The sequence below is a fragment of the Strix uralensis genome, chromosome 5 (genome assembly GCF_047716275.1).
Source record: "Strix uralensis isolate ZFMK-TIS-50842 chromosome 5, bStrUra1, whole genome shotgun sequence".
NCBI classification, from domain to species: domain Eukaryota; kingdom Metazoa; phylum Chordata; class Aves; order Strigiformes; family Strigidae; genus Strix; species Strix uralensis.
In genome coordinates, this window is record NC_133976.1 from 28,458,028 (window position 1) to 28,602,206 (window position 144,179).

Here is a 144,179-nt window from a genome sequence, read left to right on the forward strand (position 1 = left end):
ATCAGGAGTGCTGTATCAGTAACTATTGATAATACAGAGATAAAATAGGATTAGGATTAACAAAGGGAGAGGACAGGCTGGGGATTAGGAAGGCCGGAGAATCAAAGTGTAAGAGTTCTGCACCCCATAATGAAACAACAAATGAAGAGGGCCTTTAAGATAACTGTGTGCCTTACAATAGCTCTGAGACTTCCACAACCTGAATCAGTCTTGCTCTCCATTGGTGTACATAATTTGTTCACGTTTGCTCTATACCAGGATAGGTTGGGAAGAGAAGTGAGGACCAAGAGAAAGCAACAATGGTGTTAAGAGAAAGCAGATAAAACTGAGGAAAGCAAAGGAGCGGGAGCACTGCTCTCCCCAGCCATTAACTTGTTACAGGAATAGAGCAGCCACCTGATTTTCAAAAGTTCCATGAGAAAACACAAAAAATCCTTTCCTTCACTCTCACAGAGCCTGGTTCTTGCTTATATTTTTAGTTATTCCTTTCTGAAAAAAGAAAGTGTAGTCTTCTAGCTGGATTTATTTACTTTCATTTTAAAGGAGACATTGTTTGGCAATTTTATTTTTCAACAGGAAATGGCAAATGTGCTGATTTGTTTAATGAAGTTGAGATTCACTGGAGGAGTCCAAATTCCTTTTTCTTTTCTCTGTAGAACTGAATGTATTATGAAGATAAAATCTCAACAAAATTAAACCATGCAAGCAGATGTGACTGAAGGGCTGAGAATTTCTGTGCCCGGGTAGAGAAAAATGTGTCAGAGACAGTGGTACTTCCTGCTGCTTAACAGTGGTGTGGGTCCTTAATTTTTGACCTTGTGTCACATATTAGGAGAAATAGTAGAAAGAGGACTTAGGATTTGAAGTAACGTAATTTTATTTTTTATTGTTTGGCCCCCAAATGATCCACAAAATTAGTACTTGAGTACACTTGCTTCTGACTTCAGTAGAAGTCCTGAATGCTTGTGAAAATTAGGACAGTGTCCAAATGTTGATGTGGGAACATAAATTCAGTCATCTACTTTTGAAACAGTTGCCATGTTGTGTATTGATAAAATCACATTAATCTATTAAAAGAGTTTGGCCTTTTTTTTATTCTGCACTGTTTAATGGAAGACAGACACAGATGGTGGTCAGTAGTCAACTGTAGTCAACAGTAGTCAACAAGTCAACTTGCAGTCATGTAAACCCTGTCCTGCAGAACTCACCTGTGGCCTTAGACCCCAAGATCTGCTTCCTTGAGAGATCTGTGTTTTCTTATCTCTGCACAGGGATGCAGTGAAACCACCTTAGATGTAAAAGAAACTGAGGCATTTATCTTACCATTCTCCTTTAACAAAAGTAGACCTATATATGACTGTAATAACTGCATTACTCTCAATTTTCTGGTGCTCTAGAAATGAGTAGGTCTCTGTCTGACTACAGGAGAGCAGGATTTCACTCACCTGGATTCTGAAGTTGATGATGATCATGGGCCTTTTGAGGTAAGATAAGATTATAGGGAATCAAGAGAGGAGGTTACAGACAAATGGGCAGTGTGTCTGTGGGAGGGAATGCCAAGTTTTACATGTCTATACATTGTCTCAGGATAGCATTTATCTTGTTTGACTTCAAAAAACCCCATTTTCTTATTTTGAGGCTTCAATTCTACACTTAATTTGGTTATATAATGGTACAGAGGTCTGTTGCAAAGAGAAAAATTAATATCAGAAGCATAACAAAGCGTAACACAGGAATTATCCATTATATTTCATGGTTATTTTATACTCGGCTGTGATCAGCTTCATATTGATACCCCTTTATTCAATGCTTTACAAGGCAGAATTCCCACCCCCTCCCCCAAGCATTTCCACTATTGATTATCTCTATGAGATTGGGATTTTGATTAGATTAATAATTCTGTCTATTCCTGAGAAGTTTGTAAAAAGGGAAAAAATATGGCTTTTTTGGTTGCAGTAAATTGGGATATAGGGATAGTTGGTCAAATTCTCCCTCAACTGGCATGAAAGACAACTGGCAAAAGTCTAATGCAAATCCAGAGGAATGCGTCCCACCATAATGCCTCCCCAAGAAGAGATCTTTTGGGTAAGAAGAACATCTCAGAAAAAAAGTAACACAGAAATTAAAGGTCAGATTATACTAGTTTCATTTCTCTGTGTTCAAGAAATACACAGAGGAGTAAAACATCCTTACTCTGAAAAAAAATGCTGCCATTTTCCTCTTTGTGGACCTTCAGCAAGCATTTTGTGTGAACTAATTGGGAATGGAAAGTATTAAAACCAGAACTGTATTTTGGTAGTAATTAATAACTCACTAAAGAATTTCAATATCTAGATGAACTGTTCTGAACCAAAGAAAATGCTTTTGATCCTGGAAAGGGAACAAAGATTTATTCCACATGTGCTTTAACCAGTTTTCTAATTTTTAGAGAATTGCATTTGCCATGTATCTGTGTCTGTTTTAACTCCTGATGCTGCTGTTATAATGATATCCCTGACTGATACAGATCATTAGTCTGACAGAAAGCCTCATCTGCTTTCTTTCCAGATGGTAAACTCAGGCTTTTGCAATCTGTGGAAAGTTAGTTCAAATACTGTGCTCCACTTCCTTCCTCACCAGAAGATTTTGAACTTCTGGTTTTAGTCTCTCATGTCAGATCAGAGTATACAGCAAAAAAAGGAGTCTCATCCCTGTTGTGATGAGTAGGGGGAGGTGATGAAGAGATACAAACAGAAGTGGGATATCCAGATACGTAAGGTAACACCATCAAGTGTAGTGGAGAGGGCTCTCTATTCTTACTATTCTTTTTCAAATTTTTGTGGCCCTCAAGTCAGAAGTCATTTTTAGGGAAAGAGTCGAAGGAGAGCATCAAGGAGCCTTTGTAGATACTTCAAGTGCAACACAGGAGAAAACAAACTGTTTTCTTGAAAATTTAGTGGTGGCAGGATGTGAGACTTTGATAACCTATGAAAGACCTAGAAGGAACGATAATGGGCAGGAGGTGGTGAAACACAGGCAGACCACTGTTTTCGTGTGCTGCTTGCTGACATGATGACATGAAAAGCTGTTTCTAAACCTAGTTGAGCTTATTTGCAGACCTGCTGTAACTGAATCCAGCTTCTTCATGTGATCTTTCACAGCGCTGGATGTTGTTTTCTGGCTGTTCCCTAGTGGAATGTGATGGTTGGACTTGTATGTGTTAATTTGTGTTAGTTTTTAGCTCTTCATTGCTACTTACTTATTTCTGGGTTTGGCCTTGCATTCCTTTTAGTCAGTCTTTTCTTTAAGTCACATCAAGTTGCTGGTGCCATCATTGCTCCCTGTCCTGTGTGCTGGAGCTTCTCCTGTGAGTCAGAGAAGAAAAAGAAGATCTAGGAAAGGAGTGGGAAAATGGGAGGGTGGGGAGGAGAGGGAAGCACATCTCATGTCATGTTTTTTTCTTACAGCATATTGCCCTTCATAGTTTCTGTGTGATACAGCTTGCCTCTCATCATGGGCTATATATCAGGGAAGGATTTTTCAAATGAGCTGTTAATAAACCCTCCATCTAGTCATTAAAGTCTGTTGCAGCCCTCTGAACTTGGCAAAGTTGGGATTTTGTTGTGTGTGCAGTGGAGAACCTGGTGGGGTCATCTGCTGGCCACCAGCCCTGTGAATGACGGAGGCTGGGAGGGATGGTGGCGAGGGCCCACTCCTGCTCATGGTGCAAGGTGGAGGGGACTAAAATGGGCCAGGTCTATGTGAGCCCAAAGGTTTTGGTTTATGTTTTAACATTTACTGGAGTTTCTGTTAGCCAAACAAAACAAAAGGGAAACAAAACAAATAGTGAAGTGGTTTCAGTGGGCATCAGGGGACTGGTTCACCTGATGTCAGGGGAGGAGCTGATGAAGAAGGCAGAGAGGAATAACAGTCTTGACTAAATCTGAAAATGTGTGCTTGACATCTGTGTATGCTGCACACATCTGTGTGCCCAATGTCAACTGAGACGTGCCTGATACTATTTTGTATGGATTAAAGATTAGTGATACCAGGTTATGGGTGCAAAAAACCCCAGTGAAATATGAGTCCTTGGGGTAGAAAGGAATCTGAAGCAATTGGCATAGAGATTGTAATCTTTCTTTTCCTGCTGCAGGATATACTGCCTTTGTTTCAGGCTCCCTTTTGTAGTTTAAAGCAATCTCTGTTAAGACCTGACAATGAATGTACATTAATGTAGTGTAAAGGGCCAGGTATGATGCTAGATGCAGTGGGAGGACTCTACAGGGTTTTGGGAAAAGGAAGCCACGTCAGTATTCAGTGTTCCTGAAAGGCAACATTTAATAATAGGGGACATTAAAGCAGCCAAAGAGAAGCATAAAATTGGGTGGCCACAAAATGGGAGAGCAATTCTGTGGAATCATGAGTTCTGTGAGGCCTCCTCATGTGGGTTGGATCCTGGGTCTTCTGGGGAAGAGGGTTTAGAAGCAAGCTCTACATGGTTTGTCAGTGACATCTAAGCAAAAAGTTAATGGCTTACATTTTTCTGATAAAAATGATCAGTGTCCATTAGCAAGGAGTGTATTTAGCAGATCCTAAGGAGGTACTGTCCTTTTTTGCTTTCTATTTTTGCTCACTGGTGTGTATACATATACATCTGATAAAAAGCCATGAAAGAGATCCAGAGATTCTTATCTAATGTATTTTAGTGCATATTATAAAGATACCATCTAAAGACAATAGATGTTCCAGTGTAGCTGTTTTGAAATAGAAGGTTAGAAAGCTGAGACTTACTGTCAGTGTAGAATTTTTATTTATTTCAATTAATTCACAGTTAGTAGTTAAATCCTACTAATCAAGTAGATTTATCGTTATAGTATTATTAATTATACAAATGTAAATATGTTGTAAGACTTTCTTCATCTAGAAGTCACGTATTCCCTGATGATAAGACTTGGGACCTCAGGCTTATGGAATGTGATAGTTATTTATCAGTCCTTTTCGTTAGCAGTAAGAAATAGCTGAAATGAAGAATGATGCGATTATGGCTCTTTGAACACAGGGATGCACTAGATGGCACTGTTGGTTTTAGTTTTACTGCTGTCTTCCTCTTGTAGGAACTTGTCTTAATTAGCTTCCTTTTGAAAACAAACATGCTTTTTCAACAGAGGGTCAGTGTACATTGTTCTGGGCTGCTGCTTTTATGTTTATAGTCATGTAATCAATATGTTGGAAGGGTAATTAATTTTTAACTTCAAGCCAATTGTAGATCAAATGCCAGTAGAGTTACTGGGTGGAGACAGTTTAATTTCTTTTGAAGCAATGATACTGATTAGCTGTAAAAGGTTTGCACTGAGTTACTAGAGATCCAGAAGGCTTTCTGCTTTGAAATACTGGTGTTAACTTTAAAGTAACATTATTACTGTGATGCAGATTAATGCATTGTGGCATAATTCTGATGAAGTTCCTCTCATGTACTTGCTATATTTTGTCCTGTCAGTTCCTATTTCAAAGCAGTTTTATTTGCTTTGACTATTCCATTCCTATCAAAGGAACAGTACAAAGTCAACATTAAATTGATCAAACTGACTTTCTGCTTTTTATCCCTCTTCTCTCATTATCTGTCTTCAGGGACTCTAGAGGGCCCACAGCTAAGGATGAGATGTGACCCTCTGTACAGCAGCATATAGGATACTGTAAGAAGCTGGGGGATTTTGAAATTGCTCCAACTGATGCTTGTGGGGCACACTGGTGTCCTGGCCTCCCTTGCCTTTCTCCTTCTGTCTAGGGCAGCTCTGGCTGTCTCTCAAGTTCCTTACTTGGAGGTACTTGCAAGCTTAATACTTCCAGTGCTTTCAGTCCATCCCCTTGACGCTTCCTTGTCCTCTGAGCTGACCTTTCTTGATCATATTTTCTTCCGTTCTCCCTCTTTCATCTTCTTCCTTGTCTCTGTTCTTCAACATTCAAACAAATTAGACTCTCAACACTCAGGTCTCCATCCCTGTCTTACAACTTTTAACATCTTCTTCCTGTTACTTTTTTCACAATCAATAAATGGGCCATTTTCATGGATAGGCTATTGATCACCCTCCAGGTGTCTGGATTCTTTCTGATCTAGCGTCTCTGCTTTCCATTACATTAAAATTTCACTACAGGCTCTGGTTATCCATTCTTGGGCAAGTCTCAGAGCCTTTCTGCTGTCCTCATCTTCCTTGATCTCTTGGCCGACTTTTGATACTTTGATCATTTAATTGGATTTCATGCCAAGTAAAACCCTGAGCACTGGTTTAATCTGAAATTAAACTTTTGTTTAGTCTAACATTAAAAAAATAAGGTCAATTTCAAAACAAAAATTATTTCCCTTTCTCTGAAAAAAGCCAGCATCTTGTATTTTTGGGATTAACCTATTAATTGAATTCAGTCTGGACTGAACAACAATTTCTGTCCTTTTGAGTCATACTTTTGAGTAAATCTTATCAGTTAACAGGACTGTGTTACTGAGCTGTGCTTCAAACATCTCTGATTTCTGCTGGAACCAAGAATAGCCCTCAGTATGGATGGGCGCAGCCATCAGCTATTGAGACTTGTCTGATTTTTAACCTTTTCAGGAAGACAAAACATCATAAGTAGGATAATGATCAGCAGAGGTTAGGGTCCATGCCATTACATTTTCTGTCAGAAATGAATGTTGTGACTAATAAAGGCAAGACTGCAGTTACTGCAGCAGACTGCTCTGTAGACTGTAGTCTACAGTTCTTTGTAAGATATTAGATTAAGATCATGAAATGTATTCTAGTTTTAAGACAAACTAGAGATGGATATTTGCAGCACAGAAGAAGATTGAAAACCCAGTTATCATAATCATGAGAACAGAAAGGAAAAATCTATGCTGTCTTTCTGTCTGTTGGTTCTGCAGGATGCATTTTTCCAGTGATCTTAGTCACAGAGCTTCAGAGTAGTACGTTTATCAAAACCGACTGTTTTGGGAGGTGATGGAGTGGCAATGTATACCAATGTATTTACAGTAGAGGGAGCTGATGTTCAATGAGTGCGTGTGTGAGTTTTTACTGCCGTGCCAGTCTTTGTACAGTATGAATCATTACCAGTGTTCATGTAAGCAATGCTGAAGAAATATCTTCTCTCACCAGTTTGAGGGGATACGTCCGCATCCCTCACCCGCCAGCTGCAGTCATGATAGAACTCTGGCAGGCAGGGCAAGTGACCTCAGAGAGCACTTGTTAAAAAGACACACCTCCCGGGGTCCCTGGGTATTTTTCCGTGGGTCAGGTTTGACATGAGGGAGAGACTGGCAATGTTAGTGTATGTTAATAATGTTAGTATAACACTACAGATACGGAGCCACGGCACACCTCCTCCCTTACCTACTGAAGTCTGATGTTTCCGTCTTTCCAAATATCATAACTTTCTATTACACTGCAAACAATGTCTCTTTTGTGCTCTTAGCTTTGCTCTGCTCCCTGGGTTTGGCCTGGTTTCTGCTTGACCCATCTCATGAATAAGTGCTCAAGAAATTCTTTGATTTACTGCACTCTTTTTAGAAGACAGAGATCTCTAGTTCTCTGGCACTGCCTGGTTGGATTATGCAAGTTATTAAAAGTTAATTGATCCAAGTTAGTTAAAATACAGACAAAGTAAGTGTGAAACAACAGAATACATATGCATTTAAAAATATGAAGAGTAATCATTCTTTTAAGGGAATTTCATTGGGTAATGCAGGCTAAGGGATCAAAGGATTGGGATTCCAACTAATTTGAGTTCCTGCTCCTGGCTTTGCCATAGATCTTTGGGTGAAAGCCGTCCTCCTGGTAAGGCAGCTTTCCTGACTGCCATGGTTCAGCTAAGGTAATCACAAAAGAATTAGTTAGGGAAGGGACATTGTCTTGAGACAAATGTAGAATAGATACTTAAAAAAGAGAGGACTCTGAGAATTGCAAACCCATCTAACTTGTGTAACCAGAAAGATCTTCAAGCAAGTTATTAATTTGCCTTGTTAGCACCTAGAACCATAGTTCTTAATCTGCATCTGTTTGTGGACAAAACCTCTAAGCACATAATGTGCTGTAGTACCTTGCTTTTCCAGACAATTTGGATTATATCACTGGTGGCTTTCTTTAGCCATGAGCAACAGAGCTGCTGACCTAATCACTCTATAAAGTAGTATGTTTTGAGAGTACCGAGTTCATCCTTGGCACCACACTTAAGAAATGTGGATAGACTGGGAAGAACCATCAAGAAGAAAATTAAGATGTTTAGAAAATAAAGGATATGACTAAGGGTTTAAAAAAACCCATTTTAGCTTAGAAAAGATGAGATTAAGATGGGACATCTTTGCTTAAAATTTTTCTATAAATCATGTGACAGTCATTTTTTTGGCTATGTAGCCAGTTCTGGGACAAAAAGAAGGGGTGTGGGTCTCATGCTACAGCAAGGAAGATTTATAAAAGAAATCCAGGAGAGCTTTAACACTATACAGATACAAAAAAATCCTTGTAGCTTGTACAGGTGTTGTGGGTTTTTTTTAAAAGAAAACATTAGACGGCTGTTTGCCAAGGTGACTTAGGTGTGTTCACTCTATCTTAGTGACATGGGATGGACCAAATGATCTCCTGACATTTCTTCCAGCCTTATATTTCTGTGAAAGTGCTTTAAAATTTATTGATGGAAAGCACTCTCTCCAAACTGGGTAGTACTCTCTGTTATACTTAGTGTAGTTACAAAGGAAGACTCTTCTCTCCAAAATGGTTTTTTTGGTCAGCTTTCCTCCTCAGGCCTTGCTGCTAGGCATTATCATAGCAGGCTGAAATGTCACTAGCTGTTTAAACAGGAGTGTTTGATTAGAAGCATCAAGAAAGGAAACATGGAGGCTTTTACGATGACATTTCTATTAGGGAATTTTCCCAGTGTTTCAGTATTTCCTAATTACGAGTATTTTTGGTATTAATTTCCTTAACAATTCCTCCTCAGAGTGATTGATTTTTGAGCTGTATGCTGTGGTCCCTGTTACTGGATATCCCTTCGTGTTGGACAATGTACTGATGTTATCTCAGCTGATCACAGAGGTAGGATGGATTTGGCTCTTTTTCAACAGCCTGTTATCAGTTTTCCCTTGACGTGAAGTATAAATTATTGTAGGCTGAGGAACATCTCTCATATTCTCTAAGTGTAGCTTGGCTCTGTGGGAAGATGTATTATATATGCAATCTGTATCTAAAGAAAACCCACTCCACAACATAAGATAGTTTTCATGTACATGAAAAATACAACACTGGCATTGCAAAACATAGATAAGCCTAAGTAGCAACGCTTCTCGTTCAGATCCTCTATATCTGGCTGACACAGCTTACCTCTGAGTTGTGCTTTACCACTAAATAGAAGTTGCCTTGCAACTGTACAAGTCTGTCACTTTATGCTTAGATATTTGGAACTTGCAATACATTTGGGAAGCGAAAAAACACTGGGAAGCATTTCAGATCTTGAAGGAGTTGAATGCTTCAAACAGATGGCTTCTTTCCAGAGAATGCTTTTCCAGCTTTCAGAAATGCTCCTCATAAAATTTGACCTAGCTGTTAGGGGTAGTATATAACTAAGTAAGGGGGGATGGGAAGAAGTGATATTAAACTTCTAGAAAATAATGTTGGGTACCTTGAACAGTACAATCCTTTGATCTCACTGCAGTCTCTAATTTCCTGATTGTGGCTGAATGTATGAACGATGGACAAAGTTTCTGTATTCTCTTTCAGGTGGTAAAGGAAGTTTTTGGGTTGTTTTTAGTTTTCACTGAAATGAGGCCTTGGTAGTCTGAATTCAGGTTGAAAATGCCAGACTGTTGCTCCTGTATGTTATACTTTATGAATGAGTCTGTTTTATAATATCTGCTTGGCAGACTAGTGCATAAGTACAGTATGACAAATATGATCTAAACCAAGCATTTTATTAAGGAAGGACATTTGTTATTGGCTTTCAGTACGTGCTGTTAACCTTCATGGACACCAATTTCCCTGCAATGATGTTACTGTTTTAATACTATTTAAGGTTTTATGCAGTAAAATAAAGGACTACATAAATTTTAATGCAGTCATGGTAAGTACTATATGGATTTTGGAAGGTGGTATGTGGGAAAAGTGCTGTGTTGATAGTAATTTGCTCAGTGCAGCAATAAGGATTTGTTTATGCTGGTCATCACCATCCAGACATTACCTTCCTATTCAGGATTGTATGCAGAAAATAATATTGGGTAGATATTTGCACACAGAACCTCCAGATTGTGATGCTTTTTGGTAGTGTGAAGATACTAGAGACGAGAAAAAGGACGAAGTGTTTGGTAAATCATTTCTGGTGGACGGAAGAACCCTCAAGTTCTCTAGTTTCTGCCAAATGATCCAAAATCAGTTTCCCTAGACTCCTCCCAACCAGTTCAGCTTTGAGAAGAAACAAAACCTATTTCAAGATGCCCAGAATGTCTAATAGAAGAGAATTCCCTTTATTTATCCAAATAGGCAGATATATTTTGAAGGCATTCACTCTCCTAGACATATGACATAGACTTAAATGTATTTTAAAATAATTTACTTTGTATTTTTACGATGGTCTTAAGAAAACCCTGCTGCTATAAATTAATATCAAGATACCTAGCAAATATATTTTATCATTGTTGTTGCAGATGTACAAATATTTTTCCAGGATATTTTTGAGTAAACTTAATATTCACAAAAAGAAGTAGAAATAGTCCTGACATAGATGCCCTTTATTTACCTGCATTTCATATTGCAGCCGAGATTTATGCTTGTCAACAAGGTGAGTTTGTTTTTATCACTTCAATGACATGATTTAACATTCATGGGGACTGCATGGGCCTGTCAAACTCTTATCTTCTTCCCATCTGATTCAGAGCTGCTGTTCAAAAGTTCTGCCATAGCTGTAACAATTTGGTGCTCAGAGGTGTATGGAGACACAAGCAATGCTGGAGCTTTTTTACAATTATTGAACTGTTGACCTTTGAAGGAAAAACTTTGAATGCTGTTATGGCTCTTGTGGCCAGGTGGCAGGTGTATTACATAGGCATGGCAACCAATTTAATCTACAAACAAATTTCAGTAGACACATTTCCAGTAACTGAAAACAAATGAAGAAACTATTCAGGTAATTGCATTTCTCTACAAAATGAAAAATTTACATGGTGAGAGTGTTTTTGACTTCTGCAGATGGTTGTCTTTCCTGTAGCAGTAACCTCCTCTAAGGAAGGGCTTTTCTTAAGAAAACCATTAGCATACAATTGGAATTGGATGTGACTCACTCCTTGTTATGTCCCACTTGCTGACTAGGGTGTATGTGTTGTCACATCATCGCACGTGTTTGCCATGAATTCTGCACCATGAGCTCCAACAGGTTGCAGCTCCGCTGTCTTTCTTAAATTGCCTTTATTTTTTTCTGAATTGCATAAAAGATGGAGGATATACTGCTGTTGTCTGAAGGCCTTTTTTCCTTCCTAATTAAAGCTCAAACTGTATTTTTAGCGTTTGTGTTCAGTTTTGTCGCACTTGCAAAGCATGCCAGTGGCCCCAGTGAGCTGCAACCTCATGGCAGCAGAGGTGTCCATGTTTGGTCATGCACCCTAAAGTTTTTGGTAAGAATACTTTTCACATCCTAAAGGAGGATATTCAGCTGTCATTTGTACCAGAGGGCTCAATGTGCACTTGGTAATTAGAACTCTGGCAAGTATTAATACATAGCATTTGTAGAACTGCACAGGGCCTCAGAGGCCCAAACAAGGATGACTTCCCTGTTAAATTGTTGTAACGAACGTGAGATTTTTGGCAGATACTAATGAACCTCCTAACGGCACTAGTCTGTGGCAAAGTACTGACTACTGAAAGAGATAAGTGCATGGAAACCAGATTAAATGAATCCCCCTTCTTTGGTGTTCTACCTTGGATTGTGCAAACAAAATCCTATCAAGCACAACCTACAATTTCTGGCTATATTCACTTAAATCTCTAACTACAACTGTGCTCCTTTGTTGAAGTTGAGAGCCTTGTAAGGCTGCAGACCCAGGTCAGTCTGCTGCCCTGAGGCTTTCTGTGCTAACTCCAGACTCGGGAAGGAAGGGATGAGGTGACAGCAGGGGAAAAAGAAATCTCAGTGTACCTCTCCTCCTCCCTCTAACTCCAAATCAGCTAACAACTGAAAAACTAAAAGCCCAGCATGGTCTACATTCAGACCCTCCCGTTTAAGCCTGATTTGGCTGGACTGCACCTGAATGCACTTCAACCAGGAGGGTCTCCCTGGGCTGACCCCGGCAGGGATTTACCATCGGCTGAGGGTCTCTCCCTAGGTGTGGTGTGTCCTGAGGAGCCTGCTGGCTCTGGAAAGGAAAGCACCAAAGTTAATAGTAACATCAGCTAGGGAAGCAGTGTTCCTTACAAAGCAGAAACCTTTTCTCTCTGTCCTCCAGGAGGTCATGGAGCAGCTACAAGTGCTTGACCTTAATCAGAAGAGTCTGACAGTATCCTCACTGGAAGTGATTACACCTTGAGTGTTAGCAGGTGGATGGGGATTTCAAAAGGCAAGCTCAGGTTTAATATCAGAGCACACAGTTCCAGGGTGAGAGATTGATCTCCTCTGGGCTGGTGTCAGCAAGTTGCTCTGAATTCTCCCTGCTGTGTGTGAGATCACAATTTCTTGTAAATGTTTTTACTAATCGGTCTGGCAAAATCCTCAGATTTCCTGTGTCTTTCTTCAATGCTCGGAATACTCAGTTCATGACCTATTTGTTAAAAATAATGGAAATCAGAATTTCTCAGGAATAGCTGTTTGGTTTAGTGAGTAAAAAAACCTGTTAGGATTTGTATTTTCTTTATGTGCTATGATGTTTTCCTGTGATATAGTGTTATGGTTGAATTCTAGAAATGAAATTTCTGAATGGGGAGTTTCATGCTTAGCTTTAAAATTATTTTGATGCCCTTTTGTGGTTGCTCACCTGTACTGCTTCTGCTAGTGTAACAAAAACTCCTCTTCATTTATTTGCATAAGGCTTGTAGGTCCATTATTTATGACTGAAAATTAGCAATATGCAAAGCCTTAGCAACCCAATGGTACAGTGTATCATTTTCCTGGATTTTAGAAATCTTTAATATTGTTGGATGTGTTAAAAATCTTCCTTAATATAGGTAAGTTATTTAATTATTAATAGTGCATTAAAAAAAAGTTTGTGTGAAATCAATAGGAAAACTTCAGTGGGATGAGGATATCCCTCCCTATTTTTTTAATATCTTGGCTTTTGTGTACCGTTTGTGTATCTGTTAGGCAATGTTTTGACCATGGGCCATGTCTGCTGTTAATATTCATGCAGGGGGAAGGTTGCCAGTTAAGTCAGCTGAAGATCGGCTGCAGTACCTGGTATAAAAAAGTTACTAAGATAAAACTGAGCATGGGAAGCTTGTGATTCTGTTGACCCTTTCAAAGATGCAATATATAGCATCCCTTAGAAATCATGAGAAGTAATCAGAGGAATGTGTTACAAATCTGGTATTTAAGTTCAAATCATCATTTGGCTATGTGTTATGCTGGTTTAGATTGAAGACCCTGGTATTAATAGGGGACTGTGGTAAAACCTTGGAGACTTTTTACTGACTCTTCAGGAAAATCGGAAAATGTATTGGAAAATAAGTTAGATGTAAATAATTAGAATAAAAAAAGTCAGTCCTTATAGCAGGATTGAGCTTATGACACAACAGAAGAATGTTTTCATCCTTAGCTGCTATTTTCAATGCCTTTTTTCCCCAAAATACACTTTGAGTTGAAACTGAGCATATGTTTTGTTAAGAAGTAAATGTGTCTGGAGAAAATGTGTTTTGATGTTGGCTTGCTTGATATCTTGAAATTACAAGAACATATAAATGCTGGTTTTAGTGAGCTGAGACTTTGTGCCTTAAAATGTTTCTGAGTGAAGTATAAGATGTCCCCCTGAGGTAAGCTGCTGGAGAAACAAGCTTGCAGTGTCACCTGGCTTAAGAGTGGCACAGGACAGTGGATGTTGCAGTGTTCGTGGGGTACCACAGAAGTGAACTTGTGAATTCAGTGGGAGGCATCTAATGTAACTGGGAGGAAATGTGTGGGAGAAGAGTAAGGCTGCCTCCTGTTTCCCCAGAAGAACAAAGACCCCTGGGGACTGCAATGCCTTCTTTCTTCATGTGACACAGATACAGAATCACAGAATCATCTAGGTTGGAAAAGACCTTGAAGATCATCTCTAGTCCAACCATAAAGCACCTTGCAGAGATGAGATGTGTGATGGATGACTATGAGGGACATAGGTTCAGCTGCTTGAAGTTTCTTGTGGATCACAACTGATGAGGGAGCTTGGATGCTAAACACAAGTGCTGGCATCTTTGTTGGGCCAAGCAGGTACTCTTTACAATGATGCCTCAACTCTGAGCTTCACATGTCACCCCCAGCTCTAAATGCATGAAGAGTTTTAAGGCCTTGCATGGGTGCAGCCCATGGGAAGAGACTTCCTATTCAAACAGACTATGCCGTACTTGTTCACAACAAATATTCTGCAACTTTCTCTGATCTGTTAATGGGTAGGAGGCTGATGAACTGTGTTTGATTTATTGGTGCACTCTCCATATTTTTACATCTCTGAGTTGTTTCCTCTCTCTCACAGTTCCACAGGTTGCTCTTCCCATGTTAGTCAGAAAAAGCACAGACTTTTACCAGTTTAACAGTTAAATGTTAGCAGAAATTACAGCACTTGGAGTGTAAAGTATTACAATAATTTTAATAACATGTTTATTAGGTCATAACAACAACTATAAACATAAGTACCATTCAGCTCTTTGCAGATATATGAACTTACTAACACCAAATCTTTACCAGAATCACGTATTCTTACAGGTGTCCCAGACACAACATTAACTTTATTAAGCAAAAGTTCATAAATAGTAAAAATGTCCTCTGTCTCACATTGCAGCGTTCCTCAAGCATGTATGTACAAGTTTGGAGTATCTTCTCCAAATCTATGTGTCATAAACTTCCTTAGCTGTTTTAATAACCATAGAGATGATTTTTTTTTTTGCCTGCAGCAAAGCCTTTTGTCCTTGAGCAATCTACAATTAGTATTGCTCTCAACAGACATGAAAGTTTGTTTCTGAAATGAAAGTGGTGATGAAACACAATGCAATATTATCTTCTCATGGTTTGCCTACACACTCTGCCCTCATTATAAATCTTTCAGTTATAACACTGTCTTCCAAGAACAATATATCTCCCTTATATCAGTTCTTTATCTGTACTACCTTGTTGAAGATCTTAAAATGGTTGGCTTGCAGCAACAGAGATATTATACTTAGGGTGGAGTGTGTTTACAGTCAGTTCTCTTCCTTTTTAATATTTACACAGCATTTTTTTAAGGTTGCTACAATTTATGAATCATGTACGCTGACATACATCTTCTGAAATGTTCACAGTGCAGTTATTTTGTGGCCTAACCAAACTTTGTAAATGTCATTAAAAATAAACTTTTTTTTAAATATAAAAATAGAATACTTTATGTGTTTACACCAACAAACCCAGTTCTATCCTATACTAAACAAGCTATACAGTAGTATGCACAGAATTCCACAGGAACAGAAATTACATGTGATGTTTGCCCTAAAGCTATAGTACTCTTCCCTAATGAATGAGTTTTATCTTCTATCTCTTTTCAAAATTGTTTCTCTGGTCATAATTTAGAAATAAAAGTAGGTATTATAATTCACTGGGTTGTGTGATCCAAGAAGAGGCTGGGGGGACCTAAAGCTGTGTCTTCTTTTGATCGGTCTTCTCAGCTCTTCAGGGCTGGCATGAAGAAGTTACCAACATTCCTGCTATGACAGTGCCTTTTTAGGTTGGGGCTGGCTGCAACACCTCTGCTCTTTACTCACCTTTGGCAGCAGCTCCACCCAAGGGTAGGTGGCAGAGCTTCAGCTACTTGCTGTGTGTGACTCACCAGGCAGTGGCTCCACAAGGTTGCCAGCCTGCCCGTCTCCTCTTCCTCTCTAGAATAATGCTGCCCATATTACTACATCCCAGAGATTAGCCTGGCATTGAATATGAATGCCTTCAACTTTTTATTCTCAGAGAGTGGTTAATTCTTTATTGAAAGAATGGAGGCTTTGCACTTTTCAGCGAGAGATCTGCCGATATAGTCTGTTTGACTCAAAGAAGTGGTTGAATGTTGGAGTAAAGTTGACACTAGGAATGCTTTAAACTAAATGATTTTCCCTTCGTTTTATGTACCGTCTGACTACACCAGAGGACTGGCAAGGCTGACATACTTATTTTACTGCACACCGTTTTTTGATGTTGATTTCTGTTAAGACATTTACCATGAGGCTGGCTCTCTTGGCTGCCTATGTTCTAAGAAAGCTTGTTGATGTAGTGCAAAAATCCAAAGTTTGGACTGTGTGGGAGGAAAATACATTTTAAACTCTTGTAACTCTCATTGTCTTAGCCTTTTGTGTGAAAACCATTTCTGTACTGATCATTATCCTAAGGTACATGCAACAGTAATAGTCCTTACAGCCATGCTGATTGGTATTCTACTTTCTTCTTCATGGCATTAATGATGAATCTTTGTTCTTGGGTCTGAGCACACATTAATGAGACCTAGTGGGAACTAGCTCTGGATGGTAGCACACAACTTTTCCATTTGGTAAATTGATGCAGTTGTCCAAATACTTGAAAATTACTGTGATGGTTTATAGAATCCCATAGCCTTAAACAGTATGATATCATGTCCTTGTACTAGTGCAACTTGGGCAACAACATAAACATGTGCAACAGTGTTCTCACAAAGACCGGGCAGTAAAAACTAGTGGACAAAATGTTTTGTTTTTTGTTCGTACAACTAAGAATGGATTTTCCTCTATCTCAGACATACCCGTCATGTGTCAACATCCATGTCTGTGTTGTCTTGTGATGATAGAAGAGAAGGATAGGGAGCAATGCACTTCACGTTGACATAAGTAGCATTGACATGAACATAGTGTTCCCCAATAAAAGTGGAGAAGATTGTTGATATTTTTGAAACAAGTTCAGAAAATGCTGGACGCATCTCAGGTTTTGGATGCCAGCACTTCAGCATGACTTCATACCTGTCATTCAAGTAAAAGAAGTGTTCAATTATGAAATCATGTAAAAAGGAAAAAAAACCCTCTTTCCTCCCACAGTCACACTTACTATAATATCAGAATCAGCAGCATTTGCAAAAGGCTTTGCAAACTATTTACTTACAGTGGGTCAGGGCAGTATTCAGGTTGTAGCAGCCTTCTTCCTTGTAACAAGTAAACAGTTATATCAAAAGAATTTACGTCAGGATAAGGTGGTGCCCCTCTTGTCATAAGTTCCCATAACAACACACCAAAGGACCACTAAGAAAACAAAGAAATAAATAATAAGTTATAAGGTTGGAGGGCTTTACATTCCAGTTTTAGAAGATGGTTTGACAGATTTAATCATTCAAATGCATGGATTTTCCCTTTGAAAAGTTATTTTACTGCATTCATCTTTCTTTTAAGTGGGCTAATAAATGCTGTAGGGACTTGAGGAGCCACTTAAATTGGAGCCAGCGAAACTCAGCTAAGTAAATGAAAGAAAATAAAAGCCTATAGGCCTGCTACTTAGCTCGTATAAATTGGCAGACCTATTTTGAGGTTAATGGAGCTCTGCCAATTTACATGAGCTGATGATCTGACTAACCCTGTGTAAATACATACTGAAGAGAATATACGTGGTGAAAATTCTATGCATCACAGGCTAATTTGAATCTGGATTGAAAGGAGAGCTAAAATACAAACTGATCCAGCCAACTAATGACTTCATCTTATAATTTTTTCTTCATAAACGGCCAGGTAATACTTGAGATTGCTGTAGGCAGTCAGTAAGTATTTATAAAGCAAATGAAGTCTTTTTGAGAACCATTACATTTTACAAGTCTCAAAGTTAACCTGTTTTGTCAAGCTTTCCAGAGCCCCTTCTATAGCAGGGTTCAGCTCCAACCTGGCTTCTTGGAATGTCCTTAAATTCCCCTGGAGTGGGATTAAACTCCTAATTCTTTCCTGATCAGTAACAGATAACTAGGTCAACAAATTGTTGCTTTGTGATTGGGACAAATACCCTTTCTGGATGTAGAAACAGTCTCTTATTCTTACGTGAACTAAAGTTAGATTCAAATGTAAGTTTTGGTTTGGAGTTAGTGCATTCATTAAATACTAGAGAGATGTCTCAGGTAATATAAGAGAAATTAATAGGTGCTACAAATATGTTTGTACATTACCACATCTGACTTTGTTGTGAACTTCTGGGTTTGTAAACTTTCTAAAGCCATCCATTTCACTGGGAGTTTAGCTCCTGTTTTATTGTGCACACTGTAGTATTCTTTATCATAGACATCTCTAGCAAGACCAAAATCAGCAACCTTGACAGTGAATTTTTCATCCAACCTAGAGAAATGACAAAAAGTATTATCTGCAACTGAGCACACAAGATTTACAGTGATGGTGCATTATAATGAGTGACTTGCATTTTTGAGACCGTGACTTTGGAAGGCAGTACTTTATCTTGGATCTGTTAACTAATGTAACAGTGAAACAAAAAGTGCAGCAAAGTATATTTGACACCCATTTAACACAGTGAATGAACTCAGGAAATTCTGATATTGGTTTGATAATATAATTTGAATTACAGTTCTTTTAAAACAATTGTATAAAAAGATTTTTGCTAATAGCCTATACATTCTGATTGAGTGCTGCATCACTCCTTCCACAGCTATTTCTTCTTCTGTATTCTTAGAAACCTCTCATTTTTATTTCCAAGTCAAGGCATCACCTTTCCTACTCACTCTCAATTTTGATAAGGAAGGACCCATCATTATCTCAGTGACTGCCTGTATATAATAATGTAGTCCTGTAACTAAGGATATGTTTGGTGTCTGTACTGGGAAAGAATGGTGGCATAAGGAAAGTTCTGCTGGGGTTACAGCTCAGACATACCAGATCTTCCTAGCTTTACTCCTCCTAAGCTTGGTGTTTGTCCTGATAGGTGGTATCAGTGTCAGAAAACAGATAGAGCATAGGTGTTGGCATGCTTAAGCCTGTGCAGACCTAGCCACAGCAAACACCAGGTTTTGGGCTTCCTTACAGAATGACACAATCAGAATTGGTGAGGTTGGCAGGGACCTCTGATGATCATCTAGTTCACCACCACCTCCCCAGCTCAAAGCACGGTCAGCTACTGCAAGTTGCCCAGGACTGTGACCAGTTGGGTTTTGAATATCTGCAAGGATGGAGACTCCACAACCTCTCTGGTCAACCTGTGCCATTGTTCAGTCATCCTTACAATAAAAGCATTTCTTCCTGTGTTTAAATGTAATTTTCTCTATTTCAGTTTGTGCCCGCTGCCTCTTGGCCTGTCCCTGGGCACCACTAAGAAGAATCTGGCTTCATTTTCTCTACTCCACCATATCAGGTATTTATACACATGGATGAGATTCCCCTGAGCCTTCTCCAGGCTAAACAATCCCATCTCTCTCAGCCTCTACCCATGGCATTTCCATCTTGAATTTATGAGGTTTCTGTCTGGACAACTCTCTGGTCTGTTGAAGTCCATCTGAATGGCACACAACCATCTGCTGTATTTACTAATTTAATAACTAAACCAATACCAATGAAGGAAGTAGGAGGGAACTTTTATGGGTCAGCAGGGGACAGTTTATGACATAGCACCTTCCTGCACCTCTTCCAGGATAGTGGAATAGAGTCAAGAGTCCATGGGGACCATATTTGCATCCTGGCTTCCTTTCTGATGGACACTGCCATTGTGGCAGGGGCTGTGTTTCTGAGTGCTGGATTGCATGTGGCCACTGGGGAGCGTGGGTCTTCAACCCTACATCTTCCTCTCATGCGGCAGCGGCTCTCCAGGCTCTGAAGTGCTGAGCCATATAGAAGTACAAAAGCAGCCATTCAATTGGCAAAGTGAGACATCCTGATAGTTGTTCCCTCCTCACCCAAGGAAGAGACAGTAGGCTGGAGGGAATGTCCTGTTACCACTATTTGGATTTTGATTAGATGAACCAGGACTTTTATCCAGCAACCCAATTCCTTTCTTCTTAGGAAACCTGAAAATCATGTTGCTTGTGGCTTTTTTCCTCCCTTAAAAAACAGCAGCTGTAAGAAAATGTTCTTTTTCAGAGGCTGTTCAGCTGCAAAAGTGTGCACCCTTTGAAAAAATAAGAAATCTGATGTCACAGGTGAATAACCTTTTTGCACCCAGAGTTCTAGATCATGATGTCCTAAAAATAAACTCTAACGTTTAATCCTGTACCTCATTAATTCACAACATAGGTGATGAATCAGCATAATAGAATCAGCAACTCCTGTATCAGTCTTTGTGTGAACTGAACTGTCTGGCTACCCAGACAACAGTAAGATTATTTGCATGCTCTGATTTTTTAATGCTAATTTGTGTGCACAGTTGAGCCAAAGTAAGCTCATACTCATGTAATAAAAGATTACTGTCAAGAGGTCTCACTGGTGTTTCTTTGTGTTCCTGTTTTTCTCACAAAGTTGCCCTGTGTTTCTCTCCCTCCTGCTAGGTGCGGCGGCAGAGATGTGCTGCTTCTGAAGAGGTTGGGTGGAAGCACAGCAAGTTGAGACAATAGCAGTTTAACTTCCCTTAGGAGATGCCTTTTAAGCTCTCTAACCAATGATTTTGAGAGGCTACACTTTCACCTCAGCTTTTCTTATTTCCCACACTCAAAAAAAGCTTATGTGTAAGAAGTGAGCCCTTAGCAAGCTGCGTAGCTCATCAGTATGCAAGACAAACATCAGTATAATTACAGAACAATGAAAAAAACACCCTATTCTGACTAAAAAAGCAGAATCCTGGAAACTTTATCTCATCTCACTGTTTTACACAGAAGAGTGTGATAACATGGCTGGATTAGATGTTTGTACTTACATACAGTTTCTTGCTGCCAAGTCTCTATGGACAAACTTTTTGCTTGCAAGGTATTTCATCCCTTTTGCGACCTGAAGGCCAAATCCAATTAAATCTTTTACCGTTGGGTTCTGTAAAATACAAACATTTGTGATACAGTGAATGCAGAAGCCCAAGGAGCAGACTGTTTTTTGCTGTGACTCTCAGTTTTTGATACATCTATCTTGCCACCAGAATGATCAAGACAGGTTGGTGCTTGTAAAACTGTCATAAGTTTAGGTTAAGTTCTTACCTCCAGTGAGGAAACATGCTTTAAGAAATCAGAAAAGCTGACAGGCTCCAGAAGGGTGAAATCACAGAATCACAGAATCGTCTAGGTTGGAAAAGACCTTGAAGATCATCCAGCCCAACCTAACATTGACAGTTCCCAACTACACCATATCCCTCAGCGCTATGTCAACCCAACTCTTAAACACCTCCAGGGATGGGGACTCCACCACCTCCCTGGGCAGCCCATTCCAATGCCTAACAACCCGTTCTGTAAAGAAATGCTTCCTAATATCCAGTCTAAACCTTCCCTGGTGCAATTTGAGCCCATTCCCTCTTGTCCTATCGCTTATTGGTTAAAGAGACTCATCCCCAGTTCTCTGCAACCTCCTTTCAGGTAGTTGTAGAGGGCGATGAGGTCTCCCCTCAGCCTCCTCTTCTCCAGACTAAACAACCCCAGTTCCCTCAGCCGCTCCTCGTACGACATGTGCTCCAGACCCTTCACCAGCTTTGTTGCCCTTCTCTGGACACGCTCGAGTAATTCAGTGTCCTTTTTGTAGTGAGGGGCCCAAAACTGAACACAGTAATCGAGGTGCGGCCTCACCAGTGCCGAGTACAGGGGTAAGATCACTTCCCTGTCCCTGCTATTTCTGATGCAAGCCAGGATACCATTGGCCTTCTTGGAGTTGCAGCATAAGCAGCATGACCTGGTCTGACACACAAAATTCACATTTGTGAACTCAGAGTAACAGCATGTAACTCAGTAGAAGGTACTAACTATGAACATGGAGCTCATCAGCTGGAAATGACCAAGAAAGAAGAGAGTCCTATTTGGGGCAAAATAAATGCAAGCTATCATCACTATGATGCCATGGAAAAGGCAAAAGAGACATTAGCAGTTACCAGAGGAATATTTTCCACAAAAATGGATAACTCTTTCTCCTGGTCTACAAGGTGAAACCTTACTGAAAATGTTAAATATCAAAATAAGTATAAACATACACCTGTAATTCTTTTATCCAACAGCATGACTTGTTATGTAATAGTAAGGTCCCACATTTTTGTGTTGTTGACATTGCTCCATATCATTTTCTTCTGTGGAATAATGCTGTTCAGCTGTGGTCATTATTCTATTTATTTCAGGAAGGACCATGATACTATTAACAAACAAGGGCCCTGGTGCTTGTAGAATGATAGAAACTCAAAAGGGAAGAGGTCTCTACCACAGAAAGCTTAACTCCCCCAACAATTTGTCAAGATGCATTTTTTTTTGAATTGTACTGGCTATTGTTGATTGCCATAAAGGCAGGGTCAAAATCCTATTGGCTCAGAAGTCGCTTTATATTGTCCTCACACTGTGAAATGGGTGAAATACTACAGTATTAAGTGGGCTTACACTACCCGAGGCAAGACATACTTGAGAGGAAGCAGTGAGGCACATTTGAGAAATCTACAGTCTTTCAATGGAAACAGGGAAAATCTCTGATACTAGAGTACTCATAGTTTGTATAACAATTGCTGGTTTTCTTTCTTAAGAAGAAAAAATATTGATAGTAATGGGACTGTAACACTAGCTGGACATGAAAATCCCCTACCTAGGAGTTGGAAGAGCAGATGGTGATGACTGGCACAGCTGTGCTGAAGTCAACAGAGATATGCCAGTTTAAACCAGCAGATGGTTGGGCCCCTTGACTTAGACCTCATAAACACATTTGTTTATAAAGAGGCTTATGAATGGGAAATGAGAAATACTTATTGCTGGTAATTTCTGGGAAACATTCTAGAGCGGAATTTGAGGGGGAAGGGAAGGAGTGGCAGTGCTGTGGTCAGGCTTGGTGCCAGCCTAAGCAAGTGCTAAAGGTTAAGGTGTAGTAACAGCAGCAACTTATAGATGTAATGTAATTATCAGAGCTTATAACCTGTGGTGCTGGAGCAGGGCGTGGCTAGACTTGCATTACTGTTTGGTAGACCTCACCAGGTACTTACATGAGTCTCATTTCTAATGAAGTTTCGAAGATCTCCATGTTTCATGTATGGAAGAACGACTAAGGGGGATCCTTCATTGGGCAAACAGATACCCAGGAGTGACAGAACATTGGGATGACTGAAATCCTTCATGATTATTCCTTCTTTCAGAAACTGAGCTACTTCTTCCAGGTCTGTAATCCCTGAGAAATCCAGTAATAAAGTGAGTTAATTAAAAGAAACCCTAACAAACTACAGTTAATTTCTGTACAGCATGTCATTGCACAACAAAGTGATAATAAGAAGCTACAAACATGCTCCCCACCTCCCACATTACAACTAGGTTACGTGCATTGGTTTTCTTACAATGACCAAATACATTTTGTTGGTGATTTTAATTCCATTTCTCCTTTTCTTATTATGAATTATTTAGAACTGAATAATAACATTTGAGTAAAGCCTTTAATAAATGTTGTTATAGTGTCTTCCTGTTTTTCCAGCAGCTTTGCCCGCTCTTTAGCAATTTAACTTTCAAACACAAATCTTCAGTAGTCAGTAGAAAAAAAATTACACTGCCTTTCCTTCATTTTCCTGTATCCTTTTCTTGGAAATATATGGGTATTTCATTTGGGGTACAAATATATACCAATGCCTTATGGTAATCTGAAGTCATTGGAATTGCTCCAGAGATAAATCTGATCCAGCTGCAACTAAGAATCTTTATTTGTGAAAGTACACTTCACTGTAATTAGTTCACCCTGGTTATCTTTAGAATGATGGTAATGTCTCACTATTAAACACGTAACTCACTATTCAGTGACTTCACAGCACAATGAATTTTCCTGCCATCGTTATCCAGCAATGTCCCATGGTACACACACCCAAAATGTCCTGTGTAAAAAATGAGTAAGATTAGCTTTAATATGGAAAATCAGCTTTCTGGTATTTTCCACTGGGTAGCAATTATGCTTTAAGAAAGTGATCACACTCTGTTACTGTCCAATTCCCCACATTTGTAATGTATACTTCATAACTAACACATAAAACTCCTATTACATAAAACCATCATTACATGAAATGAAAACTCTATTTACAGCATAACTGATATTTCTTGACCTAGATGGAGAGAATAAATAATGAGAAGGCTGGTGCCACAACTGCTTCATGTTCTTGTAATGACTATGCACACAAAAACCATGTCAGCCCACTCCCACCATACTCTCCTGTGAGATATACGTCAAAGGAGGGCAGTGGAAGGCAGGAGGCAGCAGTTAGGAGCTGACATGACCACTGGATTGGTGGTTCCCAGTGGTCTGCAAGCCCATGCTAAGTGGTCCACTGGATTGTACAGCCTTGATGCATCTTCAGTGGAAAGCTGCATAAGGAGGGTCACTGTGGGCTTACAGTCTCTGAGGTCTTGCTATTCCATGGAAAATGGTGAGTGTTAAAAGTCATGTGTTGGCCATGAACAGTTTGGGAGTTACTCTACTGATGATGGACCACACCAGTAGGCGGCAGTCTATGGTCTCTGCTATGGCCTAGTTCCATGGGTGAAATGTCACTAGAAGATGATGAGCAAAATTTGCCTTCTTTCTCACAGTCTAAGTAGTGAAATAAACTGTGAGGGGCACAGAAACCCTTTCTGATCCTGTGCTTTCCTGCAAAGCAAATAGGATACTCTACAGAAACCTACTGTGGTGAAACCTACTATGAGAAGTCAGGTTGACTGGTTTGGGAAACAGAACTTTGAGCTCCAGGCACAAGCATTAATTTATCCAAATCAATTTATGCACATGTAATGGTGGCCTTCCTTCACAGATGTACTATTTACTGGACACTTCTAAAATATTAATATTTGCAGTTAGGAAGCAAAGTAGTTTTTTATCAAGTGTGAGTTCTGCAGAGAACAAGACTATCTGAATAATTCTACTAGGTTCCAGTCATAAGCACTGTTCAGAGCCCAGCTGGCTTTGCTTTTGGCTCAGGGTAAAATTAATACAAAGTTTGTTTTATAAAAGCAACTAGAATCCCATCAGACCACAGATTGTTTGGAGCCTGGGCACAAATCCTAAAGCTTGGATCAGGTGTGTCTAAAATATTTTTGGGTTTGGCCCATTTCTAGTTACGGAGGAGAAAATTAAAAATGGTTAATTATATTGGTGACATTACAGTTATTTTTCAACATTTAAAAAATGGGAAATTACTTGGACTTTTCTGAAACAAGGAAGAAAAGAAAAAGGCCCACCCTTGCTTTGGGGATGATGAAGTGTAATACATGGAAGGGAAACACACTGACTGATTTGTGGCTATTTTCCTGCAGAAGAGGCATTAGGAATATAATTTATAGCCAAATTTTTATCAGTATTCTGATAGTCAACAAGAGACCTCTCATGCATGATCTGTAGAAGTACTGAAAATCCAGTTTCTACTTGGGTTACTAATAGGTAACTCAGTACTACAGAGTTTCATAAAGGCCCCTAACAGAAATGCTGGCTTGGGCTATGAAAGGAGGAAACCTGCTTACAGAGATGTAAAGGAATGAGTGATGGGAGAAATTCAGAAAAATAGGGGACTTGCTATATCAGGTTCAGAAATAAAGCGAAGGGAATCAGGAGCTACGCATTACTGCAGCTGGGATGAGAGAGGAATGAGGGGAACGGCGAGCCTTTGGCTGGAGGAAACAAAACCAGTGAATTCCTCAGAGCTGGGGGGAACTTGTGGAGGGAATAGGGGTGTGTGCATTTCACCTGGCCCATGGGGACTTTTCCTGAATGCACTAGTGACTGCAGGAGTTTTCTGCATCATGTAGCAAACCTGCCAGCTCTCACGGCTCTCATGCCAGCTCCAAGTTTAAGGTCGCTGGTGCCCCCACATCAGCATTCCCTGCCATTTAGGTGTGTGCCTTAGGCTTGTGCAATATTCTGTGGCAGCCTCACTCCTGCACTGCAGCCTCATGGATCAGAAGCCCTGGCTGAGCTTTTCTGTAGCCTGTAAAAGGGTGAGAGGGAGGCAGCTGAGGGGGAGCCAGCAAGTATCTGAGTTCAAAGGAGCCCCATTAATTGGAAGATTCTTTTCTCCCTCTGGTATCTTGTCCAACTGATCAAATGCACAACCCTTCATCTGACTTCAAAGATGAGCCCCTTGGTTCCCCCCTTTATTTGGTGCATGGGATGCAGTGCTGTAAGAGGTAAAAAGCTTAAAAAACCTCTGCGAAGACACCTTATTCAGAATGGTTTATAATGAATGGGTGTGCAAAACGAATAGCAGTTTGCAAGGTAAAAGTCGCAGTACCCACCTCTTCCTATTACTTCACTGAAGTGCACAATCAGGCTGTCAGCACCAATAACCACATGCTGCACTTCTTTGACCAGGTCAGGATTTAAGGCACTGATGTCAATGTGGACATTAGTCTGGAGAAGTGGGCTGGCTAAATCTGAGTCTCCGCTAGACAGAATTGGGGAGAGGTCAGAGTGAGGATACTGGGCAGGTCTGCACGATCCATTCTGAGACATGCTTGGAAACTGATCTGCAAGATGAACAGAAACTGTTATAATCCTTTCAGACTTCTCCTTCGAAAAATGAAGAGTTTTATTGCACTGGTAAGCAAGGTTTGAGTTTATCAGTTTGCAAGTGGCTTGACTTTGCAGAAGTTTTGGTCACAAAGGCAAAATGAAAATATGCATTGCTAATCTGCCAAAATCCAGGAAAACCGTGTCACTAGAAATTTATGCTTGTCTCATCTCTACTTTTATGAAAGTAAATGGCAAAACTTCCACTTTTCTGAGGGGATGGAATGAAGCCTTGTAACTTCTAGCCAAATATAGGTTATATTATTTCTAGTAATTGGGAGTAACAAGAGTAAAATAGAAAAATGACAGTGATATGACAGGATGAAGTAGTGAACAATTAAAAACATGAAACCTTTTATTATTGTCATGTTCTAATTTGGTAGAAAACTTTACATTTCATGAAGGTTTCCAAACTGCTGGTGACTAGCTATATTTATCCAATGGTAAATATTCAACCAGGGAAATGCCTAGAGGTGATTCATATCCTGTAACTGCTGAAGATAATACAGTTGGTGCTACTCATGAAAATAACATGAGCCAGCTGATTTAAAATAGCAGAAATTAAAATGCTTCAGTCAATCAAGGAGTATTTATTTGAGAAAATAAATGTCTCATGTCATGTCAACAGCATGTTGTTCAGGTATTTTAATTTGATTTTGTTTAAAAGATTTTTTTCTAGTGTTTTATGTAAGAGAATCAAAGAACTAAGTTTAATTTACACCAATTTCAGTCTGGAATGATTCTAGTGGAGTCAATGAGCAGAATTTAGCCCAGGGTCAAAACTTTAAAAAGGAAATAAATTTAACAACAGAAATTATCAGATATTTTATCACAAAGAGTAAAAGATGTTGTACAGACATGCTTTATATATGTATGTATAAAACTTGGGAAATTTTCATATAGTGCTGTTATCACTCTAGGTGCTGAGAAGAACTCAGTGCTGCTCTATCTAGAAGCAAAAATACAAATCCTTACATTTACAAAACCATGTTTATGTCACCAAGGGCAAATATATATTTAATAATCACAGTAAAATACTCTAGTCATGGCTGCAAAATATTTTTTACAGCTGCTACATGTAAATGTGCATGTTTTCTAATGTTCCTGTCATTTTATTCTTTGACAATAATTGACATAAACATTCCTACAGGAACATTAAGTGAACGCACCCCCTTCTTGGGTCTGCTTTGCTAGTGCACAGTGGCCTCAGGACCACTGCAGATTTACCTTCCACCATGGATTTTTGCATAGTTTTGTCTCGTGTACCACTTTCCCTTCTAACCAGTGGCACAGGCTTTCCTTTCTTTTTCCTTTGGGAATCTTTCAATCAAGAAACTTCCTGTGCGAGCTGGCGGCAGCAATTAAAGAATCATAAAGGAAGCTGGGAATGGGCCTGGCTCTCAAACAGCTCTGCGACTGGGATTACAAAGGTGGAATAAGGGTTTGAAGTGATTTCTACTGAGTTGTAAACAGCAGCACCTGAAATAGTACAAGACTATGTTTATAGCAAGACTACAAATATCTGTGATATTTTAAATATCATAATATGGTACTCCTAATAGTTAAAGACTCTTTAATGGTAATCACAGAACATGGTCTCCACATGTCTTAAAGGACATGTTCAGCCTAACTTATGACAAGCGCAGCTGAGTGCTCTTCTGGAGAATACACACTCTAAAATGGTGTTATACGGCACAAAAAAATATTCAGCATAGGGTCTTTTTTCTCTCATGCCTACAGGCCTGAAAATGAACAGCATGTTTTCTGAGACTGGCATCTCAGCACACATGGACATGCACTCAGTTTGTCACCGCTTTTATATTCTTTTAGCTTAATTTTTAAAATCAACATCTCTGTGTCATACAATGTGCCATTTTATAGGAGGGGCATGAACAGACAAAAGAATATCCATTTACAAAACTCCATGTCCCATGTTGGGCAGACTGAACTGTTTTGTAATGACAGTATGAAGTCACTGTGACACATTAAACCTATAGCCACTTGATACTATCTTTAAAATCACTTTTTTCAAAGTGGATTTGCGCATGGTGTGATGAACCTCACGATAACACAAAATCGTTATATCCACTAGCTCCTAATAAACTGTGGAGCATGCTTCCAGAGTTTTTACTAATAGTATTCTATATATTCCTCCAACCTGAGGAAAAGTAAAAATCCTTTGCACCTTAATCTTGGGAAGCACCTGAGCCCAGTTCAAATAGCAAGCCTGTGAACACATGAAAGTCCCAAACAATGCAGACACAGACAAACCAGATGAGAAATTGAAATTAAGATTTTGATCAAAATAGCTATCATCTGAAGACATGTGAAAAGATGTATAAAATATAATCTGTACAGATTCATAATAGAGGCCTACCTTCTAGAAAAGTTGATCTGTAATCTACGGATTCGCTTGAAACCATTTCTGTCGTTGGACTTACACTCCTTGCGCTTACCAGCCTGTCCAGGTGAGGAGTGTGCACTCTGCCATCATAACGCACTAGGTCAGTTCCCAGATCTGAAGTGGGAGGAGGAAGAAATATTAGAAAACCCTCATGCTCACTGTGTGCCAACATTCATTTAGGTATTTATTTAAGTTTAGATGTTCTGCTCTGCTAGGAAGAGGGTTGGGTTGTTGCTGAGGCAGACATGCACAGGAGCTGAACTTGAGCTATTTGTGCAGCACAAGATTTGCTGTAATTGTGTTAAAGCCCCACTCTTGGCCACACTGGAAGATCCAAGAGAGCTTTGAAGCCTCTGGGACCAGCTTCGTGATCTGACTGTGATACTGTGTCAGAACAAGACCTGGTTATACACTAGCTCCCCTCCTCCTGCCTTGTGTTGTGCAGCCGTTCCCACTGGAAGGAAACCCAGACATGGGGGCCAAAAGACCACTCTGACCAAGTTCCTGATTTGGGTGACCAGGAGAGCAGGACACTGCAGTGCTCTGTGTCTTGCACAACTTAGGCATAGCCTGGAGAACTACAGGGCAACTGGATGAAGCTGATGTACTTGTGATTCCATGCATGTCATTTACCCGTCCCTTCTTCCAATGCTGATTGGTGAAGAGAAATTACTAAGTTTTCTCAATAGCTCAGAGTTCCTCTGAAACCCTTCTCCTTTTGGCATAGTGTGGCCCTTCACCCAGCTCAGCAAGTGCCAGGGGCCAAAATGTAACTAAACATTGGACTTGATTGCAAAACCTCTGCTGACAGGTTACAACATGGCATTGCACAGCAGTTAAACAAAGCATAAATTGGTGTCAGTTTTTAAAATGCAAGATATAATAATGGGATTGCTTGATGGAATTGACTATGATGGACCTTTAATTTGTTTCTTCTTCCTTCTCCAGAGGAAAAACATCAAAAAGATAAAAATTAAAACTGATGTTGAAACAACTCCAGCAATTAGTCCTGTGAAATTCTGATCTTGCCGGATCAGCACTTTTCCAATAACTGTTGACAAAACTTCTTGCTTCCACTGAAAAAAACAAAGAAAAAAATAGTGTGATGATTTCAAAAGACAAGTAAGAAGTAGATTATTAGTACTAAAGTATGAACTGATATGTCCCATATGTATTAAATTTTGATTTTGTGATGCTGTACTGTGATAAAACACTGGGAGTGGAGAAATTGTTATATTGGTGTACGCCAAAAGCAGATCTACATTTTTATGATTTATTACATGCCTTCAAGAGCTCTGGTAGTGACACGATTATGTATGTGCTACACCACACACATGACATACACTCACACAGGCACTCTGGATAACAGGGTCCCACTGCTACCAGATGTTAATTCAGAATGCTAAATTCATACTTTTACTCAAATGGTGCATGGAAATGTATAAGCCTATGGATATATGGGCTGAGATGTACGTTAAAAAAAATAGCCCAAATGTCTTTAATATGTGTCTTTCTGGCATAAATATGCTGTAACATCAAACTCTCTCTCTGTTGACAATGTGCCTGCATTTTAGTTCCCAAGGTCACGTGAGTCTGTCCCTTGCCAGTTTCTAACTTGTCAACAGTTTAAAGAAACAAAACAAAACAAAAAAACCAATCCCAAAAATCAACAACCAAACAAACATGAAGCAGATAACAGGGAAAAACTGTTTTAGGTCACACAGCACTAGCTCAGTCAGTAGGAATGCATTTGGCCATCTTTTCTCTTCCTCCTGTGGAATTCATTCCTCTGGGTACTGTAATGATGGATTTGTCCGTCAAAAGAGCAAATTTTCTTCTTCGCTGGGCAGACTGCAATTTCTGAGGCTCCTTGCCAGTAAACAAGTAGAAACCTTATTTAACCCCTTTATGTTGTGTTCTTTTCTACATATGAAATACATGTTACGTATATCTGTTTCTTAGAGGTTAAGGAAATATCACATAGTAGAACTGACTGAATGTAGTGCCAATCCCAGATGCATATGTAAAAAGACGAACAGGTACAGAATGCAACATGTGCACAAGTATTATATTAAACTAGGCATTTACAGGCCCAGGAAACCAAAAGGAGAGCTGCATATAATTTTATAGTTTGCCTGATACATCCAAGACATTTAATTTGTACTTTTCAAAATAAATTAACATTGAAATAAATTAATATTTACTGTATTAATAAAGCAACTTAGTTATTACTATTTACTTAGATTGCAGTAGCACATAGGAATATCATTCATGGCCCAGGACCCTACTGAGATGAATGCCATAAAGACACAGAAAAAATAGATGGTCCCTGTTCCAAAAAGCTTACACAGACTTTGATCCTAATCACACTTACATGACTGGCAAAGTCTCCACTGTTTTCAGTGATTCAGAGTCCATGATCAACAAATTTCATAGTTTAAAGGTAATCTCATTCCGCTGTGATTTTCCTTTATTTATATTTAAAAAAACATACAAAGATACTGAAAGATTTATGTCTTACTCTATGAATCAGTAGGTCAAAACTCTCTACAATTTAAATTTGGAGTAGCAGTCTGAATGACTCTAGTGAGACCACCTTTAGAACAATAGTGGAACTCAAACATTTGTCCTAAGTGTCTGCATCTTACAAAAAGAACTCAACTGAAATTATAAAAAGCAGAGAAAAAATTATTCAGAAAGGATCTGATCCTCTTGACTGCAACAAATTTTTTGCTGAAAAAAGGGCTTGTGAGCTCCAAAGTAAACCTACTCCATTATAGCTTCCCATTCTTCCCCATATGTTTCCTCTTGTGTTTGGATTAATAATTGTAATTCTATTTCTGTGCTTAGTTTAGGTCCTACTTGGTGCCTAAGGCTCCAGAAAGTCTCTGAACAAACAGGTAATAACAACAATGATGATAACATTCCTTTTAAAATAGTCTATATTATTTGAATTTCCATCCCAAACAAACAGGGATAGAGATATCTCTGTAAACACAGGCTTAGGCTTAAATTTAAAGATTATAGGTTCAGTAGTAACATTGGAAATGATAATAAAAATCACATTAATATCTCATGAGTAGTGTAGCTGCCTCACCTCTATATTTAGCTCGCTGTTGGATTTCAGGAGATCGCTGGGAACTGTACACAGAATTGACTCTGACTGCAGGAGGAGGTTTTCACAGCTTTTATTTCCAACTTTTAGCACCTCTCCTTTAACAGCTTCTGAATCAATATAATTTCCCTTGGAAAAAAGAAATCAATTTCATATTACATAACCATCTCATAAAAGTTCAGGAGAAGTCCTTTTATTACCTTGGAAAATGTTTTTAATGGGAAAACAATTGTGAAAGAAAAGACTAATGCAAATTTACATTGCCCTGTCAATATGCATGTATCAGGTTTTTTCATATAAATGGGAGTTTGACAGACAGGCCAGAGGGGGATGATAAAGGTTGTGAATAAAATCTGCTGTCACTAACACTCATACAGCCCATACAGACTTCTAAAACTGTAAACGTCCGAGTGATAAATCCTGTTGTTCCTGTTTAGATTTTTGCATAATTTGCACCAGAAAGGATGCATTATGTGACCCTCTTGTTTACACAAAACTGGTAGTATATTATCCACAAACTAAAGGCATCTCAAACATTTTGTTTTGCAAGTGGTTATGGTAGCAGGAGTGAAGCTTTCAAAAAGAACTAATTAATTATAATCATAAAATGCACAAATCTGTTAAAATCACATTCCACAGACCAAAAAGGAACAAACCATGGTAAAGATGACAGCATGAAAAATGCACTCTCTACTCAGAAAACCTGCTTTCACATCCCAGACTTAGATGAAATATTATTCCTTCTGGTATTGTGATAGTAGTGTCCAAAGGCCAAGTTAGGATCTTTTGTGCTCAAGAGTGCATCAGTATTTAAGAAGCTACCCTACTCCATGTACAGCCTAGCTTAAGACGAAAGAACAGGCATACTAAGCAGGAGTAAAAGGGGAAAGGGGAGGATGGGGAATAACACTAATACAGGCAATTTATGTGGGCTGGATCTGGGAGTTTTTCACAAGAAGGGAGGAAGGTGGCATGGCTGACACTGCTATGAGGTCTCGTATACTGGAAAGAAAACAAGAATCCTGTTCTGATGGGAAAAAAAAAATCTTACTTCGGTATAAGCTTTGGGTCTGCTGCAGAATCAGACTGAGACCTGGGAAAACGTTAATAAAAATACAGGAGACCCAGTTTAATGTCCTATTTTGACTGGCAAAGACACACCCCAGGTGAGTACTTTTTAATTGCTGGCCAAAATAGCCCATTTTGCACTCTATCTTCCATCTACTTGGATCCATTCTGTTTGGTATTAATTAAGTAAATATTCAATGGGTCAGGGAGCATGTGATTGACTGCTTATTGCTTATTAGTATGAAGACTCGCTACAGATTGTGAGCCATTCATGTTCAAATTTTTCGTTTGAATGATGTACCTCAAAAGACTTTAATTTGAGTCTTCCATCTTCAGAATAAATATTATGCTGGAGAGGGTGGGTGAGAGGCCTCTTTTTCTTCTACACCAAGTCTTAGACTTTTTCTCCACTGAAACTGATGCTTACCCCCAAAAAAAAATAATCATACTGACATTTCCTAAGGTGGTCCTTAGCTAGTTATAATGAAGATAGTATTTTTTACTTACTATCATTAACATTGCATTGCCATTAATATATTATAATTTCAAATATATTCAATATAATCTCAATATGTGAAGAGTTTCAGAACTCTTTCAGCAAAAGTTTTGGTCTTCTAAAGTCCACAAAATTTGCCTATGATTTTAAAAAGAGGAGGAAACTTATTCCTCTGAGAACTGGGAAACAATATTTCCTATTTAAAATGCGTATTACTCCCTTCTTGCTGAGTAATGCCCTTGCATGCAAGCTGTAGAAGCTCATTGCTGGACTAAGTAGCTGTCACAAACCAACTACCAAGACCAACTACCTCAGAACTTTAGGGACAGGAATAATTCAGGTTAAAGTCTAGAAGCAGTAGAAGGACCAAGGCATGAAAATTTTGAGATTGGTGTCAGAAGAATATTTGAGGTTCCTAAGTAGAGTGGGTTGACTTGGGAACAATGAGGAGTTACTGCAGCTGCAGAGCTTCTACTTCAGCTTGCTCAGAAATACCAGGGTTTCCATACTGCGGTCTCTTGGACCAGCTATTGAGAGAAACATAATTTTCTACGCAATGTGGAAGAAGATTGGAAATAGAGTGACCTATAAATAGAGAAGAGGAGTTCCTTAAGATTGTCTCATAAAGAATGTGTTGTACTGGCTTGGGAATAGAGTAGGCAATTTAGTAAGTCTTGTCCTACTCTGAGTTTTAGTACAGATGTGCCAAAAACCAGGCAAGATCTCAGATGTGATGTGTAACATGAAATGACAATTGTGTTATTTATTTCTCTAGTGGAAGACTTATTTTTATAAATACACTTTAATCACCTGGCGGCCCATTCCTAGGCCTCCTCTGGAAGCACACACAAGAGTCCCTGCACCAGCTTGGTGCACGAGCACAACCCCAGACTAGGCCAGGCCTCTGGGCAGACTAAGGTAAGAAGATGTTTCTTTCCTTATTTATTTGGATTTTTTTTCACAGCTAGGACACACTGGGCTGTCAGCAGGCCAGCTTGCAGGTCTGGGTCAGTGGCTCCTGTGGGAGGTAGCAAGTAGACTGTCCTCTTCAGCAGACTTGGGTCTTCAGTTGTCCCCAACAGTGAAACACCAGAATTTCTCCTGCCCTGAGAGCTTCCTGTGTTGGCAGGAGACAAGGAGCACTTCTGAAGTGGTATCTTCATGGTGTTGAAGCAGTGAAGTGCTTCAAGCCACTCTGTCATGACTGCTCTAACTGGGGCATGGTGGGCACTGAGAGACTTCAGAGAGACACATACCTGGCAGAGGAAGACATGATGTGGGACCTTGAGAGGCTCAGTAGTGTGGAAGACAAAAGGGCTGGCACTGAGGACAAGAAGGGCTGGCATTCATGGCACACAGTGACTTGACTGTGTTTTAGATAGAAGACTTAATGTTTTCTTGTGTGTAACATTTTCTTACAAGAACATCTTATGGTCATCAGGGGAAACCAAACAGAACCTTTCAACTGGTACCCACTGTCGTTTGATGAAAGCCAAATATGTCACACTAGATTAGTTTGATTGAAAAATTTGTGTTAAAAGCTCCCTCCACCCCTCTGAAACTAATTAAGAAAAAGATAAAAGAACTTTGGTTTGGTAGAACAGACTGTTCACTGAAGCAAGCTGCCATTTAATTTCATGCTGAGCTTGCTTAATTACTGCACAAAATATGACCATGAGGCATGTAAACTTGTGTGTATGTATTTTTGAATGTGGGTACGGGGCGAGGGCAAAGTGTTGCCAATATGGCTTGTAATGATCTTTTGGCTCCCGACTATAATTTCTGAAAGTCGCCTCACTGTTCTGATAGAAGCATTCCACTATAACTAATTCTATTTAGAGGAAGATGTTAAATTGGTGTTTGTTCATGCTTTGTTCTAGGAGACCAGCATTCACTAATGTTATTCTCCAGTTGGTTGCCAGGAAATAACCAGGCTTAGATAGACATCTGCCTTGGGTGCCATGACTACAGGTGACATCAATACTACAAAATTGTGACTGTGGTCAGTTGTCAGTGGGACAGTCCTCAGTCAGCCTTTCTCATCTGAATGGCTTCTTCCCAGCAATAAACAGCACCAGAGACTTCTCCTTCAGGGAGAATAAAAGGTTCAAGAGCAAAAGAAAGAGGAGAGTTAAAAACCAACTAATTTTAAACCCTCAGTCTCTGGGAAGATTATGGAGCAAGTCCTCATGGAAGCATTTCCAGGCAGAGGAAAGACAAGAACACGATTGGCAACAGCAAACACAATCTTTCCCAAAGGTGGATTTTGCTTGAGTAGCCTGATTACCTTCTATGTGGAGATGACTGTCTCTATTGATGGAGGGAGAGCACTGGACAATGTTTACCTTGATTTTAGCAAGGTTTGCCACACAATCTCTCCTAGCAATGAAAACAAACCGGGATGATATGGACTAGATGGATGGACTATAAGATGTGTGAAAAACTGACTGGCCATCAGCTCAAATCTTAGAAGTCTAACAAGTGGTATTTGTCAATGGCTGACACTGGGACCAATACTGCTTAAATATTTATTGACAACCTGGACAAAGGGACAGGATGCACTGTCCTTGTGCTTTCAGATGACATCAGATTTAGGAAAATCACTGATCACAAGGTGAAATGAGGCAGCATTGTAGTGATGAAGGCTGAGCATATACTTCAGTAGCAGCAAAACCAGTAGATTGAAGATGATTGCTCTCCTCTGCTCAGCACTTGTAAGGCCGCACCTGGACAACTGTGTCAAGTTTTGAACCCCACAGAGAGATACTGACAAACTAGATGGAAGGGAGCTGAAGCACAGGATGCGCAATGCAAAGCTAGTGGAGCCGGGTTTTTAAAGCTGTAAAATCTCCGTTCTTGGAGATATTCAAAACTCATCTAGACAAGGCTATAGGCAACCTGACCTATTTTTAACTTAGCCCTGTTTTGAGCAAGGGGATTAGACTATGAAGACCTCCAGAGGTTCCTTCCAATCTAAGTTATTCTGTGATTCTTCTCAAATCAGTCTTCTTTCCAATTGGTTGATATGAATGACCTGGAAAATACTGAAAAAAACTGCTGTCACTGCACAGAGGCACTGAGCCATGCAGCAGCTATATATTCCCAGCTCTCCATTGACACGCACACCAGAACTCTTTCTAGCATTTCTCCATAACTGAACGAGAGAATTGCTTTGCACTAAGGAGTGATTATATGGCCAAGAGTTCCAAGTAGAAAAACAAAGCAAAAAAAAAAAAAAAAAAAAATTCAGACCAATTATTCTTCGGAATTTGCCCAAAACACTTTGTGGAGACTGATCAATATTCAGAGAGTTTGACTGGAACTGAGCATGGCTGACAGAAGCTCTGAAGTAACTCCCTCTGATTTTCTGCAGCTCAGAAGCTGACCCACTGGACTGTCTTGGAGTCAAAGACCTCAGGGCTTCAAAATTTCATGACTGTCGTAGACGAAAAGAGTTTTGGTTTACAGAGCTACACAAAGAGATGATCCCAGCATTAAGACTGATTCTCTTCTGTAAAGCGTTTTTTACAGATTGTATTCTGTATAAATTACACGTACATAATAAATTTTCATAAACATTCATTGTAAATTAGAAATACCTGTATTTATATTGTTTCTATTTGATTAACTCAGAAAAGCACTAGATTTCAAGAAATCAGACTCTCTCAAAATGGGTTTAACTTTCTCTCCAGTACTAGTAGAGAGCAGACTGTGCCTGTGAGGGCCGTGAATTCCTAAGAGATGTTTCTCAGTGCCGTGTAGGCTATTCTCAATGCTCTTTTAAGAGGCACTCAGCATCAACTTTGCATTTTTCATGGATCAGTAAATACTTAAGCTACAGTGGTGACTGATCCTCATGAGCGACTTTGTGCACAGGCCAGTTTCCCTCAGCTCTAGAGAGCCAAAGCCGCTAGACCACTTCTAAAGGCAACTTCACATCTTTCATGAGGAAGAACACAAAACTATGTGACAGTCAGAGTTGGGACTTGCGTACAGGCCACACACTTCAGGTTCTGGGCTGCTGGCCATGTTTAATCCTGAATTGGTGATGCAGCTCAGTGTAATCAGAAGCTGATGCAGTGTGGTCCTCCCATGAAGATGAGGAAAGCCCCTCTTTCACCCCACCTGATGCCAACAACCACCCTGGTATATATATTTGTTTTCAGCTCTGCATCTTTTAGGTTGTGACAGCTGGGGGCTCAGGTGAATGCAGTACCAAACTCACTGCTCTCTCTGCCCTTGTTTCCTTTGGGCTTCCTTTATCTCATCAAAATATCTGTTTCACACTATGCTGCTGATGTGTGTTTGTGAATAATTGAAAAACTTATCTAACATTTCTTACCTTAATTTCCAGAATGTTTTGGTTGCCTCTTGAGATGAACACTGGCTTTTCAAAATGCTTAAATACAGGATTATTTACATAATCAAAATCAAAGTACAAAGAGCTGACACCATCAAAAATAAAGAACACTTTGGTTACAAAGGGTGGTTGGAGATTGAAGGCTTTCAGTGAAGGAGTTGTACAGCAAATTATCTCTGAGCTAGAGCGGTGGCTACACGCCTATAAGAAAGAAAGAAAGAGGTAATTACAGTAAGTACGTGCATAGGAAGTTACCGATTAACGTAACTGTTCTTTAACAATACACATATATTGAAAAAATAAACACCAGGGGTCTTGTTCTTCTTTAACCAAAGCAAAATTCTGATCAGTGCTACACAGCGTTTATTTAGAGCTGGGAGAAAAGTATAAAAACTTCATGTCAATGGTGTTTGCACTCTTGTTGAGGAAATGTTCAAGTAAACAAGCTTCCTGGCCTGATTGTTCACAGCACTTTTAAAGTAAATATTTTGCAGATAATTAATGGAAAATGATTTCCAAAGCCAAGGACCATCAGGAGGCTAGCCTGATGTACTGAGAAGCCATAATTCAGCTTACCCAGCCTATGTCAGAGTGACTGCCACATGGATTTTTCTTCCTTTTTCACTACCAAAGTAATAGCAAGGGACCAGAGGAGAGGTAAAAACAGGGCCAATGAATCTGACTGAAATAGAGGAAAACAGAAGTAAAGCACCATTTACCCACAGCGTAGCTAAGTTACCATGTTTCCAGAAGGTCACTATGGACTCTGAGAAAGTGCTTTAAGGCCAAAGCCACCATGGGATTCTGGGCCATGAAAGCTCAGCAAAGTGTATCTTCTTTCTAAAAATGTATGTGTAAGGTCCCAGACATGTGGCATTCGCTGCTTAGGTACATAGGTGTCATGCAAGTCCCTCCTGGGAGCACTGACTGAGGGGCGTGCTTCACACTGTATCTTGGAGCAGCAGGGATGAGATGTTTGCCCCCCACTGCAGTGCAGGAGCTTCCTGACAACAGGCATGAAGTCATGCTTGCGCCTCACTCTGCTGTTATTCCTCGTGAGGACCTGCTCTGGAGGTGCTTCCTGGGGGAAAGCTGCTGGTGCACCCCACACTCCAGAAGACCTGACAGAGCATGCTTTGTGCCATGGGGGTGTGATCCAGGGTGAAATGTCTGGCCGGGGTGCTTCCCTCTATCTCATACCGCCTTGATGCAGGGCTCGTGAGACAGACAAGACGGACCCAGGTCCTTCCTAAAAGGATTGCTGTGTTGCAAGCAAGGACAGGGGGTTTGCAGGCAGCCTGATCTGAAGCTGAGTTTAGGCAGTTTGCAGGGATAATATGAATCCTTGCAGATGGGATTCATCCAGCCTGCATCCAGACACGTGCGTTGCAGTTAGTTGTCTAAACTGCCTTTATAGTCAACAGAGGGGAACAGGCTTACCTAAAGTGGGATTCATCTGATCCATTTTAGACAATAGCTTTAATTAGATTAACGGTGCTCTAGAAGGGTCAACTTCTTTCTCTTGACTGTGAAGGTTTCTACATGACTAATTTGATTATAATGTCAACAGCACATCTACAAGCATCGATGAGAGGCAATGGTGGGTGCTGGGCAGCACCATGCAAACCGCAGAGTGGCTTGTTTGTGATTGTATAGTATACTCCCTTCTCTGTGCCTCCCTTTCATGCTGCCTACCATGGATATGGTTGAAAGACTGCTGGCACAGAGTTGCTTTAGCTCCACAGAAGTATTTCTCTTCCAACTGTATAAACCTGTAAGTAGCTCCTCGTACAGTGACCTGACAGCAGAGATTACACTGCTTTTTTTTAAAATATAAATAGAGTGGCTGACATGTGCCCTGGTAATAATGGGGCTTAGCTCCTAGTCATCATAAACCTTACATTTGTTCTACAAGAAATTTCCCTGGAAAACCAACAGTGCTGTTGAATACCTTTGCGCATCTAGAGAAGGCCCAAAACATTTTTTTTTCTGTTTTGTTTTTCAAAATAAATTGGTTCTCATTATAAAATGCTGCCTGAAGGAGCTGTGAAATTAGTTTATATTTGTCTCTGATATACTAAATTAATGTAATGCAATTTTGCTGTTTCAAATCAGTGACATAACTGTTCAAGCTATATCGGTTGTATACTCACATTAGCTTGAAGAGTGGGATTAAATTAGCTATCTACAAATCAACACTTTTTCTTATCACCACAGCAATTCATGTTTCTGTGCATAATATTGCGAAATCTTGAATCTGCCAAGGGAAACATTTTCAAGGCTCTGAAACTGAGCACTAGAGTTTTAGAGCTCTACAAGGGTTACATGTCTGTGAGCTGTGAGTTCGGCACTCAGTTAAATAACTTGGTGCAGCTCTCAGTGATGCTAATGGGACTTGCACCCATGTAACTAACAGCCTATTTAGATTCCTAGCACAAATTCAGAAATATTTGTGCATCCCCAATGACAGTAATCCGTGGGACACCACACAAGGCAGAATTTCGCTCCATTTGCTTACAGTATTAGACTGTTCTTCCTCCTTTGAATACCTTGTTATACACCATTGACTATATCTCAGGCTTTGTTATATCACATGGATCTAGAAATTCACTTGAATCAGTATAGTAATATTAAGATGCATCATTAGAATAATGGATGATCAAGCCATACTTTTCCATGATATATGAATATTTGTAAAGATATCTATCATATTGTGTCAATTCTAAAAAGGGATTGCTAAAATATATATATAATTATAAAACCAAATATGTCCCAGGTAATCATTATATTTTTGATTAATGTAAATTCATGATACTTTTTATCTACTGTAGAGTAGTGATGTCCCTTAAATGAATAGCAGTGGTATTCATAACTTTGTTTGTGGCTATCTATTAGAATCAGATACTTTACTTTATCAGGCTGGTCTCTGAAGAGGAAGCTTTCAGAAAATGATAAAAATCTAATAATACTCTTTGGAGGGGATGCAATGTGACTGATTGGTAAGGTCAAGAAAAATCTTATTTGCAGTGCCCTTATTGGTACATGATTTGACATGACATTTTTACCTTGAAATTGGTTTTAGCAATTGAAGAATATGATGGTTTAGTTTTCAAGAAATATTGGATTGAAGATCTATAAGAAAAAAACCCTAATTCAATCTATTGCCTTCTCAGTTAAGATACTGCCTATCACCCAGCACCTTTAACTTTTATTTAATTAGGCTTTAAAGTACATTCACTTCAAAAGCTAAGCCTACATTCTTCTTGTGACTATAATCTACATCTGAAGACAATAAGGAAGAAAAGATGTAAAAATCATGGAGCATTTCACAAGCATAAGTAAATACTATACCCCAAAGGGAATAATAATCCATTGCACAATGCATATGACTCATCACTTAAAGGTATGTATTCTTGTTTCATTTGTAAAATATGACCCTTGAGGCAATTAATTCAAACCTGACCTACAGAATCTGAACTTCAGTGCCCAATTCAATTTTTTTTCATCTGATAGAACAACGGGAAAAGTATGAGGGAGGATCTCTGAGCGCCAGAGGTCTCCCAGAAGCTGACCCAGGTAAGACGGGCAGTTGGATATGTATTACAGGATCTGTAGCAGTCAGAAGGGAGAAAAGGGCCAATTTGTTCTTTTGTAAGTAAACTTTTGGAGTTCCAGTGAGGAATGAAAGGTGAATAAAGACAGACCAGGAGACTCTCCAGCCATCTTTATCAAAGGATGATTTCTCAATAGAAAGAGACGAGAATTCCGGTCCAACTTGAGGAAAGCCCATTCAGAAAGTTTTTCTGCGTAGGTGAGAAACTGAGCAGCGACACTCAAGCAGACTATCTTGAAGATTTTTCAGAGCACTCATTGGCTTTTTCTGCCATTTCAGGTAGTGCAGTGCCCTAATGGATCGGTAGCATTTTTATTCTGGTTGTCTTCTTGGATGAAGCCATGGGAGATGATACTTCCAGTCTATCAGATCACTGGACCAGAAGGTAGAGTAAAGCCTCTCTTGCTCCTGGGTCTAAGAGCCAGCCCTTCACACAACAAGACCAATACTGAATTCTTCTCTGGTGCTAGCACCACATTCCTGGCACCCCAGTGATTTCACAGCATGGGCTTTTCTCCAGCACCCGCTGCTGCACCCTTTCCTTGGCAGGAGATGTGCATGAAATGCAGATTCGGCACAGAAAGAAAGGCCAGTGGTTCCCCTTTATGAGGGAAACTCTATGCTGGGCTCCTGTGGCAGCTTTATGCCACAGAGTCAACACAGAGAGAAGGTCCAACCCTGAGTGTCTTTGGATAGGTAGTCAGGAACATCTTCAACGATCATATGCTCACTATCCACAGTTTCCAGGGAATTTCTTCTATCATTTAATAAATCTAAGGTAGATACTTGCAGGTGAATTATAGGCATTTTGATGAGTATTATGAGTATGGATTGTTCACAGACTCATAAACACCGAAGGAAGTTTAGGGTATTTTAAAATTCTCCTGTAATACAGCAGGAAATGGCATCTAACAGGGAGCAATTAAGAAATGCTAATGATCATTCAAGACACTACTTACTGAAGAAATAATTAAAAGTCTGTGGAAAGAGATGATCTTGCATAGCTACAGGGTCAGTTCTTGAAGGCCACGCATTAAAAGGTGATTCTTCCTAATTTTACAACCTTTCATACCTTGGGACACTCGTGGTTAGAAGAGATTAAGCAGTGGGAATATATATCCAAATTAGTTAATGGATGGAATATTAAAAATGCTACAGCAAAGGATCCCCGAATGACCCCTTGTTCACTATTGGGGAATCAATGTAAAGTACAGGCTTTCAAAGAGAAAATATTGGCCTCAAGTGCTTCAGGAGCAGAAGAATCATCTAGCACAATTTATAGCAGAGGTTAGAAGACACTTATATTGTAAACAGGCTCCTGATCAAATACCATTCCAAACTGTGCAAAGCTTTTTTACAGGCACAGCACAAAGTGAAAGGAAGGAATGAGCTGCTTCTCTCCTTGTGCACTTCACACAGGAACTGGATGTGTGAGCAGAAGTGAGAGGATTTGAGTATCCTTATCCATTATCTAGAGCTGTTGGGAATTTATGCAGCACTGCCTAAATTAATATTTTTTGTTCCTAATCAGAACAAATGGTCAAAAGAACTCCTGAAATAGAAATGAAAAAGAAACACATTGCAAGTATTGAAACATATGGTTCAATAACTCTAGAACATTTTTTTCACTTGTTGAAATACCAACTTTGAAGGCAAAATATATTATTTTGATAGTGTTAACATAGAATGTAATATAAACACAACTAGTGTGAACACAGTGTTGAATAATTTTAAGGAAATTTAAATAAATATGAAATGAAAATGATAAAGCCGAAGCAAGGCATTTTTGCTTTATAGAAGAAAAGGTTTCAGAAATACTGGACTTCAAACATGAAAGCTGAAAAGCTCAAGTTATAGAATCATAGAATGATTTGGGTTGGAAGGGACCTTAAAGGTCATCTAGTTCCAACCACCCTGACATGGGCAGGGACATCTTCCACTAGACCAGGTTGCTCAAAATTCCGTCCAACCTGGCCTTGAACACTTCCAGGGAGGGGGCATCCACAGCCTCTATGGGCAACCTGTTCCAGTGTCTCAACACCCTCACAGTAAAGAATTTCTTCCTTATGTCTAATCTAAATCTACCCTCTTTCAGTTTAAAACCATTACCCCTTGTCCTATCACTACACTGCCACTTAAAAAGTCCCTCCCCATCTTTCCTGTAGGCCCCCTTTAAGTACTGGAAGGCCACTAAGAGGTCTCCCTGGAGCCTTCTCTTCTCTAGGCTGAACAACCCCGACTCTCTCAGCCTGTCCTCATAAGGAAGGTGGTCCAGCCCCCTGATCATCTTTGTGGTCCTCTTCTGGATCCGCTCTAGCAGGTCCATGTCCTTCTTATGCTGGGGGCCCCAGAAACTTAAATGTTTCTTCTATAGGGGGCTGGCACATTGCTCCCCAAAATTTTCAGTCTCAGTGAAACTGCATTTCTTATGGGAATTTGTTCCAGAAAAACTCTTTCACCAGTTGTACCACTCATCTCTTTCACCAGGATGGAAAGAAACAGGCAGAGAAGAGCAAATGCCCCAGGGTGTGTCAGCTGGCTCTGCTCCCTGAGGTTTTGGGATGCAAAGCATCCTCAACAGCTCCTGGTGCTTACAAAAGTGAGGCTCACTTACACTGTGACTCCAGCGGGGCTCTAGGCCACAATTAAGCCTGAAGGAGTGAATTAAGGGTCTGGGGACAGATAGTTAACAGAAGAAGGTGAGACATCTTTTATATTGGGCACCACCAGTTTTAGGCAAATGGGAGAGGGTCTGGGAGGTGGCAGAAAGAATGAGCAAAGCTCTAGGAAACAATACTTATCTGGAGAATTTGGAGCAGTCTGATTTTTTTTTAACTGGAAAAGAGAAAGGCTGAATCATAATGTAATGCAAATATGTAAAATTAGCAAGAGAAACTGGTATCTGTTGTTTGCGTCCACTGAAGGTTAAACAAGAAGATAGCTAATTAGCAGCTAGAATTCAGGTTAATTATTAGAAAGAAGTCTTTCCAAACCACTAGGTAAGCAGGTAAAGCAGCTCTCTCCAAAGCTTGTTTAAGCAAGGTTGTGAAATTTCTTTCACAAGGAGCTTTAATAACAGCCTAGACAAATATCCGTCAGGCAGTGGCCTAGGTACATTTGCTCCTGCCACAGGAAAGCGGGCCAGGCTAGGTCTTTGTGGTCCTTCCCATCTGTACTTTCTTTTGATGTTTTGGGATGTGTTTCAGTGCTGCCTTTGTTTTTCCCAAGAGCCAGAGTTTCTGAATGCTGACAAAAGCAGCTTCTTGTAGGAGGCTGGTGAGAGAAAACTGAAAAGAGAAAGGGCTTAAATAATGATTTAAAAGAAAAAAGACTCATCTCTCCAAGCTAAGTAAGCAAAAAGATATCTAACCTCAGCTACAGGACTTCTTGATCATTCTGGTTTGTACTGTTTGTCTGGGTTTGGTCTATTCAGGACCACAACCTGTTTTCTCCTTTATAAATGGGATAGCTGGTCATTGAAGTGCTCTGGATCCCTCCTGGAAACAGTCCTCAGCGCTGTTTATTTTTGTAATTACTGGATGAAAGTTTGTTTTTTTGGCATATCGCTCATGCATAGGGCCCAGAATCTCCAGCACAGGATGGGGCAGGCTGCAGCCATAGGCATCGTCTGCCAGCAATTTCCTCAGTTACACAGTGCTATCTTGTTTTGCCACTTATAAATCTTCCCCTTCTCCCTGAGAACTAATATCCTTCCTTGAGAAATAAGCTCGAGGTAAAGACTAGTGGCAGAACAAATGGCAAACAGAGCTGGTCTGCCACAGAGGCAGGGAAAGTCACTGAGTGCCAGAAGCCTTTAATTTCAATAAGAGCAAAATATATTGCTTGGGCAGCATCAAAGTATAAAACACTCTGGATTATAATCTGTTTGAGGTTATATTCCACCCTTTGTGCATGGAGAATAAACTTGTGTACAGCTGCTTTTACACTTGTACAAATTCTTAGAGATCAGCTGTGGTAGGGGACAGATATCCTTATAGAAAAGGAGGGTCAGACCTGCCTGTTTTCATATGTTGGCAAATATCATGTTCGCTGCAATGTATAAAAAGAAAAAGAATAAAGGAGATAATTCTGACTGTCTATGTTCATGTCTTTTTTCAATGGCAGGTTAAAAGGCAGGATGGCAGCAAACCACTGCTCAAAGGAAAGGTTGCTCCCCAATATTCAGGGGAGAGAGTACACTCTACAGTGTTCATTGTCTGGCATTGCCAGTCACTTTTGGACAGTGGATTTGGTTCTTTAAAACTTCAGATCCTTTTAAATCTGTTCAAATTCTGAGGAAGTCCCAAATATTTGACAAGCAAGGTATACAGAATCAGGGCCTGAAGAGAAGCAATATTGCATATTCTCACAGGGGAACAGAGAAAGCAAGTGAATGATCTCTACTTCAAAAGAAAGACTGATCAAATCCACACAAAGCAAAATCTAAAGAGTTGATTTGGAGATCTTTTGTACTCATGAAATAATCATGCCCACAAATTTTGAGTTTAGTTGATTTCACGGAATCATTTTGCTTTCCAACTCATGGGTAAAGTGTCTTTTTGATAACATTGAACACCATGTTTCATTGCAGGGGCACTGATTTTCAGATTAAAATCTGAACCCATTAAATTACAAGCCATGATTACATCCAGCTGAAATTCAGGTCCCGACACTCATAATATACAAATTAGGATCATGAAGAATATTATGACCTTGAAGCTATAAAAGACTGCAAATTTGCAGACATACCATTTAAAATGCTTTGAGCAAACCTAGGTCTAATACTTAGAATTCAATACAGGAAATAGTGTATGATCATCATTAGAAATAAGCCGAGAATATGAGCAGTATCGTACCATGTCATAAAGAGTGTAGGTCAATGTAGCTTCAGTTAGACTAAACAGACCTTAAAGGATAAGAAAATGTTGGAAGTGCAAGACAAACGTGTAGGCAAAAGCTTACAGGAAACTGTTCCAGTACAACTAACCAATAAATGTCATCTTTGCCTTTTATTTGTCATATCTGAACACATTATTTAGATTTAGACACTGTGCATTATCAACTCAGGTAACAAAAGGCGGCTCAGATCCCTACTGACCCTCTGTTCATGCAGAGGTACTCAACCGCAAAAGCCCAAACCTCTCCTCAAACTTAGTTGCTAAACTTTGATACGTTAGGAAAGATTTGCCTCAATATGTAATTTGGCAATCAGAAATTCTTTACAATAATACTTACTTTTGATTTTACATATTTACTTTTCCTCTTTCTTTGACGCTTGTTCCATTTTCCTTTTATATCCACAGTCACCATTTGAATATATGTTTCCTACCTACCACAGTAGCACTTAAACTTGCTGTGTAAGCTGACATACCTGTATTGCATTGTTCTGTGTTTAGTCACTGAATTTGCATTCTTAAATTGCAATATAAAATTCTTGTTATCGTATACTGTAAAAGTATTATTTCTTTGGAGGAGGTTCCTTGGAAATTATTGTTCTACCCCCAGCTTAATTTCAAAATCGTTGAGTTTTGCCTATGCTGTGGAAAAAATTTGTGCAGAAAACACCAAAATGTTGGTGGAAGCCCCGAAGTTTCAAGGCAAATTCAAAGTATTTTGACTGAAAATTCTGTGCTATTCACCACATGAAGATGACAAGATAACAGATTGTCTTCTCAAAGACTGACTCACCACAGAGAAGTTCATTCCCAGTTTAGGTACAGTAATCACCATCTGAGGAAAGCACACCGAGTTCAAGTTGATTCCCTGAGCTGTGATTGTACTTCCACCACTAGGAAAAATTTAAAAAAAAAAAAAAAAAAAAAAAAGATGAGTAGGATAATGATACATCTGCTATGATAATCTTAATTACAAGTTATATTCTAGAGTAAATGACAACATAAAACCAGAATTAGGGATATATGGGGTGAATGCAAATACATAGGTCTAAGCACTGAGATTATTTTTCTGGGAAACAAATTTTACACTTGTTATAACAACTAATCAAATACAAGAAAAGAAAAATACTTTAAAAGAGTGGTATGCCACGATATAAAACAAATGCATACATTTTAAAGGAGGGTGTATACTTAGCATTTGCTAACTTATTGCTTTCAGTGGTGCTGAAAAAGGTGTCTTTTTTACTGCTGACATTTTTTTGGCAAATGCAGATGGCTTGGATTAGAGCTACCGAGACCATAAATATGCCACTTAAAAGCACACACATACTACCATACATATAAATTCATAATATTTATGTAGCGCTGGATTTAGGCTATTTTAAAATCCATTTGCTCTCCTGAGTACTGCTGACTTGTCACATTAAATGATTTTCCTCACTAATCAGTATAACGTCCAGATGCAGTATAGGAGACACACTTAGCTGTACAGTAGGTATCTCAGCAGGACATCACAGGTACGCGCAGCAGCAGCTAGGAGTTAAATCACATAAAGAAAAGAGGCACCCTTCCCCCTTCTCCTTCACCTCTGAAAGGAAATGATCTACCCTCTGCAACTACACCATAATAGAAGCAATTGGCATGGCGGATAGAGATAAAAATGCAATTTCTTTTGATAGATTGCTGCGCAGCATAGCCATTCTTCCTTCATTCATTACTTTTCTTTTTTCTGTAAGAAACTTTTACTCACCTAAGAAAAGATTTGGCCGGATGAATGTTTAAAACAACAGGGTCTTCTCTGTATGTGAAATGACTGCTTGCGTTTCGAACAGCTTCGTCGACTTCCACCCTCACATGATATTCCTGGGGAATTCGTTGTGCCGGAGTGTAGCACTCCACAGTGCTCATCGATACACTAGAAAGACAGAAGAAGGCTTGCTTGTCAGCATTATAAAATATGTACTCAGTTTAAAACACAGTCCTCTAGTGAGCCCCAACCGTGCTTGTGAAAAAATGTCATTGATTCCCACACTGGACGATCATATTGCAACAAACAAGCACGGCATGATGTAGAAACAGCAACACACTGCTTAGGCTCAAGATTCATCCTAATTTGGTTGAGTTGCACCGTGCCTGCTGGAAGGTGTTTCCTCAGTGATGGTGACAGTCATGGCAGCCCCTGTACCCTGCAAAGGCAACTTCCAGACTAGAAAATGACAGCACGCTCCAGCTTAAGGAGGATGACTTGTTCTGCTGTAACCAAGGGATAACATCTTTCTCTTTGCTATCCACAGGATTTACCTCGTGTTAAAAACCTCAGGAAAATGTGCTGGTGGGGGATGTACCAGCATGTCAGAGATGTCCTGGGGGCATCTGCTGGCTCCAGGTACTGCTGAGGGGCAGGCAGAGGGCAAGCAGAAGGGAGGAAGGGAGGAGAAGGTGAAAATTCAGGAAGAGCTGGCTGAATTCAGCACAGCAGCAGAGTATCTGAGATATTCACCTTTCCCTTGCTCTCTCATGCTTGGCCCTGGAAGTTCTTCTCCTCCACTGAGCTCAGTGGGTGAGCAGGCAGAGGAGGGGTGAAGGATCCTGAAGGTTGAAGCACATGAAGTGTTGCCACAGGGACCAGGGCACATCAGAGGCAAGGGTAACAACTGATTGGAGAAGCAAATGTAACTTTACCAGGTGGTTTCAGTAATTTGGGCCCAACCACATCCAGGAGCCCTTCAAGTGAGGCCATTCTCAAAGGATGTGAGAGATTGTCTCCAAAGAAGACAAAAGGGCCATTTGCTGCCACTTCTGAAGCTTTCCAGGAAGGTGGGGTTCACCATGTGCTGTAGGGGTTAGTGATTTGTTCATATGTATCTGGAAGCTTTTACCATCTTTTAAAGGAAAAAATAAACCCTTGATCTAGCTGTCCTCAGAATTGGGGAAAGCTGCCAGTTTAGGTAGAGAAATACCTGCCCTGAGAAACTGGCTAAGACCTGTGTAGAAGTGTCCAGATAACTTGGCTGGTGAGAAAGAGTGGTGCTGGGGATGCTTACTGGATAAGCCCCAACTACAGTTCAATACCTAGAGATCCACTGACCAAAGCAGATGTCTGCCTCTGAGCTGTCTGTCATCTCACCCCCACAGTAGATGTCTCAAATGAATCAGATAAATCATTCTCAAAAGGTTTATATATTTGTCCATTAGTTGACCAGCTGAGATGACATCATCAATCAATACTACCCTAAACTATTAAGTAGCCACTGAAAAAAAGTGCTGAAGATCTTGGTAGTGATTAAATATCAGACTTGAATACCTAAATTCCTTTCTTGATTTACCTTGGACTTAGCTGATTTAATCAAGAGCATAAAATAAATCATTTAGCAGCAAAGAATAAAATTTAGCTCTCCTGACTTTGAGTCTGACATTAACTAATAGGCTATTGCTTCCCTACGTTCTCTGCAAGTGTGATGCTTCACCACTACAACTTTCAATAATCATTAGGAGAGACTAAAAATTTAGAGAAATTACTGGACATCCTGTTCCTGGAACACAGTGGGCCAGATTCTGCCTTTGGCTGCAGAGGTGACAATTCTGGAGCCACCCTGCTGTACCTGAAAACAGGACGAAGCAGGATTTGCACCATAGTAGAATGGCTACTAAATTCTTAACACTTGTCTGTCCATAGCAGAGAATCTGTGCTTGGTATTTAACATTTATATTCAACTGGGATTGAAGGCACTTCCACAAAGAGCATGTCAAAAATTCTTGACTGAGCTCCTACTGGATCCATTAAAGAGCCACAAGAAATTCTGGCTCAATCCTCAAAGCAATTTTATATATACCAGGAAAAGTCCCAAACTGATGCTGCCTCTGGTTTGGAGGCTGTTCACTCATAGTAGCACAGAAATAACTGCTCCTCTGCACAGGATACACATTCCCACACTGGTCAGCCTTCCATCAAACAAACCAGTAGGAAATAGTCACCTGCACCCACTGGACACTCACTGGGAGCCGCAGCAAGAATAGCAGCTCTTGCCAATACAAGAGAGAGGGCTGAGTGTGTGGGAGTTGGGGTGACAAAAATGATGGGAAATTTTCTAGTCCATTAGAAGCTGCTTTGCTACTTCTCTATGTAACCTTTTAATGAGGTTAATGAAGGCATTACAGAGTAAACAAGTCTTCTAGGGAACCATAGTCCCTTCTAGGAACCCTTCAGACATCCTAAACTCAGGATGGAATCCAGAACTGAATGCTTATTGCAGTATCAATTCTCTAATATGTAATACGAGGAGAGGAGAGCAATGCACATTTGTGGGTTTTTTGACTTCAAGACATTTTAATCAAGCCATTTCAATATTAAATGCATCACTTTTAGTAAGCGTATTACCTTTTCAAGGTGCATGGTTTCTCACCGATAAAAATCCTTCTGGATTTTCCACTGTTTAGGTATTTTCCAGCTACAGTTAGCAATGTTCCTCCAGATTTGGGGCCATACGTGGGAGAAATACTTGTTATTACAGGATTCTGAGGAGGTGGGGGGTAAAAATAAGAACAGTGGATTGTTAAACTATTTTCAAAATGTGAAGATGAAGAATCTTAAAACATTTATTAGCATTTCCATTAAGTAATGATAAAGGAAACAGGAATACAGAATTACCATAATGGATTGAACTCATGAGGAGTCTCATTCCAGTTAATATTGAAGCTAATTTTAGCAATAAAGTTTTAATCATAGTGCTTACCACATATGAAAATGTATTGAATAGTGTTTTGCCATGTCCAACAGAAACACTACTGGATATATTAAAACTTGCATTTTTTGCAGCAGGAACTGTGCATTCAAGCCTTTGGAAAATAAGGAAAAAGACAGGATTACTTTTTTTTCTGGCTTGATTTTTTGTATTAAAACAGACCACTTCAAACTCATAATAATGGAGGATCCATACTAAACAAAACATCGATCTATGTACATCAGGGACATTTCAGAAATAACAGTTAAAAGAACTGTGGTCATCTTCTTTAATACTAAATACAAACACTGTGGTGTTTATACTTGGCCAGAGAAAATTATTTTAGTATATCAAATACATTTCAGAAAAAAAGAAGCATGCTAGAGAAAACAAATGACTCCCATTCAATGGCTCAGTTGTTTTTTGGAATTTTGCTTTAGTGCCAAATTTTGGCAGACAACAGGATTAGAAAAAAATGCATCACATACACAATTTTGTTGTATAAACTTAAATATTACCAAAAATTAAACTTGAACTTTTGTGGCAGCACGTGTCAATGGATTACATTACATTTACACAGTCTCATATATGAGTTAGACTCCTTACATCATTTTGTTTACATTAAGACTGTTCAGAATAGTAGTTAGGAGAGTGCTCAATACTTCAGGAGGGTGACCTTTTTGCTGCTGTATATGTGAATAGGGAAGCTGTGCCATGATTTGCACATTGCTTTGGTAGTAGATAGTCATATGCTTTGAACTAGGAGAGGATATTCATTGAACTTCCTATTTCTTCAAGATAACAAGCAGAATAACCTCTGTCTTAAAAACTTAAGCCATTATCCCACTGTCTCAAATACTTATTTCTGAGGAGGAGGAGGAGAGGTGCAGCTGAGGGTCATAAGCCTCTGGATGACAGAATACCTGCATCTTCTCACATTTCTCTTCAGCAGCTTCACAGCTCAGGAAGACGGAGGTGACACAACTGAGTCCAGCAGGATCCTGGCCAAAGGAACCTGCCCCCTTTTCAAACCTTTGAATACTTTCACTCTTGCCAGCTCCCACAGATGTTGAACAGTATTTTGCAGACAAACCAGAAAAAGCTGCTGCAGGAGACATAGGCATTAACCAGATTTACTTCATCTCCATTTTGAGCACTTCTTTCTTGGGGCAGCTTATCAAACCAAGGGATTGTTTCATGTTTGAAATTTCAGAATCGGAGATGACACTTATAGACTGAATGTTTATATCATAAAAAAATCCATACCACATAAAGGACATCTGTATAAAGGGAAATTCATATTTGAGGTTTCTTACTTGTTTTTGTTGCTAGATTTTGCTTCCAGAGCACAAATTTGTCCTCCGATATGGACTACTGTATATTTTAATTCAAGTCTATTATTTTTGCTGAGTCCAAAGTCCCATCCACACAGTGTCAGTTTTGTCCCTCCTTCTAAGGGAGCACTGCTCGGGAGAATCTGTTAAAAAAATATTGTGTTAGTTACATCAGGTTTTCTTGAACTTCAAATGGAGCTAAAGAATGTGCAAAGGAATAATTTTAGAAAAGCATTTCTTCTGGTAGACTATGTCCTGCCATTCATCTTAATTGTTCTTCACCTTTCATTTGTCACATTATGAGCTTTCTCTGACAGTAGCAATAAATAACAAAACCTATACTAGAAAGCTTTGAAGGATAGTGTTTAGGGGCACTGAACAAGCTGTGCATTGTAATAGCCTTTTAAATCCTGCCGTTCTTGTCTTCCACATCTTATTTCTGGTATGTTAAACATACAATGTCCTTATTTTGTTAGAAGCTGAATGCCGAACACAAAAGAGCCCCAAAATGACCATTTTTTGTCAGCTTGATGAAAGTGAGGTTCAGAATGAAGTAGCTTCAAAGACACCATAATCCGATATTGCGTTGGCTGTGATAAAGTTAACGTGACTTCTGCTATTCTGTCCTTAAATCTTTTACATTTGGTTGCCTCTAATTCCGAGTTAAAAATAAACTACCCCTCAGAAACACAGAGACAATCTACAAAGGAAATGCGCTTTTTTTTTTCTGTATATTGTAAATTGTCCTGTAAAATGTAACAATGGTGGGAAAAATGTAGGAACACTATAGAAGTCTTACAAAACTCAGTAGAAGTACTGGTCAGTACTGCCAGTTAAAAAAAAAAAAAAAGATATTGATTCAGGGTTTATGGGGACTTTTACCAATACTGCATAATTTTGCAAACATACCAGTACCACTGTACAAACAAGAGAGAATGAAAGACTGAATTTATACTTGTGGTCATAGTGCCTAAATGTCTTAGACTTAATGCTTTAGTGATAGTAATTTTTGTCCCTAAAATGCAATACAGCTGTGCCTTTCAAAGGACCCGACTTAATTTTCAAGCTGAAAGGAAAGTGTTTGAGAGATACTTGGCTATTATTTCATCTGGAAATCCAGTAAGACAGCACATTTCTTTTCAACTGTCTTGCAGCTATACTTCAAGACTCTCACAAATGAACTACTGTAGATAGAAAGGCAGCTGAAAAATACTTCAAAAGAATTATGCCATATATTCTATATGGGGAAATTTACTGCTCCCATTAAAAACCAGACAAAGAGTCTGATCTAAAATGCACTGAAGCCAGCAGGAATCTTTCCTATTTTAATGAGCTTTGAATCAGCTCTCAATGAGCAAAGAAGAGGGAACCTATGCAGGAACAGTACCTTGCACAAATCCCATAAATAAGGAGTGATGCTCACACAGCCCCAACACAACACTGCAGCTAAGAGCGTGGAGCAGTACTGTACCCTGTGGAGTCCGCGCTATTCCCATGTTTAACTTTCCCTTATTTCTTTGCGTTTTTTCTTCAAAATCTGGATTGACTTCAGATCCTAGTGTTCCACTCTACTTAGTATCTCAGCATAGTATCTATTTTTGGAGTAACAAAACTCTAGGAGAAACTGAAATTGCTCTGTGGGGGTACAGGATGTCTCGATGTTTTGTACAATAATGGACTGACGTGTGGCATTTGAAGAGTCTGAAATCCATAAGTTAGCAAAATAAGGGCATTAAAATCAGGCTTCACAGAGCCATACAGAATAAAAACCAAAGGCACTTAACTGGTTTTGATTGATCTTATCTGCCAAAAGAGACTTGTGACAGCAGCCCATGTGCCTTAATTGAGGGAGAGTAAAAGAATTTACTACATTCTGCCAGCAAATTTAGGAGGCAAGACCTCTAAACAGAGAGAAAAAATAACCCAAAACTTAAACTTTTGTATTTAAGATCTGCACAAATTCCCCCAGTGTTTTTATCGGTATCTTTATTTTTCTTCCATTTGCTCTGTATGACAAAACCTCTGAAAGTCAAATGTGGTTTCCCAGACTTGTTCATGGGAGAGTCGACAGGAATGAATAGTAAACCTCCTGGACTTTGAACTGAGATATACATAGGCATATTCTGTGTGCCTACATTGCGCAAGTAGTAACAGAAAGTAAGCAAAACCCAAATCAGTTACAAATGCTATGAAATTCAGGATTCAAAAGTTCTCTATAGCAAGGAAACTCCACTGATAACATGGAGCAAGTCCTGCTGCAAGGCCTGCCATTCTGCTTGTCCCTGATGCTCTCTGGACTTTTTTGGGTTAAGGGAGAGAAAGTTAAGTTTTTCTTTTTTGAAAAATTTAAAGTACTGTGTTTTCCTTTTGTTTATGTTGACAGCCATTATGCTAATATCCGCTCACATACTTTATAAATTGTTGGAAGAAAGTATCTATTTATTAAAGTTTCAACAGCCCATTCATTTTAATTAAGAGGCAAGAACATGTACAGGCCACAGGTGAAATTTCCAGCAAAACCTCGATTCTAAACTGGCAGCAGAAAGCCCGATGTTCTTGATACATCTGAGACAAAAGCCAGCTAAAATGACTCACTTTAAAAACAACAAGAAACCATGTCAGGTTTTTAACCACAACAAAGAATCAAAAGGTAGACCAATTTATTTCTTCTTTTACACCATTCACCTTTCAGCGCGACCTAAACGCTGCACACAGACACCTGCAATTTGTTCCAGCAGCAAGTGATCTCCGAGGAGACTCCCTTGAGTCCCCCAACTTTCCTCTAGCACCACTTGTCCTGACAAAACACTCCTCGCTGTTGGCAGAGGTGGTGGATGGGAGTGCGGTACAGTGCTGAGGTGTGGGGTGGGAGCCGGGCTGTGGTGGGAATGTGTCCCGGTGCCAGCCCCACTGCGCTGTCTGTAGCAGGGCGGATGCCCAGGCAGAGTTGGAGCTCTGCGCTCCCCACAGGGCTGGGGTGCGGGGCTGCTCCCTGCCACCCACAGCTCCAAGGAAAAGTGCTTAAAGCAGGGCAGAGAGACAAAGGGACAACTCTGGGTTTCTTCTCTGCCATCCCTCCTGAGAGGAAAATCTCGTATTATATTTTCCATTGCGCACCACTCCTCTGCGTAATAACCTGGGAAAACTTTGCTGAAGACTTAGCTAGCTAACGTCCACTGGACCAGACCCTTGGAGAAGCTCTCTGTTCCCCTCAGGTTAAAGCAATCGTATGACATGTCTCAAGCAATCTGTCCCTTGGAAAGCTGCAAAATATTAGGAGGGAGTTTGGACTGAATTTCAGATACTATACAAAGCAGGTCATCCTCTTTTTGTTAGGAACAAAAAAAGCTTGTTTCTCATATTTTATGCATATGGGTTTAAAGACAGATCAGAAGATGATGAATAATCTGTTTTGTATTTTTTTCAGTAATCATGTTAAATGTCACGGTCCAGTAGAGCACAAAATCTGTCTTAACAGCTAGCAATCCAAAGGGATTTAAGTACTCAGCTGCATTTTTTTACCTTACAATCCTTCTAGAAGCAACTTCTACCAATGTGGGCATGCTGTAATTTGAGATTCACTTTAAGATCCATCAGTGCCACAGATCCATATTCATTACAGGGCTAGACTGGGCTTGTGCTGAGCAGGCAGGGCTGAGCCACGTGGGAAAGGGGAGCGCCCAGCCAGCCCAAAGTCTGCTCCCACTGCCCCACGTCCGAGGCGTGCTCCCCTGGATGAGTCCTCCCAGCCACTTCATAGGGACTACAGAGGTGGCCTTGGGGACACACCTCTCGGTCTAAGCATCTCTGCATGGGTTCCAGGCGCTTGGTTCTTAAAACTGCTGAGTGCACACTATCATAATTGAAATTAAAGAGGGCTATATGAGCTCAGCACCTCTGAAAATCAGAAACTAAGCAGTTCAGAGCTTTAGAAATCTTTTTGAAGGCATGGCAACATACAGCCACTGCTGGAAAGTTTTGCCAAGAAAAAAAGCATTAAGGGATGCTACTTGTGCTTGAGCTCTAGGAAAGACAAAACAAGCTCTGCAGAATAGGTGAGTAGCTTGGGCCAGCAGAGGTATATAAAAATGTATCATCAGGACTAATTCTCAGTGTAACCCCCTGAACTGGTGATTCATAGTCTCATACAAACTAAGGCCAGAAAGGACTATTTGATCATCTAATACAGCCTTTTTGAAATAAATGTGTTCTTGTATAAAGGGAAAGTAAACTGTTAACATTCTGCATTAGCAATTTTTTTACACTTCTTTTGCACAAAGGTAAATGGCAATAGAAGGCATGGCAAACACCTCCCTCCGCAGCCTTTCCATCCATTTTGGGTTTGATTCTTACAATGCTTCTTTGTTTGTTCATTGAATTTTGCCTGTGTTAGTCCTAAATCTTGTATCTGAGAGGTGAACATGGAAAAGAAAAAAAACCCCTGTAAACATGTGTTTCTAGATTTGTTTCTAGATTATTAGCAGTTTTGCCTGTCTACTCTTTAAAAAGTTGTTGTACATGAAATCATCTGCCTGGTTGAAAGAAATGCATTATTTATTTAAAAACCCCTTTTGTCTCCCTTTCTCTCTGAGAGTTTAGCATGTCAAATTTTCATCTCTGTTTATAAGCTGTATGCCCGTAGGGGAAAATGTAGTTTAAATGCATTAACAAAAGTAAATGGGTATAAGTCCTACCAGAAAGTTTTATTCTTGTCCTTCCCTCAGTTTTCTAGTCTGTTAACTGCCCTATAAACCTCCACCTTCACAGTTATGTCACACTTCACACAGGATGATTTGGTTACACGTACAGCCAGCCAATATGAATCCTGTGTTAACCATAGCTAAATTAAAACAGAAACGTGCCAGTGCGTCTCTCTGATTGTCCGTGTGGTTTCGTTCTTGCACACCCTTGACAGGCTCTGGCCGGCTGGCAGCAGCCTCTGGCTGTCCCCTGTCCCAGGGAGGGGTGCAGCTAAAGGGTTGTCCCCCTCAGTAGTGAGTGGACCCATGGGAACAAGGAGCCAGGGAGGAACATTAGGAAAAATACATCTCCCCCAGGGTGGTGTTTTGGTTGACAGCTCTGTTGCAGTGCTTAGGTAGGGGAGAGAGGGAGTTTCCCCCACAGGGAAACACCAAACACTGGCCATTGCTCCAATGCTGGAGCCAGCATGGGGATGGATGAGGAGCCGTGGCTGGAGACCTCCTGTGCTGGGTCAGGCTGTGGCAGCTGTGGACTGGAAGTGTTTTTCTCCACCTCCTCCCTTTGAGAGGGGTCTGAGAGGAAGGGTGCTCCTTTTTGTGACTGGCCTTTCCTGTCAGACCCCTGCCAGGCTGGCTCAGTCCCATGCTGTTTCCCCACCACAAGTGCTTTGCAGAGCTGAGGCCCTCCCAAGTCAAGCCGGGATGATCAGACAGATCTGTCCACCATGAGCACCTAGCCCACAGCATTCAGGGAGAGCACGTGCATCCAGCCAGAGGCTTTATGGACACTGAGGCTGAGGGGAAGTCAAGGAGAGCCGATGCTTCATTTATCATAATTGCATAAAAATAAACAGAAAATGTCCGCAGGGTGCAGGGCATGTTCTTCCCTCAGAGATAAATATGAAACATCCACCGTTTTACCTCATAAACCCTAGGCAAGCAGGTCTCCTGGGTCCAGGTGCTGCCGGGGCACTCTGGAGACCTGAGGCACTGCTGGCCGCACCAGCCACACTGCATGAAGGGAGGTGCCAGCAGGCACTGGCTGCAGGACCTGAAGTGATGGCAGCCCGGCCCCTTCAGCGGGATCTTCGTTATCTGGCAAGGGAAAGACATGATGCACAGATCCTTTTAATACATACACGAAATGGCAAGGAGAGTCGCTATTTATGCAACGCGCTGTGCTGTTATTCAGATTTCAGATGTGCAAGCTGCGGTTCGACTTCTCTTTAGCGCAGTAATTATAGGATCTTATAAGTAATTTAACTGACATGATTTTAAATTCGCTTGGGAGAAACCCTAAAGGCATCTTAATGTTATATACAGTTACTACCAGCATCTGGTGTTTACAGCAAGATAGCATTTTTTGCTGATGGAAAAAGAAAACAGCAGTGTGCTCCTCCCAATTCTGCACTAGTTCTTGGAAAAAACAGTGTATCTCAGTATGTCTTAGTTCATACGTTTGTAAAAATAGGCATGATGGCTATTTCAACTTTGGCAAGGCTGTATTAATATCTGTGACACACTTACAGCGTGTGACTGCCCACGTACTTGTTTTTTAACACCTCCCATCAAAAAACCTATACTATAGCTAAAATATGAACTAAAATTTATATTATTTAAACTATCAGGATAGTTATGATAATAGACCCTCTAAATGTATAAGAACTTTTTTTAGTAAAGATATTAAAATTAGTATATAATTACATTACTATATAAGTTCATCATACTTCTTTACCCTTCAGTACTTTCCTTAAACTTATTTGGGACATTTCCTTGAAGATTATTCTTATAAATATCCCATACATTTCTAGCAAATGATTAATAACTATCTTTACCAATGGCTGATGTATTGCTGTAAATTCTCATAGAACTCAAGGGTTCAAATTATTGCTTACGATTATGGTTTAGGATTATCTGTAATATTATCTGCTGATGTCTTAAACCTATTCTACAATGCATATCTACTTAAGACAATAGCATATTTATGACAGCTCTTCATCTTTTATTAATCCTTTGTAGACTACATGCTAAAGTAAGTTTGAAACCTTACTATGAACACTGACTCCCAATTTTAAATACACCCACGTAACTCTTGTGTGCACACTTCTCCTTAAAAAGTTATAATGTTATGACACAAACCAACAAAAGCCAGGAAACTGAGCACCATTCTTTTCTTAAGCTATTGTGTGTTTTTCTGTGCAAGCACTTGAATTAAGGACAGGGTTTTAGCCTTAAAATCTGCATTTCCTGGCTTCTGTTGGTTTATATCACAGCTCTTACATTATTTAAACATTTCTCAATATTAGGCTCAGTTTGTTTAGTAGGGGGAAAAAAAATATCTTGGAGGAAACTTGCCCTTCCAATGTTCCCAAGGGAATGGCAAGGCTGTGAGGATGCAGAGCATAAAGCAGCAGTGTGAATAGTTGCTCTTACTGAAAGTTGCTGCTCTGAAGGCAGGCTTACACATTGCACAGAAGGATTAGATTATGAACCACTCACCTTTTTTCCAGTCACTACCAGGGTATAGCCATCATCTGCTAATGAATTCTCCACAACAACCTGGGGAGAGATGGGGTGGGAGTCTAGCTGAAAGCTGACATGTGGAGCTGTGGGTTCTGAGCGGGAAACCACTATCTGAGAAAGAAAGAAATTGGGAAAATCAGCAGGCAGTGTGTGACACAAATGCATGCCGCTCAGCGGTCTCACGTTCCTACCACTTCTCTGCTTGCATTAATTACTTTGCATTACATTGCATAATATTTTGCATAATGTTCCATCATGATCTGATTAAAACGCTATAAAATATACTTTATTTAACACAGCAAAATCATGGCTGTTGGAGGATCCTCAAAATACATCGTATTTATTAAAATATGAAGGAGTCATTGAATGTTTTCTAGTCCTTTAATTTCAAGTATTTATAAATCAACCATAAAAAATGAAGATGTGTCATTTAGTCAGTCCTGTACACTTAAGAAAGGAGAATTTTATCTACAAGTCCAGGACTTCAAAAGTCAAAGATATTTCCATTTATTTTCACTTTGGTCCTTCATTTTGAAAGGTAAACTTTACCCTGTGTCAACAGTATCTGGTCTTGATGCACGTGGGGCCATCAGAGTGCAAAGCAATGTCAGGCACAGGTCGTCACTGTGAGCAGTGCTACAGAACCACAAGCACACGGAACTTGATTCCCAGAGCTGGCGAGGTGGGTATTGCTGCAGACAAGCTCCTTGCAAGATGTGGCTAGGCACCTTGAGGTCTGGCTCCTGCTGATTTCTGCAGGAGCTGGGTCTCCAGGACAGAGCACTCAAAGCACTTTTTAAATGACAGGGAGACCTGGAGGCTTCTTTGGAAGATGCTCCAAAACAGGAGCCTAATTTAGTTGTCCTGAAGCCCCTTTCAGGAGCAAGAGTTCTTTCTCTCTCTCTCTTTCTCTTGACTTTAGAAGATCTTAGGTAGATTAGTCACACCAGTATGAAATTCCCCCACTAGTCATGTCTCTGCATCTTAAGTTACCTAAATACTTCTGAGAATTTGGGCCTATTCCTGCAAACACACGCTTAACTTTACTACTGTAACTTTGTTGACTTTAATGGGATGAGTCATGGCTGTTAAGCAGAGGCATAAAGCATCTGCAGATTGGGGTGGATATTCGATAGCGAGATTTTATAGGCTCGGGCCTGCAATCCAGAGGGATGTGCGCCCAAATGCGATAGCATCAGGCAACAAAGGCAGAGGATTGTTTACATGAGGGAAGATCATGTTCATGTTTCAAAAGCTGCATCACGTGTAGTTTACTTAAGGAATTTAGATAATCAACATTTGCTGAGAAGTTGAGATTCAATGGAGTTCATTATTTAAAAAGATTGAAGCCATTCTGGAAATAACTTGTATGTCAAATGTTTAATTTTTCACTATAATGAAGCTTTTCTTCTGACTTTGAAGGCAGCATCAGAACAGCTAGGACATTGACTTACACGATTTCACTGGCTTTTCGCATTGCCAAGGTCTTTCAACAAGATGGCTGACTCCAAAACTAGTCTTAGAGATGCTGTAATTACAGATGATGTTTTGTTGTAATTCAAGACTTAAATAAAATATATGAGCAGTTAATTCATGGCAATAAGTGCTTCATATCCCAGAGGTATTTACAGTTTGGGGTTACAAGAGGCTTTTTTTTCTTTAAAATGAAACTGGCTTTGTTAAAGACTTTGCTATGGGTTTGTTTCACAGTACAGAAGGTGCAGCTTTTAGAAATCAATAAGGTCTGATCATTTTTGGTGATGCAGAAGTATGGTCTCTGACTCAGTGTATTAGGGCATGAGCTCTGTTTTTATATTCAGGACAATGAAAAATAGAATGGACTGTAAAGCTGCATGAAAAAGCTTGATTAATGTTGGCATTATGGGGAGAGGTAGCACCACAGCTGCAAATACCTTTTTAGTTGATCATTAGCCATGTCTCATCTCGAATACCCACTGCTATAAAATGCTAAGAATTCTTTTCTATCATTAATCCAGGCTTCCTCTTATTGCCAAGCATTCTTTCTGATTGAGCCACAGTGTTAACCCCTTAAGCACATCTGTGTTGCAACCTCAGAGCAACACATGAAAATTTGGATCCCATCTCTACAATCTTGGAAAAATTATCCGGTACTTTAAACACTGACTGACCTTTATTTTACTGAGGCTGATAGTTAAATCACCTGCTCAAAGCCCAAGTGAATAGACTTTGACCTCATGACATACAGGGAGCTCAAATTACAGTTCCTAACTCATTTGGGACTATGGAATAAAAGTTTGGAGTTTGCTTAGAACTAACCTACCAGCCTACAGTGCTGCCGTAACAGATACTAGATGCAAAAATGCTCTTTTTGGGCTATATAACTGTGTGGTTTTTGCATGCAGCAGCCCAGTCCTTGAAATTCTATCTTACCTTTATCCAACATAATCCTGAAGGTAAAGGCAATTTGAAGACAGATTCTACAGCAGGAAGAAGAGGCTACTTAGGACTCCAGTGTCTTTCTCAGAAACCTCTGATTTTTATTGTTTGGGACTGGGCTGGTATGCATACAGCGTGGCTTTGATCTACTGTGGACACACCACCTTACAGGGGCTACTTCTACCGTGCAAATGGTTCAGTACTACAGAAGGATTTCTCTTTACGAAGACTATAAAGTTCTGGTTTGGTTTGGGGTTTTTTTGGGGGGGAGTGGTGTTGGGTTTTTTTTATATTTTAATAATTAATTTAATAATCAAGCATTTCTCCAGAGCATGAGAAATGAAAGTATATCTATGTGCCTGCACTCAAGCAGTTAGGAGAAAGGGAAGGTCCTTCACAGATAAATGATTGACTAAAAGAGAACAAACAGACATTAGCAGTAAATGCTCAGTCCTTGCAATAGTGAGAAGTCACCAGAGCTGTTCTGCAAGGTGTCTGTGCTGGGATCCATAGTGTTCAACATATCCACAAATGAGTTGGAAAAGTGGTTGAGCGGTCTGGTGACAAAGTTTTCTGATGATCTGAAGGTATTCAAGGTGATAAGGATGAGGACAGACTATGAAGGATGGCAGAAGGACTTTACAAGACAGCATGTCAAGGCAATAAAATGGCAGGTGAAATACAACAAAGAAGATTAATTTCAAGCAGTATATGATAGATAGTTCCATGAAAACATAATCTCACTGCTCAGCAACAGTCAAAAAAACCAAACAAAAACTTAGGAATTATCAGAAAAAGAGAACAAATCAGAAAACATCCTGATGTCATACAAATCATGGTTTGCCCAAACCTTGAATTTTCTGTGCAGTTCTGATTGCCTCATGACAAAAAGTATGTTAAAATGGGAAAAGGTTAAGAGAAGGGTAACAAAGATGATTGAAAGCCTGTAATGAACAATGACTGAGTAGGGTAGGTGTGGAAACGCTATGAAAAAGGTATACAGAATCATGAGTGGGTACAGACTGACCATTTACTCTCTTCTAATAAAAGCACTAAACACCATCAAAAGACAAAAGTGAGAGTCAGGCTCAAAGCAAACAAAAGAGTAAGACTTCCTAGCAATATGTGATGACCTGTGGGATTCCTTGCTGAAGGATGTGAATGCAAGAGGAATACACGTTCAAAGGGAAACTCCACACGTACATGGAAAGAGCTGAACAGACAAAACCCAATAGCTAGGAAATCCCCAGAATGGCAAATAGTTAGAGGCTTGAAGCAAAAGGTATTATGTATGTTGCCTAGGTCCCTAGGTATCCACTTGTCACCACTGTGGCAGACTGAACTAGATGGACCCTTCGTTTAGACCCATGTGGCTCTTCTGATGTTCCTACAAATAACCCTTTCAAGAATCACATTCATTATTAGTAACTATAATCCCAGAAATCCTTTTCAAAGCAAACACGGTATTTGTGTCCCTCTAAGAGAAAAACAAACAAGTATGTGGTCTTTCAGCATATCTCAAAGTACTTCCATGAAGGTAACAGCCAACAGTTAATTAATGAATGAATATACTAATTAATATATCCTTTATACTGGAAGTCAGTGATCACTTATGTCCATGAACATTAAAATAATTCATTTAAATATTCTTTCATTGCCATCAGCTAGTATTAATATTAAGTAAGAAGACTTGACTCTACGTTTGTTTATGCATAATAAGCCAAATTAAGACTGTAATAACTTGAGTGAGTTGAAAAACAGCATGCAACAGTTTCTTTTAAAAACCATTCCGATGCTCAGTTCTGCTAGTCAGCAGGATTGAATTACAAATGTTACTGTCTACATGTTGAAATATCTTCTGCAAAAATGAGAGGCCTTCTAAAAGCAATCCTAAGTATCATATTGTTATTTTTTCCCTAGATGTCTGGCAGGTGTAGGCCATTACCCAGCAGAGACAGGCTCAGGGTTAACTTTATTGTGTAACGCCTCAAATGCCCTGGGATATGCAGCATAGCCTTGCAAAGGGCACATATGTAGCTCTCTAAATGCTGTATATCATTCTAATCCATGGAGAGTATAATGGATCTCCTCTGAAGAGTGTAAGCTTTTCTACTCAAACTGAATATTAAAACACGTGTGCTCTCAAAACAGTTATTTGGCACCAGGTGTTGATTTTAATTTGACTATATGGATTTTGCATTATGCACTGTGATACTTTTTTCTTGGAGCATCAAGATACCTTCTTTACCACAGAAAGAACTACTATTATAAAACTGTTAAAAGCTGAGCTATAGATATGAAAATGTTACTTATCAAGAGCATGCCACAGTTTTCTGTTGGGTTAAAAATGATAAAGTGGGAAGGACTGCAACTATTCACATTCCTACAAATGCACATCTGCATAGTTTGCATTTAGCCTTAAATAGGTCAGACTGCCAGTACTGAAATGCCAGGTGAATTGCTGGACCAGAGGCAGGACAGAAGCGGGCACTGAGGACAACCTTTGCAATGACTCCATGGACATCCTATCACTCTTTTGTCCTGGCTCTGTAAGGTTTAAGGTTTATGCTCAAGTATTTCTTGACCTCCTCGTACTTGCTTCCAATGTGGCTTGCCACTTGCACTGATGGGTTTTGCTACAACTACCTTTGTCTAGTGGGACAGGAACTAGATCAAATGAAGTTTGATCAATTCAAAGATGGGATTGGCTTCCAGTATACTATGGTATAAACTGGATTTGAATGACCATGCTGAAAGATGCAAAGCTCTGTATTTCTTTGCATCAACTCATTTTGCTGATAGGCACCATAGTTTTGAGCCTCAATTCTTGGAGTGGCGAGGCCTTGCCACTTTGCTGTTTGCAAGAGAAGAGAAATGCTGAAGGCTTGGCTCTCTTCTTGCTGAATTCTGGGACAAATTTTTCCAAGCCTTGACTGCAGTTACAAATAAAAAGCAGATGTGATTATTTTTGTCTATACTAATTTCTGTAGCATGCATTATGTTCCCTGGCATGTAATCTATGAAAGCAGCTGTGACACATGCTAATTTCTCTCTTTCCAGGGAAATGAGATGTGTGCTAAAGTTTGGTGGTGGTGTTGGTGTTTGTTTTTAATCATGAGTATTCCTGTGAAATGAGTGTGACTATCAAGTGTTCTGTCTACTTGGATGTGAAAGCCAACAGGCTCATGCTCAGAGTGTGAAAACTTCCCAAACCATTGATCTGTGAGAGCTCCATCCCTATTCCTCATCAGACAGAATCAGGGGCACCAAATTAAATGATAAGGCAGCAGGTTAAGGAAACCCCAAAGAAAGCTCTTCATCATTCAAAGCAGAATGAAATTATGGAAGTCATTGTCTCATACCACGCAGGACAAAACAACAAATAATTTCGAAAAACAATAAGCAAAATTGATGGAAAAGAAGTCCATAAAGGACTACTAAATGCCAGATATGGCTGCAATTTCTAGCTCAGGGAATCTCTGGGCCACTGAGTGACAGAAGGAGGAGGGTACTGGGAGAGGTATCACTGTGTGTTTTTACTTGCCTCATACTTCTACTTTATCTGTCTTAGCCCCTGCCAGAGATAGGAACTCTGCTCCTTGAACCTTTATTCTAATCCCACACATCCTTTCTTAGCTGAAAATCTGGTTAAAAATACTGGGATGTAATGGGTCCCTAGAAGAAGTTTTATTACTATTCTGTATTGTTTCATGTCTAACAAGTGCAGAGAGGCCCTGAAGAGGGTGAATGGCCTGTTGTGTGACATGCTCTACTCCAATGAGGCCTATCTGTGCCATCATGCTTTGGTTCTCGTGCCCTAAGCCATTTTCAGTCCAGAATCTGTTCAGACATGACAGTGCGTGACCATGTTTTGCTAATGCTTGGCTTCTCAGCTAGAGCTGGCTCATGTCCAGCTAGATTGGACAGGACTGCAGCCAGCATGTGGCTGACTGCATCTCAGGGTGTATGTATACCCATGGGAAGACCCTTTCCTTACCTCCAGAAGCAAGAGGATGGCTGTCCTACTGCCCCATGAAGATGAGAGGGCACATGGGGGAGTTCCTCACTCCACACACAGCCCAGTGCTGCCCCACTGCGCACTGAGTTTCACTGGTATAGTCAGAAGGATGAGATGGCCCTGCTGCCAAAATTGCATCTAAAGAGAGTGGTTGCTCATAGTAGTTGTAAAACGTACAGTGAAAACTTCTCTATCCCTTTCTTCCTCAAGAAGGTCACCAACACCAGTGTATTTGCTTGGGCTTTACCTCGGTGAGGCCAGCTTCAAGTGTAGGGAGCACATGCAGTATTCTGCTTCAAAACATAGCGTTATGCCAAAAAACAGCCTCTGCATACATCAAGGGCATTGGTCTCTCGTTCATTGTTAAGGCCAGACCAAATGTAAGCTTTTCCATCTTGTAAAGCTTTCCCATATCCCACTCTTCCCAGAGTTATTGGAAAGATTTCCCCTGCTTGAAGAACTTTGCTCTTTTCTTCACCACTCAAAAGTCACTCCCTGAAATAATATTAAGGTCTGGGCAGAAAAAAAAAAAAAAAATCACTTTGGAACTGAGCAAAAGTAGAAGATATTTTATCTCAATATATCATGGTTTGGTTTTTTTTGACAAACTATAATTTCCCAAAATACTGGCTGCTAATGAAAGTGTCTTTTCCAGTTGTGAGCCATATTCTCAGCGTAGCTTCTTTGGCTTGAGCAGAGTAAGGATGCTTTACACCAGCTGAAAATCTGATTCCTCAACTATAGCAGTGTGACTGGGTGCTGTTTTCTAATCAAATAACCACTGTGAAATACCTGATTCACTTTGCACCCAACAGCTGTACTTTCAGCCTGTGTTCCCAGTCACACTCTGAAAACAAGCACAATAAGAAAGGCCGAAACAGCTGCAACTTCTCAACAGAAAAAAAAAAAAAAAAAGAAGAGGTAAAAAAAAGCTTCTTGTCAGGCTCCAGCTTAGGAAGGAAGTAAAACCATTTTTCTTTTCCGTCTCATGCATGTCAGCTGTCTTAGAAAAATTATTACTGCTCTGTTTTGTAACAGAAACTTCACAATATTTGGTAAAATACAAACCCCAATCTCTTCGTGGCCAAATACAGATTTAACATTTCTGATGCAGCCAAAACATACTTAGTATGTGAATGGGCTTCAATTACTCTCCAGGAGAGCTTTGGAATTCACCTCCTGGCCCCAATTTATCCTCCTTAAAAGAACTCATGAATCTTCTGTATTTGGACCATCCAGATCGATTTTATTTTAGTTTTAGATTTTGGCTGAAAGAAATAAACATCTAGTGAAGGAGGCTGTATTTCCTTTCAGTATTAGTGTTTTCCAGAGCTGTTTAAGTGAATAACTCTATTTAATTGAACTAAAAGCACAAGCAGAGAACAACAGGTGACTAGTCCTTGGTTGGATAAAACATACCTGCTTTTGCATTCTGAATATTATTGGCTCCTCAGATGACTTTTTTTAAAATAAGCAAAATACAAGCTATATTTTGAGTTGGGTCATTAGCACAGTTTTGATGGGTAATGCCATAAGCTTCAGTGAAATCACTTGTAAAGATAGGAACTATTCATTGCAATATGTCTCTAAATACAACAAACCCCAGAATCAGGTAGCCATCATCTACAGAAAGAAGAACTTTGCTCTCAGAAACTACATGTTAAACCTTCAGTTGACTTTTGCAGCAATGCTGTGCTATAGTTGTGTGATAAAGAGAGAAAAAGGGATGGACACGGAAATAGAGTCAGAGATGAGGGGGCAGTAGGAATGCAGAAAGTGATGAGTAGAAGAAATGCAAAAAGAGGTGGAAAGATGGCAAGAAAAGGAAAAGAAAAAAGAAAAGAAAAGAAAAGAAAAGAAAAGAAAAGAAAAGAAAAGAAAAGAAAAGAAAAGAAAAGAAAAGAAAAGAAAAGAAAAGAAAAGAAAAGAAAAGAAAAGAAAAGAAAAGAAAAGAAAAGAAAAGAAAAGAAGAAAAGAAAAGAAAAGAAAAGAAAAGAAAAGAAAAGAAAAGAAAAGAAAAGAAAAGAAAAGAAAAGAAAAGAGAAAAAAGAATCAAGTGGTTGGCTGCTGATTAAGTATAAACAAGTATAATGGAAGACTATGAGAAACATTTTCAAACAAATTTCTCTCAGGTTGAGTATCAGTCACTTGCTGCTGCAACTACTGGCTTCCACAGCACAGGCTGTAGTTTCAGTTCAATTTAGGTGACATGATCACTTTATTTTAAACACCTTTCCCCCCTCCCCCCCCCCCCCCAAATGCTTCATAACAATTACAGGAAACACTAAATTAATACAGCAAATACATGAATTAAATGTTTGTTACTTTCACCAAGCTGTTTCATATTTGGGTACTTCAGGGTGTGGTTGCCAAAGACAGAGGTACTGTACTACTACTTCTTTTAATCTCACAGATGACTGCTAGTGCTGAAATTTATGTCACAAACTAAATTGTCTAAATATGGTAAGGTTTGGTATTTCAAAGAGGATACAAGATGAACTGGATTCACTGGAAGGGCTGAGCTGATTTTCTAATTTTAGAAACGTACATATGAATATTTTTTTCTTTTGCTTTTAAATAGTTGGCATGAAAATATGTTCACAAGATATTAATACAATATAACCAGTTTTAAAACAGGTTCCCTGATAGGTAGAATTTTGCAACTGGTTTTCTCTGAAAGCATACCTATCTCTGAAGGGATACAGTCAGCTCTGAATAGCTACAAGTTACAAGGGGATTGCACAGGAAAATTCAGTATTTGCACGTACAAAGAGCTAAAAATTTGAGTGCAAATGCCGGTGCAAAAGTAAGGTGCAAAATAAGTGAAAAACTGAGGATTCTTTGCAATATGCCAGTAGACTTGTGAATGAAACAAAAGAGAACATCATTACATTTCTTTGCTAAAACATGTGGGGAAGTGTTTGGGGATATCTTTTTGATAAATTAAGTCATTGTTAGATTATCCTGATTTTTTTTTAACCTATTTTACTTCAGTAATGGTCATTTAATAGCTCAATTTTTAATGATCTCCATCTCATTGCAGTTAATAGCTATATTTCCATAGAAACACAGCAGATCTGCTTTAGTTGGGCATTTGCTAATGAACATGTTTGAAAGCACTTCCCAGATAACTATTAGTGAAAAAAAAAAGGAAAAAAAGGTTTAATGTAAGTGAACATTAAATTCTGAAAAAAAGCTGTGTCTACAGACCTAGTATTCATTCCAAGATCATTTAAAGGCAAAAGAAACACTAACCTTTTTATTTGGAGGTAGTGACATTAAAGGTGGTCAGTATGCTTATTCTCCTGCTGGTTGCACCAAACTCTCAGAGAGAGCTCCTACTTATTACAGCATGAGGCCAATGCTGACTTCCCCTTGTAGCTCAAGCCAATCTAATTCAATGATGAGAACATTTCTGCTAATGGCAATGTGCAGTTTACACAATAGCCTTTCTTTTGATCTATAACTGAACCTGAAATGGGAAATGTATCCTGGAAATATTTTAATTGTTCCTTGAGCTGGGCAAATGTCTGAATGGAGTGTGTGGTGCAGGACTTGAATGAATAATTTAAAGAATGTTACAAATAAAAATAATGCTGCCTTGCACTTTTCACCAAACCTCCCTAAAAGCTTTGTGACAGCCCAGAAGAAATGCTGCAAGACAGTAGTTGTTATTAACTGTAGTTTGTAAATAGGGAAATGGCTTCAGAAAGGTTAAATAAATTGCTCATGTTCACTGGGTGAATCAGTATCTATGTTTAAGAACAGAGTGTAGGTTGGTCCTGTGCTCAGTGTGTAGCTCTTAGCATTTGTCTTTCCTGTGCTGAAGACAGACTGCATCTTAAAGTTACCAAGGTCATCATGGGAAGTTCAGTAAAAATGGCAGGGTTGTCACTGAACATTTTGTTAAATACCTGTCTTTTCGGGGGAAAGAGAAACATGATTTTCGTCAGTTTTTCATTTGTTCTTTGTGGTAAATCATTTCGACCTCCTCCCCTGTAGGAGCACTACGGATTTTGCATTATGGGGCAGGTTCTGCGTCCAGTCTGTGCAGAAGACAGAAGTGGAAGTGTAGTATTACCTTTGTCCAGAAAGGGTGCATATACTGGGGACAATATGTAACTGTACTTACTGCATGTGGTAAGGACAGAGAACAAAGGGAAGGGAGAGAAGAAAGGGAAGGCTTGTTTCTATGAAGCTACATGTGCCCAAGTATTTTCTAATGGAAGGTTATGGGAAATGGGAAAACTTTAAGGACACAGCAAATGACAGCCTTCTCATCAGGTTTCAGTTAATGATGATTGGGGGACAACACTACTAACTTTGGTGACTCTCTGTAGCCTACAGAGCAAGAAGGGCCAAAGACTGCAAATACTTCAGGAAGCCCACCAGAAGACAAATAACACTGGCAGAGTAAAAGTACACAGGTCCTTGGATGCAAGAGGGATCTAGGCTGAGATGCACATCCAGGCTGGACTCTGTGGCAGCTGGAGAAGCCAAGCTCTCCAAGCTGGTCACTGTAAGATGACAGGGCTTGAAATAAGATGGGTGAACAGAGGGAGCCCTTGGTGCTTCAAAATATTTTGTCTTCTGATGTTTGATTTTGACTGCCAAGTTTTTAAAACACTGTTGGCTCTATGGGTTAGATTAATTTTGTTAGTCACCTACAAAGAAGTCGTGTAGTATAATCTACCTGTCTAGATTAGTTATGTACTCAGTGGAGGGAGACAGACTTCTTAGGAGGGTGATTTACCATTTATTGTGGAAAACCTGTTTAAGAACCGGAAGAATTGCTGTCCAAAAGAAGAGAGTGAGACGGGAATGAGCAAGAGCCTGAAAATCTAAAATGCACTTAGAGAAACTTGTAAGTAGGTGGAGGAGGAGCTAATCTCAATTCTACAGCTGTGAGTCATAGGCTATGGGTACATAAGCAAGTAATTTGGTGCCAGAAGAGTGGATCAGTATATAGAAACAACTAATGCTGGGGCTCCTACTTCTACATTATAAGCTGTCTTGGCATTTTACACTGAACTAGGTTTAATCTGATCCTCTAGACCAAACGACCATATGAAGTGTGTATCTGAAGCTATTTGAAGAATCAGTCACTGTTTTGGACCCTTCTGCCCCAACTGGGGTTAGAGCATATTTGATGTGTATCCAAGACAGAGCTTTCAGTTTAGTTTCCTCTGAAAGAAATGTAGTTTGTATGGACCAAAAATGCTCTATGAACTGAGCCAGCTGGACTAAGTGGAGATCATGGTAGAATTTGCTCCAAAACCATTGCTCCAAACCACAAAGCCCGTGTAAACACTTAATAGGCTGAATGCTCTATTAGGCTCTTTGTTTATATTCCAGAAGCTGTATTTTACTCAGCAATTTCAATTTTCTAATGCCCTGTTAAACTGGGCATTCAACTGCTCCTCACTTTTCACCATCCTGCTAAACTCCGGTATGTTTTTTTATTGTGAAGTTGTCATAGTAATACTTACCTGCATGAAGCGGCCCTCCGAAGTTCCCAGATTAGCAATGGTAAGGTTCTCTTTGGTGAAGACAGATATCGAAGTTAACAGGACACTGTTGAACTGGCCCATGAACAAGTCAACCCTCTGCAAAGGAGTGGTAACTTCTAAGCGATATTCATCATCTTGTGCTCTGCAGTATGAAGCATTTCTTGAAAAAGCCTGTTTGAAAATGAAGTACAGATGAGTACTGTCTTTATGAGTAGGAATAGATCTTTGTCAGAGTGAAGTCATTTAGCACAAATGCATTTGACCAAAAGTATTTTAAAATGTTTCAAACTTAATTGCTTCATCAGTTATGATGTTCCACGAGGAAGGCAACGACTCTTAATGTTATGGGAATGTTTCTTTTAACTTTATTTTATCCTGTCTGTTGGAAATAAGACATAGGGTCTTTATCTAACCACACGATATGTGTATAAGCACATATATCAACATAACCTTTCTCTTAGTGACTTCTGTATTGCTGCTTCTCCAAGGGTCTCAGAGTTCTTTGAGTGCAGAGCCTGCCTAGTGACAGACCTGCTTCTAAAACAGTGATTCCTAGAAAATGATTCTCTAAAAACACTGTGCTTCTTTTAACCCTTTTTTTTTTTTGCATTAAAATAACAATTTCCAGTATTCTTCTCCTTCTATTCTCTTTTCACCACTTTCTTCAGTGATAAGACAGAAAAGGGGAGAAAAAGATGGAGAATGAGAAAAGGGAGATAAGCCAGGATAAATATGTTTCTGATTGTAGATTTAAACGAAACTATGGGGAATTCAGCCTTTTACAATTACTTAGGCTACTGTATTGATCATCTATGGCTCATGCACTATTTTGTCCAATGTTTATATGTTATGAGCGCACTATAATAGTTGCTGCCTTTGCAGGATTTTTTCTTTCAGTTTGGGAATAGAGATTACATGTTTTTCATTTTCATTGGAAAAATTCTTGAACAATACACTTTACGTTATCTCTTGAGAAGAATATAACCTGCTGTCCTGACAATTCAATAGTAATCTATTAACTGATAATTCCATTACTATTGAAACTACATCATCTGTTTTGGTGAGATTGTACAGATAACAACTGGGAACCCCCTGAAGGATCTCTAACCATTTTAAATTTGGAAGTCATCTAGCATGTTCCCACTGTCACGTACTTTATGAATAAACATGTAGGGAGACTATAAAGGATCTTATGGTGGTTCCATAAGATCCTCTGTTGACATCAACAGAGAGCTTCATTCTTCCTAATTTTTTTATTGGTTTGCTGTTGTTACAAACATGTTTTAAAAAATTCTTTTAAAAAGCTTGAATTAAACTGTTTAAAGACAGTCTTTCCACTAAATTCAATAGATCTGGATCATACCCTTAAAGAACATGTAAGAGTAAAATTTTATTTTCTTGTTTTCTAGATTCAGATGTTTCTCTCTCAAATTACTATGAGAAAGCAAGCAATGAACCAAGAATTTCTTGCTGGCTTAACTCTGGTGAAATCTGGAAAAAAACCCAAGGCACTGAAAATGCTATTAACAAAATGTTCAACCTAATAGCTCAGTCCTTTGATGTTGAATTGTAACATTTCTGAACTGTGTACAGCAACAGCACTGTTGGGTGAAGCTTTCTCTGATCCCTAGGAGTTCCAATCAGCACTGGTGCCAGCTTTTCTCCAGGTGCCCTGTAAATTTAGTGTATCACTTAGGTAAAAACCTGTGTAAGACCAAACAAGAGCAACTGAAATCTCCTGCAGTGCCTTAACGATACAGAAAGAGGGCTTCTAGATTAGATCCGATATAGCAGTGACATAACAGTTTGGTTATCCACATGCTAAAGGGTTTGCTGTACTAGTTTTGGTATTAACTGTTAATGCATGGTGTGTTTTGCTCAGCAGGAACTGAACTAATACTTCGCACTAGGAACACTGAATACACTTTAAATATTTTTTAACCCAGTATGTGACTGGGTTAAATCATCAAGGGACAAATTTAGCTTTTCTTTGTTTTGGCCACCAAACAAGCTAAAAGCTTTATTCTTTTGCACTCATATCCTACCCAGTCTAAAAGTATTTCTGAAACATCTGTGCAAAGATTACTCATACAATGAGTATGAATAGTTCAAGTGCAGAAAGATGTACAGTTTTCATGCTTTTTGAAATAAGGCAGATTTCTGAATTTATCCTCCCCCAACTTGGGATCTCTGCTCTTTGCTGTAACTCCTTTTTTTCCATAAGCAAATGACTTTGGGGAGAAATGTTTCTGTGCTAACCTTAAAAAAGTATCTCCTCCTGTGTAGTCATCTCAACACAATTTGTACATCCCAACACGCCTCATGAAACCCTGTTCAAGCTCTTTTTAACAAGTGGCTAGATTTTCCTGCTTGCCCCAACACCTTTCCTAGCTTCCCTGAAGTCAGTTCAGCCACAAAGTCAGTTCAGCCTTCCTTAGAGATGTCGTCATTTTGGGTATCTGCCCAAGAACCTGCAGATTGTTCCACATATGGCTCTCTTACAAAACCTGGTGCTTCATAGATTAACCATAATGTAAGGTTAGCTGTTTAAGAAATAGGAAGGCTTTGATCTTTGAGTAGAAATGCAGAGATTAAAAGGCTACTTAGAAAACTAAAGGAAGATTGATAACATGGAAAACTTCAGCAAAGAAGCTGCTTTAAATTAACTCTTTGAAGCCTGAATCTCTCCCTCCCTCCCTCCCTCTCTGTCAATATACATGTAAGTATCCATTTGGCTGTCAATGTGGAAAAATAACTGATGTCAGATGATGCACTCTCGATATTATGCCAAGTTGCAGTGACAAATCACACAACTATTGAAATGGGCAATTAGAGCGGGTAACTGCTTGGGTCCCACTATATTGCTTCTCTTGTGGGAGGAGAGGTGCCAATTGCATGTGTGATTCATAGGGAGGGCTTTGTGAAGCTGGTGTAGGTGTGCCACTGGAATGCAATGAGGTGTGGGCAAGCCCTGCCTTTCAGCCATGTCCAGAAGGGTAGAAGATAACCAATGCTATCTTATTTGTTCATAGGGGAAGTTGTGGTGTTTCAGAATTTACTCTGATTCAGTTCACAGAAGACAAATGTGCGAAAAAAGTCTCTAGACATGTTGAGCTGGGCTATCAGCAGTTGTTGCTGTTTGGCAGTTAACTGATGATTTACATATCATAGTCAGTGGGCATAAAAAGAATATTTCAGACAGAGTTGCACATCAGAAGCCAAAAGTGCAAAGCAGGGAGGAAATCTTAAAGCCACTAATGAAAATCTCAAAAAAATACCCAGTTAGGTCAGCATCAGAACCAATCATAGAGTCTAGTCTTTAGTCTGAATACTAGACTTAGGGGAAAAAAAAAATGTAAATTTTAACCAAAGACTTTTTGTGAGCTTTTCTGTTATTTGTGGCGACTGCAATTTGGAGGAACACTCCTCCAGGCTCGTCCTTCTAGAGCTGGCCAAAACCTGTTCTTAGTTAAGTGCAGTGCTCAATTAGAAAGTGCTATTATGTATAATGTCTCGATGTTATGTTTAATGTCTTGAATAAACTAGAAATTAATGACTTAATCACTGTAGAACATCTCATACTGTCTTGTGAGTGATTTGGAGGACATCATTAAAATTAAATTTTAATTTGACAAATTGGAGAAATGGTCTGACAGTAACTAGGTAAAATTTCCTAGTGTCAACTGTAAAATACTACAGATATGAAGAAGAACTCAAGTGAAAATAGGAATAAGCAGGACTCTTATTTTATGCTGCTTTGTTTATATGACTTTTAACTTGTTGGTTGCCAGGAATCAAATTCCTAAGCATCAACTTTTGTTTTCTGCTATGGATCCCGGGAGTCTGCCTGAAGAGAAGTGGGCACCCATGAGTGCTGACATTTCTCCTTTGAGCATTTCCATGGCATAACATGGAGCAGGGGAAACGAGCTACTGCTAAATGAGCTGAATCCTGATATCTGCAAATGGAAAAAATCCTTTTTCAAAGAAACTGCTATAGAGTGAATGAATAGATGACTCTACGTAACAAATTGATTCCCAGGACAATTAAAAACAGAGAGGGTGTATGAGTTGCTTATCTCTTCTCTTGTGGAGGTCAGTGAATTAAGATGAATAATTAAACTACAGTTTTCAGGACTGTGTCCTGTTAGAATCAAGCATACAACAGTGAAGAATTTACACATGTACAGCAGACTGAACAGAGAGAGTAACTGTGAGGAACACAGAAGAAACTTATCAGATTTTCCTCTCTAAAGTTTCTTGTGTGTTTTTCACCAACACAGTTTTGCTGTTCTGTAATGCATTTGAATTTTCTGGGTAGTTTGCAGTACTTCAGGTGAAATATAAGAAGTGAAATTCTGGCCCCAATAACTCAGTGAAGCCAGGGTGTTGCCTTAAGAGAATGAGTGATTTGATCATCATGTTGGAGGTCTGTTAGAGGGCTGGAGTTAGAACCTGTATTGTCTGTTTCCCAGTCCCATCTAAATAAAAGTGAGGAACATTATAAATTTGGCCTATCATTGTTATCTTTGAAAGGAATTACCCCGTAAATTTCATAAACCTCATAAATCCTCCCAGCTGTCACACACCAGTCTTTTTAATTCTGGACTCAGTTAGAGATGACTACTAAGATCCTTGTATTCATAGCTCTTTGACAAAATGGGGAGAGGAGAAAAATAACCAGGACAAACTTTCTGGCTTCTGGCACATTTACAGACTCTGTTCACTTCATGCCTTCTTCTGCCAGTTCCCTTGGCAAAGGGACTACCTCCCTCCTCCTTTCCCACGTGGTTTCATGCCATAGCTGGTGAATAAAGTGTAATGGAGAAGAGGAGAACTATATAAATACCTTTCTACTATGCTATCACAAAGGAATATTTTTTCCTCTGCAATTTGCAAGACAGAAGGTTTGTGAAATGGACAAAATTTTACTACGAGCAATTCTAAAAGGTCACAGTCATATTAATTGTTCTCACTATACACAACCGTCACAGGGTGTCTGAATTCTTTACAGTTATGAGCATATTCAACAATGATACACAGAAAAAATATGGACACATTTATTTTTTGAAAGTAATTGACCAGAAAAGAATCTCTTGTGAACAGACTCCAGTACTGTACAACAAGCAGAAGAGAAGCCAGCCAGAATTGAGGAACATGAGAAACAGCTTTTGCCAACATGATCAACTGCAAGTCCACAGCGAGACTCCTCACCTGCTGGGTCAGTGTAACTGCAGTGTGAGTTCCCAAAACTTGCTGCTGCATTTTGAAGAGAAGTAACTGTAGGTAACTAAATAGTGTTGGCCATACATCAGTACTAATCATATGTACTGTTCAATAGCAGGCCAAATGAACATGAATACTGTTCCTTATTGGCATCAAGATTACATTACATTCATATTCTCCCATGTCACTTTCTTTATCAAATATTATCAATTAAGAGATTGGGTCTTTTGTATTGAACTATTGCACATATTCGTATTGATAGGGTCAGTAAGTCCTTGGAAAGAGGTATCGCAAAGGGACGAGTCAGCAGGGACTGCACGGAAGCCAGACTAGAGCAGCCTGCAGGGGATACACAGTGTGTATCCCACCTGCTGCTCTCACAGCACAGAAAGACAGCTAATTTCCATATTAATGTGGCGGTGATAGGTACTAGGTATGCTGAATTTCTCTTTCTTCTTCAAGCCCTATTTTGTCAAACAACTAACTTGATCTTCCCAAGAACTCCATGTTCTTGGGAAGTGGAACATAAATCACTCAGAAGTCGTATCACAAGAGAAAAGTATTTGAAAACACAGTATTAAAAATGCTATGTGCTTTGTAAAACAGATTTCCACACAGTAGCACCAGCCACCATTCATTACCAAGCACTTCTTGTAATCCTAAGGAAAGGAAAAATGAATAATAAATGGAACAGCTCAGTTTTGCTAGTGGACATAAATTTATGTGCTAAACAATTCCCATAGAAGCAGATCCATTGTGCTTCTGATTTCTTCTTGACCAGTGAAAGACAACTCAAGGGTGTAGGTGCTGTGAACTCAGTCTGGCATTCACAGAGAAGTGAACACATCTGGGGCAGGGGACCAGGTTCTCCTGTTTCTAAGAACTGCTGAAGCACTGAAGCTTTATTTCAAAAGGTAAAAGATTTTTCCTCTTTTTGTTTTAAACAAATAATTGTTTCCCTCTTCTTCCTTCCTCCTCTTCCCAATATTCCTCATGTATTTGAAAGAAATTCAGAATTTTTTTATAAAATACAGGAGAAATATGTTCCCTTTCTGAGAATACACTTTTCAAATCTCAATTGCGAAGTAGGAAACTTGAAGAAAAAGCAAGCAACTGGAAACACTCCTTTAAGATGGAATCAATCAAGCAATCCTAACTACACAGTGGCCACTACTATGTGTTGCTACTGCCTTGAGATTGTCTGAGTTACACAGGAAACTAACCCTTCAAAATACCACTTGTTGCAAAATAAGGAACAATTTAGAGGGCATTACTGAAGGATTAATTATCTTTAAGCTAAACTTTCAACTTCAAGGACTTGATGAGATCTCACTGAAGTCAATGGAAAGATTACACATTATTTTTATGACCCCTAAAGAAAGAGAAATTTTTTAAAGAACTCCATTGATGTAAAATTTTACATAGTATCATCCCACTATTAATACTTGTTGTTTTGATCTACTTCACTGCTAAAATGAGAGGGGGGAAGGAAGTACTGATGTTCCACTTAAGGTAATAGGTAAAAAGACATTCATGTTAAATGTAATTAGTTAATACAAATTAAGATGACTACATGTTCTATTGTCAAGATCATTCAAAGAGTTATTTGCTTTTGTCATTGAACAGTGCTGCATTAGTTCTCATAATCTGGTTAGTGCATTAGCAGTAAGTAAATCCTATTGATTCTGCAGATAAAATGGACCTAAGTAATCTTTGTATTTTGCTGATTTCCCTTAACATTTAACTCAGTATACAGATTATCAAAGGAGAGGTGTTGACTAATTACACATTTTGAAGAAATAAAATAATGCATCAGAGATGTGTGGATAAATGCAGTTCTGCTGTACATTTGTAGTGTACATCAGGTGCATTTTTCATGTAAGTTATTTACATGGAAGATGTGATGAAATAGAAAAGCTGTGAATTCCAAGTAGACCAGTTAGCCTAAAGTAATGCTGAGCGTGGGGACTCTTATTCCAAGATAACATTACACAACAACTGCACGTCTAGCCAAAACAGTGGTGCAAGAGATGTGTGGGATAGAAAGGAGTCCAGAAAGTAGAAGAAAATCATGCAATTTGCCCTAATTTCCACAGGCTGTGTATAAAAACATCTGCCTTAAGAAAATGAAGCTCTCATTATCACTTCCCCCAGATCATTCCTCCTCTAACATCTCATTGTTTTCACCCACTCCATAGACAGTGCAAGTAATATTTCTTTGTGACATACAATTGCTTTCTGAACCATTTATGCCATGGATCTTCTTTCATAACTTTTTTTTTTTTTAATTTACTGTGGGATTTGACTCTGGTTTTACCTGTATGTTTGGAAATGAGGAGTAATTCCACTATGATGTGAAAGCTGTCTGAGATCAGAAACCCACATGCCACTTAGAAAGTTCAAGTAACACAACACTCTGCTGGATAATAACTACCTACTGTTGCTTTAGTGAGCAATAATGACAGCAATATGTGGTCCTGAGTCAGAACGAGTAAGTAGAGAAACTGCTGAGGTAAGGTTGGTGCTGAGTGAGCTGAAAGGCAGATGTCTGCTTTGTCAGGATTTATGTGTCTCTCCATCATTTGGCAGCAGAACCTGAGGAAAATTCATTGCTTACTTAGATGTCTCAACTACCTACCAAAGCCAGGTGGGATGAACCCAGGACTTAGATCTGAATGCAGTGCACTGCAGAATCAGCTTCTCTTTCTCTGGAACATGGCATTGTTTATAAAGAAATCCAAGCAGATCTTTCAGGAGGGGCTGACACGGTCCCATTGCAGAATAGCCATCAGCAGACCAGACAGGACCTTAATCTGGGGCAGAGGAGCCTTAGAATTTGGTCTTGAACCCAGGAAAAGAGGCTTAGATCCAAATATTACACATCTCTAGTGAGTGTCCTTAATGTTACATACCTGCTAGTCTACATTCTGGACATCTCTCCCTATGGGACTGTAAAGATTTTCAGATTTGCAAGGTTACATAGGATAAGAAAATTATTCTTTGTCCAGTTCTAGTCTTTAGAGTTATTTAAGGGCCTTCAGAAACTCTGAGACATAAAAATCACATGACCAGATATCCATGTTAAAAAAAAAAATAAAATACTTTCTGCCTGAAATGATTTCTGTGCAATTCCGGGGAAAATGAGCAGAGTGACTCTTCTACACTAATAACCAATAGGGAACCCTGTCTTCAGTGGAAGAATTTGATTAAAAAGTCTGGAAATGGAACATTATTAGTAACTCTGGCAGTGCCCTTTGCAGAAAATGGTATTTTAACGGATACCATTTTTTCACAGAGAAATGCAGCTTTCATCGAGAAGATGATAAAACACCAAGCAGCAGCACTGGGAGGCAAACAGAGACAGGCCCCTAACAGGACATCAGAAGGAAAACTGTAGTTCTTGCAGCACTTGGGGACTAACAGGTCGGCCCTCAAACTCCATAGCTCCTGGGGTTCTGAAGAGTCTGCAAAGATATCTACCACTCAGAGTGGTGTGGTACTTTCCAAAGAAACTCCCTGACCTTTTTCCTTACCTTGCCTTTTTCTTGGGAATTCCTTGTGACGGTGTCCATGTGGCCAGTCCCAGGGACAGAACAGCCCTTACCTCTATAGCTATGTGTCTGCTGAATCTGGCTCAGCCTGAGATAGCCATACCCATACCCATACCTATGCTCATACCATACCCCCTACACACTCACACCTGTATCTCTACGTGTACCCATACCCATGCCTTCCTCATATGCAGCTTAACTGGAGTTCATACTCTTCCTGCAATCCCTTACACCACGCTACTTGTTCTAGTCAGGTCTTGCATGGCCAGGTGGGTAGATGGCCACGTACCTAATGGTGGAGGGGAGCTGGATGGTGAGCACACCCTGCCTTGCAGTCCACCATACAGGGCACAATGGTGACCCTCAAGGTACCACCTGGGTTTTCAGCAGACAGGCAGTGAGCACAGAACAGGAACGTGGATGCAGCCTGTCACCTTACTACTATGGTTTAAGCCTGTTTTAAAGGGTGTCAGTGCACACTGCCCATCAGCCAGTCCCTCTTCATTTATTCTTCTGAGACATCAGAACCCCACAGAGAAGCTTGCAAAAAATCTGTATGTACGGGAGCAGGCTTTGTGCCCAGACAGAGTGCTATATGCCATTTGATTGAGCATTTTCAGAGGAATAAATGACTGAACCAATCCAATGGATTCTGGTGCCTGACTTTTAGGGAAAATATTCAGGCACATTCTACTCACAATATAAAAAACATTTCCTCCATGCTGTGAGATTATCTAAATAAGCCACATCAACCCTTCCTAATCAAAGAGATGTGGTTTTATTTTTAAACCTGCCAAAAAATTTTAAGCCAAATGGTGTGGGATATTACAGTTACAGGGCCTCAAAAGAGTTATTTGTCTCTGTTTATTTTATTAAATATTCCTAGACATACCCTTAGGATGACAGATCAATAACTGCCTTTGCGGTTTCCTGATAGAAGACAGCAATTATTTTCTTCCATTACAATATAAGCATAACCCAATTTTACTCATCTATCATGTTTGTAATGGTAATAAAGAAGCATCACCATGTGTTTATTTTACTGTCACTTTATCTTTTGTTTTGGTGATCTTGGTTTTCATTTCACATTCTTCCAACTGTTTGTGCCTTTCATTTGACAGTTGTGACCAGTTTGTCTTGCCTTAGGACACTTGTTGGGAACACGGTGGCCTGTCTGTGGTTTCTCTTTTCCTGTAAGGTGAATGGAGTACTTGAACTTACCTATAGAAGAAACAAAGCCACAGGACCTTTACAGAGCTGAATTTGGATTTCATTTTTAGAGATGCTTTACCATGAAAGTCAATAGTGATTGAAGTTAGGTATCAAGGGACACTTGGGCTCACAATTGTTTAGCACATAAGAGATGCAGAAAGGCTAAACAAAGCTCATAAGATCATGATCTAACTAATGACAATTGAAATGTACAGTTGAAATTGCAAGGCTAAACTCAACCCATCTTCCCCACCTGAGGAATCACATTTAATCCATGATAGCGGTACACACAACCGGACTATGTTTGCAAATGAAGTAAGTAACTAGCATTTGTCTCCTCATCTGAGTACACCTCTGCTTTGAGGAGTACCACACCAGGGCTAGTAGTGACTAACTGTGACCAAATAAACTCTGCTAAAAGCCTACATCCAGTTTTCTCTTCATTGTGGGTGAGGAGATTCCTGAACAGTGATTCAAAACCCTCCACAGCAGCTACCTCTCAGATATCTTTGTCCTGACTCGGGCAATAAAACCCCTTTACTATGACTCCAAATTTTTCTTCTAATTCAAAGCCAGTTCTGTTTCCTGCTTGCTGTCATTGAAGTGACAGCCAGCTCTTCACTGAAGGAAATTATTAGGAAGTGCTAACTGGTCACAGCTCCACTGAGGTACATCTGATATTAATCAGATGCACCATCAGATTCACTTTTCCTAACCCTGACTTCAGTGAGCCCAGGATTTGGCTTAATATGTGTTTCACTTAAACACAACTGGAAATGTTTTATTTTGATTTTATAAAGTTTTCCATGAGCACTGGAATAAGTGATGCACAGTTGTGTCTGGATTTATACCTTGTGGCTTGTTGACTTTCCTGTCCAACTAAGCTCTGACGGAGACTTTTCCCATGTGTGAGCAATACCTGCTTTGGTCCCTGTGAGTCCTTCTGATGTTTATAAAGGGGCTCCTTAAACTTCATCATTTTCCGTAGCCTGAGCATATATTGGATCTGCCTCTGGATTCACACTTGGATTCACATCTTTAAGATTTCTTATTGTTGAGATTGTCAGGAAAACTAACAGAAAGACAGGCATAGAATAGCATGACCACATAAACTTCATTCCTTTAGGAAACAAGGCTAAAAACTAACAAATTTTGTCAACCACATCAAGATCAGTTGAAGTATTTTTTAAAAAAATGCTTAAAATCTGAGAAGACTAAGATGAGGAAGTGTTTTGGATACTTTATTCTGGATTATTCTGGTTTAATTTTACCTTTAGCAGTCTCAGACTAAACAGTCCTGAGGGACAGCCACTTAAAAAGATGGACTACCCAAAGTCCAACAAAATTAAGTACAATTGTCTGGTGGGACTTTTTTTGATAACATGAAATGGCCTTCATCAATCTGACTCTAACTGTAAATTATCAGATAGCACTCCCTTGCAAACATTGCTAAAGGCTCATTTTTCTTTTTACTGTTGAAGTTAGTGGTATACCATATTTACTGCTGTACTGTTTTCACTGTCCTATGACTTAATCTCAGTGGTCAGTGCCTTTCACTTGCATCAGTGGTCTGCGGTTTCATTCTCTCAACATCAAAGAGAAAGATCATCTTGGCTACATTACAAAAAGCAAGTTTTGAATTTTGCCAAAATAAACTGTGACAAAAGCTCACAGTTTATAAAAGCTTTCTTTTAAGTTGAAGGTGACTGACAAAAGGGGAAAAATGGGTTATGCCCTCATGTACGTTTTTATAATGTACAAAAAAGGGCCTAAGAAGAGTTGAGGGGTCTGGAACTCTTTTTTTAATTATTATTTTACCTTCAGCAAAATCAAGGAAGACCAGATTTCACATTCCTGACACAAGCATGAGAAACAATGTACTTTCCTCCTTCTGCCTGTTCCTTCTCCTCCTTCACCTTCCAACCTTGCAGGTCTATTTCACACACCTGAGAAAAACAGGTGTATAAAGGATGTTTGGCAAATTCTTGACAATCTTTTTGGCCAACTGAAACCTGAAAAAACTCACAGGACTCTTTTTATTGGAGCCTTAATGAGTCCTCTGGAATAAAGCAAAGGAAATGGAATGGTGAAGTTTCAGTCTTGATATTTCCATGTTAAGCAAACAATCAGGACAAAAACTTCTGGCGGCCTTCATGCCATTTAAAGAAACCACAAGAATCATAGTAACATTTTTCCCTTTATCAATTTAATGTAGCAGAAATCAGAGTTCTGATGACATTTCTTGAAAATGGGCAACTGTAATAAACCGTCTGCAGTATAAGACATTCAGTTCTGATATGCAAAGCAGCAGCAGACTCTGGAAACGCTTTTGAAGCAGGAAAGTAGTTCCCAGCATGTGAAAAGTGGCAAATTATTCTGTCAATATTTTAATGGTATACTTTGCTATGAAAAGATCACCTTATGAAAGGGGTGTATAGGCAAGTACAGAATGAGATAAGTTAAAGGCCACAAGCTTTAAAGACAGTCACTCACAAATAAAATACCCTAGGAATAAGGAAAAAAAATACTTTCAGAGAAGAACAATGTTCATTGTTAAAAATGAACTGAAAAATGAAAAAAAAAAGAATATAAGACCTGAAATGAAAAATTAGGACAGCAATAACACTGAAGAAAGATAAGAAGTTACTGTGCTGAATGTTTGCTAACTTGCTTTTAGTTCCTGAAAATTGCCTTTCCCCCCCAAAAAAAGGGAATAAAATGCTACGTCTGTTGTGGTTGCTGTATCAGCATCCGCTGGCAATGCCTATATCTGTGTTGAACACCTTGAGCCTGTGATAAGCAGTTGTCCCTGGAATGCTGAGGCTGTTGTGATGATGCTCAGACTGGGTCGGACCCCACCTCTGAGCACATTCCTGCTACTAGGGAGGAGCCACAGCAGCTCTGTGACAGATGCTCCTCCCCAGGCCACCCCACCTCACTCCTGGCAGTGACAAGCAGCCCTTCTCTTTCATGTAAGAGGCTCCCACCTCCAACTGGGGCATGTGCCAGTACCCCATCCTGATGCCCTGTGCTGGGCAGACGTGCTGAGGAGGACTGTGGTGGTATTGGGGTGACAAAGGCCTGCGGTTCCCACCTCACTCCGAGCCATCCCAACAATGGGACATGATAGATCCCATCCATCTCCAAATGCAGGTTGAGCGGTTGCTCCGTCCTGACACAGGCCTTGTCTTGGCTTGTAAGGCTAAGCAGAGCCCTGTCATAATGGCTCTGGCCCTCCCCTCTGGTAAAGGACAGCATGCCTTTTCTTGTATTTGAGAAAAGAAGGATCCCCAGAGAGGACATTTAAGGCCTTGCTACATAAGTGGGTACAATTCAAAGCTCTGCTGTTTCATTTTTCAAAATAAATGTTAAAAGTACCTGATTCCCAGATTCTTTATTTCATTTACAGGAGCTGACACCGGCACAAATACTGTACAGAAGGGAAGAAATAAATTCTGTGCTTCCTTCACTCACAGTATTTCAGATGGTTGGAGAGCAGCAACCACCTGAACACACAGTGTACAGAAAGGCAACCCTCTGACCTGAGACTACTGGTATCCTCATTCAGATACACTTTTCATAGACACTTCTTTCATTAGGAAAACTGATTTCAGTGGGACTGTTTCTGTATCAAGCATGAGTAACCATATTACAATCTGACTCTTGACAGCAGTTCCAAACTAGCTCTTTCATTTTTTCTAAGGAGGGCAGTGATTCAGCATTAACATAGTTTAAAATACGAGTGATATTTTCAGGGACTCCTCAGTGCACATGGATACGAATGTTAATGAGTACTTTTTTTAAGTATTAAAAGAAATAACTGCCTAAATGTTCCATTTATCGGCATCACAGTCTCTCAAGAAAAACAATTACTTACAAATTTAAAAAAAAAGGATATTTTTCCCCCTTGTTCCATTAATACTTTTTTAGCACCATAAGGACCTCAGTGATTTTCATACTCAGTTTCCAGGAACTAATCCTTACAGAGATGAATCATCAGCAATACTAAGTAATCTGAAATGATCAGGGAATTACATTTTGTAACTGAAACTGAGGGGATGACTACCTGTCAATGGAGTAGGCAAAGAGAGAACGAGAGTCCCAAAATGTAACAAATTAATTGTCGCTTACCCTGTTCAAGCAGTATTTGCTCTCTTTGCCGTAAAAGTGCTGGAGACATTTCATGTTCTGCTTGTCAACAATCTTGTTGAAGAACTCGTTGATGGTTCGCACGGAGACAGCGCAAACAGCAGATCTGTTGGTTGGTTCGGAAGAGTCTGGTTTGCTTTGTGCAAAAACACCATAGAGAATATCGTCGTTCAAACCAAGGCCCATTTCATGGGCTAGAGCTGCACCTGGCTTGCTTACATAGGCAGCTTGCAAAATGTTGAATACCTCCTTTCGGATGGACCTCTTTCTCCGCTTTTCGGTAAAAATACACTCAAGAGGCATTTCCATGTAAGAACGCATCTCTGAGTCTAAAGTGCAGAAGCGGATAATTCTAGTGTGAAAAGCTTGTGAGTAGAGAGATTCTCTCTGAACAGTCAGAAAAAAGACAAAGTGATCATTTTCAAAGGCATGGACATATCTAATGGGATATGAGTCGCGGAACTGAGGGAGGATATCTATATAAGACTGATCTGTGAGAAATTCAAAACCATCCTGTGTTTCTTTTAACCTTCTAACTGATATTGAATGCAGCACATGGGGAGGTTGAAATGTAGATGTCACAGTATTTCCAACAAAGAAATTGACAAACCTGTCCTTTTCGGTCACCAAAACTTTGGTTCCTAAAGTGCTTACAACACAGTCAGGACAATTATCTGCTTCTCCGTCCACCTGGGGTGAATACATGCAGTGCACCTCGCTTTCGATGTCAGCAGGGTTGTCGGGGTGAATGATGTGACGGTGGCAGATGCCTCCAGACACACTACCACAGCTGATGAGCTGATCATCATAATAAGTTTCTAAGAGCAGTGCCATGTTGACATTATCCTTCCATACACTGTTAGATAAATTGGCTTTATCTTTGCAGTCTTCGCACGGTGCACAGTCAGGGTTCTCCAAAATGGGCCCAGTCTTGTACATAGAAATGTTCTGGAGAGTTTGATTTAGTACATAAATCTTGTTGACTGCTCCAATATAAACATGATGTTTATATAAAACTACATTCTGAATTGGTGTTTCTGCAATGAAGTTAGGAAGATCATACTTTACACCCAAATTCATCTCCGATTTTTTAGCTGCTTCTTTGCATTGTCCATGGCTTCTCTGTAGCAAGGCAAACAGGAATACGATAAACCCAGAAGGATATGCAGTAAAAGGCTTCATTGTCAGAGATTTAATCTGTCAAAATATATTCAAAGGAGAGAGTGATTATATTTCATGTTCTAAAACATCAGTTTATCAGTCAACAGAAATTTGTTTCTAGGCTGCATGTATCAGCTGAACTATTTCAGTTTAAGAAGTGTCATAATCTTACTTAGTGTCATTAATAGTCTTGCGCTAGAAACTGCTATGATTACTGTTCTTTGTGGGTACCCATTTCACGGCTTTTAGAACAATTCACAGAAGGATTTTCTTATAATGAATTTTGCAAGATCCCTTGGTGCGTTGTACAGCAGTAAAAGAGAGATGACTATTTCCACATTGGCATTAAACCAGCTGACTGATACAGTTTAGAACAAGGTGGTGCACAGGTAGCTGAAAGCAAATCTGCTCAGGACACTCACGACACAACTGCACACAAAGCAGTTGTTGCACTTCAGTGTGTGGATATAAAATATTTGGCAAGTTCCTCAAGGGGCTGAGCTGGTTCTTAGTGCAGCTGCTCAAAAATGAGAAATAGAAAAGGCGTGAAATAATGTGAAGATTTGAGCTGGAAGTGGGCTTGTCTTTTCCTCTGCTGACTTTTTTATTCACCAGGGAGGAGACTTTTCCCCACCAGACCGAAGGAAGAAACCCCTCTCTCCCTCCCTCCAGCTCCCCAAATCACTGTCTTTCACAAGCGCATGGTTTGGAAAAAAGAATGGGTTTTTTTTCGGTCAGCTCTACTTCTTGGAATACTCATTTTCCCCAGCGTTGACAAGGTTTTGTAATATATTGTTAGAATATTTTATGCATCATGTGGTGCCTGGCATGTGCAAGCTTTATTTTAGGCCTTGTACCACAGCGGTAAGTCAGTCTGGTGAACCTTTACAAGATACAGGCATATCACTGTATTGTAAACAAAGGGGTATCAAGTGACCTACAGCCATTAACTGATGAAATCAAACAACCTAGCACTTTTCTTTTTGTTTTTTACTTCTCCACACAATTGTTTGATGTGGCTTGAAAAACCAAAGGCAGATGACTAGTGTGATATTTCACCCCCTCAAAAGATCAGTTAAATGAACTGTGGTTATGAGCGTTTCAGTGCAGTGTCCACACTATGCCCTGTCACACCAGACATTTTCTGTTAAATGTCATGACACAGTTAAGCCAAATTTAGCTTCTTCATGGATAAAACAATTATGCATTCTAAGAGCAACATGATCACATACTTTGGGAAAATACTTATAGCTGGCTGTAGTTAAGCAATTTTTGGTAATCAAGAAATGCTTATGACCACTGAAAGCATTTAAAATAGACAACCTTGAAAATTACAAACTAATGATAGGAATCTGTAACGACTTTTTATTTCATTAAGACTTTAAGCAAAATGAAAAGATGACTATAGATCAGAGCTGTTTCAGCCATGTATAAATTTAGAGTTTTCACTAGATTGGTTAAAACAATCCATCAATAATTCTGCATTCCTTGTGACATTTTATTTCAGCGTCCACTGAACTCTTTCTGTGGTTTACCTCATTAATTACACAAAATAACAGGTTTTGAAAATAAAGAATTGTTGTTCCTTCCTGTTATCTGATAAGAATCATGATCGAGAGCTGGGGATAAAAATCAGAAACACAGGCTATTTGCAAGTATTATCTGGTAAGAACAAGTCACACTTCTGGTATTGAGAAATGAAGGTCTTCCTTCAAATCAACAACATTTTCTGATATTAATTAATGATAACAGAATCCTGGAAACAAATCAAACATGGATTTAAGTTTAAAAGAAAAAAGAGCAGGGATATTGCTATAATTAGAAAATAGTCCCAGTACACAGAGCGCTGACTTCTATATTGTATAGGGCAGGAAACAGTTTTCTCATCCTCTGAAACTTCTTGCTATTACAAAATTTTTCGTGCTCTGTGCTGGGATGAAACCAAGAACTTTCAAAGTTTGTGTGAAACACACAGAAGTCCCACACAATGCAAGAACAACCGTGTTCATGTCCTTGTCTCGCCAGCGCTGAGCGGAGGTCCCTGCAATGAGAGGAGTGGGAGCCTGGTCTGACCATCTGCCTCCTTTCAGCCAGCACTTCCACCTGAGAAACTGCTAAAACTGATACATTCCTGCAGATCACTTCTGACGAGTCAACATGTTCTAACAAATACTAGATTAAGCAGAAAATTCCAAAAGTGCTCTATTTCTGACACAACAGGGAGGCAGGTATATTGTTTACTGCAACAAGTTTAAACCCACACAACAGAGGTGGCACTGCTGTGGAGAGAGAAAACAATAAGTAGGACAATAGTTAGGTGAGGATGAGGATGAGGCTGACTGACCACCAACTTAGGAAAAAAGATGCAAGGTTACTTGACAGGCACCTACTTTGTTGTAGTATATTCTGTGCTATGTTCTTGTTTTAACATGGTTCCCAAACAGATTTCCCACCCAGTATGCCCCCAGTCTTCAGTTAACAACCCTCCCTGTTCTTCCAGTGTCCAAAAAAGAGGACAACAGCAACTAGCTGTCCAACAGCAAATACCTGTGTACACTGCAGAGGGATTTAGACATAAATGCTGTCTGACTTACTCTTTCCCTCAAACCACGTCTTGGGATGTGAGGCCAGTATCCTCGGATAGGCTACTCTAGCTACACTTTGTGAAAGAGCGTTGGTTTGAATCTGTGCTCTGGAGACAGAAAATGCCTCCTTAGACTCCTTTAGCAAGTGAGATCAGAATCAAAAAGCTTAACAGAAAGATCAAGGGTGGGATTCAGTGTAATGTGAAGGTTGCCAGGAATAATAGGTACTGTATTTCACCACTACAGGAAGGAAAATATGAGCAATAAATGAAAACCAAATCATCTTTGTTGTCATATTTGAGCTCCATCATTGTGTCTTCCTTTGTATGCTTTTGAGGTGTTTCAAGCATCCTCTCAGACAGATATCTGCTGATTCCCACCTATGGGAAGCTCAAGCTCAGATTTATAGGCAGCTCTAGGGAAGACGGTTCCCCACAACGCATGTCTTCAGCACATCGTGAATCTTTCCTCAAGGTGCCTGAAATCAGAAGGCATGTGCTCTACTGTGAGACATTTATAGCTTAGGGAGGACATAGGAGTTATGTGAAGAGTACAATGTGCAACTCCTTTTTTTAGGTATTTGTCTTTCCACAGTCCTCACATCATATAAACTCTGCTGTTCCTCAGCGAGACTCCTGTGACATTCAGTGCTTCTTTTTATCTGCATTTGACCCAGGGTCTTTCTATATTCCAGTGCTGCAACCTGCAGTACAGAGATGGTTTTTTTGTAACCTCCAGATCAGGTCATTGCAAATACACATCACTTGAATACATCCTGAAGAAGCAGGGAAGCTTTGGAGAGTTAAAAATTCAGTCCTACCTCTCTTCAAAGGTCCAGTAGTCCCAGTTCTCCTTAGCACATACTCAAATGTAATTTCAGTTGAACTTAAGCACTTAGAGAGTTTTGCTGAATTAGAACCAAAATACTTAGGCTATAGATACACTTTTTGAGTACAGGTCAAAGAACTAGCTGCTGTCTATCACTTCCAGAAGGCAAACAAGTAATCCCTTTGTTTCTCTACTTGGTTTGAATGATGGATGCTGTTCACTCTTTTGTGACCTTTCCGTGACTTGTGTGTCAGTGTGTCTTTCATGTGTCTACAGAAGACTTGTAAGCTTTGGCCTGTTATAGCTATCAGCAAGCAATAGCTGTGGATGGATTATTCCTTTTGTAAGAGATATTTTCAAAGCCTGTGTCATGATGTGCTCATTTTTCCATCCCTCAGCAGACAGTAGTTTGTGTAACTGATGAGAAAATGGATTTTGGTCAACTGTTGCAAGTGGCTAGTAATGATGTGTCATATTAGTATGCTTGGCAACCTCAAAGGCTATGGCTGATGCTTCCCACCACACTTGGTCTTGAGTGTTTGTGTACCACTAACGGCTTCCCAATGGCAATCTTTTTCCTACAAGTTTCATTCTCCCTAATTACGGCCTGGGTGATAATTCGTAAATATTGAACATCATGTCTCTCCTTCACACTGTTTGCCACCATACTGACAAGTCAGGCCTGGCCTTATTGTGGAATAATGTTCAAGCTGTCATATGCAAAGAAGCCAGAAAACACAGTCGGGCTTGTTTCCTAGCCCTCATTTCAACAACTTGGGTCCCATTTAACTCTGATCACAAAGCACTCCATGGATCTGCACAAGCTAAGACAACACATTGTCATGAAAGCGTTTTGCGGGTTGTTTGGTGCATCTCATTTTTACTTGCTTTATTTCGGAAAAGGAAATGGCAGGGTCCTGATTATCCCACATAGAGCATGTTTGTAAAAGAACACATCTAGTCCTCAGAAAGGCTGTTCTAGGTTAGGTAACAGCAGAGCCATGTTAATTTATATTTCAAAAACACTATCGTCAGCAAATGGTAGCCTTTTCCCCTCTTTAAGGAATTATTTGATAGTATAGTTTTATATTTTTTCCAGTGGGACAGTACATCTTGTTACTTTGGGCTCTGACAGACTTGTGGTGGCAAATTTATACAGGATAACCCTAGTGATTACGGCTCCTGAGAGTTCAGTTCACCTTGCTATCCTGGGCCAAAAGCCATGCCAACTCAGGACCTGATTCCCTGTGAATCAGAGGCCCTGCCATGGAGACAGCAGCATCATTTAACAGGACAGGGCAAATGAGAGGGGGAGATGATAACAGCTCCATCCATCCAACTTTAATCTGTTGTTGCAAATCTGTCGCAGCACTGGCATCAGCTTCAACAGACTAAGCCCGCAGTGGATGTGTCTTCATCAGACTTTTCAATTAACCGATTGCATCTGTAGACAAGACTGGTAAAACACTTACTGAAGTTAATCTATTTTCTATGATATCCACAGATTAAGAATGTTCTTAAGTCAGAATTGCTAACCTGAATTAGCTACCTTGAGTTAAAATAACAGAACAAGGAAATCTGAGAGTCAGCAACAAACACACAAATGATCCCTGAGCTGAATTCAAATGGCTAATCTGAGTTAAAATCCATGTTCTCTTGTCTTCAGCACTATTTCTACTCTAGTTAGGTTACTCATCCTGACTAGGGTGGGAACATAATTTTCTTGTAGCATGGCATGTACACTAACATGATGCATTTTCCCAGTGCATAGAGTCACAGGAGTTAGTAGCGGTGATTTAGGTCATAAATTAATTCATAACAGAGCTGGGAGGTTTCTATGGTACTCCAAGAGGTGTGCGGGCATGCAGACGGCTGATGGTGAGAACTGGTGCAGAGAGCACAGCCTAGGCAACTGCTGGAAGATCCACCATTAAACTAAATCTTCCAAATATCGAGTGGAGTCATGTTGTCAGAAGGAACTGCTTTCATTAACATGTTCAACTGATCTGTATGCCTTTTCTTACAATATTCAAACACAAAACCAGAATCTAAGTTCTCCCTGTATAAAATATACTCTTTAATATACATGATCCATTACTGGGTCCAATATACCGTGGTAATTCACAGCAGCTAGCAATGGAAGCATTTTTGTTGTCTGCCAGGTTTATTTTTAACAGGCATTAAACCACAAGAACATTAATCTATCTTTTGCAGTGGAGAAAATGCTATTCTTATACTCATTTAGCATTACTTTTTTTGTAGGTGTCCTGCAGTGCAATAGAGAGTAGTGTGTTTTCTTCGAAACTTGCTTCAGATCTTAACATCCTAAAGCCAACTCATGTCTTGGGTCTGTAGCACAACTGGATTTATTTCATAATTTTTTGTTCTGATGGGTTACAGTGGCACTACAGGTTCTTTCGTAACGAACCTCAGCAAACACTGATATATTACAAATGAGTGGAGCAGATCAAGAGCTATACATTGCTCAAAAAGACTAATTTAAAAGGTGGTATACAGCGCTTGTTGGGATTCAGGGAAATTTCTTATGTGAGGAAGTGGTACTCATTCTAAGGGGTGAGGAACCAATTCCACAAAGAACAGGAACTAAAAAAGAAGTTCAAAATATACAAAGAATAATTGAAAAACAGGGAGGAAATACCCACAATAAGGTAGGTCCTTCGTTGTTTGTTCATGCTTATATTTCCAGATGGATTTGGATCTTTAAATACAGCAGGATGGCTTTCCATATCTGGATGCGTAAGGATGAGAGTTTTTTTAAAAAATTATTATATTGTTTAGCGATGGCAGGAAAACAGAAAGTAAACTTTGAACAACACAACACTATTGATCCACTCCATTCCTCTGAAATGCAAGCCAGCAATTGTGGAGCTTCAGTAAGAAAATACCTGTGATGCTATTGTGACTCTTTACCACTACACTGGTAGTAAAATAAATCCAGTTCTAGCACAGACTTAAGCTTGGTATCTGCAGCAAATAATTCAGCCTGACAACTGACACATGAACATCTTATTCAGTCCAAGTAGAAAAGGAGCTGTGGGGTAGAATGACATGTTATGCTTGTTATTGTATTGTAATGTTGGTCTTCTGTTTCAGGTGAGTCAATATGGAGATATTTGGGTTTCACTCCCAATTTTTCACGTGTTTGGACAGACTAATTAATCTCTTAATGTATTTTTACTGCATATGCAAAGCAAAGACCTTTGCTGACTCTACCCAGTTGAGATAAATGCAGATACGTGCCCTGCTTCACCGAGGAAGTCACACAAGCTCAGCTAAAGACGCATGTCCTTTTTGGTGTGATAAAAACACCTTACAGTAGGAAAAAGTGGTTTTCTTGTATTTCTGAGTCGATCCTGTTGATCAACTTTTTGCATGAGTCTGAGCAGTCTGTGGTTGTCTATACTGAATGGGGACAGTGTAATTTCCTTGGAATGTAGTTCCTCCTTTTGTAAAGAGCCAAGTTGGCAAACCTGGCTGCAAACAGTTTTAGCTCAATTCCCTTAACTACTCTCAGTACTTACTTAGATTTTCTACTTTATGCTTTATGGTTATAACATCTATCTACCTGAATTCTTGTATTGAAATGCAGAGCAGATTTTGGAAGCCTTTTCTGTCTTGTAAAGCTAACAGCCTTCCATACTGTGGTAATTAAAGGAATGGCATGGGTCATAAAATGAAAAAGATTAAAAGGCAGATAGCCATGAGTAACCAAGACAGCATACAGATTTGATCTAAATGTTCTAACAGCAATTATGAATGATCTTGATGCAGGGCACTTCCTGCAGTTTAATTGTCATTTGGTGCTAATGGTTCTTAGGAGTCCCTGAGACAGTAACTATTCATAGCCAAACATTAATCTCTTTAAAAAAAAAAAAGTTCTGTACATCAATGGATGATGATGATAAAGTATATTATGAGAACTGTACCAAAGAATCTATATGCACACCAAATTATCGTGTTTCCTTTTGATGTCATAGTAAATATAATATGTATAATAACAACACCAACTAAAACCCAACAAGTCCCCGAATTTCTCCAAGGTGTGGTACAAATACCTAGCATACCAAGCAAAAGAAATTGTGCTGGCTCTGTTCTTTTCTCTGAAAGAGCTGGCAGGACAGTGTCAGGCAGTGGCTTTTCTGCTCTGCGGGCACTCATAAAACATGCCACTGGGGTGCCATGACTTCACCCTTCTCAGTCAACGTGTCTCCAAGAGCTACAGGGCAAATTAGTGACAAAACCTAGGGTCAAGGATTTCCAATAGGTTGCTGACACCTTGCTTGATACATAGCTTGTCAAGCTGAGATGTCACAGTGAAGCTTTGTGCAGGGTCCCAGCGAAATCAGCACATCTGTAAGAGTGAGCTGGGCACCTAGATTCAAAAAGTTCGCCCAAGGGCTGGAATGAGACCGTCACCTCTGCTTTACTCAGCTGCTGGAGGTGGCTTATCCAGATAAAGGAGAAACTGGGAAAAAGCTCTGCTTGTGGACCTGTGCCAGCACTGCACAGAGGCCTTTAGGTTGCTTCCAAGCCTCCTCCTTGCATACAGGAACTTTTGTAAGGCTGCTGTACCAGTCTGGCCCAGCACAGCCCATTGGGCTGATACTGTGATTTTTTCACATGTATTATATTTAGTGCTGGAAAGAAGACTGCACTCCTTCCATGCCCAAGCTGGCTCCACAAGCAGCATAACCATGATCATGTAATGTTTTGTTTGAGGTAACTAGCCCCACCAAACACAAACTGCCACTATGCAAAATTAACTTGGTGGTCTTTGCCCCAAGTGAAAACGTGGTGCAAACCCTCAGAACAGTTACAAATAAAACTGAATTGGCCATGCTTGTAAATGGGCTAGTGAAAGTAATGAAGTCTATATTTATGCCTTAGCTTAGCAGAACACATCCTTTATCTGATACCAAAGTTAATAACCTGATGGTCTACTCGGCCTCATAGCAGCTTTTTGATAATCAAACAGGAGCAATGTCAAGGATAGCGTTCATTTCCCATCTGTGTTTGGTTAGGAGGTTATGACCTCTTCTTTTTAATGCTGACCTCACTTTTGTCACTGCAAGTTTATGTTATTGCAACGCACTTTAACTGATGCCCTACTTTCACTCAGTTTAGACACTGAGTTAATGATGGCTCATTGGCATGACTGCTGCCTTGCTGTGAACCTGTGATTCATGATCTGCTTCCAAGGACTTTACGGTATTGGTGTTCATAAATCCCGAAATGGCCTGGGACCAGCCTGTCTGACATCCTGGCTCTCACCAGAGGCAACAGTGTCACAGCTGCAATCAGTAGAGTGGCTGATCTGGAGCAGCCTCAGCTCCTGGTTTTTGGCAGATGTCCCTCAGTGAGGGTTCGTCAGCCACAGCTTTTATTCTGAAATATTGTGCTTGACCTTCAGAAGATGCTGAAAAGCTCAATAGTTTGTAGGTGTTCAGGGATGGCTAAACAATCTGAGTTTTTTATGCTAATGGGGTCTTTTTTTTTTTTTTGAACAGATTTTTCAGCTGCTTCATTTATTTTCTTTCAGCCTGTCTCCTCCCCTCATTTTGGGGAAACCTGGGGAGCTTAAACATGCAACCGCTGCTCTCAGAGGCTTTCGTTTATACAGGGCCTGGTATGAGGTTTTGGACTTCTTCAGACCTTGGAGTGTCTCCTTTGGAAATCTGTATCCAGATTCAAGGAGTTTGTGACATAAGCAAAGAGGCTGTTTCCAGACTTCAGAGAGTATTTACCCTTCTCATAGGGGTGACGTGAGGATAAAATAGCTCATTCTTACAAAACACCTCCAAAATATGAAGGGCTTAGTGCCTGTGTTTACAACAGGCACAGCATAGCAAGGCTGAGCTATAGGCTGGTGCCTGCCATAAAGGGGATGATTAAAAACCATGGTCTTCATCACTGCATAACAGGTTAGCCAAAGGTCTAAATCTGGGACTAGGGCTTGGCTCTGCCCCTCTCTGTCACCTGCCCTCCCCTGGGTGCAGGCAGGCCCTGCCTGCACTCTCCTGCTTTTCTGCCGTGAGAGATGCAGCATCCCACCCTGATAGCTGTTCCTCACTCTTCTCCTGTCCCAGTGGGGGAGATGCAGACAGAGAAAGGTGTGGATGTGATCCTCCTAGACAAAGCGGTCCTCATGCTTCAGAGCTGAGCAGGCCGGGAGGAAGAAAGGGGATTGAGTGTGGGACTGGAGGCTGCCTGTCAGCAGCAGGACCTGTCTTTGGTGCCTGGCTCCATCCTGTCTGGGGACTGCAAACACACTTAGCTGGGAGCTGTAACCCAGCCAGGATCCAGGGCCTCTTACTGTTCCATGTGATTTCTTCTCCTGTGGAGCTGAAGCTCAGGTGAGATCCAGGGAATATTCAGCACAAAGTGCAGACACTGGTTAATCTAAGCACCTAAGAGCTTTGTGGCCATAGAGTGTTAGCTTTCTGGATCCCCTTCTTGGACTTATGCCCTGAACTCACTCTAAACCCCATTTTAGATGGCAAAGTAGCCTCTCTGGATCTTACCCATCATTTTAAGCTTGGTCTGCTTATCCAAAAGGAAAATAAAATGGCAGTGGTAAAATAGGAAATGTCAGTTAATGTATGTTTTTAATTTAGGACTTTATATTACAACAATTGCTCCTGAGCATGAGGTTTTGTTAAGTAGTTGAAACCACTAAATTCAATACTTCGAGCACCGAACAAAAGTCACTGTCATTTAACAAAAACGTTTTCTTTTACATCCCTGCTCCTACTTAAAATATTTAAATTATATTGTATTACTTATTAGCACCATGTATGTCATGTTTAGATAGAAAACTAGACTACTCGTGTGATTAATAATTACTCACTTGAGCAATTTAAATTTGAAGATACAGCTGTTGGGGGTGAATGATGGGACAGATCTAAACTCTTATGCACCTGGGCCTTCACATGAGAGCCTGGTTTTGGATCTAAGATTTGTCAGGATAAGTTACATTCCTTTACTGTGAACCCACCACCTTTTCCAAGACTTGACTCCACCATCTTTACTCAAACAATATTCTCATTGATTCCTGTGGTAGCTGAGCTGACTAAGGACTAGAAAACAGGGTGCTTAAGACAGCCTGAAAGGCAGAAGATCTGTTGACATGACAGATTCTCAATATTACCTCATTTAAAATGAGCAATAGATGATACAGGGTAAATACTGAGATGCAGAAGGCATAACTTAACAGGGATGATAGGTGCAGAAGAGTAAATCTTTAAAAATCTTATATATTGTTAATGAAGATAATCATTACTCTTTAAAGAAAAACTAAATTACATTGCATTTCCAAGTAACTAGCTAATGGACACGGGCATTATCTTTTCATATGTCTTTGAAATCCCTAAAAACCATGCGTAGTCACGTATTTGACTGATGGGCTTTTACTCCCTATTAATAGCATATGATGGAGGTCTCGGTAAATAACCTACCTTCAGATTTGCCTCTTCCAGAATGGAAAGGGGTACTTTCTTATCCTCTAGCCACCTTTTATTGCTCCTTGCTGCTTCTTGAAAGGCTTTTTGTACTGTGAAAACAATTCACTGGTTGTTACCTTATTTCTGTGCCCTGCAGGGATTTTGGGTGCATAGTCTCCTCTCAGATAATCAGGAAGCCCTCCGGCTGCAGTCAGGGGAACTTTGGAAGCCAAGCGTGCTTATCTGCAGGCAGAGGTTGGCCGAGCTTGTGTTTAGTTTATGAGAGAAGTGTGGTATTATTTGCATAAAAGGAGTTCTTTCAAAGCATGTTATATGAAAACCTCTCAGTTTGAAAACAAACAAACAAAAAAAAACATGCAGCAATTTTCAGGAAGCAGCAAAGATGTCTCTGAGCTCTGCCCCAGCTCATTTTATCATGGTAGCTTACATCTGAAGAAGAATAAACACATACTTATTTTTGTAAACGTGTTTTCAGAATGAAAGAAAACTCCAGAGAACTGGCAAACAGTCCTTCTAACTGATAATGACCATGAACAGTGTTTTCTCTTTTTAGTCCTGAAGGAAAAATATGGGATTCAGTTCTGCAATTAGAAGGTCATTAATAATTTTTGTTATTTCATGTACTCTGAGCTGACTTTACCTGTCTCCTGGCTGGCTGTCATTTCTCCCAACTTCTATTAGCATGCTCTGCATTCAGAGCTCATCCCCTCATGTAGTCTGCCATAGTTATCCAGGAAAAAAAGATAAATGTTGTTGGTCAGGTGCTTCTGAACATAACCAGGAGAGGGAGGGAATCACCCCTTTCTCGCAAATGGACATGCCTAATTCATCTCTGTTGTATATGTAAGATTAGGATAATAAAGACAAAAATCTAATGGAATTTGATACAAAGAATAGTAACTGAATTCTATGGGATTTAATGGAAGATAAAATGTAATGGGGTTTTAACATCTTGAAGTTCTGACGCATGAATAGAACTAATTTAAATTTCATAGGATGGTTCAAAAACTTATAGCAAGGTTCCCATGCTGGGTGGATTCAGTAGGATTTTCCCGTTGTGTAGATCTGACTGAAGAGACAAGGTGGACACCTGGCAAGCTCTGGAGAATGTCACAGGAGAAGACATCCCCAGACAAGCAGCTATTTAATCCTCTGAAAAGACAAAAGGACGCAGTGAAATGTTGCCACCGTGCCATGTTCTCTGTAAGGCCAGTGTTTGTAATATGAGGAAAAACAGACATTTGGGAATTTCAGATTCTGACTACAATATACTTAATAAACACTAAATACTAGGAAATGAGGAAAACAAAGCAAAGCACAGAAGTAAAACCATAGCACAAGTGTGGGTCCTCTACACCTGTTCTCAGCACTTGCATAGTTTTCACTGAAGGTGATGGAATGTACTTGTACCCTTAACTAAAGGCACTGACATCCTGGCTGAGGGAACACCCCCATTTACTATTTGGAAGCACTGCAAACACAAACAAGGATAAAACTCATTATCATGCAGCACTCTGTCCTTGGACATGTACAGGAAGGCAACAGCAAAGTCGATGCCAAAGCTTTCCTTCATCAGAAGGGTTAAACAACAGTTAAGATAAAGTTTTCAATCACCTACTGAGGGCTAAATTGCATCTTCAAACACACACATTTTCCACTGATTTGAATGGATGGTAAACACATTTTTTCAGGGTGAAATTTGGATTGTATTCTCTGATGCAGAAGTGGTTAGTCACATAGGGAGCTCCAACGCTGGCTCACTGCTTCACTGGAGTCCAATACTGTTTGCATTTTACCTACTCTTTAAAGCATTATTAATATTGCGATTGTATTTTTTTTTTCCACTGTAGCTTTGGGCATTTGTAAGAATGATATCAAATACCGAGTTTTAACAAGAAACATTTTTCTCCAGGAAAAATACTGGCCTCAAATCCAAAGAGCGAAAGCAATAAACCTAAAGCATTTAAGCAAAGGTTTTGCAGGACAGTGATACATAACATTTAAAATTAGTACCTACTTTCTAGAAAATAACTGCAGTAATTTATTTAACATTTTCAATGACATTAGAAAAGAGGAATTAATCAACTTTTGACATGAATTCAACTACCGACACCTTTCATTGTCTTCTGCAAAGCTGCCTCTCTGCTTTATCCTGCTTTCTCAGACCTAACTAACAGAACCTGGTATTTTTGGATGAGAAGACACTTGTCATGAAGACACATGAAAATGGTATAATAATACCCATAACAGATATGAGGATATATAATAACAGATAAAAGCATATATAATTCCCATAACAGAAATCCTAATACAATTTTGACTGTATAACAGTCTTAAAGATAGAAATCCAAGCCTCAGTTACCTCAGCAATATATCTGAAGACAGATGAAGCTTGTGCAGTTAACTGCTTGTGCAGGTATTTCAGTTTTACAGAGCAAAACATGCTCTTTTTTAGTCATGAATTTGGGACAACCCACAGATCTGGGAATTTTCTCAAAGGCTGGGGTTACTTGGAAACCTGCTACCTTTATCCTCATAGGACCATCCATGGTGGAGGTGTGAGCAGGGGGACAAGCAAAACCCAATGTCTTAATAAATATCTCGAATGGTCCTGAAATTTTTGTAATTTAGTTTGAGCCAACCAATCCAAAAAGCAATTCTTATTCATGATAAAGCTAAAGACAAAACAATAAAATAACATGTATGTCTCTAGGCATTCACATGGCACAATACACCTCTAGCAAGCTTGAATCCATACTAGCTAGAAAGTTTCAATATGGAAAAACCAAAGTAAATGAAAGGTGAGATTCAGCATCCAGCTCAAACAAACTAAAAAGTAAACAAAGAAACAGAAAGATTACCTCCTAAAATAAGGGGAAAATAAATAAGTTTGGAATTCTAACTGTAGCTGGTAATTGTTTTCATCTGCTCATTAGACATGCTCTGAAAGGATTCTTGTTTCCACAAAATTTAGACAAAAATAAATAGTTCCTGCAGGAATTATCAATTTGCACAAATATTAATGAGAAAAATTTCACATGGAAAAAGATACTTCAATCTTCTATTAAAGGTGAAGGAGAGGAAATCCATTTTGCAAATACTGTTCAAACACACACAAAGGCAGTGCTAAACCCAGTGTCCATGAAGAGTCAGTGGTAAAACTCTCAGGGACAACCATGAGGCCACAGTCTTGCTCACGGTTTCTACCAGGCAAGTAGCACAACCACAAAAGGAGGTATAAAAGGCAAGTTGCTTAAGACCCGCATGTGTTGTCGGTCCAAGCCACTGTGGTGGGTGATAGAGGGACTGGAATTCAGCTGAGGGCAATGTTCTGCCAGATGTGGGCAGGGGCAGGAGCCGGCACAGCTGGGGCTGGGCACGGACATCCCGCACCAGGGCCATGTGGCTCTCAGCCCTAACAAACACTCGGCGTAATCAGTCCATTAGTCCAGGTTTCTCCCAGTCCCAGACAGTTGTTTAAAACGACCATCATTTGAAGCAAACCAGAAACCTTAATGCTGTATTTAATAAATAACTATAACTTTACTGCCTAAATTCAGGGTGGTCCAGCCTCGTTACTGTTAGAGGCAAAATGCCTTTTTGAGTTTCGTAACACCAACCCTCCCCTGTGAAGGGGGTTCAGCTATGGCACGTAGGGTGCAGAGGCACGCTACAAGCTCACAAACCTAGGCACCCCAGATACCAAGACGCAGGAGTATTACATATGCTTAATTTTTTGGTCACCTGCCCATGTCTACACAGCTGAAAGCCCTTCAGGTACTGCATGCAATCCTCCTGCAGTTGGGCTTTTGCCCAGAGGCCACCTGCTGGGCTACTCTTTGCTCTATAAAGAGAATCAGAAGATTGCACGGGACTCTCTTCAGTCACAACCAAAGCTATGATTCTAGCCATTTTATAGAATAAATCATACATTTGGCAAATTTCATATTTTTGTGCTGAAAGAACATCTGCCTGAAGCCAAAAACTTCCTGTGTGGGAAGTGAACAACTTATATTGTATAAAATTGTCAATAAAAGTTAATTACTGCCTAAATCTAGCTGTCTTTATAACTGTGCCACCTCAATTAACTGAGTCTGCTTGTAGAAGTGTAACTGAGAGGCCCCTATGCTTCATCATCAACTCGAGATCCATGCTATTTTGAAAATAAAAGACCTGTATCCTGTCCAAAAAATAAACTCTGGAGGTGACTTGCCATGATGCCATTTTGGATTACAAAAAAACCCCTCAGCCAACACACAGGGGAAGGCTTAATTCCAGCAAACACACACATAAACAGGAAATCTCTCTCCAGTCAGAAGGTATTTTTCCTTCGTACAATGGGGTTCAAAGATGTGTCATCATATAGTTTAAAACAATTGCTAAGGAACCTTACCACTTCCAACAGTTTAGGAATAGAGTCAGCTTCCACAGTTGAGAGCCTGTCTGAACTTGCATGGGAAGCTCATGAACACTAACAAATATATGCTGGCTTAGGCCAGCGCAGAGTTTTTAATCAATAAGCATGTCAAGCTGGGGGACAGGGAGGGGAGGGAATCAATTTTCAGAAGGCAAATGGTAACAACTGTATATTTAATCAAATTGCAGCTGCAATGCCTTACTACTCTCAATATTTTTGAAAGAAAGTAGCTCCACGGCAAAGAATGAATTTCAATAAATGTCACATATTTAGTTATATTGCTGATTTTTTAAATTTATCAAGCTAGGTCACTGATCCTTCGCAGAAATTATACCCGTACATGTCAAAAAGATTCTGATACAGTTTAGCTGGATAAACGTCAAAATGAAGGAGCTACGGTAGAGGAAAGCAACCTAAACAGAAATTGTTATTTCTCTGTGACTACAGGAAAAAAAGATATGCCAATGTGACCCTTCAAAGGGAGGTTAAAGCTGCCATGTACACAACAAAATGGATAGTTATCAAATACCATGGCGATGGCCACGGTGTGAACACTTGAGCAAAATGAAAATCTTCTGAAAGCATTCGGCAATTTTCCTTTTGCATGCATTTACAAAACCAAATTTATCATGAATTCAAATGAGATCCCTTCTGATGCCTTCCATACAAAAGGACAATTTCATGTTCTTTTTCTTGGGACAAGCAGAAGAGGCTATCATAGAGCTGTAGGATACACAAAAAAAGCACTTTGTTTAAGTATTTTGAGCTTATTAAAGTCCTAAGCATTACAGAAACTCTTCTGTTATTGACACCTGCTTGAAAAATGAAATGCTCTGAGGCATTTGCCTCCCTGGAGGCTGGCGTGCTGAGGAGAGAGGTGGAGGAGAGGGGTTTCAGGGCATCCACTACCTCCCTGTTTGCACTTCATGCACCCTGCGTCTGGGTTATGCACACAGCATCTCCTTAAAATGAGTGTTATAAACCCCTCAAATTCCTTATCTCCACTTCCATTTTTCATTCAGGTATTTGGTGTACTCAATTGCAACTAATTCAAGGAAGGTCTATCTCAGCCAGGGGGACTCAGTCACCATCCAGCCACATCAAGTGACTGAAAAAGATCACAACACAACTAAAAAGTCTCAGAACAGATAAAAAAAATGGCAATCTACTTGGGAACACTGTTTCATTCAAAGGAGTTACACCCTAGACCAATTTGGTCTGATAACTTTACCTCTCCTTTATTTTTCTAATGTTTAAAACTGGAGGAAAAAAATACTTTATCTTCTTGTACAACATCATAGTTTTCCTGAAGGCAAATAGCTTGGCAATTTGCTAGATTTGTTAATGCTAGAGGAAACAAGTTAGCACACATACCATGTGTTTGAATGCCTTTGGAAATTAGATTGAAACACTGATTTGATTTCCTAAAAGGTATCTTAAACAAGGCAAGGTTAGAGATTTGGAGAGTAATGAGAATTTGTGTGACTTCAAACAGCTCTACATAAAACAGACCTGATATTCTGGGGGGAAAAAGGTCACCTAATTATTCGTTTCCTGAAGGCCCTGTCTATAGTACATTTCCCCTGGGTAAGGAAACTGATTTAAAAATGGCTTCTGCTAACGTGCTTGCCTCAGTCACTGTGTATGAGATTCAGATTTGTTAAAACCATTGCCAAGAAAAACACAACATTTTTACAAGGAGAGAACAACAGAAACCTTCCTGGCTTGGCTGTGGCAAAGAGGTGCCATCCGCGGAGTCCTCTGCGGAGCCATGGTCCTGCCTCCTCAGTGATGGCATGCTGCTCAGGACCACGTGGCATGACCGTCGGTGGTGAGTTCCATGGGTTTAATTACCAGCTACAACCTCTGCGTGGGAGGCAAAAATCACAGGCTGTGGCCACAGCGGACAAGATGCACAGGTTGATGGCTTGGCTGAGGGTAACAGCCTAATGAAACATAAAATTGTGCCACTGGCTCAAAGGCCAGCCAGCAAGGCAGCAATAGGGAGGTGGGAAGCCTGGACACAAGGGTTTCACAGGAACCAGCCGCGAAGGCGTGGTTGCCACCCAAAATCTTAGGAAGGTTTGTTTGAACTATCACATACTGCAACACATTCCTTCTCTTTTGCACCACAGAGATGCTGTAACTCCCTTCTGGGTTTCATGTTCCTGTAGTTTCAGAGAACGCTATTCAGCTACTCTATCGCCTTCTTGTTCAAGAAATGATGTGTGTTTCAGGTGTGCTGAGAGAGCCCAAGCAGGATTTCCCTTACACTAGATATTCCACAGACACACATAGAGATGCAGAACCTCTCCTTGCTTCCTGCCTGAAGTGAATAAAGTCTAGACACATCACCACCGCAAAGCAATCGTGGTAGAAAGCAGATCATCCAGAGGTCTGGGACTCCCACTGCTGCAGCTCTGGCTCTCTGGCTACCCCAGTGCAGCGTGTTGCCGGCATCAGGTTCCCTTTGTGGCTGTGAAGGCCAGGCTGCTGCTCTTGCACTGCAGCCAGCTGTGCCAGTTACTCTCTGGAGTCCTGGAAGCCGGACTTGGAAGGCAGCAGGCTTTGAATTTCTCCTCTGAGTTGAAAAATACAGAGCAGTCACTTGCAGATCATAGAAGAATGAGAGTAGGTGGGTTGGCCCCTTCAATTGCATTGGACCAGCAGGAGGAGGTTACAGGGTCATCAGCTAAGGTACCAGAAAACTCTAAGTGCAGGAGAATCAGGATGGGAAAGGCAGTCCTGGGAGGACAACGTTTGCCACTCAGTTTTGCATTCATGAGCTGTTCAATTGAACCTCTGCTGAGTTTTGGCTTTCTGGCTGGCTTGCCCTGACTCAGTATGCTCCCGTCCATCTATAGACTGCACTGTTATCTCCCCTGAGCAAATGACACCTCCACGAACCACTCTTCAGCCACAACATGTGCAATATAGTTTACCAGTAAAGAACTGCTATGCAGTGGTTATCCTCTGAAGAATTAAAAAAAAAGGAAGAAAAAGCCCTGTAAGATAATAAAGACAATTCATTCCCTCCCCCCCAAAAAAGCAAAGCTGCTGACTCTCTTTTCTGCAAATAGAGATGAATGTTTTACAAAATATTCATTTTTCCAAATGATTCAGTTTGTGTTAGAAGACAGTCAGAAAAAGAATCGTACAGTTCTGCAGAAGGATTAGAGCACACAAAGAACAAGCGATACAGTCATTCTCTAACTTACTTTGTTTTCAACATGCAGCTCCTGCCAAAGGCTAGCTTTTGCTCTTGCAGTGTATGATCTGTAAACATTTAACCAGCTCTTAGAGAAACATGTGAGACACTTGCCTGATTATAAATCCAAACCTCTCAGATCTCAAAAAAAAAAAAAAAAAAGAGACACCATCCTCTTTTTGCTGGTGGACAATGCAAAAAGCACCTGTAGGATGAAAGCAAATGAACCACCACACATGGCATAGGTTCTTTGGGAAAAGCATGCATTGCAGCTTGAATAACCTCCTACAGGTTACAAACGCACAGTTTGTTAAACATCACTGTTACTCGATTATTAGTCCCTATTTTAAGATGTATGTGTGAAACTTCCAATTTCTAAGGAGTACACCTAGTATTTATAAAGCCAAAGACCACCTTATTTAATGCTGACATGGAAACAGTGGTAGAAGGACATTATATGGTGCGAATTATTTACCATTTGAAGCAAATCCTGCATTTTAAAAATGGAAGAACAAAAAAAAAAAAAAAAAAAGCCCAAACCGCGATATGAGGGCAAGGAACACTGTGAACGCCGCACAACCCTCAAGTACAAATTCCCAACTTGGGGAATCGCCCGGGCTCACCCCAAGACCTCAGCCTCACGGAAGGCGGCCGGGCTGGCCACCACAAACCCACACCTCGGAGCCACCGTTTCCGAGTTGGAACTTCCCCGCGGGGTTTGCGGACAGCCCCGCCGCACCCGGGCGCTGCCGCCGGCGCCGCTGCGCGCTCCTGCCGCGCCCGCGGAGCGGGGAGGGGAGGGGCGGGGGGGGGGCGGGCAGCTCGCTCGGCCCCCGCGGCCGCCGCAAGCCGCCCACCGCGGAGCGCAGCCCGGGGAGCGCTGCCCGCCCTGCCCTGCCCTGCCCGCGGCAGCGACTTCGCGGGCGTCCCCCAGCCCGGGCGCCCTGCGGAGCCCGGCCGGGCTAGGGCGAGCCGGTGCCGGCGGCCCCGCTCCGCGGCTCGGCTGTCCCCGCGGCGCCCGCCCGGCGCGGAGGCTGCCTGCCCCGGAGAGGGCAGCGGCGGCCCCGAGCGCCGCGCTCCCGCGAAGTTCCCGGGCGGGGCACGGCGCAGCGCCCGGGCCGCTCCCCGTCCTTCCCCCGCTCCCGGCTCATTCCGCTCCCCGCGTCCCCCGGCTCGCCCCGCTCTTCCCCGCGGTCCTTACCGGAGCGGAGCGGGCTGCGCGCCGGCACGGCCGCCGGAGGGGCGAGCGCTGCACCCCGGCGGGCTGGCTCCCGCGGTCCTCGCCCCGGCCCGGGCGGGGCGGGGCGGAGCGGGGCGCAGCCCAGCGCACCTCCGCGGCCCCGCGCCGCTCTGCCCGCTCCCTGTCGCCCCGCCGCCCCGCGGGAGCGCCGGCCCCGGCCCCGGCCCCGGCCCCGCGCTGTCGTCCCTACCTGGGGGCGGCGGGGGCTGCGCGCCCCGGCGGGCAGGGGCCTCCCGCCCGGCACCTGGGCTGCGGGGCGGCTCTGCGCGCCCTCCCCTCCGGCGCCTCCGCCGCGCTGGTGGCGGCTCCCAGCGGTAAATCAGCCGGTCCCCGCGGCTCCCTCCGCCCCTCCGCCGCGGTCCTGACCTGCCTGTGACTCACCACATCGCAGGAGCCCGGGTGCGCGGCGGGGGGAAGGAGGGAGGGGGCGCCTCCTTCCCTCCCTCCTTCCCTCCCTCTCCCCTCCCTCCGTCCCTCCTTCCCCCCCCATCCCTCCCGGCCAGGCTCCCCCAGCCTGGGGGCAGGAGGGATGGCTGCCGCTCCCCAGACGGGCGAAGCCTCGAGGGGACCGGCCGCGGCCGCCCTTGGTGGCCCCCATCCAGCACCCGAGCGTTTTCGGGCCGAGCGGGTACCGGCGGCGCAGGCACAGCCTCCCTCTGCGCTCTCGGCCGCTGGGCGCTGCCAGGTGTCCGCGCGTGAGTGATGCTAAAGCCTTACCCTGAGAGGGCAGGACTTGGGCACCTCCAGGCTCGTCCCCGGACCCCCTCAGGCTCTGTAGTAGCGAACAAATTCAGCCCATATTGCCCCTGTCACAGTGTCAGTGCTGGCTGTGCTCTGAACGTCTGTCCACGTGTAATTCAGAGTAAATAACCTTAATTCATACAGACCACCAAATAGCTATCTCCCCCCATATGTGCTTCCTACAGGGAACTAAACGGCACGGGTTAGGGTCTCTCCCTCACCAGGTTTGCAAAGCAGGCAGTGTCTTCCTCTTTCAGAGGTTCTGAAAAACCAAGCAATGCCATGTACACTTGTGGAGCTGCTGAGAGACTGCAAGTCTCAACGCCAGGGCCTGCACCAGAAGACCCATCTTTTTTGTGGTAATGAGTTTCAGCAGCTACTGATTTAAACCAGATTTTAAGTGAAAGGCTCCGATTTTCAATAGAAGTTATTGGAGACATCTATTTTCTCTTTGCATGCTTCCTTTTTTGGCCCCAACTCTGCTCCCCTTAATCATACCATTTAAACCGATGAATGTTTTGCATGAGTAAAGTACGAGGAACTGCAAGAAACGTTGCCCGGTTTCATGATTAACTATGGGAGAAATGTCAGATCTTACATCAAAACATTCTGAAAGGAAAATTAAATAAAGTATTGTATGTATTTGGTTTAGGCCTGGGGTGTCACCGTGATGTGTATGTAGACAAAGCTGGACATCAGAACAAAACGCTTTTAAAAAGCAGTTAGCCAGCCTTCCACTGATCTGCATCAGCAGCACTTCCACAATTTGTTTATCTGTCTCCTCTTTCCTATGGGCTTTTTGGCACTGGTGATAAAGACATCTAACCTAGCTATAAACCAATTCTCTGCAAAAACAAATGTGTGATCGAGGCAGCATGTAACCTTTTATGTATTTACCTTGTGAAATTCTTACTCTGCAGTATCTTTTACTGACAATAGATAGCCTGTTTCAACAAGAAAAGTGTAGGAAGAATACAGGTAAGGTTATACATACTGCCTCTCATTTCATGCACATTAGCAACTCACTAAAAACTACACCAAATGAAAATAAAACCAGTCCCTTCTGCTCCCTGGAAGATAAAATTGTTAAAAACTAACCAGCAATACAGATGTTCTGACTGATCCTATCTCATTTCTTTGAAGTCCCTGGAAATCTGTCCATTTACTTCAATGACCTTTAGTTCAATTAATACTCAGCAGTAGTTAGAAGAGGAAGACTGAGAAGCAGCACTCACAGTGTCAGCACCTAGAGGGAAAAGCGTGGTTACAGTTGGATCATGCTACTCACTGGGCTTCAGTTAATGATCAGTTAATCAGTGTGCATCCATACAGTTACACCAGATTTGAAAGAATCTTCCTTATTAGTTTCAAAATAAAGTGATAAAGAAAAAGATTTCAGCCCAGTGTTCATCCTCTTAAGGATATCCCCACATGTTATCTGTTCTTAGTCCGCTCCTCAGCTCCCCATGCACCTGCCCGGGCTGAACAGCCAGCGCCTGGGCTGTTATCAGTGGGACAGCCTGTGCTATTCTAAAGCTAACAAATGGATTGTCACTAACATAAAAAGGAGAAACAGATGTTTCCTTTCCATTTTGACCATGGTGATGCCATGTTATTTTAGGTTAGCTGTATGAGACAACTACACTGCAGCAGGGCTTTGATAATCCTTGGATACTCCCTTCACTGTGCTTGCAATGATGTGTATGCACCATGAACAGCTTCTCAGAGGAGGCTTGAAGCAGCTTTAAGGTGCAGGAACTGGTGAAAAAGAAACTACACCATTCTTATTTATCATCCTGTTTTTCTTATAACTTTTCTTCCCTTCTCTCTCCTGTCCAAAAGGAGCGGGTCCTCTGCACTCTGTTAAGGCGTCTGGCATAAGTATGACGATGTGGCACATTTTAGAAAGTTGACGGCACTGGAAAAAACAATTCAAAACTGTAAAGGAAAGTCTGTCAGGGTGATCTATTTGGCAAGAGAACTGGAACGCACCAGGGAGAGTATTGGCACGTGCTTCCCAGTCCTGACGTGTTTCAAGATACGGAGCTGATGAGCAAACCCTATCACTTGTCTAAGGATGCAAACATACAGTTAGAAAAATGAATTGCAATGCTATGTTTAAGTTGAACTTTCAAATGTAAAGATGAGGAATGAAAACACAGGATGATTTATATTTCTATGCATTGGCAGTAGTGCACCCACAACACACTAAGGAGCCCAGTTTGGTCTTATGGGTTTTGATTGTGACTTGTGTTCAGAACCTAAGAAATTATTGATCATAGCTACAGGTAGCAAGGTGGAGTCCAAAGACCAGATTCACCTAGGTACCCAACTGCTATTTAATTTCAATAAGGATAAGATATTTAAATATCTCTGTGAATCTGGATCTAACCACCTTTTAAACCTGCGTAATTAAAAATTGGTCTACTATGCATTTCTGTAGGACCGCACTACACTATATGGCACCACAGCTATACGGTACCTGGTACCATCAGTGGATTTGCTCTGCTGCAGTCCTTCACACCTTTGGGAGCGGATATAAGATGCAAATGTCATTGTGAGACTCCAGAGACTTCTGACTTAGCAGGGCTTACTCATGAGTAAATGATTTCACAAGGAGCGAGACATTGAAAAGGAATTAATTTAATGGTTAAGAACATGGGAGACAAAGATCTCTAAACATGAGTTTAGCAGTGGCAGGTATCAGGTACTCTCCTGTCACAGTACCCTGCAACGTGGACTTGCAGTAGCTCAGTCTGAGCCTCCCTAGAGGGTGATATACAAAAAGAAGAGCCTTAGATGACTCCACCCAACCCAACTACCTTACAGACCAGTGATCCAGAGGTAAAATATCAGTGCAACAGCCTGCTGGGGTAATGTGTAACTACTTCCTGCAGACCCTTGTTTACTGGAAGGCAGCCTGACTGCAAATGCCAGTGGCACATTGGGGAAGGGGTTGTCCCTGTGACTGTTTTGTCCCTTGAAGTCACTCCATCTTTCGCTTCTGTCTTCCTTGGGTGCAAAAAGCACACTGTGAGCAGGGACAGACGGTGTTGGTGGGGGGATTGGGCTCTGGAGAAAGCATGCTCGGGACAGTTCTGCCTCTCTGGAAACGAGGCAAATATCACAATTGCTACTTAGATCTATAGGCTCTGAAGATTTGATCATCACTGTGCTTTATGGCTATTTATTAATTATCTAGGAATTTATTAACTAAGCCTGTAGATTTTGCAAGCTAAATAAGTACTTTCTATTTGTTTGTAAGAGAGTCAACAATGGCACAAGAAGAAATTTCAGCCTGTGGCTGAAGGTTGCAAAAGTCCCTTGCAAAGCCAGAAATAGAAGTCCCCAGTTAGAAATCCTGATCTCTAAACACTGAGCTACCCTGGGCGGTTCTCCATTTGTATGGAAACAGAGATCATAACCAAAGCTGTTTGCACTCACTGCGCTGTAGATCACAGGTGATGTCTTTTCTCTATTGACTGAGGAAAGGGAAGTCCTTTGTTTAACTTGATGGGTTTTTTCTCCTTATTTGTCTTTCTGGTTGTAAGTGAACACAACTGAGTGATTCCAAAATCCAAATGGAGTAAGCATCAACTGGATTGCTTGAGAATGGAGGAAAACATGGATAGGATTAGTGCATCTGAAGTCTGGATTGCCATGGATTTGTGTCCCTGTTGTGCCAGCCCCAGCTCCTCTGTGACCATGCAGGAAGCTGGTACGTGAAGTTCAGGAATCACTCAAAAGAACAAAGATTAGTTTACAGACAGATCAGCTCTTCAAATCCATCTGCTATGCAGTAACATGAGTGCTAGTGCCTGCAAAAGAAGGAGGTCAGAGACCGAGGAGAAGGGCGGGCTCACAGCAGCCAGGATTTATGTTAGCTTAAACTGAGGAGACACCTCACCCTCCAGAAAACAGCAGGGGAACTGGGAGGAGATGGTGTGGATTGCAGCGCTGCTCCCCACCTTAGCCTTGCCTCCCTTCCTAATGGTGTTGAAATATGTTAAATCCCTGAATGAGTATCTCTGAATGTACAAAACCAAGAAATCATTTCAGGGATGAAAAGCTGAATGGTCGTTATGATTTTATGCTCACATTCCTGAAATGGATACAAGCACAGTAGCCCTTGGTGCACGCACTGAGCTCACACAACAGCAAAGGCTTTCCAGCACATGCTCTAGAGAACTTCCCTAGCCTGGCTCATTGTGAGCTGCTTCAGGCAAAGCACAGTGGCAAAATCCATACCCAATATCATATACAGGCCACTTTGGCACTGTAGATTTGTTTGTATAACTGGAAACAAACCTGATGATATTCAAAAGTCAGATACTTACAAAGTAAGGAATTTGTTGTGTGTTATATTCATATGTTCACTGGTATTGCACAGTTAGTTGTCTTTAAATGGTCTGGTAAGTGTAACTGTTTCTTGACATTCTTTTCAGTACATCTTAAATGCATTTCCCCCATTCCCCCTTATTTTGACTGCAAATATGTTGTATTTGTCTTGTAGTAAAATCACTCTCACTGTGCTATTTCCAGGATTAGTTTTGGACTAACTGCTAGATAGTTTCCAGAAGTCTCTTTTCAGTCCGATTCCTGTGACTCAGGTGCAGCCTTTTGTTTCCTTCAGTTTGCTGTTTGTGTTTACAAAGGTCATGGCAGACAGATCATTGGAAATACAAAATCTGCCTATTTAAAAGCACAGGGACAAATCCTGCCTCCAGCTATGTGTGCACCTGGTGAGCAGGGGAAGGGTGTGACTGTATTAATACACATGTGAGCACGCGTGAACAAACAGAGTCCTGCTCTTGGCCTCCTTTTGAAGGATATAAGCTTCACTAGAGATAATCAGATGCCTAAAGTTAAGCACATACCTAAGTTTGGTGGTGCCAAGTGCCACGAGCATTTGCAGCCCAGTTTCTGCAGTTGTGGTCATCATTGTAGGTCATGGCACAGCTCCGCAGTGTGCCATTTGCCCAAATATTACCGTTGGTGAGCTCCTGCAGGTTGAAAGAGAACAGTCACCTTCAGATTTCTCCTTTGACTGAAAGCATCTCAGAATGCTACTGCCTAAGGTAATGCTCCTGTAAATGCTGTCTCAGAGGAGTGAAACAGAAATTTGAGGAAAAAAGCCCCTTTATTTTCTGCTTACTTCTTGCATTTATAGCACTTTAGCTGTTATCAGATTAACTCAAAGATTCCCTCAATATTTTTTTCAATATGTGAGAGAGAGAAAAACACTTTAAAACCAGAATTATCATTGTAAAACTTCCATAAAATGCCAGGGAATACAGGAAAAAAATAGATCCTATATCGACCTATATTTCCTTGGCATAATGTTGACCAGGCGTCAAATGGAAAGAAAGGAGAAGCATTACAGAATGTATTTGGTAATGAAATTGATTGCATACACAAGTGTTTGCAGACTTGGGAGCTTGCATCTTAGCTCTCTGTAACTACCAAAGTGGAGGTCTTTGGGAAAACCTCGGACTGACGTATTTTATAGTGAGAATTTGCCTGGCATGTTTAGTTTTGAAGAGCTGTGTCTAGGTTTCATCATCTTTTCACCACCTCCAGGGGCTTATACACAGAATTGGTTGTTGATTTGGAAAACCTGGTTCTTTATGCACATATGAATATATCAGATTTGTCTTCTACATGGCCATGAAAAAGAAGAACACAGTTCTAAAAGCTTGTAATGGCTTTTTACTTAATGTCATTAAATATGAGCTATTTCCCAGATGTGGTTTAGAATGTGTTACATTTTATGTACAATACCTATTCTGATACATTTTTAAAGATCAAGAAATATATTCTGTGATTGAGTCAGTTATAAGTCAAGCCTGGATTTGGTTCATTATCATTAAAGAATCTGCATTTTTAAGTTAACTTTAGAATAATATTGTTGATTCTGTAATGATGTAAGTATATGGTATTTGCCAAAAGCTGTATTTCATAAGGCTGGTTTAGGATTCAGCCCAACTCATAAGAATCTTGATAGGAGATTATTCCTTTCAATAACTTTCATAATTTAATTAGACACATGTGCTGATTATGTTTCTAATTCTATGGAGAGTGAAGTCAACGTTAAAATCCCATTATTTTAAATTAGGCAGGAGCACACCCATAATGTGTAGCCAGGAAATATTTGTGCCCTTAACAATACATCTATACTGCTAGCAATATGTTTCTTGACAAAAAAAAAAGTAAAAATCAGAGTGTCCTTGTACTATTATTAAAATTTTACCGTTTCTATTCCTTTGGGAGCTAGTAGCACTGCTGCGTAACATGCAGAGAGAAGGCATGTTTAACATACCAGCAAGGACTCAGGTGAGTTTAAAGTTTAACTTTGAGTTTGGGAACATTTTCAAATCAAATGAAACAAGGAGTTTCTAGGTAATACTGAGCCAAACCAAAAGCGATTACTTCAGCATTGTAATTTTATGTTTCACTTTCCTCTATCTGCTGAGAATTTTTTAACAAAGGCAAAATTCAAAGTTAAAATGTGGGTTTTGTAAGAACACCTTCCTGATTTTGGTCACTTTCATAGATGTAATTTTATCTCTAAGGCGGAACAAAAGCATCCCACTAAGAACTGGGCAGCAGGAAAAGAGGGGACCAGTAGGACAAAACCCACCCAGCTCAGGAGATTTAGCCATATAATGAGCACATCAGACATGAGGAGCTGGAAGGTGATGCTTTCTTCCAAATTAAATCGTGGTACTCGCCCTGCCTACCTGCCCAGCCCGCTTGTGGAGGGCCAGGGAAGGATCAGGTGTCATGTGCTGCTCTTCACCCGGCTCAGTGGTAGCTGTGTGTCTGTGCCAGACCCTCATAGATATGGTGACTGTGTCTGCCCTCGGTTTGGCAGGGGTGTTTTTAATAGCATGCTCATTATACAGAAATATTTTCATTTGACAGACAATTTAAATGATCCTATAAAAGCTGCAATTACCATCAGGACAAATCCAGCTCTGATTGACTCCCACATTAGCTCCCAAAGTTTGACTCCCAACTAAGAGACAAGAAAGAATTTATCCTTTCTTCCTTCTTTCTTACATACACTCTTTCCCCTTATAGTTGTCTCCCATGCTAACATACTGAAGAACACCTCAAACTCCTGCTGCCTTAATCCTCTCCAAAAAACACTGCTGAGAAGTGCTATTAGTTTCATTTTACTGATGAGGGACTGAGGAATAGAGAAAACCACTGTCTTGTCCAACATAAGACAGGAAGAAAACCTCAGGAGAAGCAGAGGGAGGAAAGTAGGTCTAATATAGAATTATCTTTCTGAAGGTCCAAAAATCCTAAAGGAAACTCTTTTTTTTTGATGTCTAAATGGGTCAGGGAGGTAAGCCTCATGTGAAAATAAAATTAAAATGACAGCTTTAAAATTGGGACCTTGAGTTATGAAGCTAATTTTGAAAATATTCCTCTTGCCAGTGTTGTGTTGTTAATCTATACATTAGTAACTTATTTGCTTAGCCAGCTGCTTGAGTAACTGCTTGTATGTGAAATCCAGGGATTTTTGTCTGCAACCATTTCTTGAGAAACAGGGAAGAAATAAGAGTTATTTGGATCATCTGCCTTGAGCATCCTGGTCACCAGATGAAGGAGGTCACCTCAGTCACCTTGGTCAAGTCAGTTTGTGAGGTCAGCTGGCCACTTTGAAGCATCCAGGTCACTTCAGTCTGTCCTCTCAGACCCCTCAGAAATAAAGGATCAGTTCTATCAGTTCTGCAAAACTGATTCAGAAGTTACACCGAAGACAATGCAGGAAGATTGGCCATTCATTGGGGGGTTTCAATTTCCTCTGAAAGTGCAAGCCTAGACAGAACTTTGACATCTTAAAGTAGTTTTTAATGCTTTTTTCAGAGCTAAAATGTATTGCAAACATTTTGCTGGTATGTTAGTGCTCTTTAATGACAACAATGATGTAATAACTGTTAACATTATCTTAGAAGGTTATGATATGTCTCATTGCACACATCCTATTGGCATTAATCAGGGAAGAGGCCTAATCTCAATCCAAACATGTCAGGGGAGTGGCTGGGGTGGAGGTGTGGTTGGATATAAAAAGGAAATGCTGCTTCTTTCTAGGAAGGAAAGGAAGGTGTCCAGCCCCATCACGAGAAGCGGCCTGTGTGTTAGGGGTGGGTTTGCCTCTGCTTCCAGCCTCTTCCCTCACCTGAGCAAGACCCAGCTCACTTCATGTGCCTTCTGAATTGCCCAAGGTAGGGATCTTGTCAGTCTGGTCTCCTTTCATATTAAACAGCAGCACAGAGAAAAAAATCTGAGAATGTAATTCAGTGCATCTAAAATGTGAATCGCTTTATTTTTCTTCGTATACTACATTTAAGATGCAGGACATCTAATGCTTCCTATCTGGGTCTCAGTTATAAACAGGTAGTCAGACAAGAAGACCCCAGCTAGGGAAGCACCTAGGCAAATGCAAAAGATGGAAGTTTCAAAACCAATTGATTTAGATCAAGTCTCAGTGGAAATATTCCTGCTATGTTTTGTTATGTCCAGTGTTGTCCAAGAGATCTTGAAGCAGGTAATTTTTATTTTAAGGGAGAAAGCAGACAAAATCCACAGATAAAAACATAAAACCCTAACACTTACACAGCTCCTAAATTTCTCAGCTCAAGACTGCTGATGTTTTTTCTCAATATGAAAGGTAACATTAGACCTCACTGTAGAGTTCTTTCTCTTTTTTTTTTTTAAGATTAAAGATGCAGCAAAGTATACAGGGATAATTTCACTAGGTGTGATAATTAACAGTTTCGTTAAGGTTTCATTAAAGGTATGGCTAATGAGATACCCTTGGACTACTGATCTACTTCTGCCACAGTAGTTTTGGAGATAGTTCTTAAATGAACACCAAGAGACGGCAGAGATATTGGCTCATGGATCACCTTGTTTCTCTTCTGCTGTTCATATCCTGGCAGTTCCAATAGTCTGATCAACATTTACTTTATGTGGAGCAGGTTGCCATTTTTAAATTTGAAAGTTGCCAGTAAGGGATTTCCTAATCAAACCTTGATTTCTTTCTCACCAGCTTGAGTGTAAACCTCACATGCCCCTTTCCTGGATGGGAAGCAGCCTCTGTGCCTTTTGCAGGGATTCAGAGCTGGTTCTGCCTGTCCTGATACCCCTGCACAGTCTTAGAGCTGAGCGACACTGCTCTGAATACCTACAGATGGGTTTGAAAGGCCACAGAGATCTCGCTCAGACAGAACGTGTGATTTAGAGACAGGCCAGGTGTGCGCATCTGGAGGTAGGTCTGAGGTGGTGGTGTGCCTCAGGCTTGCAGCAGGACGCAGGTGACAAAGCTTGGAGGAAGGGTGAAGGCTGTGTCTTCACCAGGTTTGACCTAAGTTGCTGGAGATAGGAGATGTTCACAGAGAAGCTGAAAGGCTGACTTGGATAGAAGGGTGAAGTGTGTCTTGTGGATGCTGAGACTCACTTTAGATGTCTGCATGTTTCCTGAACTGGCTGATGGTATCAATTACACCTCCACACAGTGTGGCCTGAGCACCCAGCTCACCTGTGGACACCTGGAAGTAGGCACCTCCAGGTGGGTGCCTTCATCAGCAAGCTTAGTCTGGAATGGCAAAAGAACTGGAACCATGGCTGAGATGATATGTGTGGGCAAGATTACCCCAGGAGAGAGACCAGGGAAGGGGATTAATAGGCAGAGTCATCTGGAGAGCTGGAGAAGTAGAGAAGATCACACTGAGGAGTGGTCAGGAGAGAAGGAAGAGGCACAATCACAGACATAAGTTTTCAAAAAGAGGACTCTAGCTGCCATGGAGCCTAACTGATTGATTCAGAAGGAGGTGACAGATTGAGCTAGCCAGCTGTGCAGCTCTTGATCTGAGAGGTGGCTAGGAAATCCCAGTGCCAGCTCTGCTGAGAACAACTCCATTTGTGTGTTCATGGCCCCAAATCCCTGGTGTTTATTGAAGTGCCTGCTAGAATGAGGGAGGAAACCTCACATTGGATGTAGAAAAGATTGGAATCAGTATACTGTGTTTAAATAAGATTACATTAATTAATCATCCTCCTGGGAATCCAACAGATCCTAATGGATGCGATCTATCTAATCACATTAATCTTCTCAATGTGATGGCATCTCTGTGTGGGCTACCCGGCTCCATCTTGGCACAGAGCCAGCAGCGAGGGTGATGGCCACAACTCCAGCTCTTGAGACAGAGCAAAACAGCCCACGAGCAGCCTTACAGTGAGTGCGAAAACAACAGCAGTCAGGGAATTCAAATGAAACCACTTGTTAAATTCTGCATGACCTTTTCCTTCATTTGTAATAGGGATCTTGTGTTTCCTGGGGAAGACTAGAACAGGACAAGGGTTTCTCTCCCTTTAGATATTTTTATTAGTTCTGCATTTTTTGTGTTTTTTAAAATATAACGCAGATATATTTTCATGAACACAGGGACATATTTTGTATTCCACTTCATAAATAATGAGCTCTTTATTAAAGAGATCTGATATAAGCAAACATAGGCCTAACATTCAGTATTTTTGCTAAATAACAAAGACAAGGCTTTCTAAATAAAACTGAAATAGGGAGAAATTGCCATTAATTTTTATTTTACTTTTGCTACTTAAAATGAAATTAGGTTTTGAAGGCTGGCTGATTTCAGAATGTGATGTTCTGATTTCAGTGCGGGATATGATCACATCTGAATTTAAACATCGTTCACAAGCTTCTGTAGGGACCCCAGCACTGAACATCCAGAAATATGTCAGGTGCCTGATGGGAAGTCATCTTCCCATCTTTACACAAGAGTTTCTGCCTTTTCTTAAGAAAATAATTTTTCATTGTCAGGTTTTGGAAATGAAGGAGATGTCTCAAGTACTTCCCCAAATTTTTCAAAACTGAGGTGATAAATATCACAGTCACATGTAGATATTTTAAAAGAAAATTGTTTCAGGGTGTGATAGTAAGAAAACTATGACACTGCCACCTCGTGGATTCTGAGATAATATCTAGATCATATTTTACCATAATTATTTACATAGTGGCATAGATGTGTGTTGTACTTGATGGCCAAATAATAGCTCATTTCTTACCCACAGAATTTTGAAGTAACCATATTTTTGTAAATATTTAAGCTTCTAATGATATAGATGAGCATCTTACTTATGTAAACAACTCTGTAAGTTAAGTTCCTAACACTTCCTTTCTTTTTGAAAGTTAGGAGTTGTATTCTCATATAAGCAATAGTAGTCTAAACTTGCCAATTAGTTCCTCTATAGCATCCACAACAGCTAATGCTGCATCAAAATGTAGTGATTCTTGCAAATTGTGCCTGGGATTTAATTCTAAAATTGTTGAAGGCTGCTAATATGAGGAATAAAAGACTTTTTCATGTGTAGTTGTTCATTGTAATATAATCTGAATTTCATAATTCACCTCTGAGAAGGTCTGGGGTATGTCCATCTGAGGAATCCTTTCACCTGTGGTCTTCTGGTATATAAATAACGTGGACTGAGAAGTGGTCTATTCTATTGGACCCAATGAATCAGGAAAAAGTGAAAAAAGCAACAGAATCTCTTTTTTACCTGAAGGATCTGAACCATTCCTTCAGCACATCATCAGTGACTGCCTAATGAGTCAAGGCATGAGAAAAAAAAAGTACATATTATACCAAGTTCAGTGCTGTCCTTCCTTTTTGAGTTTACCAAGAACAGCACCAGGATGCCCAAATCCTGTACGTGTGGGAGCCAGTATTTGAAGCAGAGCTTCTTGTAAAACACTACTGCAGCTTGATGTGCAGCATGAATCCATTCTGAGACCAAACTATTGGCAGCTGTAATAAACTGGTGATATCAATATTTGTATCAAGACAGCTCTTCCCTTTAGGGGAATGAAAAATAGCACTTCTGCATATTTAAAATCAGCTATGAAGACATTTGTGAAAGAAGAGCTGTTGTGCTGTACAAAACCAAAAGAGAAGCTAGGGACCCCCTTAAACAAATCCCTTAAACAAACAATGTGTGAAGACTGCTTTAGTAGAAAAATGGGAAAACAGACACCATCACTGAAATAAACTCCATTATGGTTCATATTTAAGGCTAGACAGTGATTCATACTGTTTCACTAGACTCAGCATGCTGAAAAAGGCACTTGAAATAATTAACACTTAGAATTAAACTACTTAGATTTCACATCATCAAACATTTAACTTTCTGTAATTCCCTCTGCAGCTGTGATTTATTTGCATTTATTATTTTCTCTATTTACCAGTTCTCAGTTGCTTTTTAAGTTGCTCATACTTCCTTCTTCTGTAAGCCTGAACACTGGCTTATTGTTTTGGTTTTAGCTCTTGCATCTTACTCATACTCACACTTCTGCATTGCATCAAATATGGTCCTCAAATTGCTGAAAGGAGTTTTCTGTTTATTTATTTTAATCGTTGCTTTCGCCTTACTTGTTATTCATAACATGCTTACTCATTACTGCAGTTTGATTGTTAAACATTGGCAAGAATATCACTAAATATATTTTTCCTATTTCTTACAAAAAATATTCATTTTGTTTTGATAAGGTTTAAGAAAGAACACATGTGAAGAGGAAGTCTCATTATATCCAAAAGCTTGTATCAAGAAATATAGATCAGAGTCCTCAATATGACAAAGTTAGTGAATTTGTGGAGACAAAGGCCTGATAGATAACTTGAGAAGAATGGACCTGGGAAATATTAGAAAATTCACTAGCTTTGACAAAATACACTTTCAAGGTATGGTTATACTGAGAAACTTCAGAAAGTATTTGTAGTCATAGCAATGAAGGAGAGATCCAGGGAGAAACACTGACTACATAAGTATATAAAAATTGCTAGACTGGATCAGGACAAAAGTCAAAAACCCCATCCAACTTCTGACAGTCACCCACAGCATATGTTTGGGAAAGAAGCACAAGAACAAGGCAAACATACAGGGATGTTTTCTCCAGTTTTCCTGCCCAGTTTCCAACAGTCTGTGACTGGAGGACTTCCTGAGCCAGCTGCTGATTCCTTAGGCTTTTGTTTCATTGCTCGTGATGGACATTTCTTCCATCTTTTTCCTATCATGTTTTGTACTTGTATATACTTCTGGCATTCAGTGTCCTCTGCCAGTGAGTTTCACCATTTAACTAGGATCTGTGTGGAAAAAAAGCATCCTACACTTCTTCCTGTTTTAACCCCTCTGCCTTGTCACTTCGATCTCTTCTCCTGTATTTTTAGAAATACTGAATATATTTTTCTTACATTTAGAAATACTGAATATATTTTTCTTACATTTTTTTTTCTCTGTAATACTTTCATTTCTTTGCACCTCTTACATTTTCCCCTCATTGTCATTTTTCCAAGATGGAAAATCCTTATCAATTTAGCCTCTTTTTTGAACATCATCCTTGTCATTGTATTCAAAACCTTTTTTAGTTCCACTATGTTTTAATGTCAGTCCCAGAAGCCCATGAAAACAAATCTTTCCCAAACCAATAAACTTTCCTTAATGATAATATAACATTTCAGATTTTGAGAATATACAGGTTTCTTTTGGAGTATGTTTTCATTCAAGTTGGCCCAAGAGTTCATCACTCAGGTCTCAGAAGCCAAATTAATACAAGCTGTGTGTGAACTGCACACCCACATGTACACAATTGTTTCTTCATTATTTTTACAATTTATTTCATGTATCTGGCTGTGTAATTCCTAGCCCTCATGCTTTCTCAGTCAATTTGGGGAGTCTGTTTATCCCTCAAGGGAAATTATGGGAAAGTACTAGCAGACTATCAGCTTTCGACTGAGTTAGTCAGCATCCTTGCTGCAAAATACCAGGTTGAAAAAATATGGGTCTAACTGTAGTCTGCAGTGGGATAATTTGCTTGGTCTCAAGGTACTTGCAAAGGAAGGTAAGACTTTTTGTTTGTGTGTGTAGGTGGACTTTGGAGTTAAAATTTGAATAAGAGCTTTGGTTTATACTGCTGTCTCCACAGGCTGTTCCGGTGAAGATTTTTACTAACCTTATGAAAATGCTGCTATTATGACCCTTCCTGTGCTTGGTATGTGTTGAAATAGTTCTAGTGAGAAGATTGCCCAGTGCACACTTGGGTAAAACCTGGAGTAAAGGCAAAAGGTGGTGGTCAACACCTCTGAACAGAGCAGGGGGCTCGGAAGAACCCAAATGCTTGGATCTGCCTCCTGTTGATACCCACCAGAGCTGTTAAGCTGACATAGGCCTCTGGATTTTGTTGATGAGCTGCTTTTCACAGGGCTCGTCACCTCAGAATTCAAAACATAAACCTCAAGCTCCTGTAATTGCTGAAAATGAGATTTACCTCACCTAATTTTGAGAGTGCGAAAGACTGGTATGTAATGTAAACTAGCCAAATCCTATCTGTAGTCAATGAAGAGATATGGATCCATCTGGAGAGCAAGCATTCTGCCTACTTCAGACTTCACTTCTAGCATACCCTCAGCAGCCCAGACATAACTGTAGAGCTGACTTCTCAGAAAGTTTACACTGGTGCTAGATGAATCCCTTCCTGAGAGCCACCATGGACTGATATCCAAATGGAAAACACCTTTACTTGTAAAGGGAACAAACCTACTCCAGCAAATGAGAAGCCTAAGGGGAAACCTGACACATAACCTAGCTGGTTTCATTATTCTCCTCAAGGCAGCTGGAGTCAGCTCGTAACTGCACTCCTCACTCGAAGTGCAAGGTCTAGGAGTGGAAGGATGGTCATTACTCAAAGTATTAAAAAAGGTACAACCCAGAAAGATGTAAATTTAAAAGGTAAGTCAGCAATGATTCTCAGAGAGCAGATATCAAACATTGTACATAGCTCTACTGTCTTGAAACTTCAGCTTTCCCTTGGCATTTTGCAGAACTGGTACGTATTTACTTCGCGGCAGCTCTGTGGCTGGAGGTGTGGATGTGTGCTCTGGCGTAGCTGAGTTCAGAGGCAGGTTGAAGTGAGGTGCCACTAACAGCATCCTCAGAAGGCTCCAACTCTTTGTCTTTATCACCTTCCCCAGGGGCATGGCTTACCTGTCAAGGAGCAGGTTTGGTCCAGGGCACTTTGAGGCTGCACGGCTGTGCTACCAGGTGAGGCTTCACGATAAAGGAAATTGTCCATGTGGGGCTAACTTCTTCTTAGGGCAGTAGCTCTGGTCTCAAGGCTGACTCCCAGCACTGCAAATTAGAAAAGCACTGGTTAATGAAACGCTTCACATAAACTGAAGAAGCTACCATAATACTTCAGGGAGTGGAATGATACTATAAAATTCTGTTTGGAGGCGAGACGACACCATAAATTCCAGGAAGAACCTTACAGGGCAAAAATAAAGAAAGAAACTAAGAAAAGAAATAAAACACTGCAGGCAAAAGTGAAAGCCAAACCAAACTGTAATAAACCACAAGAATATTTTGAATCTTACAACTGTAATTAACTATTTGAAGGGGCACAATGTTTTTTGTAAAATCAGTGAGGCTTTATGTGATTCGACAACCATAAAACTAGTTTGTTGCAGAGTTTGGTAACAAATTTTTCCTGATAGAGAACTGGGCTTTAAACAGTATTCTGGAGAAATCTGGGAGCTGCAAATCATTTTGGAAGGGTGTTAGACTTCATCATCTTGCTTCATGGATGTCAGCTTCATGGTTTTTGCTATATGTTGCAATATTTCATTTTAGAAGGGAAAGTTTGTAAATTTGAGTTAACAAAATCTTTTTTAAAAGTGAATTTTGAAGAACGATTTAGCAATTTTTTGTGACTTACCTTTTCATATAGAAATAATTGTTTTCTGGAGGAAAATATACTGTCTCCCAAGTAAACTTCCCTGATTTCCTAAAAAGAGTATTGTTTTCTGGAAGGATGATGCAAATATTGTAATGATGGAAACCTTGAGCTTATCGCTGCTCATTTTTTAATTAGCTTCAATATTAGTTGATTTTTTAATACTTGAAATAAACACAGTTTAAGAACAGGAGTGATTACTGTCATCTCGAGTCTGATCTTGCCATTTTGATGTTCTGTTTTAGAAAGAAGTTTCAGGTAATAATTATGTATTTATAACTGACACCTTCCATGATACATTCTAACTTGTGCTCCAGAAAACACAGGAAAACACATGCAGAATAAAATTATGCAGTATGAGTTGTAACTGGTCTGTAATCTGCAATGCCAAGGGACAGAATGACCTGCAGGTCTTCTTCTTCAAGGCACCTGCATGAAGGGCCACCATTATACTCACCACTGAATCCAATCTTTTCTGTATCACAGGAAAGACATCCCAGTTTAAAAAGAACCTCTTTTTGTCTGAGTTCCTCTGAAACAGCATGAAGAGACCTGTACACAGGTAGTCCATAAATAGGTTCATAGAGGGTGTTGTAAGACACAGCTCGGGACTAGAGGGATTGTCATCAGCACGTTTACGTGCCAGGGTCTCTTTATTTGAAATTACCTTTATGCTTAGTATAAACATATAAACATGTATATATTTATACACCTCTTTTTTTCCTGATGAAGGGAATGGTATTCTGTAGATGGCTGCTTAAGTAATCTGTCTTTGTTTGAATGTAAAGACTAGAGAACCTCTTATCTTACATAGGTACATAATCTGACCCTGACATTATTATTTGTTGGATTTCTGTGTAGCTAAAGTTCTGATTATGTTTCACTTGTAAGGATGCAATTAAGTTCATGGATAAGACTTTGCTGCTAGCTATCCTGTCTTGCTTTTCACAGAAGCATTGCTCTTGTTACTTTGAGAAATATGGGAGATGAACACATATTATTTCAGGCAGTCATAGCGTAAGAAGTTTAGAGATTTGAGTTATTTATAGTCTTGAAACAGGGAGCGGTTGTTTAAAATTTTACTCCCTGAAGCAATGTCACTGCAAGTCTGAATTTTTCTTTCTTTCTGAAGAACATAATTACATTCTCCCTAACACTGTTGCACCAATGAACTGTGGTGCTCTGACAGAGGAGCTATTTCTCAGAGCAAAAAGATGGCCCCTCTGGAACTGCTCAAGGGAGATGTGAGAAGGTACAAGGTGTGACAGTGTTTCTGTGGTCTGAACATGTTCACTTGAAACTGGGCTAAGACTCTTGAAAAGGTTTCAGAGGACAGAAGTTGATGGATGTTTATACCCAGGACTGAACGTCTTCTTCACGTTTTACACAACAAAATGATCAGTGTTCTTGGCAATAAGGAACTGCCCTTCTGGTAATGAGCTTTAATATGAACTGTAAAATTGCCAGGATCCGTAAGTATTTTGACCTGTTACAGTCCATGCCTCCTTAGCTCTGTTGTTGTCAGTACTCAGTGTAACTAAGGTAAAACGAGCTTGGAAAGATCTCTCAGGACTGGAAACATAGTGAGCAATAGTGGAGATTTATCCTGTGATTACAGCATCCCTGTGACATTCAGAATTCAAATCTTCTCCTTTCTCAGGCTGTTTTTTAAGCTTGCTCATATGCATATTCAAGGATTTTTAGGAAGACAGCACAGTTTGGTTTTGTACTGTGACAGTAAAAATATAATTCCTGTGTCATATCCATCATAACATGATCCTCTGTTCTTGCTGGTATAGCTCTGCTTTGGATAATTGTCAAGAGAAAGGGTAAAACAATAATCTATTGTATCATCAGAAGGAGACAGACTGTAGATAATCCTCCAGAAACTCCTGGTGCAGGAACTGGCAGAGATCTAGCCAGCACCGTACGACCACTTTCCAGATTGTCCCATCCCTGGCTGCCAGGTTTCTTGCCTGCTCCTTTGAACTTCTGCAATACACCCAAGGCTGAGTTACAAGCCACATACATGCACTACTTCCCTACTTTCTGTGAGTAGGGAATGAAGGGTGGAGATGGTGGGGCCATTGCACCCACTCTTCAGAAGTGGCCAGCACACCTGTTTAGGGGTGTTGCACACCACTGGTGCATCTCCATGTGTAGGGGAGGCAGAAGTGAGTTGACTACCTTCTTTGAGATGGTTTGACTTCTCTGCTATAACTTCTACCTACAATGTACATGAATGGCAGTATTTTTTTTAATTTCTTTTTTTGTTAGAATATGCATTATGTCCAAGAGGTATTAGCTTGATTTCAAACAGAAATTAAAATGCAAATTGTACTGCTATAAGATCTTACTGTTTATGTGATAAAAACACCCCAAATTGCTGAAATGAAATCAAGTGGAAGAGTGCAGATGTTCAGTGGAAGATGTGCAGTATGTAGGAAAACTATAGAGTACTTGGAGTTTACTTCGGAAGCTGAGAGTTGGCTTGAAGGTGGATAAAACAATACCATGACATATTCCTGTTGATTCCAGTCAATACAATTTCTTCTACCTATCCATAGTCTATTTTTAAACGTACCTTTATTTTTACTGAACTACCAGCTTTATTCAAATATAAATCTATTGACTTTAGAAGAATTCTGATATTTATCTCATTTCCTTGGTGTATTTTCCAGTCTTGTGCATGACTTTTCTCTCCTGAAAAAAACAAGGAAGAAAAACCCACCAAGGTTTATTATATGCAAACTGAAGCTCAGCATCTGCAAATTGTTGGAGGCTGCGGGGGTATTACTGGGTGCTGACCCTCTTTCAACACCCTTCTGTAGGCCTCTGAGGTTACCTTGTGGTCAGACAGAGTACTGGGCTGGGTCGACCTATCTGTCTGACACAGTACAGCCGTTATTATATTCTTCTGATTGCCACTCTACTGTCAAATTATTTGGATCCTCTCTTAGGGATACTAATTAAGTTGCTTTTTAGAGGTTGAAAATACTAACATGAATAACAAAACCCAGCATAATTAATAATTATGGTTTTTTTCACTAGTAAAAGACCAGTGACCAAAATAGAAAAAAACCCACCAAATTCCCTTCCTGCTTACTCTGCAATGATATATGGCTAAACACAAGAAAGAGAAATGGTCAGTCTTTTTACATGTGACAAGAAAGTTCCTACTGGATTTATCACAGCAATACTCCTTTGACGAGCCAGAAATCACAGAGGCATTCTAGGGAAGAATTTTTGTTTCTAGAGAGAATGGTTAAGGTCACTGAGAAAACAAAGAAGAAAGCTTATATTCATGCTGCTGCTACTAGAGCCTCGGATTAACATTTGGGGCTTTAATTTGAGCAGTGTCAAGTACCATGTTGCTTAGAAGCAGAGGTACAAATATTTGCACTTAGAATTAAGGTTTTTATTCTTTTACAAAAGTGTATGCGCTTGTATGTTTTTTAATATAGAATCACATGTGAGATAAACCTGACACCCTAGGATGCTAAAAGATAAGAAGGTACCATGTCCAGGGTACTACCCTGTGGGCTGGAAGCCTGGAAACCTTGGCTAAGTTAGGAGTTGGGATCCCCCCATCTCGTTTCTCATAACCAATCTGGAGAACTTTCCTTCTCTTTTTGTTTGGTAGCTTGGCAGTCTGGGATCTCACCTGAGGGGAGGGGGATCAGCACTCAAATCCTTACACTGCCTGGTGGGATGGGATTCCAGATCTCCCATTTCCAAGGTGTTTTGGGCCGTTGTCTCTCTTTTGCTTTTGCTTCTGTTTGGCACTACATAAGTATTTAGTACCGTAAGAGCAGCAATTAGAGATTTCACATGGGCTGTAGGAGAGGCAGTCTCTGCCTCCTCTGAATATTTTATGCATGTGATCAGAAGCATCCTCAGATGGGAAGAACTGAGAGCACCTTTATTTAGATGACCCAGCAGTCCAGTTGATAGAGGCTGCCACTGCTGGGGAGAATACTAGATCTGGCTGCATATGGCTTTCTTACAGTTTTACTTCTGTTGACAGGAAAGTACCTCTGCCATTCCAAATAGGTGCAAATAGGTACTTAATCAGAACATCAGTTAGGATACCAGCATCTTCATCACAGTGTGGTTTCTATGGGATTAAATGTATTCCTAGGTATCAAGTCAGTTCTCAAAGGATGGGCAAAGACCACAATATTGTGGTGCTAGGTATGGAACAGTGCTACTAGGATTTAAGTGAAAGATGTGTGCTCAAACAGTTCAGTGTCGCCAAAATGTAGGTGGCTGCAGAAATGTAGAATGGCAGGAGGTTTTTTTGTGTGTATCTCTCATGTTAAATGGACGTTTGAAGGATGTTCATTTGGACCTTGCTTCATGAGTCAGGAAACAGTTCCTGCTGAGAAGATACTAATCGGAGACAAAGAGCTTTCCCACACAGCACAAATCACATTGAGCGCCCAGTTGCTTGGCCAGTGTGCATGCCTGTTTCACATAATGCAAAATCTCCTCACAGTTGTACCCATTCAGTTGTGGGCACGAAATGATAAAGAATAGATATCTGACAGCCTACTTGGCCTTTAGCTATTCTTCTAAGCCTACAAAGCATACTTGGCCAGCACAGTGGGAGAGCAGCTACACCCAAGTAAACAGTCTGATTCAGAGCTTCTTTCCTTTGCCTAAATGAAATGTGCACAGGAGGGACTCAGCAACCCCCACTTTGGAGAGCACAGGATTCACAAACAGCAGCTTACTGCAGAAATACACTGTGCTGGTGAGGAAGGCTTTTTTTTTTTTTTTTCTTTTTTCATCCAAGATATAATGATCTTTCCCAAAGCATGATGTTTGTTCACCCTTTCCGGGCTGGCAGTGCTGGCATTCCTGGTTTCCAAAGCTGTTCCAGGGAACTACTCTCTCATTGCCCCAATGGCTGTGGCCTATCCCAAACTCCACGGATTATCCAGGGTACACAGCACAACAAGGTCTCCCGGGGAACACAGCACAACATCCTGCAAACTGCCCTCATCTCCACTGGCCCGGTCTGAGGTTAGTTCTGCAGAACAATAGGCTGAGCCGTATTTCACTGTCAGCACGGTGACAAATGGTGGCCCGCTGAGACTCTGAGATGTATGTAACTTGGCTGGCAATCAATGGCAAAGGTCATGAGTTGTCGTCTTACATCTTAAAGCTCAATGAGACGGTTTTGTGCCGTATTAGTCTCTGTGTATTAGGTTTCAGCAAAGAGGGGGCAGGGGAGGAGGAAAGAGATTTTTATCTGAAGTTAGGTGATGTTAAATGTTCTGAATAATTAGATAAGATTGTGTGTGTCAAACTCTGTAAAGAACAGATCATGTTTTCCGATAAAGTGTCTCTGATTCCCTCTGCCTCCCTGCCCTCCAGTACATACATGCATGCACGCATACATACACACTTTTAAAGTGGTTTCAGGGCTCGTTAAATAAGCTGAGCTGATAGCTCTAGAAAATGAGATTCTTTCCCAAGGGGGCAATGAATCCATGCTCTGCACATTTTTGGAAGTCTCAAAAAGTAGCCAAAGTAGGTGAAAATTCACTTTCCATGGCTGATCCTTTTATTCTCAGCATGGAGCTTTTAAAGCATGACTAAGCACCCATTGCCTGGGTAGCGTCCCAGAGCTTACTCCACAAAGACTGCCACTTCAGCTCAGTTTACTTTCAAAACTCCTATTGAATTTCCAAAGAGGTGTGCGAAGCTTACCAGGAACGAGCATGTAAGGATACCCACAATGTACTCCTGGCCCCATCTGAATGGAGCCTTGACCAGATCTGAGCCATGTTGGAAAAACCTGATGCAAGGATGTGATTATGTTTGGGTGTCCCCATGGGCTACAGCTTCTTCCAAGACTGGAGAAGCCAAGAGGAGGACTGATCTTACCCCTTCTGCTTCAAGCCAAGTCCACCTTCACCCCAGGACTTAGCTCTGTCCTAAAGGACAGATGATATCTTTCTGAGCAAAGTGGCATTTTGAACATTTCTTTTATTCATATTATCCTCTCACATCCCTGGCTGCTGTCACATCAGTATTATTAAATTGGGATCTATGGTAGTTTATCAGGCAGAATGCCTGAAAGCTCTGGGAAGTAAACATATGATAGAAGTAGAAACACCAGGGAAATCACAAGAAAATCAGTAAGATAATATTTTAAAGACAGTGCCACCACTCCAGAGGTCTACCATCCTGGGATGACCACAGGTTAGATTTTTTGGTTCATTACAACCCAGTAGATCTGATGTCAGTAGAAGCTAGCAAGTGTATCTAGGGTTAAGACTTGCTGTCACTCTTTCCAGACAGATACCTTCTACAAACTACAACAAGTTTGGTTTCTGCAGCCCAGTCCCTGCAGAGGGAAACAGGGGAAACATCAGTCCCCATCTGTGGATTGAGGAGGAACTGTCATGTGGAATGGTAACCTGAGCACCTTTCTTCCATGGTATGGGCAATAGGTCCAAGCAGGGATGCTGTATACCCCTTTCCCACGGATACATTGGCTGATGCTACCTACATGTGATGGGGTTACAGAGTCTCTTGTGTGGTCTTACTGCAGTTTACTCCTCACGTATCTTCTTGGCTGTACTTTTCCTTGCTCTGGGGCCTGATTACTATGGAGGAAGGTGGGATGTGGGACTTTGGCTCGGTTGTGTGCTGTGGTGGGGCTGTGGCAGGAGCCCCAGGCGCTGGGTGAACGAGTGCTCCCCATGGTTGGTGGTCCCTTGTGACCAACCTGGGGCACCCATGGGGCAGCCAGATGGACTATGGTTGGTTGTGGTACATTACGAGAGCTGAGACCACCATACTCTACCAAAAACTGACGAAGAGGGGAAAACATGCATGAAAATGCCCTTCCACATTTGTTTTTCCAGTGCAAATACTTTATGATGACTGTTAGGCATGACATTGTTATTCATTCCTTCAAGCTCATACTTGTCTGTGAATCACCAAACTATGAGATGGAGAGCCATATTTGCTGAACAAATCCTGTGCCCAATGGATGTGAATGGGTATGCAAGGCCCCAGGTCAGGGCAGAACTCTGCAGTGTGCATGGAAAAGAGTATGAGATCTTCAGTAAGCCAAGGATCACTTACAGCTCTCCTCTGTAAGCAATTCTTGTAAGAGATGCTGAACAGGAATAATGTCAACCCCTGCTCTTACCTGACGGGAATTTTACACTTTGTATTGATGCACCCTTGAGGAATTAAATACCATTTGAAAATATCTATACATACATGCTTAGCACTGTTAGGGGAGCAGAGGGAGGACGTGGAAGCCAGTGGGCGCTCTCCCTTCCCCCAGACGCTGTGCAATGAGGTGATGTGAGCGAACAAAGCTGGTGCTTACAGGCTTACCCAAGGATAGTTTAAAATAAAGAGAAAGATAATACTTTTGAAACCAGGGCCATAATTACTATTTATTTCAACAGCAATTTGCCTTATTATGGTGCACAGCATTTGTTGCCTAGGCAACAGGTTTCTGTAGAGGCCTGGCTCAAATGAAAGTAAATCAAGCAAGATCTAAAGTCAATATCAATATTATATTTTAAAACCGAAAGAGTAGAGAGTCAGCAATTTCACTTAAGTGTTGTATTTTTTATTGTTGTCACAGGCAGATACAAGCAGCACAGTTTGCATCCAAGGTAATACTTTTCTCTACTGTGCCTGACTGATCTTCATATACATTTGCAAATAAAGTGAATTTTACAGACTCCTGCTCTTTCCTGAGGAAAAAACTGTGGACATGGATGAGTAACATGCAATACACTGCTGCAGCCGTGTGTAGAGGAAGCACCGCCGATGTGTCTAACCCGCTATTTTAGTTTCAAGCCCTTGCTCAAACCCAACCTCCACATTATTTACGAGCAGGTATGTGCTTTGCTGTGGGTTCAGATGGATATTCAACATACACTTGGGGAGGAAAGCTTGGGTCTGGTCGCTGCCTTGGTACCTGCACCCTCTTGGGTGACTTGAAGAGATGAGCATGAGGGTGGTCGGGCTCCCTGGAGCAATCTACAGCCAGAGCTTATTCATGGGTTGCCCTAAGCAGGGGTGCTTTGAGTGAAACTAATAGGCAGGGATATGTATGGAAAGCATCCATCCATGGGTGGAGAGCATGACATGAGGCTCAATGTGCTCATCCTTGTCTGCAAGCCTGTCTTAGTCTCACAGCTTAAGCAGAGACCAAACACTAGTTTATGAATTCAAAAACAGTGTGCAGTTTGATGTTTTTCTCATCTATCAGCAAATAATTAGATTAAAGGACTGAACATTTACAAGTGGGATTTAGGGAATAGTGTGCAGATATACTTTCAAATGTAGCTTTTTTGTAAGAGAGGGTTGTATTTTAGGACTTTCTCTTACCTGAAGGAACACTGGAAATGTAAATCAGTGAAGATATAAAGTTTTTAGGAAAGGAGCCTGACTCCAACAGATCTTTTAATGTCCAAGGCAGAATGAATATAGAAAGAGAGCTAAGCACTATATACTATAAATATATTAATATCTTTATAAATTCTGCTTGAAAAATGCTAGGCAGCAAACCTAGACAGTTTGGAAATGAACCACTGATCATGCTAATCTTTTTTTTTTGCACGTCTTCTAATTTGATTTTTGGTTTTTTGTTTTTTGTAAGTACAGAACTTCTGTAAAAAATCTGGCTTGAAAGTTTGAATGGGCCTAGAAAAAGTAATAGGAAGTTTGTAGTGAATGGCTGTGTAGGAAAGCACAAATATTCCCCTCTTTTAGACAGCTCTGCAACTATAATCCTTTAATGGGGGATTTTCCCTGCAGATTTTTGACCTATTATATAGATTTGACCAGCTATTATAGGCTTTCCTCTTTGGATTGGCCTTCTACACTTGGCAGGCCACCATCTTTGTTATCTAACCCTTCCTTAATGTACCTCAGCCAGTCTTTCTCCACCCCAGGGCTGCTGAAACATTAGGACTGTTGTAGCAATTACAGACAGACTTCGTGGCTGCTTCGTGGCTGCCTGTCCATCCCGGTTGCCTGTCCTTTGCACCCCTCTGCTGAAGGCAGCGGTTGGGCAGGGTGCCAGACTCTGGGACTGGAGCTTGCTGTTGAGACAGTCACCTGCCTTCGGGTGATGTGCTTCAGGGCTGTGCTGTTTCCTTTTATCCTGCCTCTCACGTAGTCTCTGAGAGTGCTGAAAAATCATTAAGAGAAAAGAAAGGTCCTGACTGTTAGAGCTATTGGGCAGCAAATATTTTGCTGGAAAAACTTCATTAAGATTCTACAATATGACCCTAAGGTAGTGCCCACTTTCCAAGAGCCTTTACAAGTTCACAGCTCCCAATATATCCCACAGTGGTAAACAACCTGAGCTGCCTGATGTTGAGGGAACAAGACCTTTTTAGTAATCTTAAAGTACTTCGACTTGCTGTGCCGCACTCAGTTGGGTTTTCAAACATGCACTTGGGGAAGTTGCTTCAGTTTGTGCTGAGAATGTTGGATGTTTTTCTTGCTAATATGCATCTTGTCTATTAGTTCAGTATTTCTAATAATACCAGCAATCAAATGTAAGAAAGACTGTTCCATCTTAATACAGATGGAGAAAGAGGTACACATGTTGAATCATTCACTTGTTGGCAAAAGAAAGGAGTTTTACTTAGCTTTGGCAAAAATAGGCATTTATTAGTTGCTAAGTTTCCTCTGAATCTTTCCTGATTAGCTCCTTCACAGGGTCCTAGGGAGGTAAGCATTTTGGAGGTAACAGGTTTTGGACGAGGTGTTATCATTGACATCCGTGACTTAATGATTAGCAAAGGCCCCCTGGTTCTTTTTTTCCGAGAATATCCTGGCCATGCCCCAATTTCAATAACATGCAAATTCCCCACTTCGGTTTTAATAAGCCATTGAACTGTGTATGCCACTGGACTGTTGTTTTTGGAGCTGCTCAGAAATTATTTTTCTTAATGAAAATTATGCTTTATGATGAAAAATGAAGCTCATGTTTTCAATTGAAAATGGTTTTGTTTTGATACCTCAAGCATCTCATGGGAGCAGTAGTCTGCATGCTTCATACTCCAAAGCCTTCAGCTGTGTGGGCTTCTTAAACAAACTGCTCCTCCCTTGACCTGCTGTATGAGTTCCTGGCTGTAGGACTCGTTATATGATATCTAGTCCAGCTAGAAAACCTGGGCAACAGAGGGGACTGGAGACAGCTACAGCTTTCATGAACCACCACAGGGACAATCCTGAAATGTTCTGGGTTTTTAAGAGAAAAAAAAGATGATTTAGATTTCTGGTAATCTGCTTTAAGGAAAAAAAAACCCAAACTAATGTAGACTTCTGGTAATCTGCTGTGGTGGGTTGACCCTGGCTAGATGCCACGTGCCCACCAAGCTGCTCTGTTACTCCCCCTCCCTAGCTGGACAGGGGAGAGAAAATATAACAAAAAGCTTATGGGTCAAGATAAGGACAGGGAGAGATCACTCACCAATTACCGTCAGAGGCAAAACAGACTCGACTTGGGGAAAAATTAATTTAATTTATCACCAATAAAATCAGAATAGGATAATGAGAAAATAAACCAAATCTTAAAAAACACCTTACTCCCCACCCCTCCCTTCTCAGGCTGAACTTCACTCCTGATTTCTCTACCTCCTCCCCCCCACGCAGTGCAGAGTGGTTGGGGAATGGGGGTTGTGGTCAATTCATCACACGTTGTCTCTGCCTCTCCTTCCTCTTCTTTCCCTGCTCCAGTGTGGGGTCCCTCCCACAGGGGACAGTCCTCCACAAACTTCCTCCAGCATGAGTCCTTCCCACAGGCTGCAGTTCTTCACGAACTGCTCCAGTGTGGGTCCCTCCCACGGGGTGCAGTCCTTCAGGCACAGACTGCCCCAGCGTGGGTCCCCCATGGGGTCACAAGTCCTGTCAGCAAACCTGCTCCAGCGTGGGCTCCTCTTTCCATGGGGCCACAGGTCCTGCCAGGAGCCTGCTCCAGCACGGGCTTCCCACGGGGTCACAGCCTCCTTCAGGCATCCCCCTGCTCTGGCGTGGGGTCCTCCATGGGCTGCAGGTGGAGATCTGCTCCACCATGGGCCTCCATGGGCTGCAGGGCACAGCTGCCTCACCATGGGCTGCACCATGGGCTGCAGGGGAATCTCTGCACCTTCTCCTCCTTCTTCACTGACCTTGGTGTCTGCAGTTGTTTCTTTCACATAGTCTCACTTCTCACTCCTGGCTGTTGTAGTGTAGCAGGTTTTTTTTTTCCTTCTTAAATATGTTATCTCAGAAACACTACCACCATCGCTGATGGTCTTGGTCTTGGTCAGAGGTGGGTCCATCTTGGGGCTGGCTGGCATTGGCTCCATCGGACATAGGGGAAGCTTCTAGCAGCTTCTCACAGAAGCCACCTCTGTAGCCCCCCCACTACCAAAACCTTGCCACACAAACCTAATACATCTGCTTTTTGCAAAACATGAAATTTTGTCCAGTAAATGTCTAGTTCTCACCAAGAAGTTAATTTAGTTAGAAACTTGTCAGAAAACAGTATGATAAAAAGAGTTTGCATATCATTAACTGGTTACCTTTTTTAAGGAATAATGCTAATTCTGTCAGACAGCTGATCTGTGCCACACCAGAGGAAGGTTTATAGGATGTATACTTGATGAAATTATAGATGGCTGCACTTGAGATATACTTACACAAAGCACTGAACACAATGGAAACTGGGAAATGTGACCTGACCAGATGCAACTGGGTAATCAAACTGCTGCATAAAGAATCTGTAGCATAAGCACTTTACCACCTGAAAATACTGAGCATTTTACATTAGCCACAACTGCTTTCAAACAATTTCAGGCTGATTTTCAAAGTATTTGGATCAGAAGGTCTCATATGGAAGGTTTTTTAACTTGCTTGGGTACTAGTATGTTAATGCTTGGCATGACTGCCTCTTGAATGTCATCTGTTTTCCTGTCTCTGTTCTCATTCTTACTATATGGTCTTAGATTTTTTCTAAAATAAGTAGATTGTCTCTTTAAATCAGAACCTAGCATGTTGTTTTGGCTGCCCTATGGCAGCAGCAGCAGGTCCTGACATAATGTTCTCAGACACCTTCCTCTCCCCATTTCAGCTGGCTCTTCAGGTCCCTCATGTTTGCACAAGTGGGGCTTTCTCATGCTTTTGTGCACTTTGCCACAGGTTTGTGAATTGCTTGAGTTAATCTCTGAGGATTTTTCTCCTATTTTTATTGCAATGGGCTACCTCAGACAGGTTTTACAATGCTAAAAAGAACAAATTGGGGAGTAGTTTCCTTCTGTCCAAACTGTGTATTTAAAATCCATTGGTTTATGGCATGCTCAGTGCCAACTTTGCTTTCTTTGTGAGAATCAAAGATTTTCCACCTATAATAAAATGATTTGCTCAGCCTTATGTCTTTATTTAAAATGTTAATGAAAAATCCCTTGGGAGGCTGCCTTGAGGGATATGGGAGTCCAGGAAGGCTGGACATACTTCAAGAGCGAAGTCTTAAAGGCACAGGAGCAGGCTGTTCCCGCGTGCTGAAAAACAAGCAGGCGGGGAAGGAGACCGGCCTGGCTAAACAGGGACCTTTGGCTGGATCTCAAGAACAAAAGGAGAATCTATGACCTTCGGAAGAGGGGGCAGGTCTTTCATGAAGACTATAAAGATGTAGTGAAGTTATGCAGGGAGAACATTAGGAGAGCCAAAGCACAGCTAGAGCTCAACCTGGCTACAGCTGTCAAAGATAATAAAAAAATGCTTCTATAAATTCATTAACAACAAAAGGAGGATTAGGGAAAACCTCCCTCCTTTATTGGATGCAGAGGGAAACATGGTAACAAAGGATGAGGAAAAGGCTGAGGTGCTCAATGCCTGCTTTGCCTCAGTCTTTAGCAGTAGAACTGGCTGTTCCCTGGACACCCAGCCTCATGAGCTGGGAGGTGGGGAGGGGAAGCAGAATGAGGTCATCACAATTAAAGAGGAAGTGGTTAGAGACCTGCTACACCACTTGGATGCACACAAGTCTGTGGGACCGGATGGGTTACACCTAAGGGTGCTGAAAGAGTTGGCAGATGTGCTCGCCAAGCCGCTTTCCATGATTTACCTGAAGTCATGGCTAACTGGGGAGGTCCCATTGGACTGGAGGGTGGCAAATGTGACACCCATCTACAAGAAAGGCAGAAGGGAGGATCCAGGAAACTATAGACCTGCCAGTCTGACCTCAGTATCAGGGAAGGTCATGGAGCAGGTCATCTTGGGTGTCATTAAAAGTCATATAATGGACAACCAGGGGATCAGGTCTAGTCAGCATGGGTTTATGAAAGGCAGGTCCTGCCTGACAAACCTCATCTCCTTCTATGACAGGATGACCCGACTATTGGATGAGGGAAAGGCTGTGGATATTGTCTACCTGGATTTTGAAAAGCATTTGACACAGTTACCCATAGAATTCTTATAGAAAAACTGGCTGCCCATGGCCTGGATGAGTGAACGGTCTGCTGGATCAAGCACTGGCTGGATGGACGGTCCCAGAGAGTGGTGGTCAATGGAGCTAAAACCAGCTGGCGGCCAGTCACAAGTGGCGTTCCTCAGGGCTCGGTGTTGGGACCATTTCTGTTTAACAACTTTATTGATGATCTTGATAAGGACATAGAGTGTATCATCAGTAAGTTCGTAGATGACACCAAGTTAAGCGGGAGTGTCGATCTGCATGAAGATAGGGAGGCTCTACAGAGAGACTTGGATAGATTGGACTGGTGGGACAATGTTAACGGGATGAGCTTCAACAAGGCCAAGTGACAGGTCCTGCACTTGGGCCACAACAACCCCATGCATCGCTACAGGCTTGGGGAGGTGTGGCTGGAGAGCTGTCTGGAAGAAAAGGATCTGGGGGTTCTAACTGACAAGCAGCTGAACGTGAGCCGGCAGTGTGCCCAGGTGGCCAAGAAAGCCAACAGCATCCTGGCTTGTATTAGAAATAGTGTGACCAGCAGAAGTAGGGAGGTGATAGTCCCCCTGTACTCTGCACTGGTGAGGCCACACCTTGAGTATTGTGTCCAGTTTTGGGCACCTCAATACGAGAGAGATATCGAGGTGCTGGAGCGAGTGCAGAGGAGGGCAGCGAAGCTGGTGAAGGGCCTGGAGAACAAATCCTGTGAGGAGCGATTGAAGGAGCTGGCACTGTTTAGTTTGAGGAGGAGAAGGCTGAGGGGAGACCTCATCACTCTCTACAACTACCTGAAAGGACATTGTAGAGAGGTTGGTGCTGGTCTCTTCTCACAGGTGATTAGTGACAGAAAAAGGGGGAATGGCTTTAAACTGCAACAGGGGAGGTTTAGACTGGACATTAGGAAAATATTTTTCACAGAAAGAGTGGTCAGACAGTGGAATAGGCTGCCCAGGGAGGTGGTGGAGTCACCATCCTTGGATGTGTTTAAGGATTGTTTGGATGTGTTGTTGGGGGATATGGTGTAGGGGAGAACTTTGTAGAGTAGGGCTGATGGTTGGACTTGATGATCCCAAGGGTCTTTTCCAACCTGAATGATTCTGTGATTCTGTGATTCTGTGATTTACGATCTCTGTTAAACTTGTGGTTTTCATCTCAACTGAACTTCTTCGTGAGATATTTTCATCTCCTAGCTTCCCTGTGTTCATTTCTTTCTATGCCCATTCCCCACACACCTTGTAACCACACAGCAGCAAAAAAGGCATTCTTTGGTAGTGGAAGTCAGGCATAACATTTTCAGTGTTTCAGGCCAATTAAGGATTTTGTACTACTTCAAAAGTAACAAGCACTGAGGAACATTGAATTTACAGAAAATTGATGGGATTTAGGCATGTTAGTTGATTTTATCCTGAAAACAAACTGTTGTGTCTTCCAAGATATCTTATGTCTTTTGTCTCTTCCTTCTCCTGCTCCTGTGAGACTGATGGAGCAGACACAGTTCGCTGACTCCTTTGATGTCAATGGGATGAAAGCCACAGCCAATTAGGCTATGGACTTTCAAGATTACTTGGTGTATTATTTTCTGATTGCCTTAATAAAGCCTCTGTAGCAAATCTACAGCTGCCACAATAATTTTAATACAACAATTGTCTTTCTCATAGTGGTATTAAGTAATTAAATTGTGCCCAGGAAAAAAATGCCTTCAGGATATTTCTGGAAGCTGCTCTTCTACAATATTCATTTTGATTGCTAATCTGAGAGGTAAACCTGCTAGTTTACCTATCACGCAGTCAATCTCTCTTCCTTTGTTATACATGATTATATTGTGTAAGATCTGCCTTTGACTCAAAGAGCTCAAATTGGCTGAGGGGAGATAACCAAACCGGCAGCCCTACTCTGAAATGTGAGCATCCGAACTGCAGCATTAGCTCTCATGTTCGCCAACTCTTTGGGACGTGACCAAATCTCAAATTCAAAGATGCCATTTTTTTTAAGACCTACAGGTGTTTCATCTGCATGGGCAAGTCAAGTTTGCTTCTCCCTGACTCATGTCAGCTGTATGGACTCTGTCTATGTAAGTGCTGACAGTGCTGCAGCTCCTGCATGACCAGGAGCAAATGCAGTTGGGTGTCCCTGTAAGTGCCTATAATGGTTCTGCAAACCACCTGGAATAGAGAGTAGTCAATGCATACTGAAATTAGAAAATAAGCAAGTATCCATCTATTAAATGGGCCACAGTGCCTTCTGAATAAAAAACATTGTTGCTGTGCAGATACAGTTTGGAGAATAAATGAACCTTTCAGATGGTTTTCATTTATTAGTCTGTTCTGTCCAACATAGATATGAATGTTGATTCTTGCTTCCCAGAGGACTGCAGTGATTGCAAACCTCTAGGTATTTTACATATTTATTTCATCTTTTCCAAACAATTACCTAAAGCTTCCTGAACATTAGAATGAATCAATTTCTGTTGAATTGAACTGTGTTTTAAAAATCGCAACATGTATCTTTACTCCTAAGTTAGATTTAAAAATAACCACAAAACATAGCTGAGACTATAACTGAACAGTATTTATCTTTTTAATCACTTGCTGATTCTAGGCTTAGTTTCTATGACTTAATGTTCATCAAAATATCAGCAAGATTTTCTTTCTAGACTACTATTTTAGTGCCCAAATCATAAATTAGTTCTTACTTTCAACTGTTAGTAATCCAGCCAATACTTGGTATTTACTATGCTGGATCTGTGATAGAAACGTGTCCCTGCACAGGCAAGTGTCTTTGACTTCAGTACAGTATTAAATAACTAATGTTGTGACAATCTTTCAGAAATGTCATCACCCCTGCCTGTCAAAGGGTTCTTCAACACGTTCACAAACCGGCCAATAGCAACACGGCTTGTTAGCTAGGCTTAAATAGTGGCTCTGAAGATACAACTTCATTTACAGATCAGAAGAGACTTTAAATTTCTGTCAGGGTGGTTTTACAAACCATTAAAGAAGCTGCCAGGCACAGGGATGCTCTCAGAAAAACCAGGAGGAGCAGCAGTGCTGCTCAGCAGAGGACCCTGTGCGACTCCCCCACTGCAGCCCCTCCACGTCCCTGCCGTGAGTGACAGCACTCTGATGAGCTGCTCCTTGGGGAGGGTTTTTTACAGTTGGATAAATACGTAGGCATCCACGCACTCTGCCTCTTCCTATTTATTAAAAAAATAATAATCTGAAAAGCCTTTCTACCTGTATTGTTGTACAACAGCAAAATGGGATAACAGCCTGTGGCTCAGATTTATAATCAGATTCCAGATGCAATAGATTGGGCAGGAGATTATCACTAACCTACTCCCATTTAAACTCAGGTGACAGACTATTCCTTTCCATTAATATGTTGATTTTTTTTTTATACAAACAACAAAAGGAGGAATATGGGATGAAATAAGGAGGTGGATGTGGAACTGAAGTTTCTTTTATTACCAGCTAATTCACCTTTCCGCTTTAAAACCTATGTCCCACCTCCAGTGGCTCTGAAGATGTACTTCTTACAGAATCATGATGCCTGCCTCATATTTTGCCTGTTTGAATGTATTCATATTTAATCAGGGTATTATTGTGTATTTTTCAAGAAACTACCCTGCCTGCAGCTATGGCAGCAGCCTTTCAGAAGAGTCTTTTAAACTGTAATTAAATAAAATAAACATACACAGAAAGAGTGTGGAAGCTGGTCGTTGAGGACAAGAGCATTTGGGATGCAAGAGGTGCTATTTTTCTGTGTTGACCTGTAATAATTTGCATAAACCACCTGCCTTAGTTTATCCAACTGTTAAATTGTTATAAGAGCACGTTTCTCCCCCCCAAGGGTTGTAGACAGAACTCATTAATGTTTCATAAACACTTTCAGATGTTTTTGTAAGATCATCCTATTCACAGTGGGTCACACTAATGAGATCTACTGATAAAAGGTAAAACCCAAGTATTATTATAATATTATTCACTTTCAAGCAAATATTTTGACAGAGTATAACAATCATGGCACCTTTACAATGAGAAATTTATAATAATTTTTAATTAAAGCATTATTTCTAATTAAAACATTAATTCTACAGCAATAACATTAATTTTTCCATTGAAAAGCCAATCAAAATCCTGACACAGATAGAGATTTTGTAATTAAATTCTTTATAACACATCCCAGCTGACTCTGATTTTTATCCGTCTCAGTACACAGCGCTGCCAGCAGCTTTCCACAAGAATTTAATGATTTCTGAGAGAGCAGCCATTCATTTATAAGCCACCATCCCCAGCCCCCATGATATAAACCTTTCCTAGTAATAAAGTCTGGATTTTCTTTTCTCTTCAGCCTCAGTTAAGAAGGTTATTGCCTATTTCCAGTGACTTCTGAAATGGGCCAGATGCATCTGTGTGAGTCAGGTATTGACCAGAAGCATTTAGTCAGGCCTTATTCTCACCTTTGGTAGCATCTCTGGGTGGCTGGGCTGGGATGGGGAGAGAGTGGGACACCAGACAGCCGTGTGCCACTAGCAAAGGCATGAGGGCAGGGTGGAGCAAATGTACTGTGATATTGCACAATAACCCCCTCACAAGGCATGGAAGAGCCAGTCTAATTGCTACTGCACAGACACAGACACAGACAGGAGCTGGAGTTTGTCCTCTTCTGAATCATGGAGATTTAAAAGATTTGTTACATTACTTAATTCTTCCAAAAAAATATCTGCATTTTGAAAGGTAAGGTCTCTCTCAGACAGGTCCAAATGTTTTTTCCAGGATACCTTCAGCTTCTCTTGAAAAGGATCCCTGTGGGTAGTGCTTAGCACCTCGTGGAGGATGCTTAGTTCTCCAAAGCTGGGTATGAGGTATAGATGCATACGTTCTGATAAAGTTTAAACCTGCTCCATTCAAAGTCAGTGGAATTAAGGCAACTAGGATTTCATAAACACATAAACCACATTATTAGATATTGTCTTCCAGGTCTTTTTTTTCTGTTTTCAGTCCTCAGACTGACTGCCTGATAGATGTTTGATTTATCTACACAAGGTTCCTCAAAGAGGTGCCTTCTGGAGAGAGGGATCTGTGCAAAGTTTTCCTCTCTATCCTACACAATTTTAGGGACAGCTCTAAAGCAGGCTGGAAAAGGGAAGTCCTGCTCTGTAGGAATTCCTATATTTTTAGTTAACTAACTGATCACAGTGAAACATTTGAGAATGCGTGTTATATGAAGCAGAAAAGCTGAAATCATAACAGTGAACTGTTTCAACACTGCAGAAATTAATTTGCAGCTAGCTTTTTAATTTACAATTCCAATGAAATTAAAAAGTTGCTGGTGAATATTTTGATTTACCTGAAACTTTGTTTCCAATGGAAAAAAATACAATAGTAATTGGAATACTGAATCCTGCTGGTGATTCTTAAGGCTATTTGGCTTTGAACCCCCTTTCTCAAAAATATCTTTTTTGAGGAGGGGTTGTTGGGTGCAGGTAATTCACCCAGCAATTCAGAAGGAAAGTTCAGCTTGAGTGCATTGCATTGTCCTCCAGTGAAACCTTTCTCCCCCGGCAGGGTGTCTAGGAAAGACATTTCGGAGCTTCAAGGCTCCTGTTTAGATGTAAATAAAACATTTCACTATGGATTTTCCTCAACTCCACATAATCAGTTTTTGCAGTAGGAAGGAGATGATCAGCAAGGTAGCAGAGGATATTGTGTAACAGAAAGACCATCTTGACCCAGTGATGTTTCCTTCATTAATTGCTTGGGAAAAAAATCTTGGCTCTTTAAGAAGGTGAGTAGGCCCAGATTTACAGGGTTACCATATAGCCACAAGGTTTACATGCTTGAAAGGTAAAAAATCAGTTTTAAACACAGGTGCTTGATATTCAATAGAAGTGAGCTGATAAAAGGTTTCCCTGTCCAGAAATGAAGGCTGCATTTGCCAGGTCTGTATGTAGAGCAGTGCTGAAAACCTGTAGTTTTTCTAACCTAATGTACAAGTCTGTTACCTGTTAACCTGAAATAGCTTTCAAGAATTCTAAAGGTACTAAGCAACACTGATGTTTCTGCTTTATGAAAAGTACTGAGATCCTAAGGAGGCCACTTTCTTTGCCACTGCCCTACAAAATGAAATTTAAAAATGTGGGCCAGAGCTGGCCTAGAAATACCTTTATCCTGGAGAGACCGAAAACTGAATCTCTACTACAATGACCAGAAGAAGGTAACTGACCATAAAGGAACATCTACAAACTTACAAACTGTGGAGCATTAGATCAAACAGCCCACTCCTCCCCAGTCAGCCATGGGTACATGCTGGTAAATAAATCACGGAGTGGCCCTTCTTCTCAAAATTTCTCCTGCTCTTGTTTCGAAAGTACTTGAGGCTTATCCCAGCTATATGGATTACTTTCTGGACTTTTGACTTTTAACAAACACAGAAGCAAAATGTTCCTTTGCAAGCCTTATGAACGCGGAAAGAAACATTTCTTACAAGCTTTCCATTTTGCACAACACTTTTTGAAGGTCTGCCAACTGTACCAAGAGCAAAACAACACTGGGTTGTGTATAAGAGAAGTTAAAAGTATGATGTGTATGTCCCAGAAACTATGATCACGTTGTTGACCCTTGTAACACAGCCATGGCACAATTGCAATGAAATATATTCCCTTTGGCTACAGGAGGTCTACAGTTCTCACTGACACCTGGAGGTGGAAGTACCCTTAGAAGTATGCAATTGGTGATCCAGATGCAGCAAAATCTCCACCAGAGCAGCTGAACCCTGCTCTACTGAACAGATGAAATGAGACAGTGAAGGGCCTCGACTTCGCCCACGGCACTGGCAAAGCCTGAGCACTCCCCCGTGAACTGGAAGGCGCTGACCTGGCAAAGCACTGTCAACCGAAAGTGACAGCTGCTCCTGTCACCTTTTATCTTCTCTGCAGCTCAAGGACCAAAAGTGAAAAGCTTTAAAAAAGTAGAGAAGATCTGGGGAGGACATCTTCTGAGTGTCTGACAGAGCCTGGCCATTTCATTGCTATTGTCCCTATATGCCAGAAAGGATACAAGAATTTGGGCCTCACTTCTTCAAAATATTGGAGCCATAGTGTGAATGTCTGATAGACACATTCACTTCTAGAAGGTACTAGATCTTTCTCAGTGGTATACTCAAA

At 40.6% G+C, this 144,179-nt stretch overlaps 1 protein-coding gene across 1 annotated transcript; it reads right to left on the minus strand.

Moving 5' to 3' along the window:
* Positions 1 to 14,757: 14,757 nt before the first annotated feature.
* MET (MET proto-oncogene, receptor tyrosine kinase) lies at positions 14,758 to 87,277 on the minus strand. The gene is made up of 20 exons (XM_074870217.1): positions 86,069 to 87,277; positions 71,929 to 72,120; positions 59,980 to 60,114; positions 58,402 to 58,575; positions 52,763 to 52,923; positions 51,459 to 51,561; positions 51,104 to 51,240; positions 48,476 to 48,640; positions 47,519 to 47,618; positions 38,200 to 38,418; positions 32,276 to 32,422; positions 30,098 to 30,254; positions 29,152 to 29,292; positions 26,501 to 26,731; positions 24,016 to 24,096; positions 23,227 to 23,408; positions 20,995 to 21,104; positions 18,314 to 18,479; positions 17,272 to 17,408; positions 14,758 to 17,132 (listed from the first exon to the last, which is right to left on the minus strand). The coding sequence occupies exons 1-20, from the start codon at positions 87,266 to 87,268 to the stop codon at positions 16,922 to 16,924; spliced, it is 4,149 nt and encodes a 1,382-aa protein (XP_074726318.1). The 5' UTR covers positions 87,269 to 87,277; the 3' UTR covers positions 14,758 to 16,921.
* Between the last annotated feature and the right edge of the window lie 56,902 nt (positions 87,278 to 144,179).

Excerpts from the sequence above, each read along its gene's own strand:
- MET (XM_074870217.1), bottom strand. The coding sequence starts at position 87,268 with ATGAAGCCTTTTACTGCATATCCTTCTGGGTTTATCGTATTCCTGTTT. Across the intron at positions 52,924-58,401 it reads GCTTGCCTAGGGTTTATGAG|ATTCTCCCGAGCAGTGCTCC; the intron begins GTAAAACGGTGG and ends TTTTTTTAACAG. Across the intron at positions 23,409-24,015 it reads TGCTGTGAAGTCACTGAATA|GGATTACAGACCTGGAAGAA; the intron begins GTGAGTTACGTG and ends TGGATTTCTCAG.